At 34.9% G+C, this 139,961-nt stretch overlaps 13 protein-coding genes and 1 long non-coding RNA gene across 31 annotated transcripts in view; 1 reads left to right on the top strand and 13 right to left on the bottom strand.

The window, feature by feature from the left end:
• Positions 1 to 1,081, bottom strand: part of LOC112568188 — a 1,856-nt gene extending 775 nt beyond the window's left edge. Inside the window, exons 1-2 of the mRNA XM_025245358.1 lie at positions 748 to 1,081; positions 50 to 405 (exon numbers count right to left, since the gene is read on the bottom strand). Of these exons, the coding sequence (XP_025101143.1) occupies positions 50 to 405; positions 748 to 1,007 (616 nt within the window). The 5' untranslated portion in view covers positions 1,008 to 1,081. The remainder of the gene's footprint in view (positions 1 to 49; positions 406 to 747) is intronic.
• A 4,142-nt stretch (positions 1,082 to 5,223) lies between these two features.
• On the bottom strand, positions 5,224 to 19,220 carry LOC112568766. 3 transcript variants are annotated; one of them, XM_025246243.1, is made up of 7 exons: positions 18,288 to 19,220; positions 9,154 to 9,516; positions 8,633 to 8,881; positions 8,166 to 8,288; positions 6,859 to 7,224; positions 6,357 to 6,463; positions 5,224 to 6,106 (listed from the first exon to the last, which is right to left on the bottom strand). In XM_025246243.1, exons 1-7 carry the CDS (start codon positions 18,346 to 18,348, stop codon positions 6,002 to 6,004), a joined length of 1,374 nt encoding a protein of 457 aa, XP_025102028.1. In that variant the 5' UTR covers positions 18,349 to 19,220; the 3' UTR covers positions 5,224 to 6,001. The 3 variants fall into 3 exon arrangements, with proteins under 3 accessions (XP_025102028.1, XP_025102027.1, XP_025102029.1); XM_025246242.1 differs by lacking the exon at positions 18,288 to 19,220 and adding an exon at positions 10,061 to 10,300; XM_025246244.1 differs by lacking the exons at positions 5,224 to 6,106; positions 6,357 to 6,463; positions 6,859 to 7,224; ... (1 more) ...; positions 8,633 to 8,881; positions 9,154 to 9,516 and adding exons at positions 13,504 to 13,821; positions 14,175 to 14,281; positions 14,690 to 15,055; positions 16,032 to 16,154; positions 16,415 to 16,777 and having other exon boundaries at positions 18,288 to 19,199.
• Positions 19,221 to 23,951: 4,731 nt separating this feature from the next.
• On the bottom strand, positions 23,952 to 26,030 carry LOC112568768. The gene is made up of 3 exons (XR_003100176.1): positions 25,807 to 26,030; positions 25,184 to 25,550; positions 23,952 to 24,640 (listed from the first exon to the last, which is right to left on the bottom strand). It is a non-coding gene; the product is annotated as an uncharacterized LOC112568768 (long non-coding RNA).
• A 1,467-nt stretch (positions 26,031 to 27,497) lies between these two features.
• Positions 27,498 to 36,660, bottom strand: LOC112568827. Of its 2 annotated transcripts, XM_025246326.1 has the most exons (10): positions 36,361 to 36,660; positions 33,799 to 34,122; positions 32,809 to 32,945; positions 32,302 to 32,473; positions 31,585 to 31,839; positions 31,088 to 31,360; positions 30,744 to 30,866; positions 29,477 to 29,866; positions 29,049 to 29,155; positions 27,498 to 28,799 (listed from the first exon to the last, which is right to left on the bottom strand). In XM_025246326.1, exons 1-10 carry the CDS (start codon positions 36,476 to 36,478, stop codon positions 28,686 to 28,688), a joined length of 2,013 nt encoding a protein of 670 aa, XP_025102111.1. In that variant the 5' UTR covers positions 36,479 to 36,660; the 3' UTR covers positions 27,498 to 28,685. The 2 variants fall into 2 exon arrangements, with proteins under 2 accessions (XP_025102111.1, XP_025102112.1); XM_025246327.1 differs by lacking the exon at positions 33,799 to 34,122 and having other exon boundaries at positions 36,361 to 36,599.
• A 491-nt stretch (positions 36,661 to 37,151) lies between these two features.
• On the bottom strand, positions 37,152 to 43,980 carry LOC112568828. 3 transcript variants are annotated; one of them, XM_025246330.1, is made up of 11 exons: positions 43,751 to 43,965; positions 43,418 to 43,485; positions 42,046 to 42,363; positions 41,739 to 41,866; positions 41,302 to 41,473; positions 40,681 to 40,935; positions 40,178 to 40,450; positions 39,822 to 39,944; positions 39,359 to 39,451; positions 39,087 to 39,191; positions 37,152 to 38,832 (listed from the first exon to the last, which is right to left on the bottom strand). In XM_025246330.1, the coding sequence occupies exons 3-11, from the start codon at positions 42,245 to 42,247 to the stop codon at positions 38,771 to 38,773; spliced, it is 1,413 nt and encodes a 470-aa protein (XP_025102115.1). In that variant the 5' UTR covers positions 42,248 to 42,363; positions 43,418 to 43,485; positions 43,751 to 43,965; the 3' UTR covers positions 37,152 to 38,770. The 3 variants fall into 3 exon arrangements, with proteins under 3 accessions (XP_025102115.1, XP_025102113.1, XP_025102114.1); XM_025246328.1 differs by lacking the exon at positions 43,418 to 43,485 and having other exon boundaries at positions 43,751 to 43,980; XM_025246329.1 differs by lacking the exon at positions 43,418 to 43,485 and having other exon boundaries at positions 38,159 to 38,832; positions 39,087 to 39,179; positions 43,751 to 43,980.
• Positions 43,981 to 45,359: 1,379 nt separating this feature from the next.
• Positions 45,360 to 51,297, bottom strand: LOC112569528. Of its 2 annotated transcripts, none has more exons than XM_025247337.1 (6): positions 51,192 to 51,297; positions 50,283 to 50,585; positions 49,445 to 49,581; positions 48,979 to 49,153; positions 47,347 to 47,601; positions 45,360 to 46,972 (listed from the first exon to the last, which is right to left on the bottom strand). In XM_025247337.1, exons 1-6 carry the CDS (start codon positions 51,253 to 51,255, stop codon positions 46,599 to 46,601), a joined length of 1,308 nt encoding a protein of 435 aa, XP_025103122.1. In that variant the 5' UTR covers positions 51,256 to 51,297; the 3' UTR covers positions 45,360 to 46,598. The 2 variants fall into 2 exon arrangements, with proteins under 2 accessions (XP_025103122.1, XP_025103123.1); XM_025247338.1 differs by having other exon boundaries at positions 50,574 to 50,585; positions 51,192 to 51,255.
• A 2,654-nt stretch (positions 51,298 to 53,951) lies between these two features.
• LOC112569119 lies at positions 53,952 to 67,586 on the bottom strand. 2 transcript variants are annotated; one of them, XM_025246807.1, is made up of 10 exons: positions 67,337 to 67,586; positions 64,552 to 64,866; positions 62,598 to 62,728; positions 62,037 to 62,208; positions 60,779 to 61,033; positions 60,109 to 60,375; positions 59,717 to 59,839; positions 56,014 to 56,100; positions 55,711 to 55,803; positions 53,952 to 55,447 (listed from the first exon to the last, which is right to left on the bottom strand). In XM_025246807.1, the coding sequence occupies exons 1-10, from the start codon at positions 67,398 to 67,400 to the stop codon at positions 55,401 to 55,403; spliced, it is 1,554 nt and encodes a 517-aa protein (XP_025102592.1). In that variant the 5' UTR covers positions 67,401 to 67,586; the 3' UTR covers positions 53,952 to 55,400. The 2 variants fall into 2 exon arrangements, with proteins under 2 accessions (XP_025102592.1, XP_025102591.1); XM_025246806.1 differs by lacking the exons at positions 53,952 to 55,447; positions 55,711 to 55,803; positions 56,014 to 56,100 and adding exons at positions 56,899 to 57,746; positions 58,036 to 58,142; positions 58,429 to 58,806 and having other exon boundaries at positions 67,337 to 67,579.
• A 1,685-nt stretch (positions 67,587 to 69,271) lies between these two features.
• On the bottom strand, positions 69,272 to 79,739 carry LOC112569574. Of its 2 annotated transcripts, none has more exons than XM_025247389.1 (9): positions 79,527 to 79,739; positions 77,935 to 78,252; positions 76,914 to 77,047; positions 76,093 to 76,264; positions 74,853 to 75,101; positions 74,211 to 74,342; positions 71,086 to 71,178; positions 70,821 to 70,889; positions 69,272 to 70,655 (listed from the first exon to the last, which is right to left on the bottom strand). In XM_025247389.1, the coding sequence occupies exons 1-9, from the start codon at positions 79,588 to 79,590 to the stop codon at positions 70,606 to 70,608; spliced, it is 1,281 nt and encodes a 426-aa protein (XP_025103174.1). In that variant the 5' UTR covers positions 79,591 to 79,739; the 3' UTR covers positions 69,272 to 70,605. The 2 variants fall into 2 exon arrangements, with proteins under 2 accessions (XP_025103174.1, XP_025103173.1); XM_025247388.1 differs by lacking the exons at positions 69,272 to 70,655; positions 70,821 to 70,889; positions 71,086 to 71,178 and adding exons at positions 71,244 to 72,307; positions 72,493 to 72,593; positions 72,937 to 73,299.
• A 2,160-nt stretch (positions 79,740 to 81,899) lies between these two features.
• On the bottom strand, positions 81,900 to 93,796 carry LOC112569152. 4 transcript variants are annotated; one of them, XM_025246864.1, is made up of 11 exons: positions 93,526 to 93,786; positions 91,388 to 91,414; positions 91,091 to 91,131; positions 90,166 to 90,302; positions 89,683 to 89,857; positions 88,721 to 88,972; positions 88,162 to 88,434; positions 87,413 to 87,535; positions 86,148 to 86,519; positions 85,754 to 85,860; positions 84,213 to 85,459 (listed from the first exon to the last, which is right to left on the bottom strand). In XM_025246864.1, exons 4-11 carry the CDS (start codon positions 90,250 to 90,252, stop codon positions 85,346 to 85,348), a joined length of 1,503 nt encoding a protein of 500 aa, XP_025102649.1. In that variant the 5' UTR covers positions 90,253 to 90,302; positions 91,091 to 91,131; positions 91,388 to 91,414; positions 93,526 to 93,786; the 3' UTR covers positions 84,213 to 85,345. The 4 variants fall into 4 exon arrangements, with proteins under 4 accessions (XP_025102648.1, XP_025102649.1, XP_025102646.1 ...); XM_025246863.1 differs by lacking the exons at positions 84,213 to 85,459; positions 85,754 to 85,860; positions 86,148 to 86,519 and adding exons at positions 81,900 to 83,085; positions 83,309 to 83,401; positions 83,646 to 83,738 and having other exon boundaries at positions 91,091 to 91,414; positions 93,526 to 93,796; XM_025246861.1 differs by having other exon boundaries at positions 89,791 to 89,857; positions 91,091 to 91,414; positions 93,526 to 93,791.
• A 1,561-nt stretch (positions 93,797 to 95,357) lies between these two features.
• On the bottom strand, positions 95,358 to 105,591 carry LOC112568732. Of its 4 annotated transcripts, none has more exons than XM_025246196.1 (9): positions 105,400 to 105,591; positions 103,273 to 103,605; positions 102,580 to 102,713; positions 101,790 to 101,961; positions 100,643 to 100,891; positions 100,034 to 100,150; positions 96,902 to 96,973; positions 96,608 to 96,691; positions 95,358 to 96,460 (listed from the first exon to the last, which is right to left on the bottom strand). In XM_025246196.1, the coding sequence occupies exons 1-9, from the start codon at positions 105,461 to 105,463 to the stop codon at positions 96,411 to 96,413; spliced, it is 1,275 nt and encodes a 424-aa protein (XP_025101981.1). In that variant the 5' UTR covers positions 105,464 to 105,591; the 3' UTR covers positions 95,358 to 96,410. The 4 variants fall into 4 exon arrangements, with proteins under 4 accessions (XP_025101981.1, XP_025101980.1, XP_025101979.1 ...); XM_025246195.1 differs by having other exon boundaries at positions 95,359 to 96,460; positions 96,881 to 96,973; XM_025246194.1 differs by having other exon boundaries at positions 95,360 to 96,460; positions 96,872 to 96,973.
• Positions 105,592 to 107,775: 2,184 nt separating this feature from the next.
• LOC112568730 lies at positions 107,776 to 117,888 on the bottom strand. 3 transcript variants are annotated; one of them, XM_025246188.1, is made up of 9 exons: positions 116,774 to 117,888; positions 115,869 to 116,005; positions 115,385 to 115,559; positions 114,457 to 114,711; positions 113,909 to 114,181; positions 113,163 to 113,285; positions 109,509 to 109,601; positions 109,195 to 109,287; positions 107,776 to 108,971 (listed from the first exon to the last, which is right to left on the bottom strand). In XM_025246188.1, exons 1-9 carry the CDS (start codon positions 116,970 to 116,972, stop codon positions 108,952 to 108,954), a joined length of 1,368 nt encoding a protein of 455 aa, XP_025101973.1. In that variant the 5' UTR covers positions 116,973 to 117,888; the 3' UTR covers positions 107,776 to 108,951. The 3 variants fall into 3 exon arrangements, with proteins under 3 accessions (XP_025101973.1, XP_025101972.1, XP_025101974.1); XM_025246187.1 differs by lacking the exons at positions 107,776 to 108,971; positions 109,195 to 109,287; positions 109,509 to 109,601 and adding exons at positions 110,200 to 111,282; positions 111,500 to 111,606; positions 111,896 to 112,255 and having other exon boundaries at positions 116,774 to 117,879; XM_025246189.1 differs by lacking the exons at positions 107,776 to 108,971; positions 109,195 to 109,287; positions 109,509 to 109,601; positions 113,909 to 114,181; positions 114,457 to 114,711 and adding exons at positions 110,200 to 111,282; positions 111,500 to 111,606; positions 111,896 to 112,255 and having other exon boundaries at positions 116,774 to 117,209.
• Positions 117,889 to 120,720: 2,832 nt separating this feature from the next.
• On the bottom strand, positions 120,721 to 130,137 carry LOC112568731. Of its 2 annotated transcripts, none has more exons than XM_025246191.1 (10): positions 129,935 to 130,137; positions 129,340 to 129,662; positions 127,940 to 128,275; positions 127,232 to 127,365; positions 126,393 to 126,564; positions 125,185 to 125,433; positions 124,577 to 124,693; positions 121,425 to 121,517; positions 121,145 to 121,228; positions 120,721 to 120,998 (listed from the first exon to the last, which is right to left on the bottom strand). In XM_025246191.1, the coding sequence occupies exons 2-10, from the start codon at positions 129,401 to 129,403 to the stop codon at positions 120,949 to 120,951; spliced, it is 1,299 nt and encodes a 432-aa protein (XP_025101976.1). In that variant the 5' UTR covers positions 129,404 to 129,662; positions 129,935 to 130,137; the 3' UTR covers positions 120,721 to 120,948. The 2 variants fall into 2 exon arrangements, with proteins under 2 accessions (XP_025101976.1, XP_025101975.1); XM_025246190.1 differs by lacking the exons at positions 120,721 to 120,998; positions 121,145 to 121,228; positions 121,425 to 121,517 and adding exons at positions 121,929 to 122,653; positions 122,787 to 122,887; positions 123,299 to 123,682 and having other exon boundaries at positions 129,935 to 130,052.
• Positions 130,138 to 132,751: 2,614 nt separating this feature from the next.
• Positions 132,752 to 135,543, bottom strand: LOC112568344. Its single transcript, XM_025245601.1, has 3 exons — positions 135,488 to 135,543; positions 135,048 to 135,172; positions 132,752 to 133,667 (listed from the first exon to the last, which is right to left on the bottom strand). The coding sequence occupies exons 2-3, from the start codon at positions 135,151 to 135,153 to the stop codon at positions 133,270 to 133,272; spliced, it is 504 nt and encodes a 167-aa protein (XP_025101386.1). The 5' UTR covers positions 135,154 to 135,172; positions 135,488 to 135,543; the 3' UTR covers positions 132,752 to 133,269.
• Positions 135,544 to 137,768: 2,225 nt separating this feature from the next.
• Positions 137,769 to 139,961, top strand: part of LOC112567577 (complement C1q-like protein 3) — a 2,473-nt gene continuing 280 nt past the window's right edge. The window contains exons 1-3 of the mRNA XM_025244273.1: positions 137,769 to 137,788; positions 138,053 to 138,203; positions 139,696 to 139,961. The exon at positions 139,696 to 139,961 is cut by the window's right edge and continues 280 nt beyond it. Of these exons, the coding sequence (XP_025100058.1) occupies positions 137,769 to 137,788; positions 138,053 to 138,203; positions 139,696 to 139,961 (437 nt within the window). The remainder of the gene's footprint in view (positions 137,789 to 138,052; positions 138,204 to 139,695) is intronic.

The raw sequence follows: 139,961 nt of genomic DNA, 5'->3' as shown, positions 1-139,961 counted from the left end.
GACTGTTAATTTGTTAGCAGACGTTACACTACACAATACCCACACCTACCTGTAACACCAACACGGAGACTGCATAGGAAGCTGGCCACGTCACGACCGCACGTGACACAGTCACCTGGCCTGTCACCTGAGTGACCGTGACCTCGGTGATACAGTCGTCTGACTGGCGGGCCGTCTGTGTGGTCGGGCACACCTCGCTGTCTGTACGGCAGGACATGTCCCTTAAACATACTCCAGTCCTGCTCGACTTCCCTGACCACGACCGGTGGAGAGCGGAGGGGTCTGGTTAAATATTCCACTTGCCAGCCGGAGGGTGCGTATCCATGGTAACAACTTGCTGCCCAAAGATGCAGATGAGGAACTTGTGTCAGCAGCTTGTCACACACAGTGCGGAAGTATCGTGACCTGTGACAGACATAAGTGTTGCAGTAGTTACCGTCAGACACACCTTACCCACTATTGAATCCTATAAACGTGCACTGAAAACGCATGTCTTCCATAAACATTACTCCTAACAACCTTTCCCATAATGCTAGTCCTTTATTTAGCCCTTCTTTTTGCAATTTATGTACAAAAAGTTTGTGCGAAAACAATAGTGGCGTACCGGAGAGAAACTTTCATGAGCAAGGCAGGTGTCCCTTTCATTGAGAAATTCCCACCTGTTAAACACCTGTTGGTGATTCTAAGATCACAGCGAGTGGCATCTACCTGTATGTCTATCATCACATCACACGATGTACTACTCACCCGCTCACTTCATCAGCGATGACGTACAACGACCCTCCTCTTGCTGCCTGTGACAAGTCGTTGACGGCCTTTTCCATGTCTTTGATTTTAGCAAGATTATACAGCAGGAGGTGAGGCTGACCAGGTGATACACCTGCTGACTGTTGATTCTTTACTGTCTGCAGCAACAGGTGACACAACATGATGCACGCTGCCCGACTCTCTTTACAGGTACTGACAACGTAGACGTGGTGACCATCAAGCAGCCATTTTATCCCCATCAGCAGCAGCACCACAGTTTTACCTGTACCGGGCGGTCCGGAGACAAAGAGTGTGGGAGGCGCCGTGTGTAGCAGGTGAACTTGCTCCGGGAAGAGTGTGATGACAGCAGTGTAGCACTCTCCTGTCCACCACACGGCCTCACCCAGGGTCTTGACACTCACACGTGGAGGACTTGTACATGGCACAGTCACTGTTGTCGCCGGACCACAGAATCTAGTACAGTCACATCAATTGATGTGTTTTACAAAAACAATTACTGATATTTTACAATTAATAATAAGTTAATTGTTAACTGTATTTCATTTTTCCCAAATATAAAATATATAATTTCTATTAAAACTACTTCGAAAATGGACACAATGATTGACTCCAAATTAAAAATTAAATTACTCCAGAAAAATGTAAAACATCATAATAAATAGTTTTAAGGGAAAATAATTATTTTTATAGGTTAACAAGTTTACAGCAGGCAGTAAGTGTGGTTGGAGAAAAAAAAAACTACTCAGAAGACAAGAGAACAGTGGCGTGAGCACTAACATCGTACACGACAGTGTTGTGACTACACATTGTGTAATATTTACCTGGCTATCAGTCTCTTGTACAACTCAGGTGTCATGTGACTGTCAGGTCCAGCATCAGCCACACGTCGCTGCCACCAGTGCCCGAGTTCACTCAGCACGTGACTGCTGACGTCATAGGGTGTCTTGGGGTCAGACAACTGGTCACAGCACAGACACAGACCTGGGATGCTGGAGTGGTCTGTTGTTCCCAGACATCGACACAGGTCCTGTGAAGGATCCACATCATAGAAGGGAATTGAGTTAAATATAGAGATGACAGATGTGAGTAAAATTAACGAACCCTGAGCATTAAAGTATCAAGTACAATATAAATACGAATCAGTAGCTTAGAATGGCTCCAACAGGATAAATAATACTGTTAAAATAGATAGAACAACTGTCTACATCCAATGACTTAACTGACACAAATGATGCTAAGATAGTGTGAATGCAATAAAATGGACAAAAGAGGCAAAAAAGAACTCGTTTATATACTCGTAAGATATATTATAGAAGACATGTAAGGTAACAGAAAGGTACTAAAACCTCAATGAGGAGGTTGTCACCAGAGATGGCCTGTTGAAGTTCAGGAGCCATGAGGTTGGGGAAAGCGATGACCTTAGTGACGGGCAGACCGGGAGCGATGTCCGACACCAGGTGAGACAACATGGCCTCTGCCTTGTCCAGTTGTGACACGGCCTCTGTCAGCTTCTTTCTAATGTTTCCCTCCTTTTCCTCTTTCGACATATTCAGAGGCTGTGTATTGTCACCAAATGACTTTACCTCGCAGATGACTAAACCAAAATCTCGATGAATGAGAAGCACATCAAAGTCGCCCCGTTGCCAGTTCGGTGGCTGAGTAGACGGGAGGCTCGCCGGTAGGGGGAGCTGGGTAGCGGCGGCAGAGTAGCAAGGTTCACCCAGGTACTGTCCGAACTGAAGCTGAGTCAGTCCAACCATGACATCTCTGTTCTCTTCAAACATTTTCTGAAGACAGACAAAAGTCCGCTGCATGGCAGCATCGTCTCTGACATCACTGTCCTGAAGACGAGGAGGCTGAGGAATGGAGGGGAGAGCAGCAGAAGGTGAACTCGTCGCCACTTGGTTAGACTGACCAGCCTGTCCAGGTGCTGGTTCAAGGACCAGAACCTCCTGACCAGCAGCTGACTGTCTAGTCATCGGCACGCGGTTGACGTAGACAGGAGGCAGGAAGTAGGCGCGAGAGTCGAGATCAGGGAACGCAGCCTCCACCCACTGGAGCCAGAATGTCTGGGCCTGGTCTGGTAATGGGTCCTGTGTGAAAACAAGTCTGGTCAATGAAATAATAGCTCCCTATTAATTCATTTGAGTATTTCTGTTCAAACTTTACTTTTATTGGCTACTGCATTTAATACTGGAAATAACCGTTTGTATTTTTCTGTCATCCAGTAAGGTATTGTATCTCCTACATTATAGTCTGTTACACTCTGTTCTAATACACATTTGATTGTCAACAAACAAACCTTTAAACCAGTCTTATGGCTGATGAGCCTGACTGCCGCCTCGATCTGAGAAGGAAGACCGCGGATGATTAGAATCTTCATACCTGGTACAGGTGAGGGGTTGGTGTCAAACTCTACGTCAGCGCCGGTATTTTTCTTTAATTCTTCCAGAGAGTGTATGTTCACTATAAAACAATTTTCATGAGGGATTGTCAATGCGAATACACAATTCTCTAAACTATAACAGACAATTGCTTTTGAACTGATCATTTATCATTACAAGCAGAATTAATGGCTGATAGCGCTAATAGTAAGTTGTTTTTTTTTAATCTTCACATCGAAGACAGATCATTATTACTGTACTCGGGATTATGAAGCTGCTCATTATGATTATTATTTCTCTGTCAGTTGTCCCCAATTTCCACTGCTTTACTGATTATTATGTTTACATGTCAATGCTATCTCAATACTTTTCTCCTGTCTTCATTTTGTGCTACTTTTATCTATTGTCAGTTAAAAAAAAGTAAAGCATGTTAAAATACAACCTACCTGTATCTTGAAGTAGTGTAGCCTGTTCATCAGTAATGGCCTGTAGGTAAACTTGGTTCCGACCATCGCCTTTACAACTTTGTCGTCCACTCCTCCCTTAGGTCGCTGTCCCTGTGATAGTTATTACAGTGAGAGGAGAACATCGTGAGACTGAACACCGGGTACATCACTGAGATGAAAATGTACAGGAGATGACACTAAATATCTACACCAGCATTATACTAGTTCAAGGTGTTTTATACAACAAAACTAGGATGATAAAAATAGTTTCAGTACTCTAAGCGTGCAGGGAAGGAGAGTGGTTCACCTGACCAGACGACGGATGACCAGACATTGTTGACGGTGGTCTCCCTTGTACAGGACAAGTTTGAAGAAGGCAACGTCTGCACCACGTGGTCTCCACTCTTGGTGAGAAACCAGGAAACTGTCATGTGTCTGGGGTCGTAGGTTAATATAGTGTCAGTGGCATAGTCTCATCGTGGCATAGAAGCATGTTATCAGTGCCATTGTCTTAGTAAACTGACAAAACTGTGTCTTTGCCTATTGTTAAGTAGGTATTGGCAGCTCGTTTTGTTATTTATGGGAACATAGCCCATACCCTAACTCAACCAGTGGCAATTTAGCAAGACTAGCTACAATGTTAACGATAATTGTTTGTGTCCTCGGTTTCTCTTCTCTTTTAATTTTTTACTAATTCTGACTTTACCCATGTGTTTATGTGTTCGATATAACATCAATAACTGAATAAAATGTATAAAACACTATGACAAATTCTTCTCTCACTGTCCTGCCTTCCCCAACCCTGTATGAAGCCATGTCGCTATTCCCAGCAGCTGGTTGACTAGGGAAAGTTTGCAGCGCCACACGGGTATCGAACCCATGAGCCTCTCAGATCAGATACCAGCGCTCTTAACACTGTTTCCCCAGCAAGTGGAGAGAATTACTGATTACATCATAGTTGACTTCAGGATTGTGATATACTCAATATGTCCCTCAGTACACTCAGTACTGCTAAGTATTGCTCCTTACCTGTGCTGACCTCAAACACACCCACAGCCTGTGTCTTCCTCCTCAGGCCACGATGGCGATGTTATCGAAGTCTTTATCGCATCAACGACTGAAGGAACTAAGTACTCACCTGTCTTGAAGTAAATCCTTCTCGCGGAATAACTCAGTTATTTCTCTTGCTCTGGTCACGACGAGGAATGGCAAGATGGCAGAATTAAGAGTTGTATATTTATTGTCGATCTACTTTATCGGAGTTTCCCGAATCACGAAATAATTGTTCAGCTTTGATGTCATCATATTCTACATGTAGTGGGCACGAGTGTACAGAAGTGTATTGTTATATTTAAACAGAAATAAACTCAATGGATAAGTAGTATACATCAACATCCGGGTGTGTTCGATAAGTTCAAATGAGTGTGACCGTGGGGGCAGGATATTGTTTTCTTGAGGCTTAGGCCCCAGTGAGTAGATTGAAACAATGTATAAATCATTTGAAATATAGAGAGTACGGTAGTACACATTATCTTTCACAATATCTCACATCGAATGGATAAGTTTTAACTGCTTTTTCACTATTGACTCAAATTATCATTTAATGTCAACAAAGAGGCTTTTTGTGACAAAGATAATTTATTTGCTTTCACCGAGACTTGGCTGAAGGAGTCGGACAGTGACAATGATTTATATGTCACTGTAAAGATTAACATACACATGCACAATAAAGTTAAACAGTTAATTTTTTATGTTAGATCACGAGAGAAATAAGAACCTGGGTATTTAAAAAAATACTTAAGATTTATAATGCACAGGTATACATATTTATTACAACACCGAATAATAGTTAATATAAATTTTGTCTGTAGGTCGCAAATGTCTGCAGTATTAACTGACAAAAATATGCAAAAACAATTCTCTCACTATTACTTTGTCAGATGATTTGGTTTGATGAAATAAGTTAGAGCTGACTGCCTAAAGAAAGATCAACCGACAAATATTAACTTCTGTGCTTATATGAGGATCCGGCAACTATTATTTAATTCATCATCATTATTTTTATGTTCTGCAGGCTGTGCTTACTTTTAAGCTCATCCATAATTGTCGGATGAGAGTGACTGAATTAATTTCGTTCAAATTAAGACTTTCTTAATCACTTCTGTTAAGAACAAAACTCTGCAGGGCTTAAATATTCGCAAAATAATAACGGCGGGATAACAAATTCGATATATGTTTATACACATGTCTTCCTTTGAGGGCAAACATAGGTAACAAATGGCAACAAAATGTTAAGCTTCTAACTTCTGCCAACATTCTGTAGGCTAATGAAAGCATCCTGACATTATATAATTAAATGTTTTAGTTATCTTTTTTTTACAATGCCTCTGAAAAATGCAGATGTTAGTTGTGTTCAAGGTGATGGTAGGTATCTCCTTGGTCCTCTTGTTCAGTACGGTTCTCTCCATACTTAAGGACATTATATTCCTCTTCTGCTTTATAATTCTCCTGTTTAAATATAACAGTTTCTGAACATTACAGAAAAAATGAAAACATTACAGCAATCGCATCGCTTATGTGATACAAAATTGGAAAAGCCACCATGATTCTTGGAGAATAAAAGATAAGGCAGGAAAAAATACTCTACTAAAAAAAAAAAAATATCCTTCAATTTTTTTTATATACAAAACAAAGAATTTACGTTATGCTTGACAATCTACACTGTTATTTTTGTAATCAACTGATTGACAAACTGTACCCCAGTGTCAGGATGAGGTTGTGCAGGGACCACAGCCCAGGGAACTATGTGGTACACACCCAATCCAGAATCTGTCGGCACTTCAGTGACATTCATATACTCACTGCCTGCAATTAAGAAAGAAAGTATAATCCTAAACTAGATTAAAAAAAATATATTTTACTACCTATCTAATCATTGGTGTGCTATCCTCTAAGAGTTTCTTTTGAGAACTGCCTTTCTTTATATCTTAAAAATAAGAGGTTTGAACATTTTTATAGTTTGTTTTAGTCTTCTGGACTTGCAAGCACGATACCCATGTCTATACTTACATGTATTTGTCAGCCATTCAGTTCAGTCTATAGTATTTTTACCTATTTGACAAAAGTACTATTAAACACTAAAATATTTTTATAATATAATTTCCTATCAATATAACCCGAACTGTGTAAGCTTCTCGAGACTTTACTCGTTTTATCATATTTTTATTTTATGCTAATTACACAACATAGAATAATGTAACCTGGTAAATCACTAAAATTCCTCGCTTCTCCTGTTGTTGCTTTTGACCTGACTGTTGGCTTCATTGTTATCTTCGTTTTGGTCATATCAGGAACATTTTTATTCGTCTGGAGGTTGTCATCCATTTGTCTCTCAGACGTGGTGTTCTCTGTTATTTCGCTCACTGTTACATATTCTCCATTGACATCACCAGATGTCGTTGTGCTAGCAGTGGTGTAGATGTCTCCAGAATGAGCCACATAGTGTAGAACTGGAGTCTGTGAGCTCATGGTGACTTCATAGGATTGAGATATTGGCTTCGCTCGATGGCAGAAGTTACTTGGACAAGGCGGCAGTCTAAGGTTTGTCTTTCCATTGCAAAAAAATCCTGAAAAAAACAGATGGTATTATTGCAGTTTGTTCTCCATTCTAAAACAAAGTTGAAAAAGTGTATACACTACAATTAAAAGTACCAATGCTTTTAAAAGAAAAGCGTGTTTTGCATAATATGTCACTAATGCTACTTATGTCATACATGTGGATGTTAGGATTACAGCAAGTATATAGACACATATCTAATTACAAGTCATCATATTTGTATGCCTACTATATTAACATTTCTAAAAGTATTGTGAATTTTAAGCTTTCTGTCATCGCCTAATTTAAGCTGTAGATTGCTAGTGCAGGAAATAGTATAATCTACGATTCGTGTAAGAATGAAATACTTACAATGAGAATAAAGTAGTTTCTTCTGTAGGTAAACATGTTTAGTAGCAACATCATACTTGAAGTAAACATTTTTGAAAACATGGAAAGGTGTATGCTTTTCTATGTCACATACACTTTCATTTTGACCCATTGTCTCGAGACTTAACCAGTAAACTTTATAAATAGTTCTAAACATTAAAGCATTGTTTTCTTTCTAATCAAAGTAATCAAAACTCTTCTAATCAAATTAAACTTCTGATTGCACTGGCAATTTTACCAACCATTTTGATAGCTTCTCTTTAATGCAGAAACTTTAAACACATAGCATTTTGCGAATTTAATAAGCCTGCTTTTTAAGGTTCTTTTAAGGGAGAAATAATTAATTAATGAATGAATTAGGACACTCAAAAATACTAGTCTGGTAGCTTTGTTTAGTGAGAATAAACATAAAATGTTATTCACAAAGTATAACAAATTAATACCCAATAGAAGATCTGTGGATAAAGTTTTGAGATAAAAGAAATAAAAAATTTATCCGCCTAACTACCGTAATAGAGCTTTGTTACACATGTTCATATGAAATTTAATAGCTAAATAAGATTAGCGTGTAGACAATCAAACCTTTTCGTCGTTTAACTATGTAGACAGTTACAATAGTTCCGACGATAGCAACAGCAACTACCGCACCAAAAACACCGCCAACTATTGCTCCTGTCTTGTGTTCCGATGGCGGTTGTTTCTTTTCTGAAGGAAATAGTAAAGTAAAGGTCTACAAACATTATTAAATATCATTATTTCTTTATCTTACTTTACAGTTTATTCTGGTTGCAACATAAACCGATTAAATGCACAAAGTGTAAAATGGCAAAAAAAAAAAAAAAAAATACAAAAGAAAAAATTAAGCGGGCTTAAGGAAAAGTCCTTCAGCATTGGTTGAATTCCATTCTTCATATTTCGCAACAAAGACGCTCAGCCTCCAGTAAAGATAATAATATTTGCTTGGCTTCATGTGTGACATGGCTACGGCTGACATAATACATGACAATAATTCTCTTTAAAATAATGTTTCTCTGATAAAGTATACTTACCAATTACTTGTAAGCTGTAAACAGTTGTTCTGTTGATTAATCCATTACGACCCCACATCTGTCGACATGTATAGTTCATGGCATTTAGTTCTCTCCTAACATCTTGCAGAAGTAAGGTATCGGTATTGGTTCCATCCCAAACAAATTGTGCAGGTGGACTTCCTTTGTTGGCAGATGTGCATGTGCAGCTGACATTGGATCCCTCAAGAATAGTTTGTGGACATTGAAGCTGAGGACTCCCTGGAGGCACTGCATGTTTTATATGAAATACAAATTATTGCAACTGGAGAGAGAAATCTTCACTTCCATATACAAACAAGTCTATTAATCCTGAGCTTGGAATTTCAAACCATCGACTGTTAATAAATATCGAAGACAATTTATATAATGTTAATATTTTTTTTAAATTTTAAAGTACATCATTGACAAATACTTTTAAAACTGACTTCAAATATCCTCATAACAGATAAAAGTAGAGCATTATAGTGTCCAAAATGATATATTAAAATAATATTACCAACCTTTTATCAGCAGTTTGCATGAATCACTACTTTGAAAATTATAGCCGCGACGAGGTGGAAAGATGTTGGAGAAGTAGTTGTAACATTCACAGACGAACCTTGTATTATTTCCTGTGAAGTGTATAATGTCAAGTACACTTTTGAAGCCCAGTATGTTTGTCGTACTTAGTTTGAAGCGAAAACCAGCTGAATTGTCGACGTTGCAGATTATTCCAATGCATTCACCTATGTATTTCTTTTCTTCACCGCAGTTGTCATCAACATACCACTCTATTATATTCAGGCACGGACCGCAGGTTAACCTGACATTACTGTATTCAGTCACGTATATCTGCTCATCGGGACACTGCCGGATAGTGACATCTGAAAAGAGACCAATACTTACACTAATCACTCCCCTCCGGACTAAGTAAATATATGTTTACGTGTTTTAGTTAACAAACAAATATATATTTAAATAAGTATGATGAACACACATGAATGCTTAATGTAATCCACAAAAGGTTATAACCTCAGTCATTTGTCTAAAGTAATGAAACATGAAAGTCTGTTAACAACTAAGGTTATGGTGACAAACACAGTCTTTAGAATCACTGTTTACTGCTAATTTTGATAATAGATGTTAGAATAAAAAACATTGTGTTTGCATTTCCATAGGCCGTATTAAGTCTACACACAGTTTCATCTACACATTCAACACATTGTGAACAGATTTTAGGAAGTATTAAAACCTATTGCTTTAATATTCTACTACATGTGAACGTTAAAAATAAAAACCTAACAGAAATTAAAACAATTATTAGCTTCACTTTGCTGTCTGACTTTTGTAACTAAAGCATTTTGCTGTAAGTTATATTTACACGAAGAAACTTAACACTGACAAGAATGTTAGAAGTGTAATATTTACCCGAATAACATTTCCCAGCAAGTAGGGCAACGCCGCACATCATCAACAGGGTCAGCTCCATGCTTTCCAGTTTTCCTTTTAAATATCAAACGATTTTTCTAGGTAACGGGAAAAACAGCTACGGGTAAACGACACAAACATAAATATTTGTAATCTTTTGACTGAAGGCAGACAGTTTCACATGGTATGACACACAGCCAATGTTGAAACTAGTTTGCAGCAACACGCATATCCTGCTCTTCAAGTATTCATTTCCTTGTTCGCAAGTACAGATACCAACTCAGCTCAACCGAGTTTATGGTAAAATCTAATCTTTCTGCTACACAGAAAACTGTCATCCCGGGAACAAAGTCTCTGTCGTCAGAATGTTCTCACAAAGTGAGTGAGTGGTGCAACGACATTTTGCTTCCTTGTTTTGTGAAAAAATAATTCCTTCAGCGATGTTGTGAAGACAATGAGTTCAAAATGTCTATTCTCTGTTTACGGTATTGTGAAGGTAACAAGACCTGGTGTAAACAATAAGTGTGCAGGTTTCAAGTACAGACAGGTTTTATTTTCACTTTAAAATAACAAGAGCTCAAGTATGTGTTTTTTGAACTTATTCTTTTTCATTATGTTTGGCCGCACTGCTGATTTTCCTTTTTGATCTTTCTTTTATTACCTGTTAGAGACACATTACAAAGTAAATATGTCTGAAAGTTTCTGAAAGTAACTCTTGGCAATAAGTTTGGAGTAACACTAGCGTGATTAGATAAAGTAATTTATACCCTTACAGAACGATGTATCATTTTTTGTTAAAGGGAAGTAACCATCCTTTTTTTCCAAATTGTTTGTCGTCTGAGTTGTTCCCCCTAGAAAATATCAGCAGGCGTGCGCACACACACACATGTACATCCAATCGCCTAACACACACTTCTAGATGTGTGTGTGTGTGTGTGCAGACTTTGCTCATATGGTCATTCGGACCCACTTATTGGAGCACGTGACACGGACAACCTCCTCATTTGCCGGACGTTCCTAAACCTTCTTTTATCTAAATAACGTTATGTTGCATGCAGAATAAAAAGTACGACAAAACAAACAAACAAACAAACAAACAAACAAACAAACAAACAAACAAACAAACAAACAAACAAAAAACAAGAAGATAACTTTGCAGAGCAATACTTTTATTTCGGAATAAACCTTTTTTGAGACTTTTATTCAAATGTAACGTACAATAAAAGAGCATCAAAAATGAATGTAGAAAATATATTCCATGCCCTTATGACCAAGAATGATCAGTCAACATTTGCAATTAAATTTTTCTACTTTTAGAAAATAATTGCACATAATTGGATGATTCACAAAATACTCGGATCTAAAGAGGGTTTACCTATAAAAGCTGAAAAAACTCGAACTACAATAGTATCTTTAACAGATGGGCATAACAGGACATTCCTCTTATATGTATATAAACACATATTTTACTTCAATCTGAATTTTAAAAGCGAGGCCGATACGTAGCTAGCACTACAAAGCGTAGAAAGGACAAATGTTCCAAACTATGGATAAAGTTATAAAGTAAAAAAAAGGCAATGCGAAGAATAAAAATTGAATACAATAATCTGTTGTTGTACAGTGCATATATATATATACTATCACATATATATATATATATATGGACAGAAATATAAAGTATATGACATAAAGTAAAAAAAAGGAATATAACATTTTGAAGTACATGTATTTTGTTTAGTAGGCATGGTTTTAAGAACACCATAGGCAATGGTGCAGCAAAGAGTACTTTGACTTTCTATTATATTTAGGCTTTGTGTCTAGTACTGATTTGAATTCGGATTTCCATTTGTATGTGTGCTTTTGCTGCGTCTCCTACCCCACTCTAAGCTGCATACTTAATATTTCCCACTTTAGCCACTACTGCCATTTACTTTCAGTGCCATGCTTTTACTTATCCAAACAAACCCTTACTTAAGGACTGATTGCACTCACTCATTTGCTTTTACGGCCGTCAACTTATTTTAATTGTCGTTTACCTTGTTTATGTAAATATCGTTGGCACAAAGGTTAGACTTGTTCGCCTCCTGAAACATCTTCCCACCCTTTGAAAACATGTGTGTGTGTGTGTGAAGATATGTGTAATTGCCTGCTTGTGAGGCGATCACTTTTATTATTTTAATTTTACTAAAGGTATTATATACGTGCGCAAATCTTTTTCATCTCAGCTGACCCTGAGACGATAAGATGAGTAAGAAATGCAAATCATTATTCAATGGTACAAAGGCGAGTTAGTGTACTTAACTGGACATTACTCAGTACACATACGACAGGAAAGATCACTCGTGTTTCCACTTTGACTTCGGTAAACAGAGTGCATGCCCTTTGAATGTGTACTTGATTGACAGGTCTGATAAGGAAAGTGCAGTGATCACGTGTTCAACAGTAACTGTCTGTTTGCTATGAACAGTAACTAAATATTAGCATGTCGCACTAAATACTGTTCACTTCGCTATAACAGGTTCATTCATCCTTCTTTGTATTGACATTAGTAGTTTTTTCACAAGATTTTAGGATATTGTCTACAAAATACTTCACCTCTTTCCTGCTCACTGACTTGCCCTATTCCTTGTTTAATCAACCCACATATTTGCACCAACTCCTAGATATTGGAAGGAGGATGTTAATAAGAAAGCATGCTTGCAAAGAAAGAAGGAAAAAAAAAACGAGAATAAATGAACTTGTAGCAAAGCAATAAAAGATAGAATTGTTGAGAGAGAGATGGGAGCTCGAGTAACAATAGACTGTCGAGGCTGCCGATGTTAATCTTCTTCCGCGTGTTTACACTTCGTTGGTCACCCAGGCCGACAGTGTGTCATCATCTTTATCCTCTGCAGGCTGAGCGAACTTTTAAGCTCACTCATAAGTGTCAAATGAGAATGACGGAATTAATTAAGTTCAAATTAAGACTTGTTAATCACTTCCGCTTAGACACCAATTTACTGACCTTTACATATATTCAAGTGTCTAAACAAGTGGCGAGAATGAGATGGGCTTAGAGAGAGTGCAAACAGCTTGAAATGCTAACTCCTCGCTAATAATAATGTAAAGTAGACAAAAGATATTTTTAGATATTTTTAAAAAGAACTATTTCCTTGTTGATTTTTTTTAGCGACACGCCTGAAAAGGCTTGATACAGTAGGGCGCTATTGGGTATTAATCACAGAAAATTGGTTTATTTTTCTTTAGAAATAAGATATTTCATTATAATGGTTTTGTCAGCTTTGCTAGCACCCTTAAGAAACGCGAGCCGTGAACTACATCTTCATTGTGTACATGTACTGCTCTAGGCAGAGATAGAAATGTTCCTTTGTTGTAAGAGCACATAAATAATAAAAAAATACAGTCACATCCAATAAACCCCCCAAAAATTACTACACAAATTCTGTTGTGCTATATCATTTATTAGTGTCTTTCTTCTCTCGATTTTGAAATTACGAATGTAAAACTTATTACGACTTTACCGATTTCTTGTGAAAAACGTTAGTGGGAAAAATCTGTGGAACCTGTTTTGCTTTTCTAACGCGGCAATCCTGAAAATATATAATTAAATTTTATAGCTCTGTTTTACAACGCCGCTCAAAATGTGAATGTTAGTTGGGTTCAAGATGATGGTATGTAGCTCCTTGGTCCTCTTGTTCAGTGCTATTCTCTCCAAAAAGGACATTATATTCCTCTTCTGAAAGCACTGCTTCAAAATCCTCCTGTTTGAATGAAACAGTTTCTGAACATTACAGAAAAAACAACAACAACAACAAAAAGAAAAACATTACAGCAATGTCCTCACTGATTCGTAAAAATATTGGAAAATTCACCACGATTCTTGGAGAAGAAAAGATAGGTCATAAAAAATATTTCTACTAATACACTTTTAAAATAATAATGTTTTTACTACAATCTTAGACAAAAGAAATCCACAATGAACTGTATTTTTTATTTATTTTTGTTTTTTTTAAAGAAATACCCTTCGATTCTTTTTATGTGCAATACAAATTGTTAAGTTACTTTACAAGCTATACTATTATTTTTTGTTGGTAAATTGATTTACAAACTATACCCCAGTATCAGGAAGCGGTGTTGCAGGGATGACAGCCCAGGGAACTATGTGATAGACACCCAAGCCAGAATCTGTCGGCACTTCAGTCACATTCATATACACGGTACCTGCAATTAAAAAAGAAAGTATAACCCAGAACTAGATTCAAGAAAAGATAATTCACTACCTATTTATCCATTGTTGTGATACTCTTCTTAGAATTTGTTTTAAAAGCTGCCTTTCTTTACATTTTACAATTATAGGTGTAAGCAATACTAATTGCTTGTTTTACTGTTAAAACCTGAAAGCAAAATAAACATATCTTTACTCACATACTTTAGACGTTTAAGCAATTCAGTCCATAGTATTATTTACCACCTTGACTGAAGTAATATTAAACAATGAAATATTAATAATATAATGTGCTATCATAATTACCCGAATCGCGTAAGCTTCTCAAAAGTTTAGTCCTATATTTATGTTTCTAACATTTTTTTAATTATTTATACTAATTACAAAACAAAGGATAATGTCACCTGATAAATCACAAAAATTCCTCGGTTGCCCTGTTGTTGGTTTTGACTTCGTTGTTGGCTTCAATGTTGTCCTCGTTTCAGTTTTATCAGGAATTTCTTTGTTCGTCTGGAGGTTGTCCTCCATATCTGTCTCAGGCGTGGTGTTCTCTAGTATTTCTCTCACTGTTACATATTCTCCATCTAAGTCACCAGAAGTCGTTGTGCTAGCAATGGTGTAGATGTCTCCAGAAGGAGCCACATAGTGTATGACTGGAGTCTGTGACCTGTTGACGACTTCAAAGGATTGAGATGTTGGCTTCTTTCGATGGCAGAAGCTACTTGGACAAGGAAACAATCTAAGGTTTATCTTTCCTTTGCAAAGCCTTCCTGAAAATTCAAGGATACTTTTATAGTAGTTTGCTTTCTGTTCTAAAAATAAAGTTGTAACAGTATATACAGATACCAACTATTTTCAAGGAAAGTTTTTAATTGCAATGTAAATGCCATTTGCATCTTGTGTCATGGATGCTACTTATACATCTAAATGCTGGAATTACTGAAACTGTGTAGACACATATCTTATTATAAGTCTTTATATTTTCATGCCTACAATTCCTAAATCAATTGTAAACTTTTAGATTTTTGTCATCACTTAATTTTACTCATTAAGTACATGGTAACATCTACGATTTGTGTAAAAATTAAATACTTACAATGAGAATAATGTAGCTTTTGCTGAGGTAAACTTGTATAAAAAGTAAAATGAAATTCGAAGTAAATGTTCTTAAGTCACATAAGGATTAAAATCATGCACAGGTGTTCACTTTCCTCTGTCGCATACAAATTCTTCTGTATTTTGACCAATTATCTTAAGATTTAAACAGTTTACACCGGGGGATAAACTTTATAAATAGTTTTAAACAGCTAAACATTATTCCATTGAAATAACACTGTTATAACATTTGTAAACTTATAACACTTCCTAATGTGGTGGCCATTTTATGAGCTATTTTAATATCTCCTCTGGGGTTTAATGTAGAAACTTTAAAGACAGAATTTTGCGAAGTATATGTCTGTTCGTTTTCTAAGCTTCTTTAAAATTAGAAATAATTAAGTAATCATTCAATTACGAGATGCACAAATACTGGAGTATGACAACCTGGTTAGTGAGAGTACATATCAATGTGTCATTCACAGGGTATAACAAATTAATACCGAATAGAAACATCAGACGATATGAAGACAAAGTTTAAAGATAAAAGGAACAGAAAATCCATTCTACAAGATACTGTAGCAGAGCTTTGTTACACATGTTAATATGAAATGTAATACTGAAATACGACTAGCGTGTAGACAACCAAACCTTTTCGTCGTTTTACTATGTAGACAGTGACAATGGTTCCGATAATAGCAATAGCAACAACAGCAGCAACAACACCACCAATTATCCCTCCTTTCATGTTTTCCGATGGCGGCTGTTTGTTTTCTGTAAGAAATAATAAAATATACAAAAATAAAACATCTATAAATTCATTATTACACAGATTACTTTACAGTTTTTATAGTGTTGCAATAACCAAATAAACTAAACAAAATTGAAGATAATTTATACGACTTTATAATATTTTATTTAACGTGCAATATAGTCATTTACTCTAAATGTAAATCGACTTCAAATGTCCCCAAGCATGTAAGAGTCAGTCAACGTTGTGTCAAAAAATAATATTTTTTTATAATATTACCAACCTTTTATAAGCAGCTTGCATGACTCCCTACTTTGCAGATAATAGTGTCCACGATTGGAATAGATTCTGTGGTAACATTCGCAGATGAAGCTTGTATTATCTATATTATTACTTGTAAAGTGTAGAATGTGAAGGACACTATCGAAGCTCTGTGTGTTTCTCTTGTTGACTTTTAAGCGAAAAGCAGCTGATTCATCGAAGTAGCAGTATTTTTTTCCACATTGACCAACGTATTTCTTGTCTCCACCGCTGTTGTCATCAACATACCAATCTATGAAACCCGTGCAAGGACCACAGGTTAAGTTGACATCTCTATATTCAGCCACGTATAGCTGCCCATTGCGACACTGCTGGATAATGACACCTGAAAAGTGACCAATACTGACACTAATCACTCCCCTCCGGACTAAGTATATATTCATGTATTTCTAGTTACCAAACAAATATTTACATAATTATGAAAAATACACGAATGCTTAATGTCATCCGCAAAATGGTATAACGTCGGTCATTTGTCTTAAGAAATGCAACATGAAAGTATGTTTAAAAAATTGTTTCTTAAATATCTTGACATTATATCATAGGTTAAAAGTGTCTTTTTTAAATAAATTTATAATTCTCTTCTTCTTTCGTTCTGCAAGAAATGTATGTGTTCTTTATCGCTATCAATCAGGGAAGACATGTAACTCATAAAACTTGTCTATATGTTAAGGCACACGTATCCCCAACCTAACATTCAACCTCTTAAAAGTGAAGGCCTTGACTACAAAAACATTCTTTAGAATAACTGTTAACTGCTTAGGACGTTCGTGGATGTTGGTATAAAAAAATGTGTTTGCATTTTCACAGGCCGATGGAAATTTTATGCCCGATGAAAACAGTCAAAAGCTGAGTTTGATAGGATATGGAAAATTTTGCAGTTGTGTTGTCATTCTTTTCACATCACTGTAATGCAGGTTAATTTTTATGCTGATAACATTGTTTGTATGATTACTATATTCAGTGTTTGTTTGACGAGGTTGTCGCACCAGGTGGAGATGTTAAAAAAAGGAATAATTTTTATCAAGTGACAGGTACTCGGTCTCCAGCTTTACGAGGCTAATGCTGAATCTTCTTAACAGTTAAGTCTTTACATAGTCTTTATGATTAGAAAATGAAAGCCTGTCATCAATCTACTTAAACCTGGAAACCCTCTGCACTTGCCGTTTAAATAGCGAAGAGTAGCTCAGTCTTCTATTATGTCCTATATCTAATGCAAAAATTCTTTGTTTCTCAGTAGGCTCTAGAAAGCTGCAATCGTGCCACTACTTAGCGGGTTACTATGGCAAAATATTCCTAATTATATTTTAATTCAAACATTCCGTGACATCTACTAGATTTATCCCTCCGTTGCATTAGTGGGGTGCAAACACTTCCATTCACATCCCCCAGCAAAATCTCCACACCTAAAAAATATTACTAACACATCTATCAAAGAATAAAGGAAAACTTAAAGAAAAATGGTAATCTACATAACAATAGTAGCATCGTACACTGTATTCCTTGGAATTAAAGCTCTGGCCGGTGACATCCTACCTCCCTTGTTCTATACTCTTTAAATTTTATAAAAAGTAACTTATCATGTGCCGCGTAGAGATTCCGACAAGTTTAATCCACACACACACACAGAGTACATTGTAGTAGAGAATTTAGGAGTTATTATCATATATTGTTATAATATTCTACTAGATGTGTACTTTTGAAAGTTTATAATAAAAACATGCTAAGAAATGTAAACAATTATAAGCTTCTCGTTCCGCCTGATTTGGGTAACAAAAAATGATATTTACACAAAGAAACTTATTACTGACAAGAATGTTAGAAGTGAATATTACCCGAATAACATTTCCCAGCAAGTAGGGCAACGCCGCACATAATCAACAGTGTCAGCTCCATGATTTCCTGTTGCCCTTTTGAATATCAAACGACTTTTTTGTAGGAAGCGTGAAAAAAGAGCTTCGGGTAAACAACACAGACAAATATTTCTAATCTTTTGACTGAAGACAGACCGTTTCACATGGTATGACACACAGCTAATGTTGAAACTAGTTTGCAGTAACACGCGCGTCCTACTCCACAAGTATTCACTTCCTTGTTCGAAAAAATCCCAGCTTACATTTGTGAAAGAGCGGGTAAAATTCATCCGCGATTAATGTAGTTCCGATTTTATTTGTATGAGTATAGAAATACTCTTAGTGCACGCCACACAGTGAGTTCGTCATCAAATACAAAAGTGACAAAGGACAAGTGAGTGCAGCGTAGGATGATGACGGAGGGAGATGTTAACGGTTTCTTCCTGTATCAGTGTATCAACATCTACACAGCCGTGCAAATAGTCAAACGAACAGGTCTCCATGACATTCAAGTGGCTTGAAAGTAAATAGGATGAGCAGGAAGGGATGTGTTTCTGGTAGAACTGATAGCAGGCATCGGTTTAAGTGAATATCATCGCAGTGAGAAGGGTTGTGAGGGCTGTAGTCATTTACTTTCAAATCTGTATGTATTGTATGTTACCTGATTGTTAAAAGGCGTTTTGACCTGCAATAGTTGATTTTACTATAAAAAGTATAAAAGATATATATTTTGTTAAAATTTACACCATGTAAAATGTTTTTTAAAACGCTCTTTCAAACTCAGGTGTCTTTATTGTCTTTATTGGAGGTTAATAAATAAAAATGAAAAAAAAAATACCGGTCGAAATTTTATTCGCAATTTCGGTTACCGGGGAATCGCGGAGAGCAAATAAGTATTCTTTAAAACTAAAACTAAAATAATGACAGCAACAACAACAACAACAACAATAAAAACTACATTATGAAAATCATTTCAAACCTGTTTGACTTTTATTGTAGACTGTTAGTTATGTGTCTGTTTTATATATATTGCAGAGAACATAAGATTAGTTCTAGGTTGATCCAGATAAGACGACCTATGATTATGTTCACATTGATACTTTGTAATGACGTGTATAAGAACGAACATGTGTATGCTGAAATGGAGGATAAAGTAAAGATTCCAAACATGTTTATCATTACTTATGTCTTCCAAGTTCCTCTGCTTGGTTTCGATTTTCTTTAAACAAATAATAACAAGGGAGACAGCTGAGGCACTTGCTTTGATTTCTCCATCATAAAAATTTCAATCTCATGTCTCAAATCAAAAAACCGTTTTAGTTCCTTTCCTCGGCTTAACCAGCGGACTTCACTGTGAAAGAGAACGTCTTCATATTCGCATTCTATTTCTGTAAAAAATTCCTTGAAAGTTCTGTGGTTCAACGCCTGTCATCTGATGAAGTTTACAGTGCTGACCATAATCTTCATCACATGGTCCAGATTCAACACCTTGCCACAGAGATTTTGTTGATGAATAATGCAATGAAGCCGCAGAGGCTCGGTTACATTAGACTCGACGACTTTTCTAATAACCCTTGATGCCAGTCCGCTGTGGCATCCAACCATACTTCTGGCACCATCGGTAGTCACCCCCACTAATTTCTCCCAAGGAAGAGCAAGACCCTCTATTACGGCTGAAACTTCTTTGAATAGGTCTTCGCCAGTGGTGTTCCCGTTTATGCCCCTCATGGCCGCTAACTCTTCTGTAAGTTCAAAATCGCTGTTTGTACCGCGAATAAATACCAAGAGTTGAGCGGTGTCGGATGAGTCGGTTGACTCCTCAGCAGCAATAGAAAACATTTCGGAACGTGCTGCTTTGTCCCTTAGTTTTGACTGGAGATGTTTCCCCATATCTTCCACTCGCCGTGCAATTGTCGTGCGAGAAAGGCTGACGGCTTCAAATGCATTCTTCTTTCCAGGACACAGTTCCTCCACCACTGCTAGCAAGCACTTTTTTACGCATTCACTGTCGGAAAATGGCTTCACTTTTCTGCTCAAAATGTGAGCAACTCGGTAGCTTGCAATTACCGCCGCCTCATTTTCTTGTCTTTTCTTGCTAAATATTCTCGTCAAGCCTCCAATTTCTTGACGAAACTTAGCAATCTTTTCTGTGCGGCTCGAACCAAGGATGCCATCATACTTGTTCTTGGTCTTTGTTTCATAGTGCCGTTTAATGTTGTGTTCCTTAAAAACAGCCACACTTTCTTTGCAAATCAAACACGTTGGCTTGCTATCATGTTGTATAAAAAAGTACAGATCTGTCCACTTTTCTTGTAAGTTTCTGCACTCAGACTCAACTCTTCTCCCATTTCACCGGCGCACAACTGTCACCCGCCACGACTAAAGGACATTTTAGTACTATGTCACAAACCTGCTGTTATTTTCTTTAAATGTTTTTTTTTAGCTAGGGAGTAGGAAGGGGATAGGAAGTTGGAAAGGGGGAGGTTGGAAGTGTCAACAGTCTGAGGCGGGCCGCGCCATACGGGGATGTTCGGCTGATCTGTGTTTAATTAAGTTTGGTGTTGATAGGTTGTTTTGTTGAAAGAACAATGGAAGGAGTGTAGTATTGTTTTGGATGTGTATGGTGTGACTGGTTTTTTTTTTCTTGACGGGAGAGGAGCGGACGGGTTTTTCTATTGCAAACAAGTCTTGAACGACTTGTGGTGTAGTCCTGAATTTGCTACTTATCTAAAGATTGGTTTTGTTTTTCTCTCCAGGTTTTTTTTGTGTTTTTATTTCACTTTTGGTTAATTGTTCTTCGTCTACTCGCCTTATCCGCCTGGGGTTCCTGACCAGCGCTGAGTTGAAAATAATTTCAAGACGATTCCTCGTCTGAAAGGCACTGTAGAGTGCAGGTGACATACTAGAGGCCCCGAAAGGTGTTGAGAGTCAATTTTGTGCAGTTTGACTTTTCTGTAAAAATGGATTCCTTGGTTATTGAACTAACAGGAAAATACACTGCTATGTTAAACTAAAAGTTAGAAATTGTCATAAAATACATTTTAATCGAGGTACCCCCAGGCGATCCGTCCTGATTTCCACAGGAAAATGACAAAATTCAAACGCTGTTTTGGTATTGTTTCCCTGTAAGAACCCCATTGTTTTATACCTTGCTAGAAAGCCCGGAGTCTGTATTTTCAATCTGTTTAACGACTGATTCAAATATTAACCAATCAAAAGACCACTAATCCCCTGTGGAATGCGGCGTCCCTCGTTCTCAAACACTGGTTTCCTCCAAAGACGAAAATCAAGAATGAAATCTTTCAAAAGATTGAGAGACGCCCCTACGTAGGGATATATACTTCTTCTTCCCTTTTTTTCGTTTTTATTTTTTTTTTTTGGGGGGGGGGGGTTTCATTATTATTACTAACATGCCGATTTCCTGTACTGTGGGCAGAAGCTTCGCGTGCCGGATATGGCCCGCGGGCCGTAGGTTGTGCATCCCTGACATAAAGTAAAAAAAAAGGAATATAACATTTTGAAGTACATGTATTTTGTTTAGGAGGCATGGTTTTAAGAACACCATAGGCAATGGTGCAGCAAAGAGTACTTTGACTTTCTATTATATTTTTGCTTTGTGTCATGTACTGATTTTAATTCGGATTTCCATCCGTATGTGTGCTTTTGCTGCGTCTCCTACCCCACTCTAAGCTGCATACTTAATATTTCCCACTTTAGCCACTACTGCCATTGACTTTCAGTGCCATGCTTTTACTTATCCAAATAAACCATTACTTAAGGACTGATTGCACTCACTCATTTGCTTTAACGGCCGTCAACTTATTTTAATTGTCGTTTACCTTGTTTATGTAAATATCGTTGGCACAAAGGCTAGACTTGTTCGCCTCCTGAAACATCTTCCCACCCTTTGAAAACACGTGTGGATGTGAAGATATGCGTGATTGCCTGCTTGTGAGGCTATCACTTTTATTATTTTAATATTACTAAAGATATTATATAGGTACACAATTCTTTTCCATCTCAGCTGACCCTGAGACGATATGTTGAGTGAGAACTGGAAATCATTATTCATTTTTACAAACGCGAGTGTGTGTACTGGACATAACTCCGTACACATTAGACAGGAAAGATCACTCGTGTTTCCACTTTGACTTCAGTAAACAGAGTTCATGCCCTTTGAATGTGTACTTGATTGGCAAGTCGGATAAGGAAAGTGCAGTAATCACGAGTTCAACAGTGACTGTCTGTTTGCTATGAACAGTAACAAAATATTACCATGTCGCACTAAATGCTGTTCACTTCGCTATAACAGGTTCATTCATCCTTCTTTGTATTGTCATTAGTAGTTTTTTCACAAGATTTTAGGATATTGTCTACAACATGCTTCACCTCTTTCTTGCTCACTGACTTGCCCTATTCCTTGTTTAATCAACCGACATATTTGCACCAGCTTCTAGATGCTGTAAGAAGGATAGTAATAAGAAAGCAGACTTGCAAACAAAACAAGAGAGAAAGTGAATAAATGCACTGGTAGCAAAGCAGTGAAAGATAGGATAATGGAGAGAGAGATGAGCTTGAGTAACAATATACTGTCCAGGCTTTGCTCAGGGTCGGGACGACTCATGTTCATCTTCTTCCGCGTGTTTCCACTTCGCTGGTCAACGAGGCCGACAGTGTGTCATCATCTTCATGCTCTACAGGCTGAGCGAACTTTTAAGCTCACTCATCAAATGAGAACGACGATTTAGTTCAAATTAAGACTTGTTAATCACTTCCGCTTGGAACGAAACTCTGCAGGTTTTAAACATTCGCCAATTAATAACGGCTTGTCATGCAATACAAATAATTTACGTTACTTTACAAGCTATACTATTATTTTTTTGGTGGTAAATTGATTTAGAAATTGTACCCCTTTATCAGGAAATGGTTGTACAGGGATGACAGCCCAGGGAAATGTGTGGTACACACCCAAGCCAGAATCAGGGACATTCATATACCCGGTACCTGCAATTAAAAAAGAAAGTATAACCCTAAACTATATTCAAGGAAAGATAATTTACTTCCTATATATTCATTAGTGTGATAATCCTCTAAGAATTGGCTTTTAAAGCTGCCTTTCTTTACATCTTAACAATAATAGGTGTAAGCATTACTAATTGTTTGTTTTACTCTTGGAACCTGAAAGCAAAATAAACCTATCTTTACTTAAATACTTTAGACATTTAAACAATTCAGTCCATATTATTATTTACCACCTTGACCAAATTAATACTAAACACTGAAATATTAGTAATATGTCTATTGATATGACCCGAACCGCGTAAGCATCTCAAAAGTTTACTCTTGTATTTATATTTCTAAACATTTGTATTATTTATGCTAATTAAAGAACAAAGCATAATGTCAGCTGATAAATCACTAAAATTCCTCGGTTGCCCTGTTGTTGGTTTTGATTTCGTTGTTGGCTTCAATGATGTCCTCGTTTCAGTTTTATCAGGAAGTTCTTTGCTCGTCTGGAGGTTGTCATCCATATCTGTCTCAGACGTGGTGTTCTCTAGTATTTCTCTCACTGTTACATATTCTCCATTTAAGTCACCAGAAGTTGTTGTGCTACCAATTGTGTAGATGTCTCCAGAGGCAGCCACATAGTGTATGGGATTACGGAAACTATATACACAAATATCTTATTACTAGTCTTTATATTTTCATGCCTACTATATCAATACTTTTGAAATATTCGTTAACGTTTATTGCCTCACTTACATATCCAGCAAATGGTAAAATCTACTGTTCTTGAAAGAAAAAAAATACTTACGATGACAGTAATGTAGCTTTTGTTGCAGGTAAACTTGCTCAGAAACTTAAAGTAAAACTCCATAAAACCATGCACACGTCTACATTTTATTTGTCATATACACTTTTATATATTTTGACCCATTGTCCGAAGTTTACCTCGCGGGATAATTTTTAAAATAATCAAATAATCCGTAATTTACCACATTGAAATATCCTGTAAATGTGTTGACATGTGACATGAATAGAGTTTGAATAAAGTCAACAGGGAGTTTGTGGTGACATAAACGATAAAATGGTTGTGAAACTCTTCGTGTAATATATTCTAATGTAAAATTTCATGTTTGTATCATGCCAAAAGAGTTATTACAAATATAAAACAAGTAATACTGAAAAAATTAGGGTGTAGACAATCAAACCTTTTCGTCGTTTAATTATGTAGAAAGTGAAAAAGGTTCCGATGATAGCAATAGCAACTACCGCAGCAAACACACTACCGACGATCCATCCTTTCATGTTTTCCGATGGTGGTTCTTTGTTTTCTGCAGCAAAATGCAGTAGAGGAACACAAAACATGAAAAAATCATTATTGCTCAGATTACAGTTTATTATAGTGTTGCAACATAATCAATTAAATGAACGAAGTGCACATACAAAATAAAAAATAAAAAACTCAAGCGTGTTTGAAAATCGTGCTTAGTTCTTTTTAATGACCGAAGTTTTGTTTATTAGTTATGGCATATAGCTTAAGCCATTCTTTTGATGACTAATAAAGAGGTAATGTCTCGGACTTGTTAAAAGTTTACTCTGTTCTATTGTAGTAACGCACGGGGAAAGCAATCTTTTACTAAGGTTCAATTCCATTTCATAGTTGTAGAACCTAGAGTGTAAGTAAAAGGCTCATTGCAGTGCACACAACAAATAATCTTAAACCTATAAAATTGTGTTGTAGTTGTTTCTGCTTTCTTTTACAGTGCATTATAGTCATTTTTATAAAAAATGTAAATCAACTGCAAAAGTCCCAATAACATGGAAGTAAAGCAACTTTATGTCAAATAATGATATTTTTTAATACTATTACTAACCTTTTATGAGCAGCTTGCATGAATCATTACTTTGTACATAATAGCCAGTACCATTGGTACAGATGCTGGAGACGTACTCGTCACATTTGCAGACGAAGCTTTTATTATTACTTGTGAAGTCTAGAATGTCGAGGACACTGTCAAAGCCCAGTGTGTTTCTCGTGTTTATATTTAAGCAAAAAGCAGCTGAATTATCAACGTTGCAGGTATTGAGTGTCAATACATTCACCCACGTACTTTCTGTCTTCACCGCTGTTGTCATCAACATACCACCTTGTTATGTCCCTGCACGGACCGCAGGTTAAGCTGACATTACTGTATTCAGCCACGTATAGCTGCCCATCGGGACACTGCTGGATAATGACATCTGAAAAGTGACCAATACTGACCCTCATCACTCCCCTCTGGACTAACTATAAATTTAATTGTTTTAGTTCACAAATAACGGTTTACTTCAATAAGTATGATAAACACATGAATGCCTAATGTAATCCACAAAATAAAAAAATGTAAAGAAAGTTAAAAATTATTAGCTTTTCTTTGATTTTTTTTTTCGACGAAAGAAAGTTCTATCCTCACAAATAAACGTAACACTGGCAATAGTGTGAGGACTGTACTGTTACCTGTATAACCTTTCCCAGCAAATATGGCAACGGTCCACAACATCAACAGTGTCAGCTCCATGTTTTTCAGTTGCGCTTTTAAATATCAATCAATTTTTTAAAGACACTTGAAAAAGCTCAGTGGAAAATGCACAAACATAAATGTTTATCGAACTTTTCTTAAAAGCAGACAGCTTTCATATGGTTTGTCACACAGCAAATGTTGGAACTATTTTCCAGCAGCACGCGCGTCTTGCGCCAAACATATTCACTTCCTTGTTCGAAAATTTCTCCAGCTTACGTCAGGGAAAGAGCGGGTAAAATTCATCCGCGATTAATATAGTGCAGATGTTCTTTGTTTGACTATAGATATAAAACGAAGTGCAATTCACACAGCGAGTCTACCATCACATTCAGATATTACTACGCAGGTACCCACGCATGCATACACACACGTGTTTACAAATACAAAAGTGACAAAGGACAAGTGAGTGCAACGTAGGATGATGACAGAGGGAGATGTGGACGGTTTCCTTTCTGTATCAGTGTATCCACAGCTACACAGCCGTGCAGAAAGTCAAACAAACAGGTCTCGATGACATAAAGGTGATTCAAAAGTAAATAGGATGAGCAGGAAAGGATTTATTTCTGGTAGAACTGATAGCGGGCAGGGGCTTAGATGCACATCATTGCAAAGAGAATAGTTGTAAGGGCTATAATTATTTACTTATGTAACATAGCAATGTGCGTGTAGTTGAAGGTTTCTCTGTATTACAAACAAATAGACACACACACACATGCCAGATAGACACAATCCTACAAACATAAGCCCTGTCACGGCTCGGGTGGGACTACAACACACTCGCACCAGACAAATACGCATTCTTTCAAATAAAACCACACAAAATGGTTGCCCGAAGCTGTCCAAATCATGTTGATAGGTTGTTGAGTGGCTCAGGACTTTACAAACTACATCACATATATGAATAACTTACAGCTCACCTCAACCACTCTGCTCTATTGGTGACACACATGTAAAGATAGCTACAATGCATCCAATGTTTACAATCCGGGGCAAAAAGTTCCAATTCTGTGTTTGAGATCAGCAAAATACAATTGTCAGTATACCGACTGATTAGCCTGAAGAATGTAAACTGCCATAATACTAATGTCAAATTCTGTGTGGCAAGTCCATCCAACACCCACAACAAAAGGACAGCTCCTATTGCTTTACCCATCAGTGCGCGTGGTATTCATGGACTGGGAAGAGAGTAGGAGTCGTACAAGGGAAATGGCATCTGAGAAATGAAAGTAAATGATAGCAATTCTCATGTCTGCTTCAGAATACCCATTCCATCAAAAGAAATTTTCAACAAATAATTATTATTAATTAGCTCTCATTTTGAAAGTTCTTTTATTACAACTATTAATCTTAAGGTTATATTTAAATTGATAGTTTATTGCGTTAGCTGATGATGTTTACAAGGAACAAAACAAAATGTGTAGACTGAAAAGAAAAAGGTAGTAGGATAACAGATATTCAAGTCCCTTGATAGTTATATTTTTTTCTGGAACCGCATGTACTTTTCTCAATTAGCTTTCATCTTTCGACGTTGACATTGGCTGTTATATATTTTTAAAATGTGTTGTGTCATCCTTTTACTTAGTTTTCTTATGGCATACATCATAATGTTAAAATAAGAAACACGAAAAATGTTTTCAAATAATTTTATTTGTACAAAAATCTACATTTAAGGTATTAAAGACAAAACATGAAACGAAACGTTTATTTGATTTTGTTGCTTTGCTACGTACAATAGTTATGCCTCATTTAATTTATAAACCTGAACCAACGATTGTAATAGTTCAAGTCTGAGTTCGTTTAAAACCATGCATATAAAAATTTAGAAATAACCACAATAAATGAAACTTTCATTTTATTGATATATTTTTTTAACATTTAAAATTTTTTTCCTTTCTCACGTTGTCTAAATTTTTGTCTCTTTTCACGCCTTCTTTCGTTTTTATCCCTTTTCATCTTTTTGTCACTCAGAAATTCCAACTATTGTGATAAATGCAGTACAAGACAGTGCAACATTATTAGGTCGTAATGGCTTATAAGGGTAAGATTTATAATTTCTTATGCACAAACAATATTCAATGCTTATACATGATTACTATAAACAAGTAAATATATACACATATCTCTCTCTTCTCTCTTGTTTCTAACCACGTCGAGAGGAGCATAGGGCCGAGGGACATATACACACATGCTCACACGATATTAGATACACTTTGTGCACTACAAAAGGTGATCATAGGTAAATACAATATTACAAGGACGGGTAAGTTGCGGTGAGGATTCGGGCATCTCGTCTCTGCGACCAAACTGCAAGAGTGAGATTGTTCATGCAAACAAATGATTAGAATTAGTAAAGATTTCACAGAAGCTTGTGACTATTTAGGTCTTGTAAGTTCCTCTGCTTCGTTCCAGTTATCTTAAAATAAACATTAAGAAGGGAAACAACACTGTTCCTGTTCTTTATGGGAAAGGATGTGAAAACAAAAAAATTAAAGAAAGGGAAGAGACTCTTAGTGAGAGACTAAAAAAACTGAGTAAAAATTAAAGAGCTGAGAGAACAAAAGAACTAGTTTCCGTGAAAGTATAGACGATGCACACACAAAACAAGAATAATGTCATTGCTGATATCTTATTTATGTTTATTATTTACCTAAATATTAATAATAATCGACCTCACTAAGAAAAGTACTGATGACTACATCAGGCTTGGTTATCTTTGAGATAAAAAGTAGGTTTAGCATAAGTTTTCAGTAGTGAAATTATATTCTATGGGACTAGAGGCGTTCCTCAACGGATGAAACTTTCAGACTAAAAGATGTTATGTGATTTGAAGATGGTGGTATGTAGCGGCTTGGTCTTCTTGTCCAGTACGATCCTCTTCAAAATGTAGTTCGTTGTACTCATCTTCAGAAAATGTCGGTACAGAATATTCCTGTTTCAATATGCAAATGGATTTATGTTACAACATTGTTTTTAATAATATTTAGTTGTTTAAAGTAACGAATTTTTAATGCAAGCTATTAATGTTCTCGAAATTGACAGTATCTGTTTGTAGTTATTTAGACTTATTTATCTTGACACTTATACTTGTAACTTTAAATTGGATGCAATAAAACAAATATTTTTGGTGACATTTTAAAAACGATATTAAAACCTTTATCGCAGAAATAAAATGCCTTACCCTTGTCTCAGGTTCCGTTTGACCAGATGGTGTTGCCCAGGGAACTACATGATACACTCCCAAACCAGAGTCTGTTGGCACCTCAGTGACATTCATGTAATCTGTGCCTGATTTTGAAAACGATTTTTGCAAGGATTTTTTCTAGACTAACTGAACTTACAAATGAATTATATTTGTTTGTACGCATATATAACTTACCCATCTAAATATAGGTGTCTGTCTTCATCTTTTGTGATTGAATGAATAAAATAACAGGACAATAAAACATTTACGAGATTTTATCTTTCTTCGTAATTAACCTGCATTTCAAACATGTTACCTGGCTTTATTTTTTCCCATTTATCAAATTATTTGTTTAACATATCTTTTTCTTGTTATTTCGTAAAGGACATTCAAAATCTTGTTTGATAAAGCAAACCATTTTGTACCTTGCCAATCGTGGATGCTCGCGTTATTTGTTATAGTTGGCTTTGTTGTTGGCTTAAATGCTTCCGTTGGTTCTGTTGTCCTCTGTGTATTATGAGTCTCTTGGTAAGTGTCAGGACTCTCTGCTCCACTGGTGTTGTTGTTGACCGTTCCACAGACCGTTGCATAGTCATCTACCACGTGACCTGAGCTGGTTGTGTTAGTGATGGTGTACATGTCGCCTAAAGGACCTGCTTGTCGTCTGATGGGCGTCTGTGTCTGTGTCTGTGTCTGTGTCTGTGTCTTTGGCTTACTGACGACAGCATATGGCTGAGGCATTGCAGGTCCTTTGTGAAAATCTTTGTGGGGGTCTGAGGAAATTCCCAAGAAGGCTCTCTCTCTGTCTAACATACCTGTAATTAAACATAGCATTAAAGCTCAGTCCGTTAATGTGTCATGATTTATTATTTTTATTGGTGTCTTATAATTTTATATCAACCGCTAAAATGATAAGTGAAACAATAAAATACATAATTATACACAAAACTAGATAACAAAATACAACGAATTCCACACAAATAATGCACTGCTTGACATTATAAAATAAAAACATTAAACTATATAAAGAACACAATCAGGCGCACAATTATATCATTAAGTACGTATATGACATATATATATATATCTGCATGAACACAAATACAAATACTATTACTATAAAATTAATAATAACCTCCTACTCTGTAACTGAGACACGTTTAATCTAGTCTATTCCTGTTAATAATAAGAGAAAGTACACTCGCCTGACATTGTCATGTACAAATAGAAATGTTGTGTTGAAGTAGAATGTTAAACTTAAGATGAGGTAGACCTGACTAATGGTCTTCTTGTAAATATAAACAGTTAAAGACTACGTTCAGGGTAGAAAAAAACGATCACGTGCTGCTTCTTATGGAATATTTACTATGAATTAATAGATTCCACAAAACAAATATCTTGCTAATATATATCTCTAGCAAATTCTTTAAAATGGTCTAGTTTTTGTGGAAAGGAAAAGAGCATCTATTACAATAAAGAATATCTGAGTATTGTTTAGAGTTGAGAATAAAGGATATGATAGAATAAATAAAGAAAATAGTCTCATTAGACGAAGTAAATATGTAAATAGCTGAATAGATTATTTCAACAAGAGCTTTACATGTCATCACTCTTCACGCTAAAAAGTTAAATACGGAAATTAATTCACAAGCTGGTGACAGGATTCAAGTGCAGAATGTAAGTCATTTTAACCTTTCCTCCGTTTGATGATGTACACAATCAAAACTGCAACAATGATGAGTACAAGAAGTACAGCTGCCACAACTCCACCAATTAACCCGGCATTAAGTCCAGCTGTGTCTGCCTGCTTGTTTCCTGTATAAGGGGAAAGTTCATCTAAAACTCAGTTTCTAAAGAAACAACAGGCAAACAATTAATATAAACAAAGTCGACATCAAATAGGAAATGTAATTTTCTGGAACCATTGCATAAATACTGTAAGTCGCTGCAAATCTACACACTAGATTGAGTATTTTGAATTTTGAAGTATACCCTTACAAAAATAAAAACATAAATTATCAGAAATTTATATTTACCTAAAGAAGAGAGGACGTAGACATGAGAAGCATTCTCTTGATGATAATATGTGTTGCTAGCTGTACATAATATCGCCAGACTTTCAAACTTTTGCGTGAAGTTGAAGGAGCATGTACTGGAGTCTATATGGTCAGTCTGATTAGAACACGTGACATTCCATTGAAAAACAGCGGAGGGATAAACATCAGTCGCTGTGCAGGTTAAACGTATCGTCTCTGACTCATCTCCTGTCTTCTTTTTATAGCTGGTGACTAGAACATCTGAGGGGCCATCTAGAAATATTAGTTATAATTAGGAATATTTAGTAAATAGGGTTTTCTAATAGAAGCAAAAATAAACATTATTATTCGATGCTAAAGTATTCTCTTTACTGCGAGTTTCTATGTAGATGTGTACGTGGGTCTGAGTGTGGGTGTTTATGTAAGAGAGAGAGGGGAGAGAGGAGAGTGGTGCTTTTTTTAAATACAATAAAATATTTGGAGAAAAATTCACTCACAAGCAACAGTCAGCGTGTAGGAAGTGTTTTCTTTAATGGAGCCGTCTGGACCCCATTTTACTTGACACGTGAATTGTTCTTGATCCTGCTGCCGGCTTATATTAGCGAGTAAAAGTTTTGCATCATTCCTTCCTTCCCACACTAGCAGTGCTGGTGGAGTTACATCTCTTGAAGCAGAGCATGTACAGTTTATACTTGATCCTTCAAAAACATACTTTGGACAACTGTGGGTAAGTTTTACCTGATATGGCTCACCTTAAAATGAAAAAAAAACAAACATTATTGTTCTACTAACATATTGCAACATGTCTTAAAGATATCGTGATTCTTACTGTGTGGTCCTGAATAAACCTTTATTATCCTACACTGGCGAGAGCTTTTTTCATCTTTCTTGCTCTAACCAAGCTCAACACAGAGCACACGCCCCACTCTCTCCCCATGCAAAAGTCTTCCCTCTAATTTCTGCCACCTATGGTCAAGGCACCCGCTTCATTTCAGTTTAGTGCACTACACAGGCCGGTCAACATCCAAGAACACACTGACAAATCTTTCTTTCTGCTGGTAGGGCAGATTAAGACAAGATGTATGTGGAATGAAATATCTGGCAACACCAGAAGGAGCGTTACTTAAGACTTTCCCACCTATCTAGTGACTAACTTTTATTTTGCATAAATTGTTGTGCGAGAGAAATGGGGTTTATTAAAAAAATATTTTTACCTATAGTTATTTCTTTCTGTAAGTAAAAGCCACCTGGCGACACTTTCATAGTGTATGTATACAACCCACTGATGAGAGGCATTTGTTTTGCGAAAGAACAAACCCCTTCAGTATAATTTCTCGAATTCTGTTCAGTGTAGGTCACTGGTTTGTTTTGAAATCCCCCAAATTCCTGAAACATATTTGATGATAGTGGTCACGTTCCAGCTCTTAGACCGATGAGAAACATATACTTAGTGCTGAACCAGAAATCTTAAAAGGATGACACATTTTGTGAGGAAAGAAAGCAAAAATGCTGTAAATCATGAAAGTTAAACTACATAAAACATATATTGTCATAGTTTAATGTTATGCTCATGGAGTAAAAAGCGGGTGGATGAAACAAATGCTGATACAAAGAAGCAATAGCCATGTTATTGAAAAAGAAACGAGAAAGAGAAGAAACGTTTGGACAAGACTATGACAAACAAAAGTTACAGTTATAGATTAAGAGCATAAGAAGTTTGCCTTATTGTTCCCACGCTCCTTCCATTTGCAATTATAGTTGTTGTCTGAAGAATACATCCCTGTCAGTATGCAGCTTCCGGTCACCATCCAGTTTGAAATACTGACACCGCAGCTTCCAGTTTTATAACTCGGGGCAGCTGAAACATAGTATGAAAATAATATGACAAAACTAAAAACAAAGTTTCTGTGTGTGTGCGTGAAAAACGTGGAGAAAAATACGATATGAAGGTAAATTACTTCCAATCTTTTAGCAAAAGAAGTTATCTTTAGTAGTATTTAAAGCATGTTTTGCATGAAGATAATTGATTAAAATATTTATGTTATGAATTGAATGTCTTAAATACTATCATATTCTAGCCCTTTCCTAGTGGTTTCTCTTTTCAATAAAAACACGACAATCTATTTAAAATGACTGATAGAACACCACGCTGTTTTCTTCTTTTCACTGCAGTTATATCCTCCGAAAACTATTACAGCTGTCAACCCGATTTTTTACTTCACTTTTTTTTCCTCCGAATATATCTGTCTGTCACTCACACTGGTAATATCTCTGTTAATGCTATTCGAGGTACCTCGCAAGTTCTTTGATACATTATTTTTGCCATTTGTAATGATATCTAACATCTTTGGAAGAAAAGGAAAATAAAAATCGAGATAAATATTCTCTGGGCGAACGTATTCTCACCAGCATTTCCCGAACTCTAAAAAAATAATCGTATTAAAGTTAGTGGCAGTTACTTAAAATATTGTGACACGAAAAGGGTTTATCTTAATTTACTCTCTCTCTCTCTCTCTCGCGTGCGAGAACACACACGCACACACAAACGCACACTTAAACTCGCACCACACTGCTTAATTTCTGAGATGAGCTTTTCAAAAGATATATTACTTATAATTACTGAATATTTATATACACTAAGATGGACTTTGACCGATTAATAAGTACAGACATTATGGTACATAATCTTGTAAACATCTGATTAAAATTACCAATTATTCTTAATTTGCACACTGTAGATTCAGATGAACTGCTGCAGTTTAGTATGCGAGCTGAATCCCGCTTGATCCCTTTTAAAGTAAGATTGGACGTGTACAAGTCATCGTCATCTACAAAATGCTGTTCTACTAAAAAGGCATCATCATCCAGATAAGAACAAGAACTGTGTTGACAAGGCCCGCGATACAGGACTTGTCCTTTGTCATTATAAACCGTCCACACTGGTCCCGAGCTGCTGTATAGACCGCACGTGAATGAATAAGTCCTGTCTTCAACAACATTCTTACGACCATCTTTGCAATCACTAATAGTCAACACTGCAAAACAAAAGAAAAACTTTCATAATTATAGCCGCAAAAGTAACAAAAGTTTTTTTAGAAATGTACAAACCTTTGACAGTAAACGAATTCAGAAAATATTGTTAAATTAGGTATGGTTATGATATCCTAGAAACATTTTATTTTAATCTTTAAAATGTCATAGCACATCTGGTTTTTTTTTGTGTTAGCGAAAACGTGCACTCTCATCTCTCCTAAAGCACGTTGACAGAAATAAATAGTTTTACACTTAACTAATTTTAATAATTTTTTTTAGTAATTTACTCGCTAAAATAATATAACAGACAGTTTACATTTCAATATAGAGTGTTTCTATGTCATACATCCTTGCTTTTCTCATATTGGTGTGCGTGTGTATATATATATGCACACTTTTACGTATTTCAAACATTATTTGCTGAAATAAAACTTTATTTATTAAATGCATATATAAAAAAGAAAGAAATGAGAAAAAAACCTTTATTTATCTAAAAACCTGCTAAGGATAGAAGAGCAAGTTATATTCTAATCGTACCTTTTAAAGCACACAAGTGATTTTTTAGTTTAATGTTTGGAAAAAGGCGCACGACATGAAATCGTCACTAAGTAGATAATGTAGTGGATTCTAACAAGCATTTTATCATTGCCCTAACGGGTTACCTTTTAAAGTACAGACAATTAAAAGGTGTGTTCTAAAAAGCTAACTGTAAATCAAGGTGATCACAAACAATTCAAAGCTAAATGCCATAAAGGTTCCTTCATATACTTTGCCAGAGAAGCCCGCCTAGCCGAGTCAGTAGGATTTCTCCTCTCTTTTTTCTTATTCACGTAGATACTAGCTCATCTACCAAGATTTTCGATATAGATATGAAAATATTTACAGCTGTGTAGCAATATATACATGACACATATCTCTCTCTCTATATATCTATAAATATCACATAATAATAAATTGTAGGTCTTAACTACGAGCTATACATCTGCAACCCGTGCACATCCTAAATTGTAAAAAAAAAATAACACTACTGTATTTTATTTTATTTGTTTTTGCTATTAATCATGCTCTTACATATATGCGAAAACATCTATCTTTTGTTCTAATACTTTTTAGCTTAAAGGTTATCGTACTGTTTATTTTTTTTTAGCGAATTTACGGCATTTAACCAATCTTTTTGCGATTTATCACAGATTACAAGCATTTGATGTATTTAAAACTATTTCCCTGATGTACTCCTTCTTTCATAAAACTATTTCGATTTTAAAAACAGGCATTCTTCAGGCAGATCCAACGAGCAGCCAAAAGAAACTTACCTCAAAAGAAAATGACTTATACCAGATACTAAATAAAAATACAAAAATACAAGTATAAAATGAGTGCGCACATGAGCAAACGCCCACCATCCCGTTCTATAACATATTCTTTCTCCTGACACGCGCTCTCTAATGCACAGTGTATTACCTTCCCTACACACACAAACACAAACCGCCCGCAATCTCGATGTCAACGAAGTTTTTTCTTTGTTACACAGACTAACCCACACTCATGCACGCTTACAGACACATGCATTCTCTGAGATAATTTTTCTTTTATTTTTTACACCCACCCATATTTCGAACGCGCGCGCGCACACACACTCAGATGCGAGCGCAAGTGCATTCTTCTTCCCACATCTTCTAATCGTTTAAATGAAAGCACGAGAAACACGATAGACAAACTTCCTGCTTCATTGACAACACACAATAGGAAAGATCTACTGCGCATAAAGGCAGTAAGTATAATTACTTTCGCTCAACCACACTGACAGGCACACAATAAGACACCTTCGATTCAAACAAGCAAAGTCTTTTGCCTAAAAAGGTGTGAAGAGAGAGAGAGAGCAAGAGGGCGACAAGTAAGGCACGCAGTTTTTCAATCGCCACAAGGAAGTCAAATACACAAATACACCAGTCCTGTCAGCTAACAATGTTACTACTTTTATCCTTGTAAACAATCTGGTAAACAAAGCTGACAGACGAACCCTGTGCAATGCGGCAAAACTGCTTGATGACTAGAGCAACAAACACTATTAGCAGCTGCTTTAGCTGAGGGAAGGTTAGCCAGTCACCGATTTAAGTCACACAATTAAAAATACTTTTTACTCAATGTGTACTGTATAATGTCTAACGAATACGATGTACATCGTGATTAGTAACATGATCAATTAACTTCAAGAAAACTAAGCACAGCAATTTAAATACCTGAACAACTCTCTTGAACGAGAAGTGAAACAGCACATAGCATCCACAATATCCAGAGCGCCATGGCTTCTTTTATCTGCCGACAGGAGTAGAGATGTTGACTTGGTGCAGCTGGCATGTCAGCAAGTGCAGACAGGAAGTGTTTAGAGTAAAGTTTGATCCGTTACACATAGGAAATCTCGTCTGCCTCTCTCGTCAAAAGGTTCTGACAAAGTGAGTGAGTGAACAACAACATTTTACTTCCTTGTTCTGATCAAAAATAGTGCCGAGAGCGATAGAGTGGAGATAGTGTATTTATAATGTTTATTCCCCATTAACGCAGTTTGTGATATAGTGTATATACCAACACATGGTGTAAACAGCAAATTTGAAGGTGTTAAGTGCACATATTTTATTTTTACTGTAAAACCTCTAGAGCTATAGTCTTGGGGTTTTTTTTTCCTTGACTGATTAATTTCTCCGATTTGGCAGCTCTGCTGCTTTTCTTTCAATTCTTCCTGTTTGTGAGAAAGATGTTACGAAAAATATAATCCCTGAGAGTTTCTTGTAACTTTTGGTTACACGAGTAACACTGAATGCAAATGAAGTAATTTCTGCTGTCACATAAGATATACCGGATCTTTTTCAAGGAAGTAAATCTCTTTCTCCAAAATATGTTATCATTCGAGTTGTTCTCCATTAGAACATACTTCAGCTATTCAAACACGCGCACACACAAACATGCCATCACTATTTCACACACACACACACACATCCAGTCTTTTTTTTTTCGAAGAAAATACATTTCGTCACCGTATGACAAGGAATGTTTACTTAACATTTCCAAAATGAGTTTGCTACTTTTACAATATATATATGCATTAAGAAATATAGTGTATTTATTACAGTTTTGACTATTGATTACAACACTTTGGTTTCTTTTTAATGTTCACTTCATGAAGCCTATGAGAGTAAAAACGTAAAGAAGTATGTGATAAGATGGCTACTGAAGGGGGGAATTATACATAATAATCTTGTAGTTAAGGCCCTTTTCTCGTCAAGCTGTATTTTTTCTATCAACCTATTTAGTACAGGAACGAATTTTCGTTTGTGTGCTTTGAATTGATGCTCCAAGTTTTTTTTTTTCCCGTTTGACTGAATTTAAGCTCTTTGATCCTTTTATGTCGGACTGTTAAGTATGCAGTCTCGCTGGCTTAATTAGAGAACAAAGACAGCAAAAATTTATTAGCTAACCCTACGGCAGCTGTAATATTGAGTTCATTGGTTTATTACAGAAGTACTATATGTAATAAGAATTGCCAAAGCACGTCTTAGACTGTTAAAAGATCACCTGCCTATAGTTCTTATCTTTTTGAGCAAATGTGTCAGCATCACAATCCACCTCAAATTTTCCCCAACTCAAACTGTAAAGACTATCCCCAAAAAGGTAAAACAGTTGTGTTGGTGTTTTGTTTGTTTGTTTGTTTGTTTTTATGTATGTATTTTGATGGTTTTTTAGGTCAGCTTTCACATTAGACTCATTAAGAAAAACGCCAGTCTTTTGGCTATTGTTTTTCGTGATTACAAATGGCATCATTAGAAGTTTTGAGCACAGTCAGGCTGCTCAATAACAATTTGTAGTAATGGTTTACTCTTTACTACATTTCACCTCTTTTGACAAGCAATCAACGACTGGGTGGTGTTATTGTTGTATACCGAACTTGGTTTTCCTGTTCTATCTCCTTCAAAATGCCTGAGTAAAAGCTGTAAATGCACTGAGATGAGCAAGCATGATTATACAAAAAACAAAAGTTTTAGCTACAACTTGTAAAGTTTATTTAATAATATTATGTTTAGCCTGTCTGTATTACAGCAATGTGTTTTTTGTTCAAAAGCCGAATACATTTGTATTTTTCACAATATAAAATATATGCTACTTAACAACAGCAATATTCTCTTCAAAAAAAAAATCATTACAGGACAATCGTCTTATATATATATATATGTAAAGCCGATAAAAACTAATATTTTAAAAGGTAGATAGGACAAACATTCCAAACTATGAATGAAGTTATAAAATAAAAAAGGCAATTTAAAGAAGAAATAAATGAATGCAATACCCTCTAGTTCTACAGTGCATATATACTGTTATATATATACAAAGTATCTTATATAAAGTAAAAAAATGTAGCATTGTGAAGTATAAATGTATCCTCATTAATCTATACTTATAAAGTACATATATACATCTTTATAAAAACTGTATTAAATTACAATTTAAAAATTATAAGCAAACTATTTCTTTTAAAATACTATTATAAATAGAATGAGATGCGCTTAAGTTTACGCTACAGATTTGAGCAAAGCAGCAAGATACTCAAACTGTCTGCCTAAAATACCTCAATACAGAACAACACTCATTGCTTTGATATTAGTTGTGTGAAGATGTCATCGCTGGGAACAGTCGTCGGCATCGTAGAACATAAATTGAATCTGAAGAATTTAAAAAATAAACAAAAACAAACGTAGTATAACCCACCTTAATGTCTACAAGAAAATAAAACTAATTGTGAAAACAAATTACTACATTTGAACTAATGTCACCTAAGAAAACTTCTTTACTGCTCGTTATTATACGTCAGGACCGTAACAATTAAATGTAGTTTTGCTAAAAAAAAGCAGTCATTATCATCTACCAGCTTTGTTTTTACCATTTAAGTAAAAACACACCGTTCCATATGAAATACCTGTATGCTGAGGAGCATTTTGGCCTGTCATGGTCATTTCTTCGTAGTGATGCTCATCGCTGTCTGGACTTGTTGCTGTTTCATCGCCTGCTCCTGCCCGAAAAACTTCAAAGTTTGTCTAGATGCATTAACTATGACTCCCTTTTATTAAAATTTTAAACAGTCACTTCTTCATTAATTGGCCGTTTTCTTAGACATGTTACAGAAATTACAATATTAACAATATTAATGCTCAAAACAGTTTTGGAAAGGTATTTTTTCTGCTTTGCTACCTGCAGTTGGCAACAGTTTAGGTCTACTGAGAGGGAGGCCCTCGTAGCTGTGCTCGTTCTCATCAGGCTTTCTAGTCGTGTCATACACTGGATCTGAGGAAAAAATAACCACTGAAGGAGACAGCTGCTTTTCAAAGATACTTTTTTTTCGATTTAATAAAATAATAGCTCATAAAAATTGTATCCGGATCTGTAGCCGATTCCTGAAGATGGTCTAGCTTTGAAAAAAAATATTTATTACACCTATAGAACATATGATGTAAAAAAATTATTAAAATATACATTATAATATACAAAATAGGATATAATCAATAAAAAACTTAATTGTGAAAGCTGAATATCTAGATAGATATGTAAATACAATAAGTAAGCTAGGGCGTCATGGCTCATCACTATTTATTTGTATCTTTAAGAAATACACTTCGATGGAAGCATTTAATTGCAGAATGTCAGAAGTTTTTACCCTTTCTCCGTTTAATGATGAACACAATCAAAACTGCAACAACAATGAGTACAAGAAGTACAGCTGCAATAATGCCACCAATTAACCCGGCATTAGGTCTACCCGTGTTTGCTTGCGGTCTTCCTGAAAAAAAATAATTAAAAAAAATAACGATATGTAATTTTCTTAAGTATTCTTTTCACATCTTTAAGGCATTTGAAATTTCAAACAAAATCACAAAATCTAAAGGTGCTGTAAGTCATTGGAAACCTTAAATCATTATCTCAAACCATATAAAGATTAGAAAGTTTTATTTCTTACTAAAGTAAAACATTTAATCAGAAGTAAAAAAGCTGTTTTTAGAAAGGGATATTTACCCAAAGAGGAAAGGATGTATACGCGAGAAACATTCGCTTGATGATAATATGTGTTGCTAGCTTTGCATAATATTGCCAGACTTTTAATCTTCTCAGTGAAGTTGAAGGAACATGTACTGGAGTCTCTGTAGTCAGTCCGATTATAACATGTGACATTCCATTGAAAAACTGCTGACGGATAAACATCAGTCGCTGTGCAGGTTAAAGTTATCGTCTCTGTCTCATATTCTGTCTTCATTTCACTGGTGGTGATCACGGCATCTAAGGGGCCATCTAAAACATTGATAATTAAAATCAATAATGTTTATAAAAAATTGTATATCATATGAGAACAAAATTCTTATTTGCTATAATTATTGTATTTTCTGTAGTCTGCCTTTGTATGTAGATGTTCGCATGTATTATTTTATCTTTTACTCTTCAAAGCATGGAAAAGTATATAATCTCCATTTTAGATCCTTTTACTTACTCTATATATAATTATATATATATAATTTACTCACAAGCTACTTTGAGTATGTAAGAAGTGTTTTGTTTAGTGGAGCCGTCTGGAGTCCACTCTAGTCGACATGTGAACTGTTGTTGGTCTAATCGCCGGTTTACATTTATTAGCAAAAGGGTTGCATTATTCCTTCCTTCCCACACAAGTAGAGCTGGTGGACTTACAGTTCTTGATGCATAACATGTACAGCTTACATCTGAGCCCTCAAAAACATACTCAGGACAGTTGTGATTGATTTGTACCCCATATGGCTTATCTTGAAATAAACAAAATGGTCAATTAGAAACAGCAATCATCACTTTCTAATCTTGCCTACACTCTTATAAATCTACAAGATAAAACAGTTACTGTTAGGTAGTAAAACAAGAACATGTATAATTCTTTTTCAAACAAACAAGAACAAGAGCTGAGAATAACATGAAACTGCAAAAGGAACTGTGTGTAAAAGGACTAGTATTATGGGAAAGGTTGTTAGAAGTAATATTAACGGAATCCTAACTTATCCCCCAATAGGTCTGCTACTCTCCCTTATACGATTTACTATCTCTTCTTTAAAGTAATTATAGTTTTGTAACAAATGATGTACAAGATAAATGTGATTGTCTTTAGAAAATCCTCTTACCTATGTAAATTTGTTTATTGAAGTAGTCATCAGCACCTGGCGACACGCTTACACTGTACGTATAGTTGCCCCTAGTTAGGGGCATTGGTTTTGCAAAAGAACAAACTCCTTTAGTATAAGTCCTTGAGTTATTTATATAACTTGTCAGACTGGTTTGAAAACCTCCAAATTCCTGAAGAAAATTTGAAGACAATAGTTACATAACATTTGAATTGTTTGTCTGCATCCACATTTATTTTGTGCCTGATTAATCTCAAAAAAAGGTTTAAACTTTCTTTTTGATAGAAAAATACGATGTTGTCCTAGGAAATTATGAAATTATTAAGATCCCGTTTTGTTGTAAAATGAAGTATGGAGTTCTGAACAGAAGGAATTATGCACTATTCGTGTTATTTGAAAGAAAGAGTGAGAGAAGAAAGTGGCATAAAAGGGTTTACCTCTTTTTTATCCTCCCTCCATTTGCACGTGTAGTTGTTGTCTGAAGAATACATTCCTGTCACTGTGCAGCTCCCAGTCACCATCCAGTTTGAAATACTTACACTGCAGTCTCTATACACTGGTTTCGCTGGACCCACCATGCGTATATTTAATACATTGATATCTCTTAAAACATGTTCTTCAATGTAGTGTAAAATTTATATATATATATATATTTTCCTTTAACAACTTTACAAATAACCCATTAGAGTTGACAAAAAACATTTAGTACACTGTAATCCACAAGGTGTTGCCTACTTAACTCACCAATTATTCTTAAGTCACACCTGGCGTACGTCAAGGAGTCGTTGCAAGACAAGGTGCGAGCTGAGTTTCTTGTGATCCCTTTCATTGTAAGTGTGGATCTGCCATATTCATTCGCAAAGTATTTTAAGTCCACGGGTAAATAAAACTTGTTCCAAAAAGAGCAACGCAATCGAAAGCAAACACCGGAAAAAATAGTTTCCATTTTGTCATTATAAACTGTCCATTGTAGTCTAGTCCTGAGGGCATCACATGAAAATGAGGGATCTGATTCTTCAACAACGTCCACACTACCCTGTTCACAACCACCGATAATCAATCCTGTAATAAAAGAAAAAGTATAAATATTTAATAATAATATAAAGTATAAATATTTAATTATTAAATAGGCATTAGAATTTGTTTCCAGCAATAAGCTGGGGACATTATGTAGAAAAAAGAATATTCAATGAAATGTCACTGTTTGGATATTTAGTAATGAGCGGGTATCTAGTATCGTAATCATGTGTGTCAGTCAGGGCACAACCAGCAAAGACTTCAGTATGCACAAACCATCACCTAACCAATTAAAGGGTTCAGAACAATGAAAGAAAAACCAATAAAAAGCCTTAAAATGTCAAGCAATCTTTGGCTGAGTACGAACCTACACTTTTGTTGGTGGACAGCTTTGGAGACTGTGTTCTAAGAGTTTGCTTGGCTGTGGTTACACTAGAAGCTAAGGGCAACAAACATGTGGTAGCGATAATCAGGAAGTAAACAATCAGGTAATCGATGTTAGCGCTATATTCAAGAAAGCGTGTGCTGTCTGCTTACCTCGCTACATCTACATAGATGAAAACCATATTGTAAATATATTGATAATATATATATATATATTCATTATCATACATTTATGTGTGTAACTGATTACCAGTGTGTGATGTGCTGCCTCTTCCAGAAAGGATAGACCACTCTGATTTTAGCCTTTATTTTACTTTATTAAGATATTTACATAAACATTTCCGCGCAATCTCTACATATTTATATGTAAAACAAAGCAATATTATTTTAGAAAAAAATACAACTAAACAGTACATTTTTTACAGCCACAGTATTTACAGTAGCCAGATGCTTGTAATCTGCTAATTAGTTTTCTGGTTGTCGATAATCTTTTACTTTTGATGACTGTTAAAATTCTACAGGAACGGAGAGTCAAGATGCGACAGTTTAGAGTTTCTGTTTATGAAATAACACAACAAAAGTAAGTCCCAGTTCTGTTGTCAGTTTAAAAGTTTTAGGCACTTAGTTCAACACTCATGAACTTTTTACGTCTCCTTGCGACGGAATTCCACTCCCATAATCGCAAACTTTAAAACATGTTCAGTGTTTTCCTTACTCAAGTTTTTTCTTTCCTCGTGTGTGATGTTCCTGGTCACCCTCCGATGTTAAACTGAATCAGGAAAGCTAACACATACAAAAGATAATCTTAAACAAAACAGTCATGTTTAGACCAGAGTGTCTCGTGTCGGTGGTCAAGATGTATGACCTCGTGGCTTGACCTTTCTTGCAGGTCATTACCAGGAGAGGTAGCAATTTGAAAAAAAGTATTAAAAAATAGTTATAGTAGTGATACAGATAAAAGTAATATTAACTATTTGTCACCGTAGTATTTTGTTGTAACATCGTGTAAAGGTTCACTATGCGAGAAATTAGTGAAACAGCTCATTACCTGAACCATCCTCTATAGCGAGTAGTGCGACACCACACAGTATCCACAGTCTCCACAGTCTCCAGACCGCCATCACTTTTCTCACCGTTTACTATTACAAATGTTTACGACTCTAAGGCAATGTAAAGACATATGAAATCAACTCCACTTCTCACATGAAGAACAATACTATTTTAGCCTGCGACCTCTTCCTTCAAACAATGGTCGTAAATAGAGGAAAGGACTTGGGAATCACTTCCCTGTTCTATTTAAAATGTCAGCCTAGTCTTATCAGGACAACAGGATGTTTGTATATCGAGCTTCTGAGCTCTGATAGTTTGCACTACTGTCAGGGTTATATTTAGTGAGATGTGGCAGTATACTGACAACATAATTCACATCTCAAGTATAATAAGCATGTGAAAAACTAACACAAATTGTGTCAAATTCACTTGAGCAGATACTTGTACATGAGTGTAATGAGTCATTTTTATGTCCCAAGTCTCTGTATGTGTAAAGGACAAGCAGAGAGACATAAGTAAAACGCAGGTAAAGAAGAAGATATATAAAATGTTTTGTGTGTTTTAGTGTTGCTTAAATATTGTCCTCTTTGTCAAGAACGATGACTAAATAACAGCATGTCAACTCACCTAAATTTGTTCAGTTCACTTAAATACCATAGGTTTTTTTTCATTTGATAATGGGCGTTCGTTCACAAGACATTAACGGTATTATATACCCTATGTAGACACTTTCATCTCTTTCTTGCTCACTGTTACTTTTCCTTGTTTAATTAAATGACACATTTGCAACCAGTCTTTGATTCTGTCATAAAAATTCAAGAGAGAAAGAGAGATGGTGATACAAAATCAGACTTGTTAACTACAAAGAATCAAGGAACGGGTGGTGAAGCAGTGAAACACGGTTGTTGGGGGGAGAAGCGAACCTAGACAACAACAGTCTTACGAAGTTTTGCACAGGGTTGAGACCAGTCGTGTCAAATCCTGTTCCGAGTGTTTACAGTTCACTGCTCAGGAAGGCTGGCAGTGTGAGATAACGAGGGTGGAGAGGCAAGTAGCCTGTCCTCTACACGAGTGTGATTTGAGTTGTGTACATTGTCTTACTGTCATTATTTACCTCTCTCGTTTATTTATATACATAGAGAGAGAAATAAAGAAAGCGAGACAGAGCGAGCGAGAAGGGCAGAGATAAAAATGAAAATGTCGCACCGCGTTACTATAATTAAGACTGAATATAGGGCTGTGACATTTGAACTGTGAAATGTCAAGAGCTTTCGAAGTCGGCACAATGAAATCCCTTTGAATGTTGTTACTTTCCTCATGTCTAGCTCTTCTGTTTGTTATCTCTCCTTCTGTCATGCATTCCCATTTGAATAGCTAGCTTTGTGTTCTATCTAAAGTCATTTTTAAGAAATTCTCACGAGCAAACAAACACTGTCCTGTACACTTTCAGACACTCCACGTGCACACATTGACACAACCAATACAAATTTGCACACTAACATATATATATATATATTGTGCACATATATGTACGTGCAAGCAAACATTCACTCACATAACTATAAACAAGCACCATAGTACACCCCCCCAACACACACACACACACACACATTTATGTACTTTATTTATGTAAGTTTAAATCAATTTAAAGTGTACACTGTCATACTTGTACAAAGTACTAGTACAATTATATAACTTTTGCAACTTGTCTGTATATGAACTTATAGGGGTGCAAGCATATATTTATTACAGACCCGAGCTTCTGCATTCGTTTTCGTGCTTGAACAATTTGTGTACAAAATCTAACAAAGGAAAAATTTACAAGATGTCTTCTCAATTTATTCTAAATATTTTTCTTTTAAAAATTATATTAACCTTCTTGAATTCTTCTTTTATTCTTTATATATGCATAATATTTATGTGTTTATATTTTCCATCATATTTTGAACTTCCACAAAACTTGTGGACAAAGCAAGCCGATTTTTCACCATGCAAATCTTGGGCGTTGGTCTTGTTTCTTGTAGGTGGCTTTGGCTTTGTGGCTGGTTTCAAAGCCACTAATGGCCTTTATGTCTGACTGTAAGACTTGAATCATTCGGTAAGCACCTTTACTTTCTATGCCACCGGTGTTTTTAGAGACCAATGCATAGTCATCAACCACGTGACCTGAACTGGTTGTGTTAGTGATGGTGTACATGTCGCCTGAAGGAGATACTTGTCGTTTTTTTGGCGTCTGTGTAAGTGGCTTCTTGATGACAGCATGTGGTTTCAGTAAGCCAGGTTCTTGGTGTAAACACTTTAGAGCGCCAAAGAAAATTTTTAAGAAGTTTCTCTCTTTGTCTAGGATTAGCGTCTGTTATTGTCATGTTTAAATAGTGTTGTGGTAAAGCGAGGTTTATCCGACTAAAACACTTCTTGTGAAGATAAGAAGACAACGACGACGTGCAGAGAAAAACAAGGCTATAATGTGTCTCTTATCAAGAAATAGTTTTTGTATAAAATGTTTAAAAAATTACAATGTAAAATTCCAATAGAACAGTGTATTCCTAAGAATATAGAACATAGGATAAACTAGATCAACAGAATATAAGATGTAGCCAACTAATACAAAGCTGCGACGATGATTATGATGACTACAGCCACAATAGCGCCACTCACTACCCCGCCATTAGCTCGTGGTGTGTTTGCCTGATTGTTTTCTAAAAACAAGAAAAAAGACAATTGAAAATTATGTCTAAAAAGAATCACCATATAGACAGACGAACTTATGGAACTGTGTCATACTCTGTAAACGTCTATACTTATTTATCATGTGACTATAATGCAAATATAAGTCTTTGCAAACCTCAAACTGGAATGGAATTTAAACACCTACAAAAAAATTGAATATTTATATTTGATTGGTTGCTCCAAACTAATGATAAAAATTCAGAAATAGTTAAAAATATATATATCCCTATAGAGGATAAAACATATACACGTGACTTATACTCTCGAGGAAAGTGTGCGTTGCTCACTGTACATAGTATGACCAGACTTTCACCATTGTGAGTGAAGTTGAGAAAACATGTACTGGAGCTTCCATAGTCAGTCTGATTATAACACGTGATGTTCCATCGGATCTCAGCTGCTGGATAAACATCAGTCGCTGTGCAGGTTACACTTATCGTCTGTGACTCATCTGTCGTCGTTTCAGTAATCAGGACATCTCCAGGGCCATCTAAAGCATTTTTAATTTACAATTAAGAATCTTTCATAACTGGTATTATTATATTACACACAATTTTTTAAAAGAAATCTGTATTTACCTCTGGTTAAGGTATTTTGTTTATTTTCATTTCGTATCCAGATACGTGTGTATATGGACGAATGCTTTACAGGTTTATATAAATATATCTCAAGAATAAATGTTATTTTTGGACTTAAAAAAACTTGAAAATCTGTTTTACAATTTATTATTAGTTTTTCTCATATTCTAAGAACAAGTGTCATTCATGATAACTATGCATTTCTAACATGTAGTGAAAATATGTCTGCTTTTGTTAGTTCTTGCGCGCGAGAAGAAGAGAAGTAAGTTGTTTTTCTTTTACTTACAAGCAACGTTGAGTTTGTAAGAAATGGTTTCTTTGATGGAGCCGTCTGGACTCCATTCTAGCCGACATGTGAACTGTCTTTGGTTTAATCTGCGGCTTACATTTGTTAACTGAAGTGTTGAATCGTCCATTCCTTCCCACACTAGTAGAGCTGGTGAACTGATGGTTCTTGAAGCATTGCATTCACAATGTACATCTGATCCCTCAAAAACATACCCTGGACAGTTGTGGCTGAGTTGTACCTGATATGGTTTATCTTAATATAGAAACAGAAATAAGTATAAATCATTGTTCATCTAAATAAAATTAGAAGCATGATGTTTGGTCCAGGAAAAACTTGGAAAGTATTATAGTAAACATTTTTTTCTATCAGCTGTTAAAGTCTATCTGACACTGACAAACCACTTAATAACCTACATAAGATTTTTTTTCTCCAAAACACTAATCAATAAACAAAATTTATTTTAATCGTTTATCAAGTCAACATGCTGATATCTAGATACATATAAGTTATTAGTTAAAGACTTATTTTCAATATCATAAATAATTATTCTTAATCAACTCAGTTTTGATAATCTTAAAACCAGTAAAAGATATTGTATAAGTGAAAAGTCAAGTCTTTCACCTCACTGCCATGTCTCGGTTTTGTCCATAGCTCAAACTAAAATTTGATAATTTAGTCAAAAAATATCTTTTCTAACAGTACTACACACTTATTTACGCCAATATGTCTATGCATAAAACTATCCTATTTAATAATTTTGTTATTAACTGTCTTATTTACCCTATGGTCTTCTTTCTTTCTTTATTTATTTTTCGCTTTATTGGTATCTATCGTTAAAAAGATCAGTTCTTCTCTCTTGTTCTTTAAGAATTTTTCCTTGAGTCGAAGGTTTCTTGCATATCGTTTTTTAAAAAAAATGCCCTGCTGATGATTCAATCCTTTCTCTATCAGGATGCGACAATTGAAAATCCGTTTTAACTTCTTCTACCTTATTTATTCTCTGTTTGAGCAGCTCAGCCGGGACGTTGCCCACGTGACATGAGTTTCCTGATTTTAGGTTGTGTACCGTTCTTTCAGTTTCTGTTTGCAGTTTTGAATGCTTTGCCGGTTTTCTGACTGTTAATTGTTTTGATGGATGCTGTCATTTTTTTCATCTGGTTGAAAAACTGATTTTACTTTCTACCAGTGTAGAGTTGGGGATAGTTTGAGGAAGGAAAAACAAATTGTAGTACTTATAACCATGACCCTGATTAGTTGCAATTTGACCTAGTTCATTTCTTGTCGGTTCGCTGTCGTTTTATTTGCTTGGTATCAACCTGAACTGCGTGCAGAAAACAACTGCATTCTCTATGCATTTTCCTGCAGTAGTAAGCAGCATCAAGCAAACTCTGTGAGCTCCGTGAATGGCGAGAAGCTGTGGGTATGAATGGATGTAAAGTTCAGGAATCAACTCATATGACATTCAAGTTGCAAACAACACTAAAAAAATTATGTGACTGGATGGCAAATTCTATGATATCCTCCATCAGCTGCGTATTTCTTCCTATCACTCACTACTTTTAATATATTTTATTTAAATAATTTCTAGCGTTTACCACTTATAGAAAACATAGGTGTCAAAGTTATTACCTGTACATATTCTTTCATTGAAGTAATCATCACCACCTGGCGACAAGCTCATACTGTACGTATAGCAGCTTTGAAAGGTAGGAATTGGTTTTGCAAAAGAACAAACCCCTTTATAATAATTCCTCCCGTTCTGTTCAGTATAACTTGTCGGAGTGGTCTGAAAACCCCCGAATTCCTGAAACGGATTAGATGAGAAGGGTTACTAACAATTCATCTGTTCTTCTAATTCACAGAAACATCAGAAGATGGTTTCAACGTTTTTTTGTTTTTTTTTTTTTATAATTCATGCATACAATGCTACTATTTTAAATTATGCATATATTAATATATTATTTCGTAGTTAAAATGTGAAAGAGGAGACAAGCAGCCGTGTGGAATAAAAAAAGTGGAAAGAATTATGTATAAAAAGAGAGAGGAAAATGGAGCAATGACAATAAAAAGAAAGTGGGAAAAATACATTTCTTACCTCGATGTTTTTACTTATTCTCCATTTGCATGTGTAGTTGTTGTCTGAAGAATACATGCTCTTCACTGTGCAGCTTCCAATCACCATCCAGTTTGAAATCCTTACACTGCAATCACCCTTTGTATACACCGGCTTCACTGGACCGGACGTTGAATGTAAATATTGAATTTAACTCTATTATTGCATTATCTACAGTAAATTGTTCAATTGTATATTTATACATATATATGTAAACCTTATTTATTATACTAAATACTTAACAAAGCCATCTTATTTTCCGGGCAGGAAGTACGATTAATTTAATTCTTGTCAGAAAATAATAACAAAGCTAAACTTTCTTCTAACTTTTAAACTTAAGAAATGTTAAAAACATTTAGATCAATACTTTTTTTAATTTACCTTGCCCTCTGGTCTTTTATTTGTTACTTATTATCATATCATTTATATACTGTAAAACTAAAATGACTTTATAGAGACCAATGTATGTTTCTTTTATACCTCCCTCTCTCTCTCTCTCTCTCTCTCTCTCTCTCTCTCTCTCTCTCTCTCTCTTTATATATATAATTATAATTTCTATTAGCGTGATATGACAGTTTTGCAAAAACACATTCACTTAAAATTTTTATGAAGACAAATTAACGTTTTATTCATAAGTTCGTAACTATTTCAAAACCATTTAATGTGATATCCTTAGAATAATACATTTTTTCTGTGACTTTCTAGACACATTCACAATAAATGTGTGTGTGTGTGAGAGAGAGAGAGAGAGAGAGAGAGAGTGTCAAAGAGAAAAAAATGGATGCATGGTGCTCTACAATCTGTTCACAATTTAACTTACCGATTATCTTTAATTCACACTCACTGTACTTCACGGAGTTGTTGCAAGACAAGATGCGAGCTGAATTTCTCGTGATACTCTTTATTTTAAGTGTATACTTGTAATAGTCGACCCACATATCAAAATATATTTCAAATAACTTGCCTCGCGGAGGTTTGCACCTCCCTTGAGAACAAGAAATCAAAAAAATAGTTTCTCTTTTCTCATTATAAACCGCCCATTTTAGTTCACTGTTCGCGGATACATTACATGTAAATGAGCTATCTGAGTCTTCAACAACGTCCACATTACCCAGTTCACAACCTGCAACAAGACAATAGTTGTAAGTATGTGTTCAACAACAAGAAACTTGAAATACAGAATATATATATATAGCTCTTGGTAAGTCATGACATATTTTTTTAAATTCATGGCGCTACTTTATTTTGTAGTACTGGAGTCGTTCTTATTTATGTTATTGTATGCCTTTTGACAGGTGAAGGCTATAGCTTGATTATTTAAAATAAATGAGCGATTTGGTTGAGTTTTGGAGAGTGTCCAAGAAGCTATGTGGTCAAGACAAAGACATGACTACGCTGGTAAAGAAAAAAAAAAACTGAATGCATACAAATATCGCAAAATAAACGATTCATCTTGTTAATTCTTCTTGTTCCTAGTCGCCCACAGTGGAGCATAGAGCCGCAACTACACCAGCATATTGAACATACTAATTATCCGCTTTGTTACTATTTATGTTTATGTTCCTCAAACACTCGGGAAATTGATTTCGATGTGACATTTTCTAAATTACCGCAAGACCATGGACTTAAAAATCCTACAGCAAAGCGAGTAATTTACAAATCTTGTCATCATATTATTTCGTTGTATTAGCGTGTCACAGGTTGACAAATAATTATAGCAGTTTATTACCTGAGTCAACCTTTACAGCAAGGAGTGCGACACCACACAGTATCCCCAGGCTCCAGACAGCCATCACTTCTTTCGCAGTCTGACGAAAGTGAAACTGTTTAAGGAGCAGCCAGCACAACAACCTTCACAGATGTGGGGAAATGAACTCCACTTGTCTCACTTTTCGTGTGACCTTTCATCGTCACACTTTGTGAAGATGACTGTGGAATCATTTCCCTGTTTTATTGAAAATGACTCAGGAAAACATCACACTTGTATATCGTGTTTTTCACTTATAGTTCGCACTACTGTCAGGGTTACATTTTGTGTCACGTGAGTATATTGACAACATGTTACACATATATGTTAAGAAACTATGCTTTCAAAAATTTCGACGCACTGGCCTCCCATATAATAAAAGAAAATATCTGTGTACTCGCAAATGCTTGTTTTTTTGATACAATAAATGTATTCCTCAAGCTGCCATATCTCTGTCTCTAGTAGGACCTGACCGTGAAACAAAATGTTGTATGACATATGCATATTAGTTGCACTAAAAACCAAAGTTTTGCTTTCTTTCACCTTGTTCAACATTGCAAGTTATAGTTTACAAGAACGACAACCCGTGGCTTCCTATGTGTTCTTTGAACAGAGTTCCCTCCCTTGAAATGTTCAGTAGCTGAACAAAAAGTGAATTTAGCAATTACTAAGTGAAACTTTACTTACATTTACTTGGGCCGAAATCATTTACATTTATACAATATTAAATTGCTTTTATTAAAATAGTATTTTTTTTATTAATAACAGTGTGAAGGCAGTGAAGTAAAACATTCGTGTAAAGTTAAAATAAGTTTCCACTTACATGAGAGAAATATCGAGTTTAATGCACTTAGGCGGATGCTTGTATAGGACCAACTGAGTTGTTAATATTTTTTTCAACTGTGTATGTTGTTGTTGTTGTATCTGTGTGTGTGTGTGTGTTATTTAGAAGTGGTGCTCAGTTACAAAGCAATCTCGAATTTTTGCATAGGGTACTAAAATAAAAAAAAGAGAAAGTTGTAGTGGTGATAACTAAATCCAAGACTTCAAACATGTGTATGAATAAATAAGCTGTGAAAGCTGTCAGATCACTTGATTAAGCTACAAAACTCAAAGCTTTCCGCTTAAGACGGATAAACTAATATACATTTCCGTCCTGGTACAAGGGCCCAGCATTTCCTTTATGTTCAGAATTCGCTTTCCATTATCAGACCCATTCATATGTGTTTCACTGCTGGCATTGCTATTGAGCAGACATTTAACTGAGTTTATCTAATACAAACTTATACCTGTCAAGTATTTTTGTTTAAACTACACACTTCTGTCACCGTTCACACTTTCCAACTAATGTTCTACTCCATTCGACATACACTCGACCTACACTTTCAGTCCGTGAGACACCAAAAGGTTAAATAGTTTGAAAAAAACCACGGGAGGCACGGTCTGGTCCGTGACAGTCTGCTTTTAGGCAGGTTGAGATAAAAAGATTGACCCCATTGTATGTTGAATGGCAACACCAGGACGCATGAGGAATGTAAGCAAATATCAGGGATGGCAGCTGTCATATAAACAACAAAGTCTAAAGAAGCAAACACTGGTATCGCCCCTGTCAGGGTGGAGCCCGGGTTAGGGAATGATTTGGACCTTGGAAGTTGTTTATCAAGTTTTGCGGCTTGTGGTCGTGTGTACGAACCAATTTTGTTATTACTCATCCGTTGTGCGGTAAATATGGCCTTACAGGGTTATCGTGTTAAAGATTTGAATACCGGCTCAAATATTTTTGGCACACGCTCACCTAAACACACATGAAAACAAAAAAAAAAAAAAAAAAAAAAAAAAAACAGTGGTCGAGAGAAAACATGAGCAAAATTTTTTTAAAAAAAGTATAAATGCAGATACAAACACACTAGCGCGCGCGCGCACACACACACACACTAGCACGAGCGCGCGGGAACGAACAAATACGCCAACAGACACAATCAGGTGGTGACGTCTGGAGATAACAAACCCTATTTATAAACCCTGTTAAGAACTGCATGGGACTGTGATAACTACGAATAAAATATAACTTTGTACATGTAAATAAAATTTGCTATACAAATTTAAATAACGTTTCCATTTATTATGCAATTATAATATTAAAAATTGTTAAGGTAGGAATCATAGTATCCATGTTCACTTCTTCACTAAACAGCAAGGAAGTTTCTAATTGCAAGCGAACAATTGTTTTTAATGATGCTTGAGTACAAACCAAATTAGTTTCATGTTCTAGCTGTGTGTGAGCGCGTACGCGTGAATGTGTGTGTGGTTGTGGGTAAGCAGGTAGCGTGTTATCTTCACGTGTCTCATTTCACTTAGGTACGAGGCCTTGTTGTGAGATGAATTACTTCTTTTAGGAAAATCCTGTTAACATTGCATTGTCATTTCCTGTCTTTTTTACATCTCATTGTTTAACCTCTCGCTTCATGTGTGATTTTATCTCTAACACTCAGCCTTATGCACAAAACACAAAAGCCAAGAAAACACAGAGAGAGAGAGAGAGAGAGAGAGAGAGAGAGAGAGAGAGAGAGAGAGAGAGAGAGAGAGTTAGTTTATGACAGGCTGAAATAAAAGAAGGAACAAGGTAATAAAGGACAGCTGTTATATTTAAACGGATATCCTTACTATAATTTGTGTTCGAGACGTTTAATGCTATACACACAAAGTACTCTTTTTTGTCATTTTACCTGAAATTTCAACTAGAACAACAATCACACAATCGTGAGTCGTCAGAACATTTTATTTGAGCGTTTGCAAAACAAGCATTGAGAAAGCAGCTACAACTAGATGCGTATATCCTAATAATTGTGAACTAAACCCACTTCATGTTTAGTGACTTGCATTTACTACAGAAACTAAAAATGTCGATAGGTACATATTTTTATATTACAGTATAGCATAAATGAAAACAAACTGCGAGCTTTAAGCCTATTTATTAATTACATCACTTGAAATCGCTTAATCATGTTAACGTTACATCATGAAATAATAATTTTAGTTATCCAACTGCTGCTCATTTTATTATATACAATTTGTATTTAAGCAATTTTATGATGATTTAACACTAGGCTAGTTAATTTAACATAAATGCATCAACTCCAGGCAGCTTTATGCTTAAAAGAACCAACGTGACACTTTAGGAATGTGAGTGGAGATAAGAAATGACAGTCGTCAACTAAATAACGGAGCTTGTAGCTGAATTAACGGGTATCCACCCTGTCAGGGTGGGACGAGAGTTTGGAGAGGAGTTAAACTTTGAAAGGTGTTTGTAAACGACGCAGTTTATTGGCTTGTGACAGAACTAAGTTTTTTAAGTCATCGTATTAGATATCTGAATATAGCCTCGAGCACACGTTCAAACACACACACACGCCCGCACACACACACACACACAAAAGTTCAATGCTTAGGTGTTAAGACATTGCGTATAGCGTCAGATATATTTCCGGATCGAAGCCCCATTCCTTTTTTTAACAATCACTTTACAAACCTTTTGAAAACAATTGATGGAATCTGTTCAAATCACTGAAAAATATTATGCAAAAAAAATGGCATACAACTATAGTGCCATGATATGTAGAGCCTTAAGCCCAAAGTTCATTATAAGGTTTTCTCTCACAACTAAAAATATGTCAGGTTTATAAGCAAAGCTAACAGCATTTTCATCGAAAGAGCAGCATATATAAACATACATATATGTAGATAAAGTAATAGAGTAGAAAAAGCGTCTGAGATCATTAAATGTATATTTATATACATGAACACAAAAACGTGGTTACAGAAATAAACGTACAATATTATCAACATTACATAGTAACTTCAATTTAATGTGACTTGCCCTTTTACTATTATGCTTATATAAAAATCAATAAAACACAGAGATGGAAAAATATAATTAAGAATTGAGAGTAGCAAAATACGATTCTCACTATAAAGACTGAATGGAAACAGCCATAATACTGATATAAAAGTTTGAGTGACAAGTTTATTTGACATCCACAACTAAAGATACTGTTCCTCTAAGCTTAGACATTCAGAAAATAGTCTATTTTATTTAAAATAATGTTGGCATAGTCATAAATAATAAGCCACTGCGTCGAATAATAAATGAATGTTGTTTGTTTGCTTTGCCCGTGAGTCGGTGTGGAGTATTTACAAACTTGCAACAGTCGTACGAGTCGGTAAAACGAAAAAGACATCTGAGAACATAAAGTGAAAAATAGAGTTCTCATAAATCAGTGTGGGATTACCAGTTCTGTCAAAAAATATAAATAAATATTTATTATTATTTATCCCTTATTATAGATGTTTTCATTATAACCATTTACAATACTCTCTACACTGCTCATTTTTAAGCAGTAGGCCTTTAAAAAATTTGCAACAAATTAGTCATTATGCACAATTATCATCTTTGTTATTACATTTTAAAAACAAGAGCAACGTGGTATGTACAGTATGTTACCTGGTTGTTCAGAGACATTTTGACCTGCAATGGTTACTTCTTCGTAGCGATGCCCACTATTGTTTTCTCTTTTAGCCTTGTCATCGTCAGCTCCTGCACCACAAATGTATTATTATTAATAAATCTGTTGAGCTGCAGTCGTCGTATCGTTTCGTTGTTGCTGTGTTGTTTTGCTTTGTGTTATGGCTTAGACATTAGATACTCAACTGATTTTTTGCTTTCATCATACACATAAATGTAATTTTCCCAGTCTTATTTCCTTAAGCAGAGCAATGATAAAAATGGATGCTTATACTCAGCTACCTGGTGATGATTTGCGTCCACTAAGAGCGAGGTCCACGTAGCTGTGTTCGTTGTTTTCAGGCCTCCGAGCAGTGTCATACAATGGGTCTGAGATAGAAAAACTAGTATAATACAGTCTCCAAAAGTGACATTAAGACACGAAAATTATTTAAGAATTTCTGGACCTTTACATAATACCTTTTGATTGAGATTTTTAGCTATACATGTATATATATTGTATAGTGAGATTACAGATTATTAGATGTATTGTTATTAAAATAAGACAGTTTGTGATTTTATAGTTTGTGGTGCATCATTTGATAGCATGTATAAATATACGATAAAAAAGTTGGCACTGAATAGAACAGGAAGCATTACGATAATTAGAAACCGATTTTCTGTGAATTTCATTTTCTTCCATCACAGAGCTTTCATCTTACAACATTGACATGACTGTTTTACATGTGTGTGTGTGTGTGTGTGTGTGTGTGTGTGTGTGTGTGTGTGTGTGTGTGTGTGTGTGTGTGTGTGTGTGTGTGTGTGTGTGTGTGTGTGTCTGTGTCTCAAAAATGTACTGTGTGATAATTTTACTTACTTTTCTTTATGTAACTATCATAATGTTTAAAATAAAAAGCACTAAAATGTTTGCAAAATAGATTTTATTTTCACATTGAAGGTGTTACAAAGAATAAAAAATAATGCTAAATATATAATGTTATTTGATTCAATACATATATTATTAATTAAATTGTAACAAAAGCTTTTTATAATTCGTTTTCAAACTCACACGAACAAACCTTTTATAAGTAGCCACAGATAAACAGAAAAACTTCTTTTTCAAGAAATGGACAATGCTTACTTTTTAATTAGCCCGTTTGTTATTTTTTTCCTGTCCTTCCTTCCTTCTTTTTTTTTTTTTGTCACTCCGACATTGCAGCTATAATGCTAAGTACAGTCCAATACAGCGCAACATTATTAAGTCGTAAGGGGTATTACTAGTAAGATTTTTAATTGCGTATGGACAAGCAATATACAAAAACACCCATAAAACATGATCACTATAAGAAACCACATTATATATATATATAAACACATGCACTTACACAACATTAGATACAAATGGTGCACTATATTAGGTCATCTCATGCTATCACATCACGATCAGAACAATTAAGTAAATGTCTTGTGTAACAGGTAAGTTCCAGTGACTATTTGCTCATCGTTCAAGCATCGCGTATCTGCCACCAGACCGAAATTGTGAAAACCTTTATGCAAACACATGATTAGGATTAATACGGATTAAAAAAATTGATAAAACTCTTAGCGAAGGACTCAGAAAACCGAGTAAGAATGGCAAAGCTAACAGAAAAAAGACACTGATGATCATGCCAGTGTTGACATCCCACTTATGCTGGTTTTTAAACCTAAATAAAAACAGTTGACTTTGCTAAAAAATAATACTCATGACTACATTAGACTTGTTCATCCTTAGTCGAAGGATGACATTTTGTATAACAGTGTCAGTTTTCAATAATGATATTTCATTTATTTTGACGAGTCTTGCAAAAAACAGTGTCATCAAGCGAATAAAATGTATTACTAAGTTAATCAGCAAATAAAAACATCACAGAAACAGATGTTTATGTGATTTGAAGATGGTGGTAGTTAATGGCTTGGTCCTCTTGTCCAGTTCGATCCTCTCCGAAATGTAGTTCATTGTACTCCTCTTCAGAAATTGTTGGTACTGCATATTCCTGTTTCAATATGTGAATGATATTATAAGTTACAACATCTTGTAATAAATGCTTCCAATTGCTTGTTTACATATATATATATATGTGTATCAATATAAATCACAATAAATATTCTTTTACTGTATGGTCAATTCTGTACAAAAATACTATTATTGAATTAAAAGTTCCTTGCCCTACATACAAATTATTAAACTTAAGCTGATAATGTTAAACCCAAATATTTTTCTTGAGAGAACTTTGAAAATGGTCATCGTAGAAAAAAAATTATTATAAATAAAACAAATCTTACGTTTGTGTCAGGTTCAGGTGATCCAGGCATTGTTGCCCAGGGAACTACATGATACACACCTAAACCAGAGTCAGTCGGCACCTCAGTGACATTCATGTAACCTGTGCCTGAATTAAAGGAAAAACGTTTAAATTGATTATTTGTAGAATAACTATTGTTCTTAATCGATGTATAGTGATGCAAGTTTACGTGTTTGTATGCATATATGTAAAAACTTATTTAGGTAGAGGTGTTGTTTCATTGTTATGATTGAATCAATGAAATCACTGGTAAATTTCTCCTCTTTGCATCATTTTACTGATTTTGAAAACACGTTATGTGTCTTGATTAAATTTTTACATCCATAAAATTTTTTGTTAGATATCTTATATCGTAAACGACATTTATTTTTACCATGCAAATCTTGGATGTTTGTCTTATTTGTTGATGTTAGTTTAGGCTTCGTTGTTGGTTTTAATGCAGTTGTCGGTTCCCGTATCCTCTGCGTCTTTTGAGTAGTTTGGTGAGTGTCTGTACTTTCTGCCTCACCGGTATTGTTGATGGAGGTTTTACAGACAGCTGCATAGTCATCTACCACGTGACCTGAGCTGGATGTGTTAGTGATGGTGTACATGTCGCCTGAAGGACCTGCTTGTCGTCTGATGGGCGTCTGTGTCTGTGTTTTTGGCTTATTTACGACAGCATATGGTTGTAACATAGCAGGTCCTTGGTTAAAATGTTTGCGAACGCCAGCAAAAATTCCAAAGAATCCTCCCTCTGTGTTTAAGATCCCTGCAGTTAAACAAAACATCAAAGACCGTTATGATAATGTAATTATTTTATGAATTTAATTATAAATGTATTTATTTTAAAAATGTTTCTGAAATTGGTTACTTTTAATATTTTGTCTACTATTAAAATTATAAATGACACAATTAATTCAAAAATAATACACTTAACTACATAAAAATAGCAGTAATTTATCAAAAATAAATCAGTAATCGACAATATAAATTTCATACTTAAATATTAAACTAAATCCAACACAACGAAATTAAATCATGAGGTACTGTATGGATTACTGTCTCTTAAAAAAGACAAATCGTCGCGCGATATTATGCTTAATAATAATCACAAATTGAACAAGGTTTAATTTACTATAGTTCTCGCAAAGTGCGGGATAAATATAAACAAAATACACTCGCCTGACATTGCCATGTCCAAATAGAAATGTTGTGTTAAACGAGGATGTTAAACTTAAGGTGAGGTAGACCCGACTAAACAACTCCTTGTTAAGACGAAAAGAAAACGACGATGTGACGGGAAAAACAGGGCGATAATATGCCGCTTTTTAGGGAATATTTTCTCTTTAGGATTTTACAAAATATTAGATTGTACAGAACATGTATACCGTTAATGTATATCTTTAGCCATTAGGTCTAGTTCTTGTAAAGAAGAAAAATTATTTGCTACAGTAGGAAGAATATATAGATCATTATATGAGTATTTGATAGAATATATTATTAAATAAAAAAAATAGAAAAGTTAATAAATAGATAGATAGAGACAAATCGACAGGTAAATAAAATATTTATACTTTATAGGTCATTTGTATTGACACTGTAGATTTACAACCACAACAAAAACTTGACCAAAGTTACAAGCAGTTGAAACATTTGATTAGAGAGTGTCAGACTGTTACCTTTTCTGCGTTTGATGATGTACACAATCAAAACAGCAACAATGATGAGTACAACAAGTACAGCTGCAATAACGCCACCAATTAATCCGGCATTGGGTCCACTTGTGTTTGCTTGTGGGCTTCCTGGTAAAAAAATTATCTGAAACTCAGTTTCAAAATGAACTCCTTATGGACAGTTACATAAATACGTACAAATACTGTGCCAGTAAACTAGGGACAACGATGTTTTGCAGCATTTTTATATTTATGATACATTTGAAATCCTAAAACAAACCATTTTAAATTTAAGATTGTTGCAATCTTTAAAGTATTGCATCCAACCGAAATGAAGTATAAACACGAATACAAAATTGAATATTTTAAATTATTCTTAAGTAAAACTTTTAACTTACCTGAAGTAGGGAGGACATAGACATATGAAGAATTCACTTGATGATAATATGCGTTGCTAGCTGTACATAATATCGCAAGACTTTCAAACTTCGGGTTGAACGTGAAGGAGCATGTACTGGAGTTCCCAGAGTCAGTCCGATTAGAACACGTGACATTCCATTGAAAAACAGCGGAAGGATAAACATCAGTCGCTGTGCAGGTTAAACTTATCATCTCATCTTCTGTCTTGTTTTTATTGTTGGTAATTAGGACATCTGCGGGGCCATCTAGAAACATTGTAAAATTAAATTAATAATGTTTTTAAGCGATTTTTATAAAACATAGAAAAATCCTTAGTGCCTGCTAATCGCATTTTTTCTATTTACTCCGAATTTTAATATATATGTGCTCTAATATTTTCATCTTTACACTTCTATATAGAGACAATTAATTTTTCTCTATCCTTTATAATAGTATTTGAAATCGGATTTGTGTTTTGTATATCGTTGTAAATTCTCAGATTAAGCGCAGTTGCGGTTTACGGTTATATCTCTCTCTTGTGCAGTGAATAGTTTTAAACTGTGTTTGTGTGTGTGCAAGTGTGTTCGGAACCTTGAGAAAGAAATTGACAAAACTAGAATAGATAGATACTTTTTAAAAGAAATAAACATGTATGTATAATTTACTTACAAGCAACGGTTAGTTGGTAAGAAGTGGTTTCTATAGTTGAGCCGGTTGTACTCCATTTTAGTCGACATTTAAACTCTTGTTGGTTTAATCGCCGGCTTACATTTTTTAGCAAAAGGGTTGCATTACTCATTCCTCCCCACACTAGAAATGCTGGTGGACTTATAGCTCTTGAAGCAGAACATGTACAACTCACATTTAAACCCTCGAAAACATACTCAGGACAGTTGTGGCTGAGTTGTATCCAATGTAGCGCATCTAAACAATAGGAAAAAAAACAATGTGTTGAATTATTGTTAATCTAAAAGATATTAGATCCGTATGTTTGGTCCAGTTCTCTATACCCTTGTCAATCTACAAGATGAACCATTTCTTTAGTAAAATAGTAAAGGATATATCCCAAACACAGATAGTACAGATACGTATGTAAGAACGTAGTATTGTAATAAACTTAACAAAAAAGGGAAGGGATGAGAAGAAGGAAAAATGAGTAACCACCACTAAATACATCAGCGTAATAATGTACAACTGTCAGGTCAGTACTGCGAATATTTTAAACAGCAATACTCGTTGGTCATCAGAACGCTCACACCACTCCTCCTAATATCGGGTTAGTTCTTTCATTGGTATTACCTGACAACCATCCCTGTTGTTATAGCGGTGACCTTATCTCACAATAAAGATAACAAGTGAACATTCTTTCTGTGCCTAATAAGGCCACTGTCTGTATGCAGGAAAAAAATTCAAACTTAATATTGTCGTTTGATATTTTGCTGCCTTCTGACTTTGGTGACTTCTTCTAGTGACTTACTTATTCATTTATTCCTTCATAGACATCTGTTAAGGAGGTCATTGACAGACACAAACCTGGCCTGGAAATTTCCCGGATAACTTCCCAGACCGAAGCCCAAATGAAGAAGGAGGGTTGGGCTTTGAGATAGCAACCCCCTTTTAAAAAAACTTTTTGCTACAGAAACCACAAAAAACAACACTATACAAGGAGAGCCTGGACGGAAAAGTTCCTCTTTGGAAGGACCCATGACGTGTGTTGGCGGAAGCCTTTCGGCCCTATGCTCTACTGCGGGAGATACGAAACAAAAAGAATGGACACAATGTCTAACAAGGTAGCAATGTTCTCCTGTATCAGGTTTCAATTTTTCTTCATAGGACTAACCATATAATTATGATATTGTATTTGATAAACTAATAGTTTTGTATGAACTGTTGTACAACTTAAATGTAGTTGTTTTAAACATCTTACCTATAAGCATACTTGTAACAACGTGATCATCGGCACCTGGCGACACGCTTATACTGTACGTGTAAATGCCTTTAGTTTGGGGAATTGGTTTCGCAAAAGAACAAACCCCTTCAGTATAAGTCCTTGAACCCTCAGTATAAGTCGTTAGACTGTTTTTAAAACCACTGAGTTCCTGAAAAAAAGATTTTATAATGGATGCGTAACAGCTGAACTGTTGGTTTGATGAATAGCATTTATTTATATCTACATTTTATGAAAAACCTAAAACTTTACAAGAAAGTGCAAAGAAAGTGTATATTATAAATAAAATTATAAAATTATAAAATTATAAAGTGTATATTATAAATAAAATTATAAAGTGTATATTATAAATAAATATGATTTTGTCATAGTAAATCATGGAATAATTAAGATCACATTTTGTCGTAGTTTGAACGTTAAATTATAAAAAAAAGTTTGTGGGATAAAAATGCAGGAAGAAATATGCATTGTGCATGTTATTACAGAGAGTGAGAGAGAAATGAGTGGCATAAAAAAGAGAACAGAAAAATAAATATTTACGTCGTTATTTTCATTCTCCCTCCATTTGCACGTGTATATGTTGTCTGAAGAATACATTCCTCTGACTGTACAGCTGCCGATCACCATCCAGTTTAAAGTTGTTACATTGCAGTCACTATACACTGGTTTCACTTGACACAATATGTGTATATTTGACGCATTTATCTTTCTTGCAACATTATTTGCATTATATGGTTAAATTGTATATTATATACAATTTTATATATATATATGATGTTCCTTGAAGTTCTACTAAATATTTAAATATTTAACCAAAAATCATGTTCTAAATGTAAAAAGGATATTAACATAATTTCCAAAAGGGAACAATAACAAAATTAAAGGTTTTTAAACGTTCCTCCACAAATGAATGTTAATTTTATTTATTTAGTGTACCTTATTTATTGTCCTTTAAAAATGAATATTTTGTACTGTTTATGTAAGCCTTCTTTATAGAGATAAAAGTTTATTTCTATCTCGCTCTCTCTCTCTCTCTTTATATATATGCACTAGCACCATATAAGTTTCTATTAATGACGTCAAAAAATGAATAATAACAAAGAAATTTAAGCTCAGTGATGATAAAATGGAACATTTCCTATGCTCAAGCTGAAAACCAATCTCCACTCGTTTGCCCGCTAGGTCGCATCAATCTGGGCGAAATCATCATCATTCCCCAGGAATCTGGTTTTCAATGTCATTGCAGGCATGACTCTTGCTAGAAAAGAGACAGTTGTCTGTCAGTCTGCCTGTTATGATAGTTAAGTTACAGCTGTCTGTCAGTCTTTCTATAATGAACTACACAAAATCAGTGATATCTGTCACATTCTGTCTACCCGCACTACCAACTCTCTTGTCAGTTCATTTGTTCTCTAAATTCTTTATTGCTACAACTCCTTGCTTGCTGGCTGCCCTGTATACCTTCTTCACAAACTCCAGAAAGTACAGAATTCTGCTGCACGTCTGGTGCTTAGAGCTAGGAAACGGCCACCACTTTCCTCAATTTTCTACACTGCCTTCCCATCCGTTCTGGCATCCAGTACAAATTGTTCCTGCTGTGTTTTATTGTCTTTGCTGGCACCTGTCCTGAATATTTTTCCTGAACAGCTTTTACCTTATATCATCCAGAGAATCCCCTACTCATCAGACAACAGTCCCATAAATATTCCTGCCACGAAAACAAAATGTGGCCACAGACTTTTAGTAACTTTGCAGCAAATCAAAAAAACTCTGTTTTTCCATATTCTTCACCTACATGCTACTGAATGCTTTGAACATGCACTGAAAACGCAACTCTTCCGTGAAGATTACATTCCCACATTGCAAGTCCTTTTTTTCAAAATTGTTCCCCTTCTTTGCTTATTGCTTGTTTACTAATCGTCTCCATTTGTGCAAGGTCACGATACTTTGGCTCTTTCTTGCGTTTTCTGTATTATTTTTAATCATCATTAGTAGTGTATATTCTTTCGTAGTTTATATTTTGTTTGTTTTTTTTATGTCGCTTGTATGTTGCCCATGTGTCGTTCTTGCTCTGGAGTGCTACGAGAACGCTCCTTTAAAGTGTGAGTATGCGATTTACAACTTTTTGCGATGATAATAATAATAATGCTGATGTTGATGATGATTATTATTTATTATTATTATTATTTTAGAGCAGAACTACTATTTCGTGAATCACGTTACGATAATGTTATAAAAACAATTTTAAGTTAGCTTTTTCTTTTTCATAATAATTTGTAAAAGAACTAAAACGATTAATTTTGAAATTATATTTTCTTTTCTATGAAGATTTGGAGACGTTCTACATAAATGAGTAGATTTGTGTGAGAGAGGGGGAGGCGAAAAGAGAGAACGACTGCATTATTGCATTTTTTACGTCGTTGCAAGTTACTAATTAAAGTAGAAAAAACATTAAGGGCATACTAATCTACAATGTCTTAACTGTTTTACTTACCGATGATTCTTAAGTCACACTGTGCATACTTCGAGGAATCGCGGCAAGACAAGGTGCGAGCTGAGTTTCTCGTGATTGTCTTCATTGTAAGATTATATCTGTAGTACTCATCGCCATAGTTATGCTCTACAGAAAATGTAAATATGTTGCTCCAAGGAAGGCACGACCATTGGAGGCATAGAGCAATAAAAATACTTTTGTCATTATAAACTGCCCATTGTAGCTCTCTGTTCTGGTTTCCATCACATGTAAAGAAGCGATCTGAGTCTTCAACAACATCCACACTACCCTGTTCACAGCCACCGATAACTAAACCTGCAACAAAGAATAATTGTCAATATTTACTTATAATAAATTATTATTAAAAATAAAGAAATATAAAACATATTTTAATGTTGATAAATTAACATAATAGTAGTTCAGGTATTTTCTATGGTTATTAAAACAATTCAACTCGAATTCTCTCTGGGAAGATAAGAAATATCTGTTTCTCTTTATTATAATTAAAAAGGAGTTCGGAATGTGTTCGTCTTACGATATAGGTTATTTCACATGTTCTTTAGCAGATCCTTGCTTTTTGTCTTGAAAGTTGTACTTTAAAAACCAATAATTAATTCTCCGTTTTGATATTCTTGTATCATCTGACCCAGCTAATCAGCATTGGTTGACATCTTGTACCAAAGCGGGGTCTTTAATAAGGACATGTAAATTACATAGTATACTAAGTAAGCTATTAGCATGATTCAACTATAGACAATACAATCTATCGAAATACTTAAACAGATTAGCTAATATACAACTGGTGAACTCGCAGGTTAGAACTCAAGGCATACTTGTCGTCAGTTTTGTTTGGTATGCGGGTTCTCTTTTCTAAGTCAATAGAAGATAGAGGCCTAAGTAGGACAAAGGTTTCAGTCCACTCAGTCCACCGCTAGCTGGACGACAGAAACACAAATAAAACCGAGTGATGATATATGTGACCATTAACCGTTAAAAGCTGTGGCTGCGTATTAAAGGGGGACATGGGTTAGAGGGAGTTGATTTTCAATAACCGGCATAAATTATTTGATGAAGGCCAGCATCTTGATACGGACACGGAAGTAACTATCCAACAGCCTAATAAAAAATGAAATATGTTGATCTAGCCAGTGTCACATTATTGTTTAACATTTTTAGTAGGATATATACTATACACTGGGTTATAAGAAATGATATTATTCGGAAAGAGCAAGTGCAGATTGTAGTAATATTTATCATATATGCACATTGATAGGGATAATACAGAAACAGCTAATTCAGAATAAACACTTTGTGTTGCACGTAATGATTTTCAGTAGGCACTAAATTTTGTTTTCACCTTTAAGCAATGGGACGTTGCAAGTGTGAATAATATTTTAGAAGAAGACAAGACTCAGGCTAAAGTATTTAGTATTTAATAAGTAACGTTATCATCTATTCACCCCCCCCCCCACCTTTCAAAGAGAAAATCTACCTGTTTGCCGGGTAGTGGGATTTTTGCTTGGGAAATTATGTACTCCTGCTAGTGCTTTGTTTCCTCCACCCTTTACCGCCTTCCCTTTAATAAACGTGGCCGACTGTGCGAGCGAGACCAGTAAACCTGGGACGGGTACAAAGCACAAACACCAGGGAACACGCATCCTGTTTGCTGCAGCGTTCAGGGGTCGCTCCTTTCTTGTATTATTTCGATATCAAAATGCCTTCACACCGTAAAGGTGTTCTGGTCAAAAATCGTTTGGCTCACGTACTTATAAATCCAGTTTTCTGTATTAGCGGTGAAATAGTTAGGTATATTTTTGTGTGTGTATGTCTGTGTGGGATTCAGCACTTAATGTACATTTTGTCCTCGTCGAACGAAAGAAATAATTATATATTTCTTGAGCTAGTAAAACTTGTGCACGTTAAAATATAGTGCAATCAGTTTTCGTGAGCACACTTGTCCATTGAAAGAGAATCTATCTGAAGCTGAACGACGCACCGAGAAAGATACATTTTTGGGAAAAAAATGTCTTTATGGTCTGCTAAGTGTAATGGAAGGAAACAAAGAATAAAACGCGAGGTATGTTTGACTAGACTGCACACCCGACAAGTAAAAGCTAGAATTACAATGGTCCGTTCACAGTGCGCGACCTGGCCTAGTCACAGCGCCACCCACAGGTGTGCGATGCACTGTTGTAGCCACAGTAGAGTCTGGGGTTGTATTTCTGTGCGTTAATGAATGAATTTGCAGTGTGACAACACTAGAACCTACATGCGAGAAACAAGTGCTAGCCATAATAAAGGATTTGACAACCAATTGATGCATTTATAGCTAAATGTTCGCCCACGCGTATGCTGCTTGCTTGCCTAATTACATATACATAAAGGTGAAAGGTGAGGTCATATAGTGAACATACTGTTTATCTGCTATATATGTGTTACTTTGTATATATATATATGTTTGTGTTGCTCATAAACTGGCAAATTTCGTTTATATATAACAAAATGTTTTTTTAATACGACAAGAACAAGAACTTACCGTTCCTCACTAAAGCATAACAAAGCGAGTGTTTTAAGACTGTGTTGACGAGGTAGCCCCTTTAAGGAACACGCTTTTTAACCTAGTTATCTGCAGTGCTTATGACAAATTTAAAAATATAGTTCTGGTAGTTACAGTTAGGGATAGAGGTAGATGAAAAAAACACAATTAGGCACAATAGCATTCCGTTGTTATCTCGTTTACTGCATTACAGTTCACGTCTCGACAAATTAATATAACAATAAGTACCTGAGCAATCCTTTACAGCGACTAGTGCCACACCACACAGTATCCACAGGCTCCAGACAGCCATTATTTGCCTCTTCGTTTGACAGAAGTACAAATGTTGACAGCACACAGCGAGCAAAACAACCTGTAGATATGGGGATATCAACTTCACTTGTCACACAAGCAACGACACTGTCTTTCCCTTCGACCTCTTTCTTTAGGTGGTGGTGACACACTGTGGCCAGGATTTGAAATCACTTCCCTGTTCTATATTTGTGTACACTGTTTTTACGCTGTTACAGGCTGTACCACTGTCAGGGTTATACTTTGTGTCACACCAGCACACTGACATCATACTATGCATGTTAAATACAATTTAACCTCCGGATAAATTTTACAACTTTATATTAGGTAACGAAAGACAAAATTCAAAATATCACGAAAAGATTTTCTAGACACTAGTCTGTCATTGTAATATTGACAAAAAGAAAATATGCGTGTAATCACGCGATCAAGAGCTTGGTTTTTTTGTGTCTATCATCATTTTTATTTGAACAACAAATGCATTTCTCAAGCTCTTCTATCTCTGTCTCTCGTCTGATCTGACAGTGAAAGTAAATGGTGATCTTTAAGAACTGTAAATATGTTGTACAAAGGTACACAGTTTTGCTTTCGATGCATTGTTCAACATTACTTTTTTTTTACAAGAACGACCACTTGTGTTCACTTCTCTTGTTCATCAAACAGAGTTCCTTCCCTTGCAACGTGTACCAGCTAGAAGAGTGCATTAAGTTAGTGTTAAGTTTAACTTTACTTACACGTATATAGCGAATACATTTGAAGAAACACTAAAAAAATTGTAATGTTATTAAAATTCAATGCAAAAATACCACGTATAGTTTATTTTTATTTAAAGGAGGAATCTGTCACTTAAATGCGAGGGAACAAAAGTTGAATACACTAAAGCGAATGTTTGTTTACAACACAAAAAAAGTTATTTTTTCAGCTGTGTTCTGTTCTCTCTCTCTCTGTGTGAACGTGCGTTTGAGAGAGAGAGAGAGAATGGAAGAAAATAAGAAACTATGGTAACGAACAGAAGACACTGCTCTCCACTTGTCCTGCCTTTTTTTCTCTCTCTCTATTCCATGGACTACCCTTTAGCCACACACGCGCGCCCGCACGCACGCACATATGCACATCGAAAAAAAGAGAGAAAACAGAGTGATAGAGAGAGAGAGTGAGACACTATGTGAAATATAATTACAGGAATAAGTGAAGAGATAAGCCTCCTATCTGCATCTAGTCAAGAGTTTTTGATGACTGTTAAAGCAAATCTCGTCGCCCATTCTTTTTTCCTGATTTTTTTTTAAAATTTCAGCTTCTCTAATCTGTGCGCGGACACAGATACCACTCATGCACACACACACACACGCACACATAAATACACACAAAATTTGCAGAGGAGCGCACGCACACGATTATAATGACTACCTCATGACACCTGCATTGTAATGATACCTGACAGAAAGGTATAAAGGACTTCCTTACGAGCCTTTTCCTTGTTAATGTTACTGACACTCATTTCTTTGTTCAGATGCAATCTAACCCGCACTTTGAGTTCCGACAACAGTCACTGTGAATTCTTGAATGCATTGAGAGAGAGAAAAAAAAATGCAGATCGAGAGATAGAGATAGACAGATAAAGCAAGAACGACTTGAGAAATGAGATAGATAGCTAGATGCAGGAAAGAGAGAAAAAAATGCAAAGGATAGGAATTATAAATATATATGAATATCAACAAAATTTTTTAATTCAAAATATTCATTACGTGATAGTGAACAACTGACACTTTCTTTTATATTACTTCCTTACAGCACAAAAATAATGGATTGGATGACGAAGAAAGAAATCAAGAAAAATAAATAATCAGAGACAGGCAGGAATAAATGGCAAATCAACAAATTTATTGATCCTCAAATATTTTTATAATAAACAAGTGAAAAGAAGAAAATCTGTTCTTTTGCATATTTCTAGTCGTCGTGTTAACCCTTTCACAAGTAGTTATGTTTCGCTGCTCGGGGAGGCTTGCAGTGTGGGTGTGTGTGTGTGTTTTGGGTGTTCTTGTAAACATTATAAATGGTAGTTGAGTCTTTGGGAGCAGGAACCTGTCTCTCGTGCTGCTCATACACTGAGTGTATGTTTGTCAGCAACAGTTCCTATCATCATGTAAGATTAGAGGGAGTACCACTTAAAAAAAGTACGCTGTACTTAGGTGACAGTCACATGAAGTATTCATCCTCTCTTCTATTCACAAAGAATCTTTTATATAGAAAACATTAAAGGTTTCTTTTAAATAGCGTTTAAGCGTCCCACCCTTTCCTCTTTTTTGGTCACTGTTGTTTATACGCCCTCCACTTTCTGTTCTTTCTTTGCACATCCGTTTACATGCTGCAAGTAAAGAGTGACGCTAACCACCAAGTAGACTTACTGGAAAATGGAGGTACAAAAAGGCATAGGGTGGTCAGGATACACTTGCAGCAACAAAAATATATATACAAAATAAAAGAATGAAACAGTTATTGATATAATACAATGCAATAATCCAGAGATATAGACACACATAGGACATCTAGAAAAAAGTTAGAGACACGGGTGTAGACAGGGAGAGAAAGAGGGAGACATGTACACACACACAAATATCGAGGCTGTTATTACATAAATTTACAAAAGGCCTGCCATTTCAATCTCATATCAAAACCGTTTGATGACTGCACAAGTGCACAGGCACTTGAAGGCCACTGGTGTTGACATCAATGTCATTCAAGACAAAAATCGTGGTACATGTATACCGCAGGGGAGATCACTCGTCTGAGTGTATCATAAGAGGCGGGCTACTTTGTATCTTTTGGTCCTAGAATGGTCTATATAACGTTTAAAACAAATGATGCTTGGACTCCGCAATGGACAATTATGTCCGTAAAGAAATTCTGAACCTCTTAAAAACTATTTTAACAAAAGCATGCTAAAGACATGAGCAATATCGTAATAATATAATTCTGATACTTAAATATCTTTAGATAAAAGTCTTGTTATTGTTTAACATCTCCTGACCGGGAAAAATCTACAGCAGTTTATTATCAGCAAATGGAAAAAAAATACTATTTATTTTTTTATATTGTATTTTTTTCTTTTATTCCGGACCATTACTAAAAGCACACAACGTATTGTAAGGCGGATTTTGTGGTTTCCTACACAGCACACGTGATCTTCCACTGCAGTGTTTAAACTCTTAAGGACTCGAAACAGTCGTAGGAGTCCTCGTCACCTCGAATACTGCAACTAGAAAACGATAAAAAATGAGATGCAAAATATCAAAATGAAACTTAAGATCAATGAAATTAATTTGATAAACCAAAGCATCAAAAAAGTATAAAATAAGCGCTAATCATTCCTAGTTTGTAACTTTGCCTTCTTGCGATTTTATTTTAATAATTTTCTTTATACCTGTATGTTGCGATGCACCTGGTTTTTCAAGAGTCACTTCCTCGTAGCGATGTTCGTCATTTGTTTTTCCTGTTGTCATGTCAGTAGATAAATAAATCGAATGAACAATGATGAGTGTAAAAGAGCTTAGTAATATCACTTTTGCGATTTCATATTTATGCGTTTTACTGAGAAATCATGAAAGTAGAAACAAAATGTAAAATAATATTGCATGCTATGTGTATAAAAGCACACTGTAGCTTGTAGGATACTTCACTGTACGTACCTGGCGATTGGGGTGCTTCACCTGCTTTCTGGGTGAGATCATCATAACTGTGTTCGTTGTTGGCAGGTCGTCTGGCCGTGTCGTACAATGGAGCTACAATTAGAAAGCAATCCTTGGCTTTATAGTCACATGGGACTACAAACCACACAGAAATAGGCTCCTCGTGTAGAAATATGTGACCATTAAAAACAGAGCTTTGTAAAATGTTTAAGTCATCTTTATTATTGCGTCTTATTTAGTAATGAAACATATGTGTTTTTGTCCGACTATAAGTGTTATAGATGACTACATTTATAAAAATAGTTAAAACACCCTTACTTTTGTAATAAAAAGCAAACTCGTTAAAAAAGACAACACATATAAAAAACGAAGAAATGGGTACAACAAAATATGCTAGGAGGAGGAGATAAGTAGCGAAAATTGCGAAAAAAAGATATTACTTGTTTTAAATGTTGTAACTCAAAGAACACACGTCAGGACCAAAACCAAATTTTAAAAAATAACACAAATGCTGAAGAGATTTCAGTATTTTATTTGTTTTTTACTTTAAAACTAATATCGCAATATTTTATGACTTCCCAGGTAAGGTACATACAGGAGAAACTCAATGTTTGCTCAACGAAAACAGTCAGAAATTTAAAATTAAATATAGATACAAAACTGTTAACACAATTATATATTATGATTGGAGAAATCATAGCCATCTAATTAGTGCATATAAGGAGAGTTTAAATTAAACAGTATTAAAAAAATAAAAGAACAACATTTAACATCCATAAATTAATTTTTTGAAATGAAGTCCACACATAAGACATAATTAGTTGCATAGTGTGAAGGAGTAGTTATTTCTATATATATGTATACATCAATATTACACATAAACTTAAATTTCTATAATTTTTTTCAAATGCAGTAAACTTTAAGAAAAGCATTCTCTACACTAGCCTAGAGCAATTTTAACTGAAGTTTTTTTCGCTTGATTCCTACATTGCATATTGAATATATATCAACTGTCATCAATCTATTGCCTAAATCTGTTTCATTAAAGTACTTTTTATATTCGTATAGTAAATGTTTTTACTGTAGCGTTAAGTACAGTTTTTAAACTTTATTCATGTTGCAGATGGTGGTAGGTAGCAGCATGGTCCTCCTGTGCAGTCCGATCCTCTTCAAACTGTAAGGCATTGTATTCCTCCTCTGAAATCCCTGCTTCGTGACTGTCCTGTTTAAACATGCAATTTATTTGTAATATGTACATACCTAAAAAGTGACAGCTACAGAGTGTATTAAACAAAAATACATTATTGAACAGACCATCATAAAAGATGATGAAGATGCTGCTGCTGCTGCTGCTGATGATGATCATGATGATGATGATGATGATGATGATGATGATGTATCTCTTACCAATATGACTGGTTTTGTTCCTGTAGGCGTGACAGCACAGGGAACTACCTCGTAAACGCCCAAACCAGACTCAGTCGGTACTTCAGTGACATTCATGTAGCCTGACCATTGAAACGACAAACAAAACTTTATTTATCTCCTATTACAATTTTAGAGTCCTTTTTTCATCTAACTAAATGAAGAAATTATATATGTGTATAGAAACACTTTTTACTGAATAGTTCTTTTATTACAAATTATAACAAGGCCTTTAAAGGACTTATTTGTATCTACATTGTTCTGATATTTATATATTACAGCTTTGACTGCCAAGTTGGACGTTTAACAAGTTAACAATATTTACTTATTTTTACTAGAGTTATATTACATAAAATTGCATGTTAAATTTTACAAGGGCCCTGAAAGTTGATGTTCGAAATTTGTAGAATGTTCCATGACTTTTACCTGATATTTCACTGACATTTCTTGTTCCTGGTGTAATTGGTTTGGATTTCATCGCCGGCTCGAATGCAGTCCTCGATTCAGATGTTTCCTGTCTCGCCAGGTTATTGCCTTCCCTGATCATTGTAAACACTGTATCATCATTAGCTCCACAGATTGTTACATATTCGCCATTGAGGGCACTAGATGTCGTTGTCATGGCGACGGTGTAGAGGTCTCCAGAAGAAGCCGCCTGACGCCTGATGGGAAATTGTGGCTTGGGCTTGTTGACCACTGCATAGGGCGTAGCTGGTGGAATCTTCCGATGAAAGAATTTGCAAAGACATTGCCAAAATCTCAGGTTAATGGTTCCTCTTCCAAACATTCCTACAAATCAACAGCAAGCTGTAGTCAGCTCAGAACTTTAAAAAATCCAACTGAATTAAACAGATTATCATAATATATGTTAAAGTAGTATTTGTAAAATCTAACCACCTTCTCAAATTAATTTAGAGACAGGCGCTGCATTTCGAATATCTTGTACCTAAAGGAGAAAATACTATATGTAATAAAACACTACACTTAAAGTTTTATTAGTGACGCTTCATTCAAAAAATGTAGTCTAAAATATTTTAAATAATTTTGCAGAAGATTTCTACAGCATGTAACCTACATTTTAAACTATCCACAAACTAGGATATTAAAAACATAAACACGCATGCACTCATTCCCACATGCATATATTATATGAAAATGTCTGAAGAAAGTTACTGGAATGCAACAATATTACTAGAAAATAAACATATTGTCAGCAACATTAAATGTACTGTTACTAAAGATGATGCACAAAATATTTATCTTTAATAAACAGAAAAGTAACTCGCCTGACTAGGAAAGTCATGTTTCATGTAGATGTTAAACATTCCGGGAGGGAGTAGAATCATACAGCAGCTTTAACGACCAAATGACAAGTAGTACATTCCGGGAGAAAAGTGTTTGAAAAACGATTTGCGAAATATCGCAGTAAAATGTTCAGTTCTTCAAATCACAACTTTCCTTTTCTATTGAATTTTTATTTTTATTTTTTTACATCGTATTAAGTGGAAGATTACAGAGAGACAAAAACAAATTAAAAGGAAGACATAGGGATAGATTCATAAAAAAATCTTTGAAGTGCAATAATTAAAAAAACTATTTTTTATTCTATTAAAGAAATGGAGATAGTGATTTTGACGGTTGGAGTGATGGAACTTTGGCATTTTATAAAAGATTTGTTAGCGAGAGAAACAAATTCACACCTTTCCGCCATTTAACGATGTAAACAGCGATGACAACTCCAATGATAGCTAGAGTACAAACAGCTGCCACACAGCCACCAATGATGCCTCCTTTAGCGTTGTCTGATAATGCAGTTTTATCCTTTTCGTTTTCTGAGTATACAGAGTACAAACAAAAACATATTACTTTACATTGCGTAGCAGCATCTGAATAATTTATAATATGGTATGTTACACATATTACCGATCTAATACAATAAAATGTTATTAAATTTATATATCTATCATCGGTATAAAAACAAGATTTTACAGTACAATAGCACAAACACACAATCACCTCTTATTATAAACATCAACCTTCTCCTTACTCTTGCTCTTGAGGTATGTCTTTTACAGTCATAATACAAAAGTCAATCATTGTTTAACGATGTGTGTAATTTTATGTTTAAGGAAAAGACTTTATTATTTAACTTTACACTGCTCTGTCTGCTGATAAGAGTGCAACAGAGAAAAAATGATGACCACCTATGTTCCTCGAACACCAAGTGGGAAAGTCGAGCACCAGCTGTTTTTAACTCCTTTACACATATAAGATGCATGCATGTGAAAAAGAATTTAGCAACACATCAAGGAAGCTTATTTACAGACTTAGAACACATTCACCTGCAATTCGCAAAGTGTAAACAATTGTGCGGTTGATATATCCGTTAGGACCCCATATCAGCCGACATGAATAGTTGATGGCGGTATTTTCGGGCAGAGTATTTTGGAGAGATAATGTATCAGTACCACTTTCATCCCATACTAATTCGGCAGGTGGAGTTCCTGGATTTGAAGAGGTACATTTGCAACTGGTACCAGACCGTTTAAAAACAGTTTCTGGACAGTCATGGTCAGGTTCACCAGGAGGTACTGCACACACATACACACACATCTTCAAAATGTTAATACCCTGTGTTTGCTAGCTAATAACAAATTTAATTTCTTTCATTTTTGTTAAGATTTTGCATGAACAACAACTCCCAAGTAAAAAGATATATCTAGTGGGAGCAATACAAAACAAGCAAGATTTCAAAAACAGGGCGGTACAGAAAGAACACAGGATGGCCATAAATGATGGAAAGGAGAAATAAAGGAAAAGGTTGAAAAAAATGATAAGAGTATAATAAGAAGGCCTTGTAGAGAATGAAAAGGCAGCTGGAGAAGGAGGCTGGTAGTTATAGCATTGTAGTATTATCAAACTTCTGAACAAGAAATATTTAAAGAATCTTCTTACGTCCTATTGTCGTTTCAACTGTCATAATTTCTCGAAAGAGAGAAAAGATGAGGACATATCATAATAGAACTCTTAAACAGGATATGAGAAAAGAAGTTTTTAATCAGCAGCTTAGAGTTATTTTTTAGACGATATCAGACATACGGAACTGGTTTTTAACCAAAAAGTCTCTTACTACAGACGACAACTTGATTATTGTACTGAATTATAACACCAAAAATTGAATTTGAATATCTGCTTATTAAAATGAAGTAATGAAATGATATCATACTGATTTTTCTTTTCCTGTTTTGAGTGAGGACATGAATAAGTAACTACTTGTAATATTAATGAGAGAAAATACACATAATGCTGTAAATAATATTATAATACTGTAATACTGTAAATAAACTAAAAACCTTCAATTTCATGTATTTATGCTAAGTCCTTTTATGACTTGACGTGTGTGTTAATATTTTATGTAGAATTATCTAGTGAGTTGGCAGAGACAATCAACTCTCGAAAAAAGTATGCAATATTGGTTGTATTTGTACTTTAAAAGGGTATTTTTGTAAGGTAAAAACAGTGATTAAAAGTATTGAAAATATCTGGTATTTAATCTTAAATTATCTAAATGTATCACCTTACCTATGTTTATGGTTTTATAGAAGAGATTTTGGGAACCAGGATCTATATCCATACTGTAGGTGTAGCTGCCCTGGGAAACAGGCATATTTTGACTAAAGGAGCAAACTCCTCTTTCATAAATTCTAGTGTCCAAGAAATAATCAGTCATGGGACCTTGAAATCCTTCTTGGATCTGCAATGTGTTTGAATAAAACGGGTCCTTCACAGATGATAATATAATGATAACATACAAATTGTCATAATGTATAAAAATGTTGACTTTGAAACTGAAGCGATGTTAACACGGAAGACTAATTGCTAAATAATCAAATCTCATTTTCCTTTCATCCAGCTTATTGTTTCAAATGACTCAATAAATTAAATGAATCAATACACGCATCATCATAGATAGAAAAAATATTAGTAATGATGTTCTGTTTCTTCAGGATTGCTTGGCATCTTAATTGGATCTTACTGCGACCTTTCCAAAGTTCAGTTAGTTTGCTTATTTTAGTGTACGTTCCAAAGTCTTGCGCTTTTTTTATATATCTGAAATAATGTACAATGTATATCTGGAATGGCTGCATCAGATCGTCTAGTTTCTAAAAGTCGTGTTCTTTGACACGATTGTTATAATCTTTTTATAACTGCAAGGAGTTATACGTATTTAGACATGGTTTCATCAGAGCGCGGAAATATCATGTTGTCGTTATTGTCTTTATTGATCTCTGTGCATTAGCAATCTGTCATTAGGAAGGATGTGTGAGTGGTTAAAGGGATTGATATTCTTCCATATGATCCATTTCCAATTATTTGACTTAGGAAAACTCAGGCTGTAGTACCTTAGTATTGTTTTTGCGCCAAATGCAAATGTAAACACTATCTGACGCGTACATCCTTTCCACTGCGCATGCCCCGTATATCTGCCACTTTGTGACCCGCACATCACAGTTTTCCCCGCTGATGAGAGCAGGTACTGTTATAGAAAGAATGACATAATATTATTACTATCATTGATAATTTAATTTTAAGCAAAACACTTTCGACGACGATGATAACGATAACGATACCGACAACGACGACGACGACGACGACGACGACGACGACGACGACAATGCTGCTGCTGCTGATGATGATGATGATGATGCATGTTTATTGACTTATGTGTGTGGTTTCATTTTCCCATTGTCTCCATTTATTAGGTAGTGTGTCTGTCTTTGATTTTAGTGCTACAAGCAACTATTTTATAGTGATACTGCTAAATTCACTCTACATGCGTGTTTAAAAGTAGTACATCTTTCATAAGCGTACATGTAAGATGCAAACGATTTAATAATCGATTTTTCTAATTTTTAATATTATACTGAAAATTTGACATGGTCACACTGTTGCAAATCAATAAAAACAGATACTATTAATAACGATGATGATGATGATAATAATAATAATAATAATAATAATAATAATAATAATAATAATAATAATAATAATAATAATAATAATAATAATAATAATAATAATAATAATAATAACAATAACAATAACAATAACAATAACAATAAAGTACGTATGATATAAATTAGGATAAAAAAGTTTTTTAATGATATGAGATTTAGTTACAAGAACATTGCTTCTACGTACAGTTGTTTTGAATAGTCATTTCTTGAGTGAGTCCCAAATTACATATAAAGTAAAACATGAATAGAGGTATAAAGAAAACTTCTTGTGCAACTTACTCTCGGCCGGTTAGGACATTAATTTTTGTCCTGTGAATCACGTAAAAAAGGAAATGACTGTAGGTATGGTACAACTTATACTCATCATACAGTTAAAGCCTGACGACTATATTTGAGTCCAACTCACCGATTACCCGTAGTTGACACGATGCTGTTTCCCCTGAGTCGGTATTGCGACAATGGTAAACATAGGCTTGGTATCTTGTAACAACGTTGATGTCAAGTTGACTCTCGTAATACGATGACACCGATGTAGTTAATATGGATAAGTTTATTGGTAATGTAACTCCGTTACTTACGTCACACTTTATGAAACTGCAGTAACCAATTTCATTGTAAGACCAAGACCAAAGTACCTTGCTTTGATATTGACCACAAATCAAAGTCACCTTAGTTTCCTCTATGACAGTTCTTTTTTCATCAGAACAGTCACGAATATACATAGCTGAAACACAAACATTAACATTGAGTGATCAAATAATCCACATGTTAAATACAAATTATAAATCATTGTATCGTTTTTGACAGTTTCTAGCTCTTACTTCCCCACAGATACATCCTTCCCTCCTTCTGTTGTGCAATGCTAATTCTTTGATGGGTTTCCTATTCCATACTTCCATAGAGATCCATAATATATAAATACTCTCCTACTAATATAAGTACCATCAACTCAAGTTATCTGTAGTAATTATCTACCACTATCTTAGATCACCTTAAAGACAAGCCAGTGCATTAGTGTGTGTGTGACATACAAAACATTTGCATTCTTTAACGATCCCTGTTAATTTAATAAGAATACTGGTTGTGATTGCCGAAGTTTAGAGGCTTCGGTTAGAAAGTGTAAATTCCTGCAGAACGCTTTTCTTTTTTATCATTTGTAGTATTGTATGATAGGGATTAATTCAAATAAAATAATCGTGTGGAAGTAATTCTTCGATGCACGTCTCTTATTTAAAAAAAAATACAGAGAACTCAAACTTTGGTATAGATTAGACCTTGGCCTATTTTAAGAAGGAAAGGGCGAAACAACAACAAACATCCTGATCACAAACCAAAATATTATTTTTAATTAGATAACATATACCACAACGCTATTATGATACAAAACAACACGTCGAGAGTTGTAGTTGGATTTGATCCAAAGAATATCAACCTATAAAAGTTTAAGAGGAATAAGACATCTCCTGTCTGCTAGGTATGAAAGGCTCAAAACCTAATCAGCTAGTAGTCAGAACTTGTTTCATGCGAAACATGTTGTGGTATTTGTCATTTTAAAGGATAGATTCTAACATTAACTACTTCTTACACATAGTGATGATTAAATTGAGCTTATTAATGCTATACAAAATATACACCATTAACATCAATATAACGCGTGGTGTACGGACCCAGACTCAAGTTGGTGGATAGTTTTGAAAACTGAAAACTGAAAATGTGTTCTAAGAGTTTGTTATTCTTCCCTGTCTGGTGTCACAGGAAACTACAGACTATAAGTTGTGACCATAATAAGGTTAAAAACAACCAAGTGATACGCTCCCGCAAGCCTTTTTCACGTTGTGTAGTCACATCTACATAGAGGGAAAGGTTGTCATATTAAAAATAAATATTTCTAGTAAAAATTAGTTACAGAGATTAAAAAAACACTATTGCCTATTTGTCACCATAGTCTTCCGTTGTTATAGTAAAGCGTTTCGATAAATAAATACAACAGCTTTTTACCTGCATCTGCCTTTACAGCAAGTAGTGCGACACCACACAGTATCCACAGACTCCACACAGCCATCACTTATCTCACTGTTAAGAACTACAAATGTTGACAACACAACTAACAAGGCAATGTGAACAGCTATGCTGAAATCACCTTCACCTGCCACACAAACAACAATACTGTCTGTGCGTGCGACCTCTCACTTCAAGTGGTGGTGACACACTGGGGACAGGACTGGGAATCACTTCCTTCTTCTATTTAAAATGTCTCGTGAGGCTTATCACGATAACAGGACATTTGCACGTGTTTCTTGGCAGTTATAGTTTGCACCCCTGTCAGGATTATATTTCGTATCATAGGAGTATGTTTTCAACATATTACTTATATCATATGTATTAAACATGTGAATAGCCTTTGACAGTTTCTTGTTGTTATTATGTAGACATTTACACAGAAGTAAGCAATGATCAAAACTCGCTCTGTTGTGTTACAAATCTTAATTCTGTATACACGTAAGTTTGCGAGGGAATATAAGACACCGGCCTTTACCGCCGAAAAACAAGATATTTTCTCCACATTGATAAACAAGTTTGAAACAATTTACTACACAGACTTCTCTTTCCCTCTCCTTTCAATCTTCGGTTAGAAAAATGCAGGGTTTCTGGAGAAAAATGTAGGTGTTTTGCTGCTAGAAAAGAAAGATTACAGGAAACCATAAACTAAATAAGTTGCAGACTAGAATATGTTTATTTTCTTTACTTTGTCAACTAGCAATGAAGAGAAAAAGATATCAGTCAAATTATGTTCCCTGTTACCGAGACAAACCACGTTAAAGAAGCACTTTTTACTCATAATCCACATTACGACATGAGAGTGATACTGCAGCTATGAAGAAACAAAAAATTATCAGGGGAGGTAATGCGTGATAACAATCTGGGTTTAAAAGCGCGGGTTCTCCTCCTTACCCTGAGACGAACTCGTGCACACACACGCAGGTACTGACACATAGTTTATTTCTGTGTACTACATGTACCAGGTTTATAGGTCGAATGTATCTTCATAGACAATGTACATATGCTCTCTCTTTATCTTAACGGTTCAGATCCCACTATATAGCAGTCCTCAGTGTCCTTGTCTGAGAACCTGTGACTCACCAGGTGTGACTGCTGCAGGTGTAATTACCAGCTTTTATTACACGAGAACTCGTTCAAAAGCATATATAAGAGTTAAATGCACTTAGGCAGATGCTCGTTCTTGACCAACTGAATCATTATTATTTTTTCAACTGTGTTTGTTGTTGTTGTTGTTGTTGTTGTTGTTGTTGTTGTTGTTGTTGTTGGTTGTGTGTGTGTGTATTTCATTTAGAAGTTTTGCTCAGTTACAAAGCAGTCTCAATTTTTTTGCATAGGGTACTAAAAAATAATAACAGTTTTAGTGGTGGTAACTAAGTTCAAGACTTCAAGAATCAATTGTATGAATAAATAAGCTGTGACAGATGTCAGATCACTTGATTAAGCAAAGTAACTTAACTTAAGCTCATCACAGATGCTTGCACAGACTTCATGGCATAGAAATCTCGCCGTTTCTGACTAGACATGACAGTGCTTTGTGTGCCTGAAAGGCAGTTGAACAAAGTAGTTGATTTGTTGATTTTTTTCACTTTGTAAAGGGACCCCTTAGAGTTAGCCTGGGACCCCTTAGAAATCTGAAGAAGGGGTCCCTGGGACCTCAAAGAATTTAGCCTTAGCAGAAGCCCTGCCTATTTACATATCCTGTTTAAGAACTTCATAGGACTGAGATAACGAGGAATAAAATATAACTTCATGCATTTAAATGAATTTTGCTATAAAAATGTAAATAAAATTTTCATATATTATGCGATTTTAATACTAACAATAGTAAATGTAGGAATCATAGTATTCATATTCACTTTTTCGCTAAACAACAATTCAGTTTTTGATTGCATGCGAACAAATTTATGTAAATGATGCTTGCGTGTAAAGCAATTTAGCTTCATGTTCCATCTGTGTGAGTGAGCAGGAATGCGTAAATGTATGTGTGTGTGTGTGTGAGTGCGTGCGTTTGTGGAGGTGGGTAGGCAGGTAGCGTGTCCTCTTCACGTGTAAGATTTCTCTTAGGTACGAGGCATTGCTGAGAGATGAGTTACCGCTTTCAGGAAAATCCTCTTGAAATTGTATTCTTTCCTGTCTCTTTTTTACATCTGATTGTTTAACCTTCAGCTTTATCGGTGATTTTATATCTATACACTCAGCCTTATGCATAATCATAAAAATTAAGCACACACACACACACACACACACACACAGAGTTTACGACAGGTTGAAATAAAAAAGGGAACAAAGTGATGAATGAAAGCTATTATATTTAAACCGACTTCCTTACCATAATTTGTGGTCGAGAAGTTTCATGTTATAGACACAAAGGACTGTTTTTTTGTCCTTTTACCCGAAATTTCAATTACAAATCACACAATCGTGAGTCGTGAGAACATTTTACTCAGCATTAGCGAAAACAAGCATGAAATATACATATATATATATCTATTAAATTTTAATTCCCCAGTTGCTGCTCAGTTTATTACATACAGTTTGTATTTATGCAAGTTTATGTTGATGTCACACTAAGCAGTTAATTTAAAATAAATGTATCAACTCCAGGCAGCTTTATGTTCAAAACAATTAACCTGACGCTTTAGGAATGTGAGTGGAGATAAGAAATGACACTCGTCCACCAAATAATGGAGCTTGTAGCTGAATTAACTGGTATCCACCCTGTCAGGGCGGGACAAGAGTTTGGAGAGGAGTTGAATGTGAACGATTTTAATCGAAGTAGAAATGTCACTTATTAAGTATGATTTTTTTATAAATTAAGGAGGATTAGAGAGAGGAGGGATAAAAAGAGAGAAAAGTGGCGATCAAAAATAGATACAATGACAGCATGGTAAACACAATATATATCATGTTTATAAGCAAAGCTAAAAATATTTGTATTTAAAGAGCATCATAAATAAACACGTGTCTCCAAATTGAGTAAAAAAGAGTCTGAGATAATTAAGTGTATATATACACGGGTATACACAAAAACGTGGTTACAAAAGTTAACATGCAATATTATAAACATTACATAATTATTGCAATTTAATGTAATATGCCATTTTACTATTATGCTTATATAAAATCAATGAAAAACAAACAGGGAAAAACATAATCAAGACCTGAGAGCAACGAAATACGATTGATAATACAGAGACTGAATACTGATGTAAAAACTTTGTGTGACAAGTCCATTTCAGATTCACAACTAAAGATACTAACATATATTTTTCTTTTAGGCATAAACATTCTAAAATGTGTCTTTTTTTATTTGAGATCATGTTTGATATAGTTATCAATGAAAAGCCACTAAGTCGAATAATCAATGAAGGCTGTTTCAACTTTTAAAAATCCAGGACGAACTCTAGTGCTTTACCAATCAGTCTGTGTAAAGTATTTACAGATTTGGAACAATCGAAGAAGATGGTTCTCATAAATCAGTCTGGGATTACCAGTTCTGTCAAAAGAAATTATAACAAATAACTTTTATTAATCAGACCTTGTTGTAGATGCTCTTTTATTATAACTATTTATCTCATCTAAAATACTCCAAATGATGCTCATTTCTAAGCAGTATGCATTTAAAAATAATTTTGCAAAATATCAGTCATTATGCACAATTATAAGCTTTGTTGTCGCATTTTAAAGACAAGAGCAATATTTTATGTACGGTATGTTACCTGGTTGTTCAGACACATTTTGACCTGCAATGATTACTTCTTCGTAGCGATGCTCATTTTTGTTTTCTCTTTTAGCCTTGTCATCGTCAGCTCCTGCACCACGAATATAACATCAGTCAAGCTGGTGTTGCTGCACGAGTCGTATCAGTTTGTTGTTGTTGTTGTGGTGGTGGCGGTGGGGGTGTGGTGGTGGTGGTGGTGTTGTTTTGTGTTATGGCTTAGGCTATATCGCCATACTCAACTGAATTATGCTTTAATTATACACATAAAAGGAATTTTCCCAGTGTTACTTGTTTAAGCAGAGCAGTGATAAAAAGTAATGTTAATACTCAGCTACCTGCTGTTGGTGATGATTTGCTTCCACTAAGAGCGAGGTCCACGTAGCTGTGTTCGTTGTTTTCAGGTCTCCTTGTCGTGTCATACAATGGCTCTGAGATAGGAAAACTAGAATAAAGTCTCCACAAGTGACATTAAGACACGAAAATCATTGAAAAAATTCTTTACATGTAAATGATGCCTTTTTGATTTAGACTGGTAGCTGTATATATATATTGTAGTGAGATAACAGATGATTAGTTGTATTCTAATTAAAATAAGACGGCTTATGATTTAATTTTTTGTGGTGCGTCAGTTGTCGGCATGAATAAAAAACGATAAACAAGTTGACACTGAATAGAAAAGGTAGCAGACTAAAAGATATTTAAGCTTTTGGATAATTAGAGACGAATTTTCTCGGAATTACGTATCCTTCCATCACAGAGCTTTCATCGTACACCATTGACACTACTGTTATTTATATACAGATATGTGTGTGTGAAAAATGTACTGTGTGATAGTTTTGCTTACTTTTCTGATCGTAACTATCATAATGATTGAAATACACAGCACGAAAAAGTTTGCAGAAATATTTTATTTTCACAATTATGGTGTTACAAAAAATTTAAAAAATAATTATTATTATATCATGTTTTTTGGTTCAATATTTATGTTATTAATTAAATTCTAACATAATCTATGTAATAGCGCGTTTTAAATCATACATAAACTTTTAAAAATAACAAACAAACAAAAACAGAAAAAAATTGGCTCTCATGTAATTCATATTGCTTACTTTTTAATTAACCAGTTTCTTACATTTTCTCTTTCTTAATGTATGAATACGTGTATCTTTCTAACTGTCTTTTCTGTCGTTCCCACCTTTTTTTGTCACTCCGACATTCCATTTATAATGCTATGGGCAGTACAATACCTAGCAATGTTTTTAAGTCGAAGGAATATTACAAGTAAGATTTATAATTGCATATGGGCAAGCAATATACAAATAAACTCGTAAAAACATGATGAGTCTAATTACATTATATATATATAGACACGTGACCTGAAACAACATTAGATGCAAATGGTGCACTATATTATATCATGTCATGTTATCACAACATTATGAGTTGATTAACTAAATGTCTTGTGTAACAGAAAAGTTCCAGTGACTGTTCATTCTGAATTCAGGCATCGCGTATCTGCCACCAGACCGAAACTAAGAATTTTTATGCAAACACATGATTATGATTAATAAGGATTCCTTTTTGTCTTTTGTGGTTAATGAAGACTTTTAAGTTCTTATGCTTGGTTCTGGTTATCTTGAAACAAATATTAACAATGAAAACATGACTGTTTTTGTTCCTTGCTGAGAGGTTGTAGTTCCAAGAGATTAAAGAAAGAGATGAAACTTTCAGCAAAGGACAAATAAGAATGGCTAAGCTGAGAGAGAGAAAAAAACACTGATGATCATGTCAATGTTGACATCCCATGTATGCAGGCTTTTGAACGTAAATAATAATAGTTGATGTCGTTAAAAAAACGTTTTCATGACTAGATTCGCTTGTTCATCCAAAATCGAAGGATGAGACTTATTATAACAGTGACAGCTGTCAATAATGAGATTGTATTATTTATTTTACGAGAGTCTTGCTAAAGACAGTGTAGGGAAGAGAATAAAAGTAAGTTCAGCAGCAGATTAAAATATCACAGAAAAAGATGTTATGTGATTTGAAGATGGTGGTAGTTATCGGCTTGGTTCTCTTGTCCAGTTCGATCCTCTTCGAAATGTAGTTCATTGTACTCATCTTCAGAAATTGACGGTAATGAATATTCCTGTTTTAATAAGTGAATGGCATTATAAGTTACAGGTTGTAATAAAAGGTTGTAAATATGTTTTTACAAATACATCTATCAATATAGAACCCAATAAATAATATTTAAAGAGGTGACAATCCAGTTAAAGACATCTTGGCTTTAAAACTTCTTTACCTTTAGTAACTAAAAATTAATAAACTGAGATTGATAAAGTAAAATCAGAGCATTTTTCTTGTGTGCAATTTAAAATGATTTTAACAGCTTTATCGTAGAAACATCGTCTGTGATGGATGTCTTTCAGACAATTCTTACGTTTGTGTCAGGTAGAGGTGATCCAGACATTGTTGCCCAGGGAACTACATGGTACACACCCAAACCAGAGTCAGTCGGCACCTCAGTGACATTCATATAAACTGTACCTGAATTAAAGAACGATTTTTTATGGATTATTTGTATAATGTTATCAATCGACGGATAGTTATGCGAGTTTCCGTGTATGTCTGCATATATCTACAAACTCATTAGGATACAGGTCTCTGTGTTATCGTTATGATAGGATCAATGATGTTTTAAATCACTGGCATATTTTCTCTTTTAATCCTATTCTTGTATTTTAAAACTTGTTATGTGTCTTGATTGCCTCTTTTACATCCATCAAATAATTGGTTCGACATCTTATCATATTGTGAATGACGTCCATTGTTACCATGCAAATCTTGGACGTTCCTGCTATTTACAGTAAGCGTTGGCTTTGTTGTTGGTTTCGATGCTGTTGTTGGTTGCTGCGTCTTTTGAGTCGTCTGGTGAGCGCCATCACTCTCTGTTCCACCGGTGTTGTTGAAGGAGGTTTTACAGACCGCTGCATATTCATCTACCACGTGACCGGAACTGGTTGCTTTAGTGATGGTGTACATGTCGCCTGAAGGACCTGCCTCTCGTCTTATGGGCGTCTGTGTCTGTGTCTGTGTCTGAGGCGTATTGACGACAGCATATTGCTGTGACATCGCAAGTTCCCTGTGATATTGTTTGCGGACGTCAGAAACAAATCCAAAGAAACCCCTCTCTCTGTCTAGCGTCCCTGTAGTTAAACAAGATATTAAAGACCAGTAGGTTAATGTGTTTTAATTTATTAAGAGTTGTTGTATTCTGACATTGGATACTTGTTACTTTTATGACCTATGTAAATGATGCAAAACACAATACATTACATTAGGGTATACATAACTATATAATCAAAAGCATTTAATTCTCACAAACGAGGAATTAATTGACATTAGAAATTATATAATAAAACTTATATCAAGCACAAAAACAAGCGCATACAAATGAAAAAAGAAAAGAGATGTATGGTTTATTGTACCTGAGAGAAATCCAATTGTATTTTATAGTTTTTGTAACGGTTTTTTAGTTAATAATAATCACAGGCACATTAAGTAACTTTTACTAGACTCTATTCCTTACAAAGTACGCGATAAAGATGAGAAAATACACTCGCCTGACATTGGCATGTCCAAACAGATGCGGTGTGTTAAACAAACATGTAAACTTTAAGGAGATGTAGACCCGACTAAAGCATTTCTTGTAAAGTCGAAAAATTACGATGATGTCAAAGGAAAAAACAAGGCGATAATGTGCCGTTTTTTTATATTTTTTCTTTAGCATTTCACAATATATTAGATTCTATAAAGCAAACATACTATCAATGTACATATTTATCCAATTCTTTAAAATTGTCTGGAATTTGTGAAAAGGAAAGATTATTTGTTACTTCATGCATCATACGATAGAAAGAGTATTCGATATAATACAGAAAAGAATTAAAAAAGCGAAATATGTAGATAGCTAAGTAAATAGAATATTTGAACTAGGGCTTTACATGTCATTAACATTTGCGCTGTAGATTAAATATAAAAAAATTGATAGGAGTTAGAAGTTCTAAGGGTTTAGGTGGAGAATGTCAGACGTTTTTACCTTTTCTTCGTTTGATGATGTACACAATCAAGACTCCAACTATGATGAGTACAACAAGTACAGCTGCAATAACACCACCAATTAACCCGGCATTAGGTCCACCTGTGCTCGCTTGCTGGCTTTCTAAAAAAATTAAAAAATAAATTGATCTAAGGTGGCGTGAAAATAAACACCTTATAGACAGACGAGCAACTAATATAAACAAATTTACTGCCAGTAAACTTTGGATAACAAAATGTAATTTATTTTCTGGAGCATGTTTTACATGTTTACTGAGTTTAAAATATGAAGAGACTGTACATCGTTGCAAAGTATTACATCCTACCTCCGTGAAGGCAATATACGGTAAATAATTTTAATTCTTCTTTAAGTTCCTTTGTTCCAGTTTTAAAATTAAAAAAGCGTTGCAAGTTTTATTGACCTGTACAATAAAGGATGTTTTTATGTGAAGCATATGCTTGATGGGGATATCTGTTATTAGCTGTGCATGATATCGCCAGATTTTCAAACTAAAAATTCAGTTTCAAAAGAAACAACTTATGGACAGACAAACGAGCAATAGCAAGAATGTAAGGGTCAGTAAAAGTCTTGATAACGAGATTTTTGTGGAACATTTTTTATATGTAATCCGTTTAAAATGATAAAAAAAAAAACTTTTGCAAATTTAAAGATACCTTTCATTCTTCTCTAGTTAAACCCTTGTCTTTTGTTTAAAACTAAAAAAAAATTGTTCGAACATTTTTATTTACCAGAAGAAGAAAGGACGTAGACATTTGAAGCATACTCTTGATGAAAATATGTGTTGCTAGCTGTACATAATATCGAAAGACTTTCAAACTTCTGAGTGAAGTTGAAGAAACATGTACTGGAATTCCAAGAGTCAGTCTGATTAGAACACGTGACATTCCATTGAAAAGCTGCTGAGGGATAAACATCAGTCGCTGTGCAGGTTAAACTTATCGTCTCTGACTCATCTTCTGTCTTCTTTTCATTGTTGGTGATCACAGCATTTAATGGTCCATCTAGAAATATTTATAAACTATAATTAATAATTTTTAGAAATTAATCTTTCGAATAAAGAGAAAAAAAAGAAAACAAATAGAAAATCCTTATTTACCGTCAGTTACAGTATTCTTTTCATGATGGCTTTTATGTACTTGTTTGTTATCTTTACTCTTCGTTGCAGAAAAAAACATGTTTTCTTTATCTTGCATCCTTTACATTTAAAATCCGGTTCCCCATGATACATTACGAGTATTTTCACCTTTTAATGGATAGCCTTACTTTGTGTATGTCTGATTTACTTACAAGCAACGGTGAATTTGTAAGAAATGCTTTCTTTAATGGAGCCGTCTGGACGCCATTGTAGTCGACAAGTGAATTGTTTGTTTAATTGCCGTGTAACATTTTTTAGCAGAAGAGTTGCGTTATTCATTCCTTTCCATACTAGAAGTGCTGGCGGAGTTACATCTCTTGAGGCATAACATGTACAGCTTACATCTGAGCCCTCAAAAACATACTCAGGACAGTTGTGATTGAGTTTTACCACATATGGTCCATCTTATGATAGAAAAAAAGACAATGCGTTAAAATTTGTTCATCTGAACGAGAAATCATAAACATTTTTGATACTGAGATCTACTTCATTGGTACTGAGTAATACGCGGAACTACTTGTTTGATAAAAATGTAGTGAGTAACAAAACTGCCCAGTCCACCCTCAATGATGACAATATTACTAAAAAAAAACATATCTGAAGAGAGTTTTTGGGAGTGTGATTGATTCCTCGCAATCAATAATAATGAAAGACGACAAAAATATTTTTAAAATGTAACATTACCACATATCTTATATCTTTGTAACTCTACATTTATGCTAACTCTACTGGTTCCAGAACAGTAACACAATCATTAAAATTTTTAAACATAGCGCAATAGTGACTGAACTACTTTTTAGACATGCTCCGTGGGCGACACTCTCAAATTCCTAAGCAAATACATAAATCTTTAATGCTTCCATTTTTGGGGCTGTTTTTGCGTTCCCAGTCAAAATGGCACAGGGTAATGATGTTTATGTTTGAGAAGCTCTGCGGGGAATTTGTATTCGTTCATGTGACTTTTCCTGTCTTCAGGAAAACTTTGCCGCTTTGTTAACCTGCATTGTGGTTTAAATTTCTCCCTATCGATGCTATCAGCCAAAAAGTATTTTTTATTTACAGATATTTAAGTTTTGCACAACATAAATGTGGTTGTCATAGAAAGCCTTCTTACCTATATATATTTCATCATGGAAGTAATCATCAGCACCGGGCGATACGCTTACACTGTACGTATAAAGGCCTTCAGTTATGGGAATTGATTTTGCAAAAGAGCAAACACCTTTAGTATAAGTCCTTAAGTTCACAGCAGTGTAATTCCTCAGTGTGGTTCCATAACCCCCGAATTCCTTGAAAAAAGGGATGATGATTGTTACATAACATTTGAACTTTGTATGATGTATATATCAACATTTCAAATGCACTTCCAAATCTCAAAAACTGGTTTACACTTTTTCTATACTAAATAAATATGGTGTTGGGCTAAACAATATGAAAATATTACAATCACATGTTTTCCTGGTATAAACGTGAAAGTGAAAAAAGGGATATGTTGAAGAAAAGTGCAAGAAAAGGTATGCATTGTGAATTTGATAATATAATAGAGTGAGAGGAGCCAAAATTTATCAAAAACAATAGTGGGAAAATAAACGTTTACCTCATAGTTTTCATTTTCTCTCCACTTGCACGTGTAGTTGTTGTTTGAAGAAAACATTCTCTTCACTGTGCAGCTTCCGATCACCATCCAGTTTGAAATACTTACACTGCAGTCCCCAAGTGAATACACCGGCGCCACTGAACGAAATATATGTATATTAAATGCATTTATATCTCTTGCAACATTATCTACAGTAGAGGGTTAAATTTTATAGAGATATATATTCACGTGGGTTCAATATTTCTAGAATATATATTAATAACTTCTACTAAATACTTAACCAAAATTCATGCTATTTACTTAAAAATTTTAAACAAAATTTCTGAAAACTTTTACTTTATTTTAAATAATGTTCATCTAAAAATTAAGTATTTACTTATTTTATTTACTTTCTTTTTCTGCCTTTGTGAGTTATTAGTTATGTCGGGTTATACTTAAATATCTTTTTTAATATAAAACTGTTTCTTTTCTCTACCTTTTTATATATATTTATATATGTATATGTTATCAGGATTATTATTTAATGGTTATCTAAAATATTTTAAAGAGATTGATTTAACTGTTTCTTGTCTCTATCTCCTTCTCTTTATTATATATATATAATCAAAGTGCGACATTATCGTGAGGTGAAAAAAACACATGTATGACAATGTTATAGTGATAATTTTGCATTTACGTTTACTCATAATTTCATAACCATTTAAAAATTCTATAAAGTGGTTACTTGAAATAATACCATTTTCTCTGTTAATTTCTAGAGTTCATTTTGTGTATAGATATACGCGAGCTCGTGCGTAAGAGAAAAAAAGAGAACGAGAGAGTGAATGCAAGTAGCATTACAGCTTTACCAATTTGCAAACAACCCATTAAATTGATTAAAACAATGGTATATAGTACGCTACAAAGTGCTTAGTATTTTACTTACCAATTATTCTAAAGTCACACCGTGCGTAAGTCAAGGAATCGCTGCAAGACAAGGTACGAGCTAAGTTCCTCGTGATCCCGTTCATTTTTAGCTTGTAATAATTGATACTTTGATAATAATAATAATATAGTTCAAACAATTCAAACTTATCGTTCCAAGGTGTACACTCTTTATTAATGCAAGAACGAAAGAAAATAATTTCCATCTTGTCATTATAAGCCGTAATTTGTACTGGTTTGTTCCGGTATGCATCACATGTAAATGAGCGAGTTGAGTCTTCAACAACATCCACACTACCTTGTTGACAACCATCGATAATTAAACCTGCAACAAAAGAATGATTGTAAATACTTTTTAACCTAACTATATTATTAACAAGTAAAGAACTAAACAAATATGTTTCTAATAAGTATAATAGTAGTTCGTGTTTTTTCAGTATTTAACGTCCTGAAAATATTTTTAAAAATAATGAAAACACTTAATCAAAATTAAAATGTCTCTGGCAAGGTAAGAAATCTTGTATCATATTTGTTTTAATTTAGAACGAGTTTTGAAGTGGTTTATCAATATACGTTATCAAATATTTCCTTTGATAGTTCGCTGCTTAATGTGTCGCAAGTTTGGGATACAAGAATGAACTATCTGTTTGTGACATTCTCGTATCTGACCCAGCCGTCCAGTAGTTAGCTGACCTAGTTCGAAACAGAGTTTTACAATCAGGGCATCTAAGTAATTACTACACTGTTATTCAGCGATCACTTTAAAACCTTCGCTTTGTGTGATCATTTAAGTCAGGGATGCACAACCTACGGCCCGCGGGCCATATCCGGCCCGCGACGCGGTGCCATCCGGCCCGCAAAACTTCTGCCCACAGTGCAGGAAATCGGCATGTTAGTAATAATAGAAGACCTTAAAAAAACGAAAAAAAGAAGGAATAAGTATTTATCCCCACGTAGGGGCGTTTCGCAATCTTTTTTTCGATGGACGAACATTTCGATTCAGTGCTCCTACTTGGTGTCTTTACGATGAGGCCGGACATTCAGAAGTTGGTTTCGGGAAAACAACTTCAAATATCCAACTAATTACTACATAATTAATGGTAAGTACAACTTGTTTCTAATAAAAAATGGTATCTGCTCTATTTTTTTTGTTTTTTGTATTTTTGCGGTGAAGCGGCCCGCGACACGGCTGTCCGAACTGGATATGGCCCGCGACACGGTTGTCCGAAATGGATATGGCCCGCAGGCCGAAAAAGGTTGGGCATCACTAATTTAAGTCATTAATCTGTATGATATACAGAGTAGACTGCGAGCTAGAATGATCCAACTAAGTAAAACACTACCTATCTAAATAATAAAAAAAAATTGACCAACACTGGTGAATTATTAGGAGACAGCTTAGGACATAATTGTTAGCAATATTGTTTGGTGTACGGTTGTTTTAAAGTCAATAGAGGAGAGTAGAGGCCTAAGTACTACAGTACCAAACTCAATCCACTTCTAAACGGACCACAGGAAACCAAAATCGTGGTCTGCTGATGGCAGATAAGCCCTTTAATAGCTTATTCCGGATATCAAAGGCGCGAACGAAGCTAGCAGTCAAGTTTAAATAGCTGACAGAAAAACATTGACAAGGACGAGTGCCTTGACAAGCAAAAATAAGTTTACTATCCAATCTCTAAGAAAGGATATATAGTTAAAGGGATATATCATGATTCGCAATTACGAGCAAGACATAAAGTATACAATAGGTTAAATAAAATGAAACTATCCGGAAAGAGTGGTTCAAAATGATTATAATAATATTGATGAAATACTAACATCGATGGGCTTAAAGAAGCAACTAATCTAGAATTTAAAATATTTATCTTGGATGAAATAGCTCTCAGCAGGCACTAGGTTCTGTTTTCAGCGATAAGCTGTGGAACAATTTAAATGGAAATAGTATTTAAGAAAGTGTCAAGGTCCAGGCTAGGATTATTAGGAATTAGGAAGTATCGTTTACATGCTCTCGTTTAAAACGAGTTCAAAATGTTTTAGTTTACTAGCATTTCTCAGTAATAAACTGTTAAATACTTCGTGGAAGTCGCAACAGGATGTGTCACCAAACTCTGTTTCGCCCTGTTTGCTGTGTAACTTGAGAGCGTGTTTGGACAAGTTTGTACCACTGCCAGTCCTTTGTTTCCTCCACTCTACTCCCCCTTCCCTTAACCTGGTTAGTCGCGCCAGCGAGACGAAGAAACCCTTCTAAGGCACACATAGTTCTACATTATTTAAAGCGCTTATGAAAAATAAAAACGAAATGGTTCTGGTAGCTTTATGTACTGACTGAAGTGAAAAAGCACAATTAACTATTTGTCACCATGGTATTTTATTGTAACCTCGTGTATTGTAGTACGGTTATCGTTTTGACAAATAAGTTAAACAGCCAAGTACCTGAGCCATGCTCTGTAGCCAGTAGTGCGATACCACACAGTATCCACAGTCTCCAGACAGCCATCACTTATCTCACTGTTTGAGAGAGGTGGGAGTGTTGACAGCACAACTAACAAACAACCTGAGCAGATACGGGGAGGGACATCAAGTCCACACAAACAACAATACTGTCTGTACGTGCGACCTCTTTCTCCAGGCGGTGTTGACACATTGTGGAGAGGACTGAAAAATCACTTCCCTGTTCTATTTAAAATGTCTCGTGAGGATAATACCGACAACAACACATTTGTGTGTCGTCCTTTTGCGCTCTTGTAGTTCGCCACTGGCAGTGTGATATTTCGCGCCGTACTGACAACATTTTAAACATATAAATTACATAGAGCATATAAATAGCTGATGACAATTTATATCTAGCGAAATAATATATAATTTAGACTATTATGCGCTAAACCTTTTTGATGCACTAGCCTGTAATTCTTCTATTGAGAGTAAGAATGTGTGCAAGCTAGCAAGTGCTTTTTGTGTTTATTGTCATTCTTATTTACACAATAAAGCTCTCATATCTCTGTCTATCGTCTGACCTTATTCTAAAATGAAGCGTTGTGCAAGAACTAAAGATGTTTTATACAAAAATACAAAGTTTTCTTATTGAACAAGATCGACCACCCGTGTCTTACCCTCTATGTTAATCGAACAGAGTTCCTTCCCTTTGAATGTATACCAGCTGAACAATATTAAATCAAATCAAAATCAAATCAAAACAGACTTTATTGTCTGCCCAGGAGGACAGAAATTTGTCTTTGCTCACATACCCATACAGACATTTAACACACAGTTAGAAGTAAAATAGGAACAGTGCATTAAGTTAGTGTTAGTTTTACTAACAGTGATATGAGCAGCAATAGTTTACATTAACAAAAACTTAAATTATTTTTGCTAAAATATTATTTCCCTTTATCGTTAAAATTAAAGAAAGGGAGTAAAAATATTCAGGCAAATTTTAAATCTTTACAAAAAGTAGGTAATACTAATTACAGGAAAATGAAGGCAACTGAACTCAAGAGGATGTTATCTAATCCTATTCCGGGTGTTCACATTTCACTGCTGAGTAGAGGGGACAGTGTGCAGGTTGAGATAACAAAGGTTGTTGGGGAAGTGGATGAGTGTCTGATTTCGCTTGTGTACGGGGCCTTATCTTTTTTCAGGAAAATTGTAATGCTCTCCGCTTGCTATTGTCTGTTGACTCCTGTCTCTTTGTCCCCTCATCGGGAGAAAGATATTATCTTGACAGAAACACCTTCATGCACACAAGCAAATAGACAGGATAAGAAAAATGTGTTTGAAAATACATGGGTACTCAGGTGTAGCTTAATTTAAAAAAAAATAAAAATTATATCCCACATGCAAGTACAAAACACACATGCGTGCGTGTGCTCGTGACCATACTGACCCAATTTTCATCTCTGTGTTATCTTTGTGTATGTCTGCGCGCGCGAAAGTGTGTCTCGGAGCTGCTTAAACATTAAGTGTGTATTTGCTTACGATGAGGGCGTTGTACTTAAGTGGCAGTCTCTGTGGTATTTAGTTTTTTTTTCTCTTGTAAAAAAGATCTAATTTTATAAAACATCGAAATACTTTTTTTTACCGCTTAAAGAATCCTATGTTAAAGGTCAGTTGGTCAATAAATATTTGTTCACAAAGAAATGACAAATCTTAAGACGCTTTTTAATACGTTAACTATTTATATATAAACAAAGATAATTAAACAAAAGAGAAAAGACACAGAGAGGGAAAGACAAGAGATAGTTGAAGACGTTAAAGCAACCTGGTTAACTACTGGCAGGGAGGAGCTTAAGGAGGAGTTTAGACCAAGTAAAAATAGTTTGTTTATTTAGGTTTGTGCAGTGTTAGGTCAAATCCTGGTCCGGGTATTCTGCCAATAGTGTGTAGCTTGAGATGACAATATGTCATGTGGTGTGTCACTGCATTCTTTTTTTATTTGTGCTGGTTGCCACTGTGGGAGGCGATTTACATCTTAAGTAAAGTCCGTAGATCATTTTTCCTAAACCTTTTTCCTAACATTTCTAACACACACACACACATACACTGACATCTAAATAAAAGTAAAGCGGAAAGAATGGAGACAGTGAGAAAAAAGAGCGACATTTGCACAAAAGACCTCCAGACCTTTATTGCATGGAACGTTTGACAGTCATGACATGTCAAGAACGTCTGAGGATTTCATAGGTTCTTAAATGCAACCGGTGTTTACATAAACATCATTGAAGACAGAATTGTGATAAATGTAAACCACAGGGTGGGTCACATAAAAGAAGGCCGTGATATAGCCATAGTTGCTAGTATGGCATAAAACACAAACAAACAAACAAACAAACAAACAAACAAAGCCTCGTCCGAGCGTTTTATAGGAAGGAATATTCTGTTAAGTGGCCCACTTCGTACTTTGCAAGAGAAATAGAGAAAGAGCAAAATAAGGAGTCAGACATCTGGAAAGGAAAGAAAGACAATCTTTTTGGTTCTAAAATAGTTTCAAAACTGTTTAAAAAGTTAATGCTACCAGCTTTGTAGTGAACATGTATGTCTGTAAATAAATTTCAAACGTTAAAAAAGCCTTTTAACAAAACAACCAAAAAGTCACAATAAAGATTTAATATAGTAACAATATTATTCTGTTACAGTACTTTCATCGTAAAAAAACCTTTTACTTTTAGAAATATTGTGACTGGAACAAGTCTATGTTCATCACCAGCAAATGGAAAACAAACTTTTTATTATTCATATTGTACTCATTTTCGTCCAGCACCATTTTTCAAAATGACTTTCAAGCACAGCCAATTTTAATTTCCACCGCAGTGTGTAAGCTTTTAAGGACTTGAAACAGTCTGAGACGTCCTCGGCACAGCAAATATTGCAACTAGAAAAAATAGAAAAAAAAATAATATAAAAGTTTCCAAAAGATAAAGGTAAAAACTCACGAAAGCTAACAAAATTTAAAGTCAATAGATTTGCAGTGTTGCACAAAAGGTTTGTAAAGATTATTTTTTGATGATATTACTTATACCTGTAGGTTGTGTTGCACTTGGACTTTCCAGAATCACTTCCTCGTAGCGATGTTCGTCCTTTGTAATCATGCCATCCCTAATTTCTGATTCAGTAGATAGAGATCGTTAAAAAACAGTACGGTTATGATTTGTGTACAAGAAATTACGAATATAATATAATAATAAAATATGCGTTTTACTGGAAAACAAACTTGAATACAAAAAATAAAATAATAGTGTATGCTAGGTGTAATAAACACACTGTAGCTTTGATGATACGTCACCTAATGTACCTGGCGAATGGGGTGTGTCACCTGATTTCTGGGTGAGATCATCATAACTGTGTTCGTTGTTGGCAGGTCGTCTGGCTGTGTCGTACAATGGAGCTACAATTATAAAGAAATCCTTGTTTTTATAGTCATACGGGACGATACGCCAGGCAGAAATATGTTCCTTGTGTAGAAAATATGCGACCATTAAAACAGAGCTTTGTAAAATGTTTGTCAGCATTACGAGTGCTTTTTGTTTAGTAATGACAAATGTGTTTTTGTCCGACTATTAGTCCTATAAATAACTATTTATAAAAATAGTTAAAAACATTCCTACTTCTGTAAAATAATTAAACAGTAAAAATCAAATGAAGAAAAAGAAAAAAAAAATTAAAAACAAAAAAGATGCTAGGAGGAGTAGATAACTATAATATAATAAAATAGGGAACAAATTACTTGTTTTAAATGTAGTAATTCGAAGAACATACAACAGGACCAAAATCAAATTAAAAAATAACACAAAGGCTGAAGAGATGTCATTATTTTATTTGCTTTTACTTAAAACCAACATCACAATCAGTATTTTATGAATTTCCAGGTAAGGTACAAACAAGAAAAACTGACAGTTGGCTCAACAAAAATACTCATACAGCTCAAACATTCAATATAAATGAAAATCTTTTGTCACAATCTTTTATTATGATTTTAAAAACTTCACAGGCATTAAATACTGCAAAAAAAGAGATGAGTAACAGTATTCAAAGAAAGGACAACATTTAATGTTATAATATTGACATGCATATGTTAAACTTTAAAAAAAATAAAATTTCCACACACTAGATAAAATTACCTGTACGGTGAAAGATATTAGTTATATATATATATATAGATATAGTATATATTTAAGTTTACATATAACACATAAACTTAACTTTTGATAATTGTCAGAAGCAGTAAACTTTAAGAAAAACATACTTTAAATTAGCCTAGAGCGTTGTTCCCTGTATTTTTTTTTCGCTCGGTTACTACATTGCATATCAAAAGTTGTTTGTGGGTAAATCAACTGCCATCAATCTATTGCTTAAATCAGTTTTATAAAAATACACTTTACACTCATTCAGAATATTTGTTATTAAAGTAAATGTTTCCACTGTAGTGTTAAATACAGTTTTTATACTTTATTCATGTTGCAGATGGTGGTAGGTAGAAGCTTGGTCCTCCTGTGCAGTCCGATCCTCTTCAAAGTGTAGGGCATGGTACTCCTCTTCTGAAATCCCTGCTTCATGATTGTTCTGTTTAAACATGCAATTTATTGGTAATATATACATACCTTAGAAAAAATAGCTACAGCGTCTAGTAAACAATACTGCACTATCAAATAGCCCATAATAAAAGATGATGATGATGATATGATGATGATGATGATGATGATGATGATGATGATGATGATGATGATGATGATGATGATCTCTTACCAATATTTCTGGCTTTAATCCTGTAGGCGTTACAGCACTGGGAACCACGTGGTAGACACCCAAACCAGAATCAGTCGGTACTTCAGTGACATTCATGTAGCCTAACCATTGAAACGACAAACAAAATCTTTATCGATCTCCTATTTCAATTTTACAGTCCTTTATTATCCAACTAAATAAGGTAAGTATATTTTTGTATAGAAACACGTTTTACTTAATAATTCGCTTATTACAACTTACAAAAAGGTCTTTAAATCATTTCTTTGTATCTAAATTCTTTTGATATTTATATATTACAGCTTTGACTGCCAAGTTGGATGATTAATTAACAATTTAATACTATTTACTTGTCTTGTTACCTACAAGGGCACTAAAACATGATGTTTAAAATTGGTGGATGGTTTCATTACTTTTACCTGGTATTTCCCTGATATTTCTTGTTCCTGGTGTCATTGGTTTGGATTTCATTGCCGGCGCGACTGCAGTCCTCCATTCTGTCGTTTCCTGCTCGCCCTGGCTCGCCAGGTTATTTCCTTCACTGTTTATTTCAGAAACTGCATCCTCCTTAGTTTCACAGATTGTTACATATTCGCCATTGAGGTCACTAGATGTCGTTGTCATAGCGACGGTGTAGAGGTCGCCGGACGAAGCCGCCTGGCGCCTGATGGGAATCTGTGGCTTGGGCTTGTTGACCACTGCATAGGGCGTAGCTGGTGGCTTCTTTCGATGAAAGAATTTGCAGAGACATTGCCAAAATCTCAGGTTAATGTTTCCTCTTCCACACTTTCCTGCAAATCGACAGCAAGCTGTAGTAAGCTGAGAGCTTACAAAATTCCAATAGCTTATACAGTTTATATTAATATATGTTAAAGTTGTATTTATAAAACCTAACCATCTTATCAAATTAATTTAGAAACAGACACTTCATTTGTAATATCTTGTAGCAAAAGGAGAAAATACTACATGCATATAAAACACTACACTTTAAGTTTTATTGGTGAGGCTTCATTAAAAAATTATAGCCCGAATATTTTAAATAATTTTGTAGAAGATTTCTGCCGCATGTAACATATATTTTGAACTATAGACATACGAGGATATTGGAAACATTAACATGCACGCAGGCATTTTCACACACATATAGTATAAAAAATGTCTGAATAAAGTTATTGCAATGCAAAAATTATTACTAAAAAACAATCATATTATTAACTGTCTTAAATGTGCTGACACTAAGGATGGTACACTTATTGTTTATATTTAATTAACAGAAAGGTAACTCGCCTGACTAGGAAAGTCATGTTTCATGGAGATGTTAAACATTCCGGAAGGGAGTAGAATCATACCGCAGCTTTCAACGACCAAATGACAAGTAGTACATTCCGGGAGAAAAGTGTTTGAAAAACGATTTGCTAAATTTCGCAGTAAAATTTTTAGTTCGTCAAACGACAAACTTCTTTTAATAGTGCATTTTTAAAACAAATTGTATATTGTATTTAGTGGAAGATTACAAAGAGACAAAAGCAACTTAAAAAGAAGACATCCGGATAGATTATTTTTAAAAAATCTTATTTTTAGTGCAATAAATAAAAGCACTATTGTTTATAGATTAAAAGAAATGGAGACAGAGATTTTGACGGTTGGAATGATGGAGCTTTGGCATTTTATAAAAAAATTGTCAGCAAGAATATCAAATTCAAACCTTTCCGCCTTTTAACGATGTAAACAGCGATGACAATTCCGATGATAGCTAGAATGAAAACAGCTGCCACACAGCCACCAATGATGCCTCCTTTAGCGTTCTTTTCTCTTTCGTTTTCTGAATGTAAATATTACAAACAAAAACATATTATTTTACATTGTGTGGTAGTATCTGATTAATTTAGAATGTAACATGTTACAAATATTAACCGATCTAATACTATTAAATGTTTTTAAATTATATATCCATCATCGATATAGAAACGGAATTTTACAGGACAAAAGCACAATCACCTTCTCTTATTATAAACATCAACCTTCTCCTTACTCTTGTTCTTGAGGTATGTCACTTACAAGGATAATACAAAAGTCAATCATTGTCTACAGAGGTCTGGTATTGCAAGTTTAAGGAGAAGACTTTATTACTTAACTTCACACTGCTCTATCGACTAATAAGAGTGTAACAGACAAAATGATGCTTCCTATGTTCCTCGAACACCAACTGACAAAGCCATGCAATAACTGTTTTTCACTCCTTTACACATATACGATTCATGCACTGAAAAAGATAGACCAAAGAAGCTTTATAACAGACTCAAGATATACTTACCTGCTATTCGCAAAGTGTAAACAATTGTGCGGTTGATATATCCGTTAGGACCCCATATCAGCCGACATGAATAGTTGATGGTGGTATTTTCGGGCCGAATATCTTGGAGAAATAATGTATCAGTACCACTTCCATCCCAAGCAAATTCGGCAGGTGGAGTTCCTGGATTTGAAGACGTACATTTGCAGCTGACATTGGATCCCACAAAAACAGTTTCTGGACAGTCGTGGCTAGGTTCACCAGGAGGAACTGGACACACATATATATATATGTAAATTGTAAACTCTTTAAAATATTAATATCATGTGTTTAATAGCTAATTATAAATTAAGCTATTTTAATTTCTGTAAAGATTTTGCTTGAACAACAACTTCTTAGCGAAAAAAGTTATCTAGGATAATCTATTACAAAACAAGCAAGATTTCAGAAACGGGGCGGTACTGAAAGAAAACAGGATGGTCATAAATAACGGAAAGGAGAAATAAAAGTAAATGGTCCAAAACAGTGATAAGAGTATAATAAGAAAACCTTGTAGAGAATACAAAGGCAGCTGGAGAAGGAGGCTGGTAATTATAGCATTATAGTATTATAAAACCTCTATCATAATACAACTCTTAAACAGGATACGAGAAAAGAAGTTTTTAATTAGCAGCTTAGAGTTATTTTTAGACGATATCATACGGAACTGATTTTTAACCTTAAAGTCTCTTACTACAGACGAGAACTTGATTATTGTATTGAATTATAAAACCAAAAAATTTAATTTGAATAACTGCTTATTAAAAAAGAAGTAATGAAATGATATCATACTGAATTTTGTTAATTTATTTCTGTTTTGAGTGAGGATATGAATAAGTAACTAGTTGTAATATTTATGACAGAAAATACATATAATAATGTAAATAGACACAAGTACAAACCTTCAATTTTATGTACTTATGCTAAGTCCTTTTATGACGTGACGTGTGTGTTTATATTTTATGTAGAATTATCTAAGGAGTTGGGAGACAATCAATTCTTGAAAACATTATTCAAAATAGATTGTATTTGTACTTTAAATGGGTATTTTTGTAAGGTAGAAAGAGTGATTAAAAGTATTTAAAATATCTGGTATTTAATCTTAAATTAGCTAACCGTATCATCTTACCTATATTTATGGTTTTATAGAAGATATTCTGGGAACCAGGATCTATATCCATACTGTAGGTGTAGCTGCCCTGGTCAACAGGCATATTTTGACTAAAGGAGCAAACTCCTCTTCCGTAAATTCTGGAGTCCAAGACATAATAAGTTATGGTATCTTGAAATCTTTCATGGATCTGCAATGTGTTTGAATAAAACGAGTTCAACAGATATGACAATATAATGACAACATGCAAATTGCCATAATGTATAAAAATGTGGACGTTAAGACCGAAGCAATATTGAAACAGGAGACTAATTGCTAAATAATCAAATATTATCTTCCTTTTATCCATCTTATTGTTTCAAAGGACTCAATAAATTAAATGGATCAAGACACGCATCAAAAGAGATAGAAAAAAATATTAGTATAAATGCTCTATTTCTTCAGGATTGCTTGACATCTTAATTGGATCTTACTGCGAAATTTCCAAAGTTAGGTCAGTTTGTTTATTTTAGCTTCTGTTGCAGTCTTGAGCTTTGTTATAACTGACACATTATACAATGTATGGAATAGCTGCATCAGATCGTCTAGTTTCTAAAAGTCGTGTTCTTTAACATGATTTTTTAAAATCTGTAAGGAGTTATACTTGGACATGGTTTCCTTAGAGAGCGGTAATATCATGTTGTTGTTATTGATCTCTGTGTATTAGAAAGTCTGTCATTAGGAAGGGTGTGTGATTAAAGGGATTGATATTTTTCCATATGCATTCATTTTCAATTAATTTAACTTAGGAAATCTCAGGCTGGAGTACCTTCGTATTGTCTTCGCGCCATATGCAAGTATAAACACCATCCGACGCGTACATCCTTTCCACTGCGCATGAACCGTATATCTGCCACTCTGAGACCCGCACATCGCAGTTGTCACCAACGATGATAGCAGGTGCTGTTAAAGCAACAGTGACATAATATTATTATTGATAATATAATTTCAAGCAAAGCACTTTCAATGACGATAACGATGATGATGTTGATGGTGCATGTTTACTGACTGATTTTTAAATTTTAATATTAGAATGAAAATTCGACATGGCTACGTTGTTGCAAATCAATAAAAACAGATGATAATGATGATGATGATTGATGATGATGATGATGATGATGATGATGATGATGATGATGATGATGATGATGATGATGAAGTACGTATGATATAAATTCGATAACAACGTTTTTTTTAATGATATGAGATTTAGTTACAAAAACATTGCTTCTACGTACAGTTTTGAATAGGCATTCCTTGAGTCAGTCCCAAATTACATACAAAGTAAAACATTAATATAGGTATAAAGAAAACTTCTTGTGCAACTTACTCTCGACCGGCTAGGCCGTTAATTTTTGTCCTGTGAATCACGTAAAAAAGGAAATGACTGTAGGTATATTACAACTCATACTCATTAGACAGTTAAAGCCTGACAACTATATTTTTTTAGAGTCCAACTCACCGATTACCCGTAATCCACATGTTGCTGTTTTTCCCGAGTCGGTATTGCGACAATGGTAAGAATAGTTTTGCTGTCTTGTAACATCGCTGATGTCAAGTCGACTCTCAAAAATCCCTGAGACGGATGTAGTTAATTTGGATAATGTTATTGGTAATTTAAGTCCGATGTATATGCCACACCCTGTGACATTGCAGTAACCAATTGTATTCCTCGGCCAGTTAGAGTAAGACCAAGACCATTCTACCCTGGTTTGATATTGGCCGCAAATCAAAGTCACTTTAGTTTCCTCTATGATCGTTCTTTTTTCATCAGAACAGTCACGAATATACATAGCTGAAACACAAACATTTACATTCTGTGGTAAAATAATCCACATGTTAAATACAAATTATAAATCATTGTATCCTTTTTGAAACTTTCTAGCTCTTACTTCCCCACATATACATCCTTCCCTCCTTCTCCTTTGCAATGCTAATTCTTTGATCAGTTTCCTATTCCTTATTTCCATAGATATCCATAATATATATATATATATATATTCCTACTAATATAAGTACCATCAACTCAATTTACCTGTCGTAATTTTCTACCACTATCTTAGATCACCTTAAAGACAAGCCAGTGCATTAGTGTGTGTGTGTGAGACCTACAAATCGCTTGCACTTTTTACCGATCAATGTCAATTTAATAAGAATACTGGTTTTGATTACCGAAGTTTAGAGGCTATGGTGTGTAAATTCTTGCAGAGCGCTTTTGTTCTTTATCATCTGTAGTCTTGGATGATAGGGATTAATTAAAATAAAACAATCGTGTGGATGTAACGTGTGCGGACGTTTTGCCGACCGGACGTTTCGCCGCCGGACGTTTCGGAGTCGACGTTTTGCCGTCCGGCGTTTCGCCGCATTATGTCAGAGAGAGAGAGCTTACTTACTTCTCAAAGAATGAAAGTAACTACTAGATTACACAATAATTCTTTATTTCAAACAAATTTTACACACAGACTTCACAGACAGTTCACTTTGATTGTCACAGATTATGCGCAACAGCTTTGAGAAAAAACATTGATACAATGGCGAGAGAAATGTGTGAGCTAACGGTTCACATGAAGAGGGATAGTGAGAGAGAGTTCACTGATACATTGATACAATGGCGAGAGAAATGTGTGAGCTAAGGGGCTTGACTTCGGCTAAAGGTCCCGCGTGAAATGCCGAAATGAAGTGCCCCGCGAAGAAACGTCCGGCGGCGAAACGTCCGTCGGCGAAACGTCCGTGTACCGGATGTAATTCTTTGATGCATGTCTCTTACTTTTAAAAAACACCTACCTAGTAGAGTTACCTACAGCAATAGAGAGAACTCAACCTTTTGTATAGATTAGACCTTGGCCTATTTCAAGGAAGGAAGAAAGAAACACAACAACAAAATCCTGATTACAACTGCTTATGTTAATTTATTATAAGGTAAAATATACCACAATTTTATCATGATATGAAATAACACTTTGAGAATTGTAGTTGGATGTGATCCAGAGGGTATTCATGTAAATAAGTGAGTGAGCAGATACGATATCTCCTGTCTGCTGAGTATAAGAGGTTCAAAAGCTAATCAGCTAGTATTTAGAACTTGTTTCATGTGAAACTTGTTGTGGTATTTGTTATTGTAAAGTATGGCTTCTCACATCAACTACTTCTTATACATAGTTATTATTTCATTTAGGTCACTAATGGCATACAATATATACACCAACAACATCAATATAACTCTTGGTGTAGAGACCCAGACTAAGGTTGGTTGATAGTTTTGAAAACTAAAAACTGAGAATGCGTTCTATGCGTTTGCTGTCCTTTCGTGTGTCCTCTCAGAAGAAACTGCAGGAAGCAAGGTGTGATCATAATAAGGGCATTAACAACCAAGTGATACATTGTTTGCGTGAAGCTCTCGCAAGCCTTTGTTGTGTAGTCACCTAGTTACATCTACACAGGGCTAAAGGTTATCATTAAAAAACTAAGTAATTCTAGAGAACCTTAGATAAAGATATAGAAAATAAACACTATTGTGTATTTGTCACTATAGTCTTTCGTTGTTATAGTAAAGCTAATATTTCGACAAATAAATATAACAGCTTATTACCTGAGTCGCCCTTTACAGAGAGTAGTGCGAGACTACAAAGTATCCACAGACTCCACACAGCCATCACTTGTCTCACTGTTAAGAACTACAGATGTTTACAACACAACTAACAAGGCAATGTGAACAGTTAAGCTGAAATCACCTTCACCTGTCACACAAACAACAATACTGTCTGTGCGTGCGACCTCTCACTTCAAGTGGTGGTGACACACTGGGGACAGGACTGGAATCACTTCCTTCTTCTATTTAAAATGTCTCGTGAGGCTTATCACGATAACAGGACATTTGCACATCGTGTTTCTTGGCAGTTACAGGTTGCACCCTTGTCAGGATTATATTTCGTATAATAGGAGTATGTTTTCAACATATTACTTATATCATATATATTAAACATGTGAACAACCTTTGACAGTTTCTTCTTGTTATTATGTAGACATTTACACAGAAGTAAGCAATGATCAAAACTCGCTCTGTTGTGTTACAAATCTTAATCCTGTATACACGTAAGTTTGCGAGGGAATATAAGACACCGGCCTTTACCGCCGAAAAGCAAGATATTTTCTCCACATTGATAAACAAGTCTGAAACAACTTACTACACAACCTCTCTCTTTCCCTCTCCTTTCTTCGGTTAGAAAAAAGCAGGGTTTCTGGAGAAAAATGTAGTTGCTTTGCTGCTAGAAAAGAAAGATTACAGGAAACCATAAACTAAATAAGTTGCAGACTAGAATATGTTTATTTTCTTTATTTTGTCAACTAGCAATGAAGAGCAAATGATATCAGTCAAATAATATTCCCTGTTAAAGAGACAGACCACATTCAAGAAGCACTTTTTACTCATAATCCACAATATAACATGCGAGTGATACTGCAGCTATGAAGAAAAAAAATCTGATCAGGGGAGGTAATGCTTGATAATAATCTAGGTTTAAAAGCTAGGGTTCTCCCCCTTACCCTGAGACGAACTCGTGCACACACAAACACAGGTACTGACACACAGTTTATTTCTGTGTACTACATTACTAGGTTTAAAGGTCAAATGTATCTTCATAGACAATGTACATATGCTCTCTCTCTTTATCTTAACGGTTCAGATCCCACTATTTAGCAGTCCTCAGTGTCCTTGTGTGAAAACCTGTGACTCACCAGGTGTGACTGCTGCAGGTGTAATTACCAGCTTTTATTACACGAGAACTCGTTCCAAAACATATATAAGAGTTAAATGCACTTAGGCAGATGCTCGTTCTTGACCATCTGAATCATTATTATTTTTTCAACTGTGTATGTTGTTGTTGTTGTTATCATTATTGTTGTTGTTGTTTGTGTGTGTTTCATTTAGAAGTTTTGCTCAGTTACAAAGCAATCTCAATTTTTTTGCATAGGATACTAAAAAAATAATAAAAGTTTTAGTGGTGGTAACTAAGTTCAACACTTCAAGGATCAATTGTATGAATAAATAAGCTGTGACAGATGTCAGATCACTTGATTAAGCAAAGTAACTTAAGCTCATCACAGATGCTTGCACAGACATCATGACACAGAAATCTCGCCGTGTCTGACTAGACATTACAGTGCCTTGTGTGCCTGAAAGGCAGTTTAACAAAGTAGTTGATTTGTTGATTTTTTTTTCACTTTGTAAAGGGACCCCTTAGAGTTAGCCTGGGACCCCTTAGAAATCTGAGGAAGGGGTCCCTGGGACCCCAAAGAATTTAGCCTTAGCAGAAGCCCTGCCTATTTACATACCCTGTTTAAGAACTTCATAGGACTGAGATAACGAGGAATAAAATATAACTTCATGCATGTAAATGAATTTTGCTATAAAAATTTTAATAAAATTTTCATATATTATGCGATTTTGTGTACTAACAATAGTAAATGTAGGAATCATAGTATTCATGTTCACTTTTTCGCTAAACAACAATTAAGTTTTTGATTGCATGCGAACAAATTTATTTAAATGATGCTTGCGTGTAAAGTAATTTAGCTTCATGTTCCATCTGTGTGAGTGAGCACGCATGCGTAAATGTATGTGTGTGTGTGAGTGCGTGCGTGTGTGGAGGTGGGGAGGCAGGTAGCGTGTCCTCTTCACGTGTCCGATTTCTCTTAGGTACGAGGCATTGCTGTGAGATGAATTACCTCTTTCAGGAAAATCGTCTTGAAATTGTATTCTTTCCTGTCTGTTTTTTACATCTAATTGTTTAACCTTCAGCTTTATCGGTGATTTTATATCTATACACTCAGCCTTATGCATAATCACAAAAATTAAGCACACACACACACACAGACACACACACACACACACACACACACACAGAGACACACACACACACACACACAGAGTTTACGACAGGTTGAAATAAAAAAGGGAACAAAGTGATGAATGAAAGCTATTATATTTAAACCGACTTCCTTACCATAATTTGTGGTCGAGAAGTTTCATGTTATAGACACAAAGGACTGTTTTTTGTCATTTTACCCGAAATTTCAATTACAAATCACACAATCGTGAGTCGTGAGAACATTTTAATCAGCATTAGCGAAAACAAGCATGAAATATACATATATATATTTTAAATTTTAATTACCCAGTTGCTGCTCAGTTTATTACATACAGTTTGTATTAATGCAAGTTTATGATGATGTCACACTAGGCAGTTAATTTAAAATAAATGTATCAACTCCAGGCAGCTTTATGTTCAAAACAATTAACCTGACGCTTTAGGAATGTGAGTGGAGATAAGAAATGACACTCGTCAACCAAATAATGGAGCTTGTAGCTGAATTAACTGCTATCCACCGTGTCAGGGCGGGACGAGAGTTTGAAGAGGAGTTGAATGTGAACGATTTTAATCGAAGTAGAAATGTCACTTATTAAGTATGATTTTTTTATAAACTAAGGAGGATTAGAGAGAGGAGGGATAGAAAGAGAGAAAAAATGCGATCAAAAAAAGATACAATGACAGAATGGTAAACACAATATATATCATGTTTATAAGCAAAGCTAAAAATATGTCTATTTAAAGAGCATCATAAATAAACTTACTTGTCTCCAAACTGAGTAAAATAAGCGTCTGAGATAATTAAGTGTATATATACACGGGTATACCAAAAAAGTGGTTACAAAAGTATACGTACAATATAATAGACATTACATAATTATTGTAATTTAATGTAATATGCCATTTTACTGTTATGCTTATATAAAATCAATGAAAAACAAACAGGAAGAAACATAATCAAGACTTGAGAGCAGCGAAATACGATTGATAATACAGAGACTAAATATTGATGTAAAACTTTGTGTGACAAGTCCATTTGAGACTCACAACTAAAGATACTAACATATTTTTCTTTTAGGCATAAACATTCGAAAATGTGTCTTTTTATTTGAGATCATGTTTGATATAGTCATCAATGAAAAGCCACTAAGTCGAATAATCAATGAAGGCTGTTTCAACTTTTAAAAATCCAGGACGACCTCTAGTGCTTTGCCAATCAGTCTGTGTACAGTATTTACAGATTTGGAACAGTTGTAGAAGTCGGTTCTCATAAATCAGTCTGGGATTACCAGTTCTGTTAGAAGAAATTATAACAAATAACTTTTATTAATGAGACCTTGTTGTAGATGCTCTTTTATTATAACTATTTATCTCATCTAAAATACTCACTATGGTTCTCATTTCTAAGCAGTATGCCTTTAAATATAATTTTGCAAAATATAAGTCATTATGCACAATTATCAGCTTTGTTATCACATTTTAAATATAAGAGCAATATTTTATGTATGGTATGTTACCTGGTTGTTCAGACACATTTTGACCTGCAATGGTTACTTCTTCGTAGCAATGCTCATTTTTGTTTTCTCTTTTAGCCTTGTCATCGTCAGATCCTGCACAACGAATGTAACATTAGTGAAGCTGGTGGTTCTGCACGAGTTGTATCAGTTTGTTGTTGCTGTTGTTGATGTGTTGTGCTTGTTTTGTGTTATGGCTTGGGCTATATCGCGATACTCAACTGAATTTTGCTTTCATTATGTACATAAAAGGAATGCCGCCATTGTTAGTTGTTTAAAGAGAGCAATGATAAAAATGGATGCTTATACTCAGCTACCTGCTGGTGGTGATGATTTGCGTCCCCTTAAAGCGAGGTCCACGTAGCTGTGTTCGTTGTTTTCAGGCCTCCTGGTCGTGTCATACACTGGGTCTGAGATAGGAAAACTAGTATGTAGTCTCAAAAAGAGACATTCAGACACGAAAATAATTGAAAAAGTTCTTTACCTGTAAATGATGCCTTTTGATTTAGACTTAGCTATATATATATATTGTAGTGAGATAACAGATGATCACTTGTATTGTGATTAAAATAAGACGGCTTATGATTTAATAGTTTGTAGTGCGTTAGTTGTCAGCATGTATAAATAAACGATAAAAAAGTTGACATTGAATAGAAAAGGAAACATGGGAAAAGATATTTAAGCTTTTGGATAATTAGAAACCGATTTTCTCGGAATTACGTATCCTTCCATCACAGAGCTTTCACCGTACAACATTGACACGAGTGTTATATATATATATGTGTGTGTGAAAAATGTACTGTGTGATAGTTTTGCTTACTTTTCTGATCGTAACTATCATAATGATTGAAATACACAGCACGAAAAAGTTTGCAAAAATATATTTTATTTTCACAATTATGGTGTTACAAAAAAATTAAAAAATAATTATTATTATATCATGTTATTTGGTTCAATATTTATGTTATTAATTAAATTCTAACATAATCTATGTAATAGCGCGTTTTCAATCTTACATAAACTTTTAAAAATAACACAAAAAACATAAAATAAAAACTGGCTGTCATGTAATTCATATTGCTTACTTTTTAATTAACCAGTTTCTTACGTTTTCTCTTTCTTAGTGTATGAATACGTGTATCTTTCTCACTGTCTTTTCTGTCGTTCCCACCTTTTTTTGGCACTCCGACATTCCATTTATAATGTTGTGTGCAGTATAATACAGAGCAATATTACAAGTAAGATTTATAATTGCATATGGACAAGCAATATACAAATAAACTCATAAAAACATGATGAGTCTAATTACATTATACATAAAAAAATAGACACGTGATCTGAAACAACATTAGATGCAAATGGTGCACTATATTATATCATGTCATGTTATCACAACATTATGAGTTGATTAACTAAATGTCTTGTGCAACAGAAAAGTTCCAGCGACTATTCATTCTGCATTCAGGCATCGCGTATCTGCCACCAGACCGAAACTAAAAATTTTTATGCAAACACATGATTATGATTAATAAGGATTTCTTTTTGTCTTTGGTGGTTACTGGAAACTTTTAAGTTCTTACGCTTGGTTCTGGTTATCTTGAAACAAATATTAACAATGAAAACATTACTGTTTTTGTTCCTTGCTGAGAGGTTGTGGTTCCAAGAGATTAAAGAAAGAGATGAAACTTTCAGCGAAGGACAAATACGAATGGCAAAGCTGAGAGAGAAAAAAAACCCACTGATGATCATGTATGCAGGCTTTTGAACGTAAATAATAATAGTTGATGTCGCTAAAAATACTTCTCATGACTATATTTGCTTGTTCATCATTAATCGGAGGATGAGACTTATTATAACAATGGCAGCTGTCAATAATGAGATTGTATTATTTATTTTACGAGAGTCTTGCTAAAGACAGTGTAAGGAAGAGAATAAAAGTAAGTTCAGCAGCAGATTAAAATATCACAGAAAAAGATGTTATGTGATTTGAAGATGGTGGTAGTTATCGGCTTGGTCCTCTTGTCCAGTTCGATCCTCTTCAAAATGTAGTTCATTGTACTCATCTTCAGAAATTGCCGGTAATGAATATTCCTGTTTCAATAAGTGAATGGCATTATAAGTTACAGGTTGTAATAAAATGTTGTAAATATGTTTTTATAAATACATCTATCAATATAGAACAAATATCTTTGTTTTAAAACTAAAATTGATAAACTAAAACAAGAACATTTTTCTTGGGTGCATTTAAAATAAAAGCTTTGTCGCAGAAAAAAACGTCTGTGATGGATGTCTTTAAGACAAATCTTACGTTTGTGTCCGGTAGAGGTGATCCAGACATTGTTGCCCAGGGAACAACATGATACACACCCAAACCAGAGTCAGTCGGCACCTCAGTGACATTCATGTAACCTGTGTCTGAATTAAAGAACGATTTTTAATTTGATTATTTATATAATGTTGTTATTAATCGACGGATAGTTGCGCAAGTTTACGTGTATGTTTGCATATATCTACAAACTCATTAGGATACAGGTCTCTGTGTTATCGTTATGATTGGATCATTGATTTTTTAAATCACTGGCATTTTTTTTCTTTCAATCCTATTCTTGTATTTTAAAACTTGTTATATGTCTTGATTGCCTCTTTTACATCCATCAAATAGTTTGTGACATCTTATCATATTGTGAACGACGTTCATTGTTACCATGCAAATCTTGGACGTTCTTGTTGTTTAGATTTAGCGTTGGCTTTGTTGTTTGTTTCGATGCTGTTGTTGTTTGCTGCGTCTTTTGAGTTGTCTGGTGAGCGCCATCACTCTCTGTTCCACCGGTGTTGTTGATGGAGGTTTTACAGACCGCCGCATAGACATCTACCACGTGACCGGAACTGGTTGTGTTAGTGATTGTGTACATGTCACCTGAAGGACCTGCTTCTCGTCTGATTGGCGTCTGTCTCTGTGGCTTATTGACGACAGCGTATGGCACTGGCATAGCTGTTTCCTTCTGATAATGTTTGCGGGCGCCAGAAACAAATCCAAAGAAACCTCTCTCTCTGTCTAGTGTCCCTGTAGTTAAGCAAGATATCAAACACCAGTACGTTAATGTGTTATAATTTATTAAGAGTTTTGTATTCGGACGTTGGAAACTTGTTACTTTTATGACCTATGTAAATTATACATAACAAGATACATTACATTAGGGTATACATAACTATATAATCAAAAGCATTTAATTCTCACAAACGAGGAATTAATTGACGTTATAAATTATATAATAAAACTTAACTTATATCAAGCACAAAAACAAGTGCATACAAATGAAAAAATAAAGGAGATGTATGGTTTATTGTACCTGAAAGAAATCAAATTGTATTTTATAATTTTTGTAACGATTTTTTTATTAATAATAATCACAGGCACATTAAGTAACTTTTACTAGACTCTATTCCTTACAATGTACGCGATAAAGATGAGAAAATACACTCGCCTGACATTGGATTGTCCAAACAGAAGCGATGTGTTTAACAAATATGTAAACTTTAAGGAGATGTAGACCCGACTAAAGCATTTCTTGTAAAGTCGAAAACTAACGATGATGTCAAAGGAAAAAACAAGGCGATAACGTGCCGCTTTTTATATTTTTTCTTTAGCATTTCACAAAATATTAGATTCTATAAAGCAAACATACTGTCAATGTACATATTTATTCAATTCTTTAAAATTGTCTGAAACTTGTGAAAAGGAAAGATTATTTGTTACTGCATGCATCATACGATAGAAAGAGTATTCGATATAATACAGAAAAGAATTAGAAAAGCGAAATATGTAGATAGCTAGGTAAATAGAATATTTGAACTAGGGCTTCACATGTCATTACCATTTGCGCTGTAGATTAAATATAAAAAAATAAAAAAAAAATAGATAGGAGTTAGAAGTTCTAAGGGTTTAGGTGGAGAATGTCAGACGTTTTTACCTTTTCTTCGTCTGATGATGTACACAATCAAGACTCCAACTATGATGAGTACAACAAGTACAGCTGCAATAACACCACCAATTAACCCGGCATTAGGTCCACCTGTGCTCGCTTGCTGGCTTTCTAAAAAAATAAAAAAAGAAATTGATCTAAGGCGGCGTGAAAATAAACACCTTATAGACAGACGAGCAACTAATATAAACAAATTTACTGCCAGTAAATTTTGGATAACAAAATGTAATTTATTTTCTGGAGCATGTTTTACATTTTTACTGAGTTTAAAATATAAAGAGACTGTACGTTGTTGCAAAGTATTACATCCTACCTCGTGAAGGCAATATACGGTAAATAATTTTAATTCTTATTTTAGTTCCTTTGTTCCAGTTTCAAAATAACAAAAAGCGTTGCAAGTTTTATTGACCTGTACAATAAAGGATGTTTTTATGTGAAGCATATGCTTGATGGGGATATCTGTTATTAGCTGTGCATGATATCGCTAGATTTTCAAACTAAAAATTCAGTTTCAAAAGAAACAACTTATTGACAGACAAACGAGCAATAGCGACAATGTAAGGGTCAGTAAAAGTCTTGATAACGAGATTTTTGTGGAACATTTTTTATATGTAATCCGTTTAAAATGATAAAAAAAACTTTTGCAAATTTAAAGATACCTTTCATTCTTCTCTAGTTAAACCCTTGTCTTTTGTTTAAAACTAAAAAAAAATTGTTCGAACTTTTTTATTTACCAGAAGAAGAAAGAACGTAGACATTTGAAGCATACTCTTGATGAAAATATGTGTTGCTAGCTGTACATAATATCGAAATACTTTCAAACTTCTGAGTGAAGTTGAAGAAACATGTACTGGAATTCCAAGAGTCAGTCTGATTAGAACACGTGACATTCCATTGAAAAGCTGCGGAGGGATAAACATCAGTCGCTGTGCAGGTTAAACTTATCATCTCTGACTCATCTTCTGTCTTCTTTTCATTGTTGGTGATCACAACATTTAAGGGTCCATCTAGAAATATTTATAAACTATAATCAATAACTTTTAGAAATTAATCTTTCGAATTATAAGAAAAAAGTAGAAAATCCTTATTTACCGTCAGTTACAGTATTCTTTTCATTATGGTTTTTATGTACTTACTTGTTATCTTTACTCTTCGTTGCAGAAAAAACATGTTTTCTTTATCTTGCATCCTTTACATTTAAAATCCGGTTCCCCATGATACATTACGAGTATTTTCACCTTGTAATGGTTAGCCTTACTTTGTGTGTGTCTGATTTACTTACAAGCAACGGTGAGTTTGTAAGAAATGCTTTCTTTAAGGGAGCCGTCTGGGTGCCACTCTAGTCGACATGTGAATTGTTGTTTGTTTAATCGCCGGTTTACATTTTGGAGCAGAAGAGTTGCGTTATTCATTCCTTCCCACACTAGAAGTGCTGGTGGATTTATGTGTCTTGAAGCACAGCATGTACATCTTACATCTGAGCCCTCAAATACATACTCAGGACAACTGTGGTTGAGTTTTACCACATATGGCGCAGCTTATAATAGAAAAAAAACAGCCAATGCGTTAAAATTTGTTTATCTGAACGAGGAATCATAAACATTTTTCCTACAGAGATCTACTTCAGCGGTACTGAACTACTTGTTTCATAAAAATGTAGTGAGTAACAAAACTGTCCAGTACACCCTCAATGATGACAATATTATTAAAAAAGACATATCTGAAGAGAGTTTTTGGGAGTGTGATTGATTCCTCACAATCAATAATAACGAAAGACGACAAAAATATATTTAAAATGTAACATTTCCACAAATCTTACATCTTTGTAAACTCTACTGGTTCCAGAACAGCCACACATCATTACAATTGTTAAACAGAGCTCAATGGTGACAGAAATATTTTTTTTAGACTAGCTCTGTGGGCGACACTCTCTCCTAAGCAAATACATTTAATATTTATAATTTATCCATTATTTGGGCTGATTTTACATTCCCTGTCTAAATGGCACAGGGTAAGGATGTTTCTGTTTGAGATGCTCTTTGTCTTCGTTCATGTGACTTTCCTGTCTTCGGGAAAACTTTGTCGCTTTTTTAACCTGCATTGGGTTTAAATTTCTCCCTATCGATATTATCAACCAAAACGTATTTTTTATTTACAGATATTAACGTTTTGCATAACATAAATGTGGTTGTCATAGAAAGCCTTCTTACCTATATATACTTCTTTATTGAAGTAATCATCAGCACCGGGTGATACGCTTACACTGTACGTATAATAGCCTTTAGTTGTGGGAATTGGTTTTGCAAAAGAGCAAACTCCTTTAGTATAAGTCCTTGAGTTCACAGCAGTGTAATTCCTCAGCGTGGTTCCAAAACCCCCGAATTCCTTGAAAAAAGGGATATGATGATTGTTACATAACATTTGAACTTTCTATGATGTATATATCAACATTTCAAGTGCACCTCCAAATTCTGTGAAAGTGGTTTACACTTTTTTTATACTAAATAAATATTGTGTTGGGCTAAACAATATGAAAATATTACGATCACATGTTCTCTTGGTATAAAAGTGGAAGTGAAAAAGGGATATGTTGAAGAAAAGTGCAAGAAGAGGTATGTTTTATGAATTTGATAATATTATAGAGTGAGAGGAACTAAATATATCAACAACAAAATCGGGAAAAGAAACGTTTACCTCGTTGTTTTCATTGTCCCTCCATTTGCACGTGTAGTTGTTGTCTGAAGAAAACATTCTTTTCACTGTGCAGCTTCCAATCACCATCCAGTTTGAAATACTTACCCTGCAGTCACCAGGTGAATACACCGGCGCCACTGGATGAAATATATGTTTATTAAATGCATTTATATATTTTGCAACATTATCTACAGTAAGGGGTTAAATTTTATATAGATATATATTCACGTGGGTGCTATATTTCTGGAATATATTAATAACTTCTAATAAATACTTTACCAAAAATCATGTTATTTACTATTTTTTTAAACAAAATTTCTGTTAACCTTTTTTATTTTAAAAAATGCTCATCTCAAAATTAAGTATTTACTTATTTTATTCAATTTCTTTTTCTGCCTTTGTGAGTTATTAGTTATGTCGCTTTATACTTAAATATCTTTTTAAATATTAAACTGTTTCTTTCTCTACCTCTTCATATATATTTATATATGTATATGTTATCAGGATTATTATTTAATGGTTATCTAAAATATTTTTAAAGAGATTGATCTAACTGTTTCTTGTCTCTATCTCCTTCTCTTTCTTATATATATAATCGAAGTGCGACATCATCGTTGGGTGAAAAAACACATATATTATGTTATCGTGATAATTTTGCATTTACGTTTACTCATAATTTCATAACCATTTAACAATCATTTAAAGTGGTTTGCTTGTAATAATACCATTTCTTCTGTTAATTTCTAGAGTTCATTTTGCATATATATATATACACGTAAGCTCATGCGTAAGAGAAAGAAAGAGAATGAGAGAGTAAATGCAAGTAGTATTACAGCAAACAACCCATTAAGGTGGACAGAAAACAATGGTACATAGTACTCTACAATGTGTTCTACAATACTTACCAATTATTCTAAATTCACACCGTGCGTAATTCAAGGAATCGCTGAAAGACAAGGTACGAGCTGAGTTCCTCGTGATCCCGCTCACTTGTAAAATATAATTATTGTTCGTTACAGAATAATAGAGTTTAAACAATTTAAACGTGTTGTTATAAGCTGTACAGTCGAGTTTAAAGCAAGAACAAAAGAAAATGGTTTCCATCTTGTCATTATGAGCCGTAATTTGTACTGGATTGTACTGGTATGGCTCAAATGTAAAAGAGCGAGTTGAGTCTTCAACAACGTCCACACTACCCTGTTCACAACCGCCGATAATTAAACCTGCAACAAGATAATGATTGTAAATACTTATTAACCTGACAATATACGTAACAATCAATATATAATAACAATCAAAATACGTAACAGTTCCTAACAATAACAAGTAAAGAACTAAAAAAATTCTGTTTCTTAATAAAAGTAACAGTAGTTCGGGTATTTTCAGTCCTGAAAAAATTAAAAATTTTAATGAAAGCACTTACTCAAAATTGAAATTTCTCTGGCAAGGTAAGAAATCTAGTATCATATTTGTTTTAATTTAGAACGAGTTTTTAATTTTTTAATCAATATACTTTATCAAAAACTTTTCTTTGATAGTTCGCTGCTTAATGTGTCGCAAGTTTGGGATACAAAAATGAACTATCTGTTTGTGACCTTCTCGTATCTGACCCAGCCGTCCAGTAGGTAGCTGACCTCGTTCGAAACAGGGTTTTACAATCAGGACATCTAAGTAATTACTTCACTGTTATTCAGTGATCACCTTAAAACCTTCGCTTTGTGTGATCATTTAAGTCATTAATCTGTATGATATACAGAGTACTCTGCAAGCTAGAATGATCTAACTAAGTAAAACACTACCTATCTAAATAAAAAGAAAAACAAATTGACCAACACTGGTGAATTAGCAGGAGACAGCTTAGGACATAATTGCTAGCAATATTGTTTGGTGTGCGGTTGTTTTAAAGTCAATAGAGGAGAGTAGAGGCCTCAGTAGGACTACAGTACCAAACTCAATCCACTTCTAAACGGACCACAGGAAACCGAAAACGCGGTCTGCTGATGGCAGATAAGCGCTTTAATAGCTTATTCCGGATATCAAAGGCGCGAGCGAAGCTAGCAGTCAAAGTTTAAATAACTGACAGAAAACATTGACAAGAGATGCCTTGACAACAAAAATAAGTTTACTATCCAATCTCTAAGAAAGGAAGATAGTTAAAGGGATATATCATGATTCGCAATACCACAAGACATAAAGTATCAATAGGTTAAATAAAACGAAACTATCCGGAAAGAATGGTTCAAAATGATTATAATAATATTGATCAAATACTCACATCGATGGGCTTAAAGAAGCAACTAATCTAGAATTTAAAATATTTATCTTGTATGAAATAGCTCTCAGCAGGCACTAGGTTCTGTTTTCAGCGATAAGCTGTGGAACGATTTAAATGGAAATAGTATTTAAGAAAGTGTCAAGGTCCAGGTTAGGATTATTAGGAATTAGGAAGTATTGTTTACATTCTCTCGTCGTTTAAAACGAGTTCAAAATGTTTTAGTTTACTAGCATTTCTCAGTAATAAACTGTTAAATACTTCGTGGAAGTCGCAACAGGATGTGTCACTAAACTCTGTTTCGCCCTGTTTGCTGTGTAACTTGAGAGCGTGTTTGGACAAACATGTACCACTGCCAGTCCTTTGTTTCATCCACTCTACTCCCCCTTCCCTTAACCTTGTTAGTCGCGAAAGATAGACGAAGAAACTTTTCTAAGGCACACATAATTCTACATTATTTAAAGCGCTTATGAAAAATAAAAACGAAAAGGTTCTGGTAGCTTTATGTACTGACTGAAGTGAAAAAGCACAGTTAACTATTTATCACCATGGTATTTTGTTGTAATCTCGTGTAGAGTAGTACGTGTATTGTTTCGACAAATAAGTTAAAACAGCCAAGTACCTGAACATGCTTTTGTAGCCAGCAGTGCGACACCACACAGTATCCACAGTCTCCAGACAGCCATCACTCATCTCAACTGTTTTGAGAGAGTGGGTGTGTTACAGCACAACTAACAAACAACCTGAGCAGATACGGGGAGGGACATCAAGTCCACACAACAACAATACTGTCTGTACGTTGTCGACCTCTTTCTCCAGGCGGTGTTGACACACTGTGGAGAGGACTGAAAAATCACTTCCCTGTTCTATTTAAAATGTCTCGTGAGAAAAATACCGACAACAACACATTTGTGTGTCGTCCTTTTGCGCTCTTGTCGTTCGCCACTGTCAGTGTTATATATCACTCCGTACTGAAAACTTTTTGAACATATAAAATACATATAGCATATGGATAGCTGATGACAATTTCTATCTAGCGAAATAATATATAATTTAGACTATTATGCGCTAAACCTTTTTGATGCACTAGCTTGTAATTCTTCTATTGAGAGTAAGAATGTGTGAACGCGAGCAAGTGCTTTTTTAGTGTTTATTATCATTCTTATTTACACAATAAAGCTCTCATATATCTGTCTATCGTCTGACCTTATTCTAAAATGAAGCGTTGTGCAAGAACTAAAGATGTTTTATACAAAAATACAAAGTTTTCTTATTGAACAAGATCGACCACCCGTGTCTTACCCTCTATGTTAATGGAACAGAGTTCCGTCCCTATAAATGTATAGAAGCTGAACAATATTAATAGGAACTGCATTAAGTTAGTGTTAGTTTTACTAACAGTGATATTTGCCGCAATAGTTTACATTAACAAAAACTTAAATTATTTTTGCTAAAATATTATTTCCCTTTATAGTTAAAATTGAAGAAAGGAGAGTAAAAATATTCACGCAAATTAATTTTTTCTTACAAAAAGTAGTTAAATACTAAATACAGGAAAACGCAGTTAAATGAACTCAATAGAATGTTATCTAATCCTATTCCGGGTGTTCACATTTCACTGCTGAGTAGAGGGGACAGTGTGCAGGTTGAGATAACAAATGTTGTTGGGGAAGTGGAGGAGTGTCTGATTTCGCTTGTGTACGGGGCCTTATCTTTTTTCAGGAAAATTGTAATGCTAGACCAAGTAAAAATAGTTTTTTTATTTAGGTTTGTGCAGAGTTAGGTCAAATCCTGGTCCGGGTATTCTGCCAACAGTGTGTAGCTTGAGATGACAATATGTCATGTGGTGTGTCACTGCATTCTTATTTGATTTGTGCTGGTTGCCACTGTGGGAGGCGATTTACATCTTAAGGAAAGTCCGTAGATCATTTTTCCTACACCTTTTTCTAACATTTATAACACACACACACACTGACATCTAGATAAAAGGAAAGATGAAAGAATAGAGACAGTGAAAAAAAAAGAGCGGCATTTGCACAAAAGACCTCCAGACCTTTATTGCATGGAACGTTTGAAGGTCATAACATGTCAACAACGTCTGAGGATTTCACAGGCTCTTGAAGGCAACCGGTGTTTACATAAACATCATTGAAGACAGAAACCAACCAACCAACCAACCAACCAACCAACCAACCAACCAACCAACCAACCAACCAACCAACCAACCAACCAACCAACCAACCAACCAAACCAAACAAACAAACAAACAAACAAACAAACAAACAAACAAACAAACAAATAAAGCCTCATCCGAGCGTTTTATAGGAAGGTGACTTCTGTTAAGTGGTCCACTTCGTATTTTGCAAGAGAAATAGAGAAAGAACAAAGTAAGGAGTCAGACATCCGAAAAGGAAAGAAGGACATTTTCTTTGGCTCTAAAATAGTTTATAAGCTGTTAAAAAATTAATACTACCAGCTTTCTAGTGAACATATATGTGTGTAAATAAATTTCAAACGTTAAAAAAGCCTTTTAACAAAAACAACGAAAGAAGTCACAATAAAGATTTAATATAGTAACGATATTATTCTGCTACAGTACTTTCATCGTAAAAACCTTTTACTTTTAGAAATATTGTGACTGGAACAAGTCTATGTTCATCACCAGCAAATGGAAAACAATCTTTTTATTATGTATATTTTGCTCATTTTCTTCCAGCGCCATTTTTCAAAGTACACAATGTTTTGTTAGAGTGATTCCGTGACATTCAAGCACAGCCAGTGTGACTTTCCACCGCAGTGTGTAAACTTTTAAGGACTTGAAACAGTCTGAGACGTCCTCGGCACAACAAATATTGCGACTAGAAAAAATAGAAAAAATAATATAAAAGTTTCCAAAAGATAAAGATAAAAACTCGCGAAAGCTAACATAATTTAAAGTTAATAGATTTGCATTGTTTCACAAAAAAGGTTTGTAAAGATTATTTTTTGATGATATTACTTATACCTGTAGGTTGTGTTGCATTTGGTCTTTCCAGAATCACTTCCTCGTAGCAATGATTGTCATTTGCAATCATGCCATCCCTAATTTCTGAGTCAGTAGATAAATAGATCGTTAAAAAAACAGTACGGTTATGTTTTGTGTACAAGATATTATGAATATAATAAAATAATACAATATTTATGCTTTTTACTGGAGAACAAACTTGGAAACAAAAGTAAAATAATATTGTATGCTAGGTGTAATAAACACATTGTAGCTTGAAGGATATGTCACCATAATGTACCTGGCGACTGGGGTGTGTCACCTGATTTCTGGGTGAGATCATCATAACTGTGTTCGTTGTTGGCAGGTCGTCTGGCTGTGTCGTACAATGGAGCTACAATTATAAAGAAATCCTTGTTTGTATAGCCATAAAAGACGACACGCCAGGCAGAAATATGTTCCTTGTGTAGAAATATGTGACAATTAAAAACAGAGCTTTGTAAAATGTTTGTCAGCATCACGATTGCTTTTTGTTTAGTAATGACAAATGTGTTTTTGTCCGACTATTAGTGCTAGAGATGACTATTCATAAAAATAGTTAAAAACATTCCTACTTCTGTAATTAAAAAGTAAACTCAATAAAATACACACAAAGATAAAGAAAAAATATGAAAAACAAAAGAGGCTAGGAGGAGTAGATAACTAATAAAATAGGGAACACAATTATTTGTTTTAACTGTAGTAATTCGAAGAACACACTTCAGGACCAAAACCAAATTTTAATAAAAATAACACAAATGCTGAAGAGATTTCATTATTTTATTTGCTTTTTACTTAAAACCAACATCACAATCAGTATTTTATGAATTTCCAGGTAAGATACATACAAGAGAAACTGACAGTTAGCTCAACAAAAATACTCAAACAGTTAAAACATTCAATATAGATGAAAATCTTTTGTCACAATCTTATATTATGATTTAAAAATTTCATAGGCGTTTCACTACTCCATATAAGGCAAGAAGTAACAATATTCAAATGAAGGACAACATTTGATATTATAATATTGACATGCATATGTTAAACTTAAAAAAAAAAATTCCACACACTAGATAAAATTACCTTAGAGTGTGAAAGAGTAGTTATATATATATTTAAGTTTATACATAACATAGAAACTTAACTTTTGATAATTGTCAGAAGCAGCAAACTTTAAGAAAAGCATCCTTTAAATTAGCCTAGAGCGTTGTTCACTTTTTTTTTTCGCTCGGTTACTACATAAGGTGGTTTTGGGTAAATCAAATGTGATCAATCTATTGCTTAAATCAGTTCATAGAAATGCACTTTACACTCGTGCAGAATATTTGTTATTAAAGTAAATGTTTGCACTGTAGTGTTAAATATAGTTTTTATACTTTATTCATGTTGCAGATGGTGGTAGGTAGAAGCTTGGTCCTCCTGTGCAGTCCGATCCTCTTCAAAGTGTAGGGCATGGTATTCCTCTTCTGAAATCCCTGCTTCATGATTGTTCTGTTTAAACATGCATTTTATTAGTGATATGTACATACTTTAGAAGAAACAGCTACAGCGTCTAGTAAACAATACTGCACTATCAAATAGCCCATAATAAAAGATGATGATGATGATGATGATGATATCTTACCAATATTTCTGGCTTTAATCCTGTAGGCGTTACAGCACTGGCAACCACGTGGTAGACACCCAAACCAGAATCAGTCGGTACTTCAGTGACATTCATATAGCCTGACCATTGAAACGACAAACAAAATCTTTATCGATCTCCTATTTCAATTTTACAGTCCTTTATTATCTAACTAAATCTGGTAAGTATATTTGCATATAGAAAAACGTTTTACTTAATAATTCGATTTTTACAACTTACAAAAAGATCTTTAAAACACTTATTTGTATCTACATTGTTTTGATATTTATATATTATACCTTTGACCGCAAAGTTGGATAATTAATTAACAATTTAATTCTATTTACTTGTTTTTACCAGAGTTATCTTACATAAAATTGCGTGTTACATTTACTAGGCTAAAGTTTTAGCCGCTCAAGCTTTGTGTTGTGTTCATTTTATCATTGTCTTGTTACCCACAAGGGCACTGAAACATGATGTTTAAAATTGGTGGATGGTTCCATGACTTTTACCTGGTATGTCACTGATATTTCTTGTTCCTGGTGTCATTGGTTTGGATTTCATTGCCGGCGCGACTGCAGTCCTCCATTCTGTCGTTTCCTGCACGCCTTGGCTCGCCAGGTTATTGCCTTCCCTGTTTATTTCATAAATTGCATCCTCGTTAGTTTCACAGATTGTTACATATTCGCCATTGAGGTCACTAGATGTCGTTGTCATAGCGACAGTGTAGAGGTCGCCGGAAGAAGCCGCCTGACGCCTGATGGGAATCTGTGGCTTGGGCTTGTTGACCACTGCATAGGGCGTAGTTGGTGGCTTAGTTGGTGGCTTTTTCTGATGAAAGAACTTGCAAAGACATTGCCAAAATCTCAGGTTAATGTTTCCTCTTCCAAACTTTCCTGCAAATCAACAGCAAGCTGTAGTAAGCTTAGAGCTTAAAAAATTCCAATAACTTATACAGTTTATAATAATATATGTGAAAGTTGTATTTATAAAATCTAACCACCTTCTCAAATTAATTTAGATACAGACGCTGCATTTGTAATATCTTGTAGCTAAAGGAGAAAATACTATATGCATTTAAACACTACACTTTAAGTTTTATGAGTGATGCTTCATTCAAAAAATGTAGTCTGAATATTTTAAATAATTTTGTAGAAGATTTCTACAGGATATTACCTATATTTTGAAATATCGACATAGGAGGATATTAAAAACATTAACAAGCACGCATTTAGTATACAAAAATGTCTGAATCAAGATACTGGAATGCAAAAAGTATTACTAAAAAACAAGCAAATTATTAACTGTGTTTAATGTGCTGACACTAAGGATGGTACATAAATTGTTTATATTTAATTAACAGAAAAGTAACTCGCCTGACTAGGAAAGTCATGTTTCATGGAGATGTTAAACATTCCGGGAGGGAGTAGAATCATACAGCAGCTTTCAACGACCAAATGACAAGTAGTACATTCCGAAAGAAAAGTGTTTGAAAAACGATTTGCTAAATTTCGCAGTAAAATTTTTAGTTCGTCAAACGACAAACTTCTTTTAATAGTGCATTTAAAAAAAAATTTGTATTGTATTTAGTGGAAAATTACAAAGAGACAAAAGCAAGTTAAAAAGAAGACATCCGGATAGATTTTTTTTTAAATCTTGTTTTTAGTGAAATAGTTAAAAGAACTATTGTTTATAGATTAAAAGAAATGGAGACAGAGATTTTGACGGTTGGAGTGATGGAGCTTTGGCATTTTATAAAAGATTTGTCAGCAAGAGAAACAAATTCAAACCTTTCCGCCTTTTAACGATGTAAACAGCGATGACAATTCCGATGATAGCTAGAATGAAAACAGCTGCCACACAGCCACCAATGATGCCTCCTTTAGTGTTCTTTTCTCTTTCGTTTTCTGAGTGTAAAGTATTACAAACAAAAACATATTATTTACATTGTGTGGTAGTATCTGATTAATTTTGAATATAACACGTTACATATATTACACATCTAATACAATAAAATGCCATTAAATTATGTAGCTATCATCGGTACAGAAAACAAACTTTTTACAGTGCAATACCACGAATGCACAATCACCTTGTCTTATTTATATCACAGTCAACCTTCTCCTTACTCTTGCTTCTTTGAGGTATGTCGCTTACAAGTATAATACAAAAAGTCAATCTTTGTTCAGCAAGGTAGGTATTTATTGGTTTAAGGAATAATTTTAACTTCACACTGCTGGTCGAAGAAAAATAATAATGCTGCCAATGTTCCTCGAACACAAAGTGAACAAGTCGAGCATCAACTGTTTTACTATTTTACACATATAAGATACATGCACATGAAAAGAATTTAGCACCACATCAAAGAAGCTTTATAACAGACTTAGTACACACTTACCTGCTATTCGCAAAGTGTAAACAATTGAACTGTTGATATATCCGTCAGGACCCCATATCAGCCGACATGAATAGTTTATGGTAGTATTTTTGGGCTGAATATCTTGGAGAAATAATGTATCAGTACCAATTCCATCCCAAGCAAATTCAGCAGGTGGAGTTCCTAAATTTGAAGAGGTACATTTGCAAGTGATGTCAGAACCCTCAAAAACAGTTTCTGGACAGTCATGGCTAGGTTCATCAGGAGGAACTGCACACACACAAACGCATATCTGTAAAATATAAATTCTCCAAATGGTGAATACTAATTATAAATGTAGTTATTTTCATTTCTGTAAAGATTTTGTTTGAACAACAACTCCTGTGACGAAATGTATCTAGGATAATCTATACAAAACAAGCAAGATTTCATTAACGGGGCGGTACAGAAAGAGCACAGAGTGGTTTAAACTGACAAAAAGGAGAAATAAAAGTAAAATGTCGAAAGAAATGATAAGCGTATAATAAGAAAGCCTTGTAGAGAGTAAATAGGAAGCTGGGAAATGAGAGTGGTAGTGATAGTGTTATAGTATTATCAAACCTCTGAACAATAAATATTTAAAGAAACTAATTACGTCTTATTGTCGTTGCGACTGTCACAATTTCACGAAAGAAATAACAGGTGAGAAAATATCATAAAAACCTCTTAAACAGGATAGGGGAATATAAACTTTAATTAGCAGCTTATAGGGCTTTTTTTAGATAACATCGGATATACGGGATTTATTTTTAACTTAAAGTCTCTTACTACAAACAACAACTTGATTTTTGTGCCGAATTATAACACAGAGGATTTGATTTTGGTTAACTGCTTATTAAATAAGAAGTAATAAAATGATTAAGATACTGGTTTTAGTTAATTTTTTTCTGTTTTGAGTAAGGATATAAATACGAAACTAGTTGTAATATTTCTGAGAAACAATATATTGATACTGTAAATAAACAAAACTAGAAGCCTTCAATTTGGTGTATTTAATCTGAGTTACGTGTGTGTTAAACTTTTTGTAAACGTAGCGAATGATTTGGCAGAGACAATCAATTCTTAAAAAAATATTTAAAATCGGTGTATTTGTGCTTTAAAAATGGATGTTTTGTCAGGAAGTAAGAGTGATTAAAAGTATTTAAAATATCTTGTATTTAATCTTAAATTATCTAAACGTATCATCTTACCTATGTTTATGGTTTTATAGAAGAAATTCTGGGAACCAGGATCTATATCCATGCTGTAGTTGTAGTTGCCCTGGGAAACAGGCATATTTTGACTAAAGGAGCAAACTCCTCTTCTGTAAGATCTAGAGCCAAAAGTATAATAAGTTATGGGTTCTTGAAATCCTTCTTGGATCTGCAAAGTGTTTTAATAAAACGAGTTAGTCGCAGATGATAATATAATAATCACATACAAATTGTCATAACATAAAAAAGTATCAAAATGTGGACGTTGAAACCGAAGCGATATTGACACGGGAGACTAATTGCTAAAAAAACAAATCTTATCTTTCTGTCATCCATCTTTTGGTATCAAATGACTCAATGAATCAAATAAATCAATGCACGTATAAACATATATGGGGAAAAAGTGATTAGTAATTATGTTCTTCTTTATCAGGATTGCTTGGGACATTAATTGGATCTTACTGAGACCTTTCCAAACTTAAGTGACTTTTGTTTATTTCAGTTTATGTTCCACAGTCCAGCGCTTTGTAAAATCTCACACAATATACAATGTAGATATATATATGGAATGGCTGCATCAGATCCTTAAATTTCTGAAAGTCGTGTTCTTTGACACAATTTTAAAAAAAAATTATGACTGTAAGGTGTTATACAGTGTTACTCATGGTTTCATCAGAGAGAGAGAGAGATAATATCCTGTAGTCATTATGGTCTTAAGCGATCTCTGTGCATTAGCAAGTCTGTTATTAGGAAGAGTGTGTGGTTAAAAGGATTGATATTCTTCCATATGCATTAATTTCCAATTATTTGACTTAGGAAAACTCAGGCTGGAGTACCTGATTATTGTTTTTCCGCCAAATGCAAGTATAAACATCATCTGACGCGTACATCCTTTCAACTGCGCATGTCCCGTATATCTGCCACTTTGAGACCCGCACACTGCAACTGTCACCACTGATGATAGCGGGTGCTGTTATAGAAACAATAAAAAAAAACATACCTTATTATTAAGACCTTCCAACGACGACGACGACGACGACGACGACGATGATGATGCATATTATTAACTTCTGTGTGGCTACCTTTTTCTTTTGTCTTTATCTATTAGGTACTGTCCCTGTCTTTGATATCATTACAACAAGCAAGTATTTGATAGTGATATTGCTAACTTCACTCTATATCCCTGTTAGAAGGGATATATCTTTGACAAGATGCAAACGAATAAAAGGATGGAATTAAAACAGATACAATGTGAAAAAATAATAATAAAGTAATCATGATATACATTCGATAACAGTTTTTTTAATATTACGAGATTAAGTTACAAAAACATTGCTTCTAAGTAAAGTTTTTTGAAAGGCATTTGTTGAGTGAGTCTCAAATTACAAAAACAAAGATAACTTTATTTGCAAGCAACCCTCAGCCGGCCAGGCCAAAACATTTTGTCCTGTGAATGACACAAAAATGAAAATGACTGTAGGTATGTTACAACTCATACTCATCATACAGTTAAAGCCTGACGACTATATTTAAGCCCAGCTCACCGATTAACCGTAGTCCACACGTTGCTGTTCTCCCTGAGTCGGTATCGCGGCAATGGTAAGCATATGCTTGGTATCTTGTAACAACGTTGATGTCAAGTTGACTCTCGTAAATCCATGAAGAGGATGAAGTCAATTTGGATAATTTTACTGGTAATGTAACTCCGTTGTAGAGCCTACACCCCGTGCGATTGCAGGAACCAAATCCATACCATTGCCAGTTGTTAGGGTAAGACCAAGACCATTCTACCTGATTTTGATATTGGCCACAAATGAAAGTCACGTTGGTGTCCTCTATGACAGTTCTTTTTTCGTCAGAACAAACACGAATGTATATAGCTGAAACACAAACTTAAGCAATCAGTGATAAATCAATACACTTGTTAAATAAAAATTCAAAATAATTGTCTCGTTTTTGTCAGTTTACTGGTTTTTACTTCCCCACAGATACCGCCCTCCCTGCTCCTGTAGCTCCAGTTAAAAAGTTCCTTGAGAACACTTTTGTTCTTTATCATCTGTAGTCTTGGATGACCGGGATTGGTTCAAAAAATGATAGTATGCAAGTAATTCTTCCATGCACGTCTCTTTAGAAACAAAGAAACTAGTAGAGTATCCTACAGAAATACAGAGAACAAAAACTTTTGTATAGACTAGACCTTGGCCTATTTCAAGGAGAGAAGTGCGAAACAACAACAAACATCCTGATTATAAACCAAATGCTAATTTATTATAATTAGGTAAAATAACAACGACGCTATCATGATTGAAAATAACACCTTGATAATTGTTGTGAGATTTGACCCAAAGGGTATCCATCTATAAAAGAATGTGAGCTTAAATGGGATAAAACATTTCCTGTGTGCTAAGTATGAGAGGCTGAAAAGCTAATGAGCTAACAGTCAGAACTTGTTTCATGTGTAACATGGTGTGGTATTTGTGCTTTTAAATGATGAATTCTGTAATCGACTACTTCTTGTACATAGTGATGATTAAATTTAGGTTAACTAATGTAATACAACATATCCACCATTAACATTAATATAACGAGTGGTGTACGGACCCAGATTCAAGTTGGTGGATAGTTTTGGAAACTGAAAACTGAGAATGTGTTCTAGGAGTTTTTTATTCTTCCCTGTTTGGTGTCACAAGAAACTACAGACTACAAGTTGTGACCATGATAAGGGCAATAATTACCAAGTGATACACTGTCAGCGTCACGCTGCCTCAAGCCTTTGTGTAGTCACCTAGTTACATCTACACAGGTTAAAGTTATCATAAGAAACGAAATAATTTTAGTAAAAATTAGCTGAAGAGAAAACGAATTAACACTATGACCTAATTGTCATCATAGTCTTCGTTGTCATAGCTAAGCTAATATTTCGACTAATATAACAGCTTATTACCTGAGTCAACCTTTACAGCGAGTAGTGCGACACCACACAGTATCCACAGACTCCACACAGCCATCACTTGTCTCACTGTTAAGAACTACAAATGTTGACAACACAACTAACAACGCAATGTGAACAGCTATGCTGAAATCATATCCACCTGCCACACGAACAACAAAACTGTCATTCGTGCGACCTCTGACTTCAAGTGGTGGTGACACACTGTGGACAGGACTGGAAATCACTTCCTTCTTCTATTTAAAATGTCTCGTGAGGCTTATCACGATAACAGGACATTTGCACATCGTGTTTCTTGGCAGTTATAGTTTGCACCCCTGTCAGGATTAAATTTCGTTTCATCGGAGTATATTTTCAACATATTACTTATATCATATATATTAAACATGTGAATAGCCTTTGACAGTTTCTTGTTGTTATTATATAGACATTTACACAGAAGTAAGCAATGATCAAAACTCGCTATATTGTGTTACAAATTTTAATCCTGTATACACGTAAGTTTGCGATGGAAAATAAGACACCGGCCGTTACCGCAGAAAAGCAATATATTTTCTCCACATTGATAAACAAGTCTGAAACAACTTACCTACACGACCTCTCTCTTTCCCACTCCTTTCAATCTTCGGTTAGAAAAAAGCAGGTATTTGGAGAAAAATGTGGTGTTTTGCTGCTAGAAAAGAAAGATTACAGGAAACCATAAACTAAATAAGTTGCAGACTAGAATATGTTTATTTTCTTTACTTTGTCAACTAGCAATGAAAAACAAATGATATCAGTCAAATTATGTTCCCTGTTACCGAGACAAACCACATTCAAGAAGCACTTGTTACTCATAATCCACATTACGACATGAGAGTGATACTGCAGCTATGAAGAAAAAAAATTTGATCAGGGGAGGTGATGTGTGATAACCATCTAGGTTTAAAAGATCGGGTTCTCCCCCTTACCCTGAGACGAGATCACGCGCACACAACCACACATACTGACACATAATTTACTTCTGTGTTCTACATAGAAGGTGTAAAGGTCAAATATATCTTCATAGACAATGTACATATGCTCTCTCACTCTCTTTAACTATTTTAACTACATCTCTCTACATTTAAATAAACTTTTGATTATGACAAACAGGGTGAGAGAGAATAGAAAAGGTCGATAGTATGTGTAGTACGTGATGGATTGAAGTAGGCCTGTGTGTGAGCGCGTGCGCGCGTGCGCTGGTTTGTGTGGTGGTATTCATAAAGTTTTCAGAGTCTGTTTCGAAAGTACAGTGACTCTGTGCACTGGTTAGTTGTATATACCAGGTGACTGAGCTGCCGAAGACGTCTAACACGTTATATTTTTCAATGGAGTACAGTTTTATTTTGAAAATAAGTTGCGATGCAAGTAGACCGTTTCCGATGGTGAGCAAACAATTTCTTTTTATCACACGCGATCTTTTGTTCTTACACCAAGGTTTTAGTCCTCACATGTGGAAACAGGGTTCAGACAGACACACAAAGCAACAACATTGACAACAAATAGCCTAGCTAAGGAACGTAGTATATCACATATATTTTCCAACTATTAAAAGATTCTTGATGGTAGTCAAACCGATCCAAAATGTTTTTCCATGAGTCGTATTCTACGAGCATTTAAGTGAAATACATCTCTCGTCACGGTACACTGACAGCAAACCTCGTAGTCCTCAGTGTCCTCGTGTGAGAACCTGTGACTCACCAGGTGTGACTGCAGCAGGTGTAATTATCGACTTTTATGTCACGAGAACTTTTTCAAACACACTCACACACAACCTCAAATCAAATGGTAGAGGGCATGAGAAAGGGTTGGCAACCATTTGCTTTTTGAGTGAGAGACACAGAGAGACACAAGATACAGCTAGCTCAACAGGGTTTTCATCTGTTACAAGTAAATAAAATACACCAGTCCTCAAGAAGCAACACGTTGTAGCTTTATAGGCACTCAGGGAATAAGATTAACCAACCAATCAAATATTCTCTTTATCAATTTTTTGTCCTATGTTAAAGGTCAGTTGGTCAATAAATATGTGTAAACAAAGAAATGACAAATCTTAAGACACCGTATAATACGTTAACTATATTTATATATAAACACTTGTGACGATTATTAAACAAAGAGAGAAAAAAAAAACAGAGAGGGAAAGGCAAGAGATAGTTGAAGACGTTAAAGCAACCTGGTTAACCACTGGCAGGGATGATTTTAAGGACGAGCATAGACCAAGTAAAAATAGTTTGTTTATTGATGTTTGTGCGGTGTTAGGTCAAATCCTGGTCCAGGTATTCTGCCAACAGTGTGTAGTTTGAGATGACAATATGTCATGTGGTGTCATTGCATTCTTATTTGATTTGTGCTGGTTGTCACTCAATGTTAGGTCTAAAAGAACAAATTTTATATCAAAAGAAAGTTCAGAACCTCTACTTTTAAAAATGTGCTAATTTCGCAAATCTCAAATTTCCGACTTAAGACTCATTTCGTCGTGGAGGGTCACATATACAGTCATCGACCCAAACAGGTGAAGAGAATTCTATGATTTTTTTCATAATCCGGTTTTTTTTTCTTTACCTGATAATGCTTTCTACTATACGTTAATCCGTGTTTGTTGTTTGTATAAAGACGCCCGAACATCAGCTTTAAAACAGAAAGTAAACTAAATAAAAAATAGTTTTCAGAAGAAACTTGACAGATTAAAATAATCTCATCACTAACAACACAACATGTTGGAACACTTTCGATGCAATATATTACTTTATTAAACAAACTGTCAGAGATTTGATACAAATATTCTTCATCCACTTGATTGTATTCCATCCTGGTCGTGGCCTCCTGATCCTAGCGACTGTTTGCTTGTTCTTACATCTGTCGTCGCTAAAGCAACTCAAACAGCTTAAAACAACATGGTGTGCTTTGTGGAAACTGAGTCCTCTGCTCCCCGACATCACTCCCATTGTCATAATACAGGTGATGGTCGCGGTTTTTGGTTCCTAATAACCTACAATGTTCTGTTAACATTCTGTAGGTGGACAACAGTTTTTCTCTGTAAATGTTCTTGCTGTCCAACGTACCGTTGATTGATGTTTAGCGGGAGATTTCCGGTGTGTCAAGTGTTTGGAGAATGAAGTATTAAATCAGAGGAATAAATTGATGTGAAGTAAATTCCACTTCAGTTTTGACTTTGTCCAGAGACAGTACAGTCTTCGTCATGCGTTATCTCAATAACCTTATAACTTGCAGGCAGATAAAGACAGGTGGGAACAAGTGCTTTGATCCTTGACACGTAGCACCGCTCACCCCGTCAACACACACACACAGAGACTAGCACAGCGACACCTTTACCACACGATCTTCAGCTACAAAACTAAATAACGAACCCAGAACAGTTTTGCAGCAATGAATATTTCTTTATTTTGAAGAGGTTCAGACAGAAGAGACCTAAAAAAGAATTGTTACAGGTTTCATACTAATGCAAAAATACTTCTTCCATGCAGGCAATTTTTATATGCCAAAATACAATGTTAACCTACTGTAGTCAAAGCTGAAACGAAGTCCAATGTGGTCTGTTTTTACATCAAATCAGTCCTCTCATTTCTTATTAATGTCGGTTATCGTAGCTATTGTAAACAATTTTTGATAGCGTTATATTTAGTACTTTAAACATTCTCTATTTGACTTCAGTTATTATATCGTTTAGTTTTGCACTGAAAATAGAAACATGTTTGATCCATTTTTAATTGTGTGTGCGTTCATGTTTAATATTTGCCAGAAATTACATAGTGGATTTACTTCTAAATAAAGCAGAAATCAACAATAGTAAGAGTAAGTGGGAATGATACGGAAAGGCAATATCCAGAAAAGGTGTTGATATCGTTTCTTTTTGTTCCTCTTTTCGCCAGTAAACGAAGATTAAAATGCCGTGACAAGCCACCCGGCAAAGATGCTGTGGTTCAGTCCCCAGAAGTTCAGACTGTTAGGACTTGCAACATAGACCCGGTCTCCGGCCTGTAGAGTGACGGGCATGACACTCTCGTTACTAGAGTCGCCTGAAGTCAGAGATCGAGCTCGCAGCGCCATCTGGTCATTGATGTACAAATCCCAGTTTATATCACCTGCGCCAAGAGAGAAGGATCGCCAAACGATGACGTAGTCCCCGCGGTAAGGAGCCGTGAAGACCCCGGTGGTAGAGCTGTAGGCGTTGCCTATGTTTGTCTGCGCTGTGTCAAAGATGACCACTTTCCCAAATTCACACGATGTTTTGAAATCTTTAAATGTCGCCCTGAAAAAAACTCGTCTTGAGAGAAGATCTGAAAAAGAAATAATCTTATTTGTAGATTTTATTAAAGCCTTCGAAGCTACAGATGGTCATCTGTACAATAGAAAACTACAATTATACAAACTAAAAACGGATTTCCTCAGGCTCCTTACCCCTTTTCTTGCAAAGTGTAAACGGTAGCTATAAAAATGAAATGAATAAGTTTCGCTACATCTATACTGACAATCTTCCCCTTTATATACAACAGTTGAAATGTTTGCAGACGACAACACACTACACACATATCACAATTTCCGTCCTTCCAACAGGAGGGAGAAAGGCAACTCCGGACTTGGTCTGAATAACAACACATGTCCCTCATTCTTTAGTCCATGAGAAAAACTAAGGACACGACACACAAGCCGTTAGTGGATGAAGGTGTCAAAGGAAAAAAACGACGCAGCACAAACAGTGAAGATAAATCAAGAACAGTGTGAATGGCGCAACAAACATCATACATCAGAAAGATACTAAATCTCGACATAAACAAACAAAATGTGAGAGATTTCGCATCCTGCAGCCATTTAGGCTGAAAGCATCTTACAAAAAGAGTTGTAAATCTAAGAACAGTAATGTAAGAGGCGTTCATGCGCCCTCTAGCATACTGTTTTTAAGACTTGCAAATATGAAAAAAAAATAATAGATTTTATAGCGAATGATTGAATTGGTGAGACTTTGAATAAACAAAAATAAAATAAATGGAACTATGAACATGTTCCAAATATATAAAGAAGCAACTATAAAGAGGTAAAGCAACATACAATAAGAATTAGATAAATTATACACTAGACAGGATTTTCATTAGACTGACAGGTCATCGTGCACACAACTCCTAGCGCCCAGCAAGCAGGCCAAACCATGTTTAAACGGTTACAGGGACAAGTAGACATATGATTGTTCATTTTGGCATCAACAGATATTGTGAAAAACAGATGAGAAACTGTTACATTTACACAAAAGCACAGTGTATTAAGTAGCATCGGAATGTAGTAGACAGTAATAGAAATAGTAGGACAGTGAGGTGAACATGTAGTAGAGAAATAGAACACATGTGACCTGAAAGACAAACAAACCTAAACAGAGGAGGAATTGCAGAGATAAACAGTTTAAATTAACATTGACTGATATCTGTAAAAGTGTCACGAAGGATCAGAGTAGAGAGAGGAAGCAATAACCCGCAAACCCGTTAGCCTATAGGACATTACTGTCAATAATGGTAATGATAGTAATGATGTGTAATGTATGTCACTTGAAGAACATTTTAAGTAACGTGCAAATAAATGTTGATAAGGACAAAAACTGACCAAGCGAGACTATTACACCAGAGCTAGTGCCTCAGTCTGGCATATAATATTGTGATATTCAGTCTTACCAATCTGTGATTTCAGTGCCGTGACCTTTCTCTGCAGATCGCCGATATCACTTGCGTCCACTTTGGACACCATGATGACCAACAGGACCAGCAGAGTGATTGCCATCTTCAATTGTCACCAACAGCTGAAAATTAAGTTTTCGAAATTAGCAAGTAAACCGAGCTTCTGGGTGCTTGTCTGCTGGAGTATGCACACGTGTGTACACTGTGTGTGTGTGACTTAGAAAACTTCATAATGCAGCTTCTGGCCTTCCAGACAGCGGTGTTACTGATGACATCAGTGGTTAAGAAGACAGATGTGACTGTACTTATACTCCAACACCGTATAATTGAAATGCAAAAAGGTGTGCAGGAACTACAAAATAAAGAACGTTTCACAGGACAAAGTATGCATTAAAAGCATTAACATAATCTAATATTTCGTAATAAGATGTACTTACATTCAGGAGGTTTTGAAAACAAAGCTGTTCGTCTCAGGATGTTCCGCCGAGAGAAGTGATGGAGAAGAGGAGAGAGTTGAACTTATTTATACCCTTGACAACCATTGAATGATGACTTTGTGTGATCTCTTGGATTAACTGCCGACATTAACTAACGACATTTTGAGCCTGTCAGATTTTCACATCTATAACCTGTGGCAAAATGATGAAATATAATATGTAATACTCTGTTTACAAAGCGTCTAGTATTTCAGATGCATGACGTATACAAGGACAGTTTTAGAAATGTTTAAGATATGTATTTTTTTAATTTTTTTAAGAGACAGCAGGGCCTAATGCCTGTGTCAATAGTTCCTGTAAAATGATGTTTTAGGGCTACTGCTGGTAAGCAAACTAATTTTCTGTAAAGGTTAAAATATTTCGCTTTTGCATCTGTGCTGTACGTAGACAGAAACTGGATAATGAGAATATCACTGTTTTCATGTCCTTGGCCATGCTACTATTTATAAAGATCTTTTCTCGTCAAGAAAATTGTCGACTGTCCAGTCAAAATAGCCATTTACCCTTGATCTTACGCGTTTTATTGTTTGGATACGAAAGACAATTAACCAACAAAAGATCCAGACGGGCTCCTCGCTACTAAATCCAATAGGAAATGTTGACTGCATCTTTGATTACATAATATTTAAAAGATATGAAATTTTTATTTAGAAAATTAAGTACAAAAGGTATAGAAATATTTTTGGTGATATTCATAGTTATAATAAACTGTAAGTTGTTCGTCACTAATATAACTACCGGTCAGTGTGTGATGAATATGCTTACAGATCACTTGGCTAAATCTTATTCATTTGTTCTTTTGTTGCTCTTGACTCCTCCTATTGTTCAAGAGTTCATTCAATATTTAGAGATCATTTTTTTATTATTAAGCCTCTGCACATTTTTGCAATTTCTGTGTTCGCCACAAGTTATGAAGCAATTGAGATAACACATAACGAAGACTGTACTGTCTGTGGACGAAGTGAACACTGAAGTGGAATTTACTTCACATCAATTTATTTATCTGACTGAATAGTTCATTCTCCAAACACTTGACACACCGGAAATATCCCGCTAAACATCAATCAACGGTACATTGGACAGCAGGAACATTTACAGAGAAAACATGTTGTCCACCGACAGAGTGTTAACAGAGCATTGTGAGTTATTAGGATCCAAAAACCGTGACCATCAACTGTAACATGATAATGTGAGTGATGTTGGGAGCAGTGGACTCAGTTTCCGCAAAGCACACCATGTTGTTTGATTTGCTGTAGCCTCGACAGTTTGTGAAACCAAACAAACAGTCGGTAGGATCAGGCCGCGACCAGGATGAAATACAATCCCACGGATGAAGAATATTTGTATCAAATCTCTGACAGTTTGTTCAATAAAGTAATAGATTGCATCGAAAGTGTTCCAAAATGTTGTTTTCTTAGTGATGACATTACTTTAATCTGTCGAGTTTCCTCCCAATAATATTTTTTTTTAAATTTTACTTTACTTTCTGTTTTAAAGCTGATGTTCGGGCGTCTTTACACAATTGTGACCCTCCACGACAAAATGAGTCTTTAGTCGGAAATTTGTGTTTGGCTTATTGCATATTTTTAAAAAGAACAGGTTGTGAACTTTCTGTTGATACTCAAGTTGTTCTTCTATCCCTAACATTGAGTGAGTTATACACGTTTGAAGTGTGAAAGTAAGGTGGCGCCGGGTTCAAAGATTAGCATCAAGATGGCCGACCAAGTTTGTTTACTCCGAAACTTTTGCAGACATATCTTTTGGTCGGTTAATATTTGAATCGTTCTTGAAAGAGGTTTAACATACAGACTCCGGCCTTTCTGGCAAGGTATAACACGATGGGTTAACACAGGGTAACAGTCGAAATAGTGTTTGAATTTCGTCTGAGATCGGTACGGATCGCAGTAGGGTACCTCGATTAAAACGTATTTTAAGTCGATTTTTAACTTTTATTTTACTATAGGAGTGTATTTTCCTGATAGTTGAATAACCAAAGAATCCATTTCTAAAGAAAAGTCAAACCGCACAAAACTGACCCCTATCAACTTTCGGGGCCTCGAGCACAGAACTGCTCCGCGCGACTTAAGACTCAGTTCGTCGTGGAGGGTCACAAATAACAAGCACGGATTAACGCATAGTATAATGGAATATAAGCTAAAGAAAAAACAGTATTATAAAAAAAAGTCATGGTATTCTCTTCACCTGTTTGGTTATAAGGTCGATGACTGTATACAGGCACAGGTGAACACAATGTGCTGACGAGATTAACGGCGTGGTTTAAACAATTGAATTTTATATAAAAGTTTTGTCATTTGGAGAAATATTGTTCTCTGTGTACTTATGTAACTAAACAGATTTAAGACCAAAGCTAAGAAAGGGAGACTTTTGAGACGGTATTCTTCACCCGTGACAGAGAATTCTAACAATGGATTCAAATTATCATTCTGGAACTTTTTCAAATTGGAGTCAGCAGTTAACCAAAACTGATTAATTTTTTTTTAAAAGATGGGATATTAGGAGTACAGTAGCATGTTTTAACAGGACAATCAAGAAGGCTGGATTTCAGAAGAGGAGTATCATGCCCTACACTTTGAAGAGGATCGGACTGAACAGGAGGAGCAAGCTTCTACCTGTCACCATCTGCAACATGAATAAAGTATGAAAACTGTATTTATCACTACAGTGAAAACATTTACTTTGATAACAATATTTTCTGTACGAGTGTAAAGTGTACTTTTATGAAACTGATCTAAGCAATAGACTGATGAGCGTTGATTTACATAGGAAAAAAATTCAATATGCAATGTAGAATTTGAGTGAAAAAAACTACGGTGAAAAAACGATGTAGGCTAGTTTACGGGACATTTTGTTTATATACTTGTAAAATTGAATTTTTTTCAAATAAAATTAGCAACAAACAATGTACCTTCTGCGTAAGTTAAACAATTTTTTCAGTTAGTCAAATAATCTTAGTCCTTTTCTACCATTCGTTTATTAAGAGTCTTTTATCTTGTTCATTTGTATTGTGGTTTCGCAATCGCTGTGTCGATGATAGGAATAGTGTGAAGAGTAATGTCCACATCTGTTGTAAGATAAATTGTATAAAACCGTTAATTATTGTTTATTTGTACACATTTTTGTAACGATGCTATCTTTGTTTGTATACAAGTACCCTGCTGTATGAATTCGTTCATTTACGCACAGGGTTGCAAACTGTACTATGACATAATAGCTTCCATCCCATGCGATGGCCCCAGATAATCTGTACATCGATTTTAACGGAGACGGCGATGGCCCCGCAGAGAACTAAAAGTCAACTAAATAAAAAAAATAGTATTAAGAAGAAACTCGACAGATTAAAATAATCTCATCACTAACAACACATTTCCGAACACTTTCGATGCAATCTGTTACTTTATTAAACAAACTGTCAGAGATTTGATACAAATATTCTTCATCCGTGGGATTGTATTCCATCCTGGTCGTGGCCTCCTAATCCTAGCGACTGTTTGCTTGTGCTTACATCTGTCGTCGCTAAAGCAACTCAAACAGCTTAAAACAACATGGTGTGCTCTGTGGAAACTAAGTCCTCTGCTCCTCTGCTTGTCATGTTACAGTTGTTGATCACGGTTTTTGGTTCCAAATAACCTACATTGCTCTGTTAACACTCTGTCGGTGGACAACATTTTTTCTCTGTAAATGTTCTTGCTGTCCAACGTACCGTTGATTGATGTTTAGCGGGAGATTTTGGCTGTGCCAAGTGTTTGGAGAATGAATTATTCAGTGAGATAAATGAATTGATGTGAACTAAATTCCATTTCAGTCTCCGCTTCGTCCACCATCAGTGCAGTCCTCGTCATGCGTTATCTCAATAACCTTATAACTTGTGGTTAACAGATACAATTGAAAAACGTGCAGACCTACTAATAAATAAAACGTACTCTATTGACTGTGCTCTTAAACAATGGGAGAAGTCAAGAGCAATGAAAGAGCAAATGAATAAGATTTAACCAGGTGACCTGTTAGCATATTTATCACACACGTACGCGTAATTATATTCGTGACTAACAACTTACAGTTTATTATTACGATGACTACCACACAGAATATTTGTATACCATTCTGTACTTCTCAGAAGATGACTTTTTTTCAAGGCCACATTTAAAGATGACATATCATCGTGTGAAGCTTGGAAAGTGGTCATCTTTGACACAGCGCAGACAAACATAGGCAACGCCTACAGCCCTACCACCGGGGTCATCACGGCTCCTTACCGCGGGGACTACGTCTTCGTTTGGCGAACCTTCACTCGTGGCGGAGCTGATGCAAACTGGGATTTGTACATCAATGACCAGATGGCGCTGCGAGCTCGATCTAACACTTCAAGCGACTCTAGTAACGAGAGTGTGCTGCC

The sequence above is a fragment of the Pomacea canaliculata genome, linkage group LG7 (genome assembly GCF_003073045.1).
Source record: "Pomacea canaliculata isolate SZHN2017 linkage group LG7, ASM307304v1, whole genome shotgun sequence".
Lineage (NCBI taxonomy): Eukaryota > Metazoa > Mollusca > Gastropoda > Architaenioglossa > Ampullariidae > Pomacea > Pomacea canaliculata.
This window is presented reverse-complemented; position numbering and strand designations above follow the sequence as displayed.

What these genes read in the sequence shown, in the direction of transcription:
- LOC112568766 (XM_025246243.1), bottom strand. Translation starts at nt 18,348, where the DNA reads ATGGAGCTGACACTGTTGATTATGTGCGGCGTTGCCCTACTTGCTGGG. An exon ending in TGCTGGGAAATGTTATTCGG is followed by an intron (nt 9,517 to 18,287) that starts GTAATATTCACT and finishes GTCTCTTTTCAG; the next exon opens with ATGTCACTATCCGGCAGTGT. An exon ending in GAATTTTAGTGATTTACCAG is followed by an intron (nt 6,464 to 6,858) that starts GTTACATTATTC and finishes TCTTAATTGCAG; the next exon opens with GCAGTGAGTATATGAATGTC.
- LOC112568827 (XM_025246326.1), bottom strand. Translation starts at nt 36,478, where the DNA reads ATGCCAGCTGCACCAAGTCAACATCTCTACTCCTGTCGGCAGATAAAA. An exon ending in CGTTCAAGAGAGTTGTTCAG is followed by an intron (nt 34,123 to 36,360) that starts GTATTTAAATTG and finishes TTTGTTTTGCAG; the next exon opens with TGTTGACTATTAGTGATTGC. An exon ending in GTGCAAATTAAGAATAATTG is followed by an intron (nt 32,946 to 33,798) that starts GTAATTTTAATC and finishes ACTATGTTTCAG; the next exon opens with CTGCCCCGAGTTATAAAACT.
- LOC112568828 (XM_025246328.1), bottom strand. Translation starts at nt 43,823, where the DNA reads ATGGCGGTCTGGAGACTGTGGAGACTGTGGATACTGTGTGGTGTCGCA. An exon ending in CAATAAACAAATTTACATAG is followed by an intron (nt 40,936 to 41,301) that starts GTAAGAGGATTT and finishes GTTTATTTCAAG; the next exon opens with ATAAGCCATATGGGGTACAA. An exon ending in ATACATCCTTTCCTCTTTGG is followed by an intron (nt 39,945 to 40,177) that starts GTAAATATCCCT and finishes ATTTTTTTTCAG; the next exon opens with GAAGACCGCAAGCAAACACG.
- LOC112569528 (XM_025247337.1), bottom strand. Translation starts at nt 51,255, where the DNA reads ATGGCTGTCTGGAGCCTGGGGATACTGTGTGGTGTCGCACTCCTTGCT. An exon ending in CAATGAAAGAATATGTACAG is followed by an intron (nt 47,602 to 48,978) that starts GTAATAACTTTG and finishes TTCTATATTAAG; the next exon opens with ATAAACCATATCAGGTACAA. An exon ending in TTACAAACTCAACGTTGCTT is followed by an intron (nt 46,973 to 47,346) that starts GTAAGTAAAAGA and finishes AAAATGCTTTAG; the next exon opens with ATGGCCCTGGAGATGTCCTG.
- LOC112569119 (XM_025246806.1), bottom strand. Translation starts at nt 67,400, where the DNA reads ATGGCTGTCTGGAGCCTGTGGATACTGTGTGGTGTGGCACTAGTCGCT. An exon ending in CGCTGTAAAGGATTGCTCAG is followed by an intron (nt 64,867 to 67,336) that starts GTACTTATTGTT and finishes TCTTTGTTGCAG; the next exon opens with GTTTAGTTATCGGTGGCTGT. An exon ending in CATCATCAAACGCAGAAAAG is followed by an intron (nt 58,807 to 59,716) that starts GTAACAGTCTGA and finishes GTTTAACTGCAG; the next exon opens with GGATCTTAAACACAGAGGGA.
- LOC112569574 (XM_025247388.1), bottom strand. Translation starts at nt 79,590, where the DNA reads ATGGCTGTGTGGAGTCTGTGGATACTGTGTGGTGTCGCACTACTTGCT. An exon ending in GGCGCAAAAACAATACTAAG is followed by an intron (nt 76,265 to 76,913) that starts GTACTACAGCCT and finishes AACACATTGCAG; the next exon opens with ATCCAAGAAGGATTTCAAGG. An exon ending in TTACACTTTGCGAATTGCAG is followed by an intron (nt 74,343 to 74,852) that starts GTGAATGTGTTC and finishes CTGTATACTCAG; the next exon opens with AAAACGAAAAGGATAAAACT.
- LOC112569152 (XM_025246860.1), bottom strand. Translation starts at nt 93,589, where the DNA reads ATGGCTGTCTGGAGACTGTGGATACTGTGTGGTATCGCACTACTGGCT. An exon ending in GTGTGACTTTAGAATAATTG is followed by an intron (nt 90,303 to 91,090) that starts GTAAGTAAAATA and finishes TATTTCGTTCAG; the next exon opens with TGGCGCCGGTGTATTCACTT. An exon ending in GAGAAAATGAAAACTATGAG is followed by an intron (nt 89,858 to 90,165) that starts GTAAACGTTTAT and finishes CCTTTTTTCAAG; the next exon opens with GAATTCGGGGGTTATGGAAC.
- LOC112568732 (XM_025246192.1), bottom strand. Translation starts at nt 105,463, where the DNA reads ATGGCTGTGTGGAGTCTGTGGATACTTTGTAGTCTCGCACTACTCTCT. An exon ending in ATGTGGATTACGGGTAATCG is followed by an intron (nt 102,714 to 103,272) that starts GTGAGTTGGACT and finishes TTGCTTTAACAG; the next exon opens with CACCTGCTATCATCGTTGGT. An exon ending in GGCGCGAAGACAATACGAAG is followed by an intron (nt 101,962 to 102,579) that starts GTACTCCAGCCT and finishes AACACATTGCAG; the next exon opens with ATCCATGAAAGATTTCAAGA.
- LOC112568730 (XM_025246187.1), bottom strand. Translation starts at nt 116,972, where the DNA reads ATGGAAACCATTTTCTTTTGTTCTTGCTTTAAACTCGACTGTACAGCT. An exon ending in CTACGTTCTTTCTTCTTCTG is followed by an intron (nt 113,286 to 113,908) that starts GTAAATAAAAAA and finishes TTATTTTTTTAG; the next exon opens with AAAGCCAGCAAGCGAGCACA. An exon ending in CACCTCTACCGGACACAAAC is followed by an intron (nt 111,283 to 111,499) that starts GTAAGATTTGTC and finishes TTATTGAAACAG; the next exon opens with GAATATTCATTACCGGCAAT.
- LOC112568731 (XM_025246190.1), bottom strand. Translation starts at nt 129,403, where the DNA reads ATGGCTGTGTGGAGTCTGTGGATACTGTGTGGTGTCGCACTACTCGCT. An exon ending in GTGTGGACTACGGTTAATCG is followed by an intron (nt 127,366 to 127,939) that starts GTGAGCTGGGCT and finishes TTTCTATAACAG; the next exon opens with CACCCGCTATCATCAGTGGT. An exon ending in CATCGTTAAAAGGCGGAAAG is followed by an intron (nt 123,683 to 124,576) that starts GTTTGAATTTGT and finishes GTTGATTTGCAG; the next exon opens with GAAAGTTTGGAAGAGGAAAC.
- LOC112568344 (XM_025245601.1), bottom strand. Translation starts at nt 135,153, where the DNA reads ATGGCAATCACTCTGCTGGTCCTGTTGGTCATCATGGTGTCCAAAGTG. An exon ending in GGCACTGAAATCACAGATTG is followed by an intron (nt 133,668 to 135,047) that starts GTAAGACTGAAT and finishes TTTCTTTTTCAG; the next exon opens with ATCTTCTCTCAAGACGAGTT.